The sequence below is a fragment of the Sprattus sprattus genome (assembly GCF_963457725.1).
Source record: "Sprattus sprattus genome assembly, chromosome: 8".
Classification (NCBI taxonomy): domain Eukaryota; kingdom Metazoa; phylum Chordata; class Actinopteri; order Clupeiformes; family Clupeidae; genus Sprattus; species Sprattus sprattus.
Genome location: NC_137927.1, coordinates 13,466,960 through 13,611,138, shown reverse-complemented (window position 1 = coordinate 13,611,138; position 144,179 = coordinate 13,466,960). Strand labels below are relative to the sequence as shown.

Sequence of the window (144,179 nt, the reverse complement as noted above, 5' to 3'; positions counted from 1 at the left end):
GCAATCAAAAATTGAAAAAAGGGGTAAAAATGTGTGTTGTGCCTGGCCTAACCTAAAGAGTCAGGGACAGAGTAATGATACGTCACCTCACAGTCTTCCTCTGCTACCATTTATTAAGCCTCAAGAGACTTCCTTAAGATATCTGGAGCTCTCTGTGAGAAAGAGAGGTTTGTTTTCTGCAGATTTTAAACCCTGCTTGTACTTTACACCACTGACTAGTTAATGCTTGAACAATGAACTGTAGAAAAGATATGAAGTTTTATCCTTTACCTTTATGCTAAATAACATTATGATGTTAAGAAGTATTTTGTCCATGAAAGAATGATTACTTCAGATAAAAATGTGGCTGTAAAATATACTAACTTTCTTCTTGACCCAGAACCTTCAATTTCATGGGTAAAATTCTTAGGACTGCAAAGTAACTTGATAAGAGGTGGAAAATTGTTCAATTATCATCCTGAAATAAAAAAGGATTTTATTTAATCAACCCAGCAACTGTGGTTTGCCCTGAAATGTCAAGGCAAGGGGGCGTGTTATGAAAGCCCTTTGTTGTAGAAAATTGAAGAACAAGATACTTGACTATGAAGGAAACATACAATATATTACCACAAAGACAGCACAGCAAAGTTAATCCAACCAAAATGCTGATAAATTAGAAGCAAGGAAGGCGCAGATAATCTCCTAATGTACACACTCTTTCCACAATAAATCAAATAACCAGGACTGACAAAAGCATTATTTAACTGGAATAAGACGTTGTGTAATGTAAAATGACATGGTCCTTTGAACAGTACCCAGTAGTTAATTAAAGGTCATCTAGGTTTACGTTGCCATAATGAAGCTTTTATGAGGTAATTCACCAGGCTCTGTGCGAGCATCACTGACATGCTATAATAAAATTAAATCTGACAAAGCAGAAGTAAAAGCTCACGTTCGCACCTCATAGAATCCAATGATAATGCTCTTCTGTAACAGAATGCATATGAGGCTTCATGACACAAACCACAACAGAGGGAGAATGTTCCTCAATATCTAGAATAAAGTGAACTGTCAAGAAAACAGTCAACCAACCTGGAACTACTTCATAGCCATGAGGTTATGAGAAATTATTATACGGCTCATCAGAATGTTCCAAAAAGTTGATTTGAATGGGTCACCCCTACGTTCACAGGTCTGTAATTTCTTGATATTCACCGCTGCTATTGGCAACAGGTTTTGTGCTTCTAATTCACATCTTTCTTATTAGATGACATGAAAATCAATGCCAAAAGGTCATTTAACAAAGCCGTGGTGTAATACAATTTAATGACTGATTCAGATACTAAAGAACAGAATTTACTCTTCGATTGGTCAGAAATGGCCAGTGGGCAAAAAGATCTTTGATGTTGATCTTACTACTTACTTGTTACTTTGTAGTATTCTTATGACACATATTTCACTATATGTTGCAAGGGCCCCTGATCAACTCAGCTGCCATGGTTACCCTAATCATGCTTCCATCATGTGCTCAAGGGTCATATTTAAGACATTTGCATCCATTACAGACATTGCTGAAAAGTGTTGGATTGCGTTGTGTGTTGGAGTGCGGAGTCCACCTGATGGTGCATGTGAGAGCGAGCGTGCGTTTGTCACTGTCTGTGTGGAGTATGGCACCTGTGTGGGAGAAGAGAGCCTTAAATGAGCCATGAAGCACTACGTGGGAGACAGACGATGATGGATTTCAAAACACAGCCCTGACAGCGTTGCTCAGAGACTGACCTCCTGAGCACAGAAGACATTTGTCAGTCGACTGCCTTTTCTCTCTCAAGGATTTATGCCACACTTTTTGTGCCTTTGTGGATATTTATCATTACCTCTATGAACATGAAAATATTTCATGAGAATTTGGAAAATATACCGCATTGTCATATTTGCTTCTCACAATGTCACATAATTTAATTATGTGACAGAAACCGGGTGCTATTAGTATGAGTAATTCCAAAATGATTGATTCTTAATTTGATTGCGGCTTAATCAAAACATAATTCCCTCTAGTCTTTTATCTCATGTCAGTGTGTCTCTCTTAGCCACAGCAACCCATGCCTTTGCCTACCATGGAGGTATTTTACAAACTGAAATGAAAGGATACAAAGGTTGTAGATTGAAAAAGGATGGATTGAAAAAAAAATAGGATAGAAATAGAAACAATACTGTAAATATTCTTGTGGGCTTGAGGTTCAATACACACCATACAAGAGTCGTGAGTTCCAGAAAGAGCTATATTTATTATAAAGATGTAATTAGGATGTATATGTTGGTAGATGGATGAATGGACCTAGACAAACTGAGAGGTTAGTCAGGGTTGTAGAACCTGATAATGTAATAATTTCCCGATAATGTAATAATTTCCCGATAATGTAATAACTCCCGATAATGTAATACAAATTCCTTCATAAGTCCCTAAAACATGTTATAAAACCTGATAATGTAATAATACCCCGATAATGTAATAAAGTGCATTTCCCAATAATTTTGCAAAACCTGATAATGTAATAATTACCTGATATTGTAATAACTTTGGTTGGTGCTGTAGCATCAGGTCTCCAGTTTCAGAGGTCCAAACAGTGAAGCTGTCCAGAGACCTGCTGCTTCACTATTAGCAGATACAGTATGTATTTTATATGATTGCGAATGCACAATTTTTACAATGGTGAAAGGGATATTCAGTGGTAATCAACTAATAGAGAAAAAATAAGAACATTTTGGTATGTTGTAGACCGGCAGCTAATGGGCACATAGAACATTGAGTTTCTAAGTCCTCATTGATCATCAATAGCTGACATTTCGCTATTTGATTTATATAAAATTCTCTTTTGATTTTGTGTGGCAATGTCCCTTAAAAATTACACTGTACCAGGCCAATCAAATCGTCTTTTGTCATTCGTCAGTCGCTCGGATTGGTTGTAGCGCCATTCCTATTGCGTGGCATTGCGTGCAGAGGCAACTTAACAGACAACCGTTAATCTCGCCCACACTGAAAATCGTGTTGTGCCAGACCCTTGTACAGCTTCTTGCTGTACAGGTTTGGCTTGCGAGGCTAAAGGCCTATACCATTGGGATCAAAATATGAGCCAAACAATAGTGGGTGGTTGTCTACACAGCATCACTACTTGGTCTGAATAACTGGTGTCCCAACATTTCAGCACTGACAAAAGTTTTTACAATATCAGGAATTTATTACATTATCAGGTTCTGCAAAATTGAGGCTAACCTGATAATGTAATAACTTCCAATTAATGTAACATTTTATTACATTATTGGTATGGCGATTGTTACATTATTGGGAAATGCACTTTATTACATTATTGGGATATTATTACATTATCAGGTTTTATTACATCTTTTAGGGACTTATGAGGGATTTTTTATTACATTATCAGGGTTATTACGTTATCAGGAAATTATTACATTATCAGGTTCTACAAGGGTAGAAAAGTATTTATTTAATAATCCGTTAAAAAGGGCTCAAACAGTCAGCACAAGTGCTGGCAAACAGGCTAGGGAAGGGAATTAAATGGAAATAAACTATAGCAGGCAGAGACTTACCTTAGAGGGGCGGTAGGCTAACTGGGAAGTGTGCTCAGGATTCACACCACCCTTGTGAGGCAAACACGGCACAGCACACGGAAAGTGACCAAAGTGACACAGCAACAACACAGCAACCAATGATCACACGTGAGCATGCAATGACTAGCCCCCCCTCCAGGTTAGCACAATGCCTGCTCAGACATTGAGGTAGAGGTCATAATTTGTGCCCTTCTGAAAAAAAAAGCGTTGATATTCAGGAACACCCCTGGTAGCAAAACAAACTACCCAAACTATGTCTATGAATAGCACAGGCTATGGCAGGCCTGATCCACATATGCTGCAAATCAGAATCATTTTACTCACAAAAGAGTAGCCACGAGGCTGCCTCTCAGCCTCTTGCTGAGCAAACTTGTATTACCATGGCAATTTCTGCTTTTATGCTGTCATAGCAGTTTCATTGCGAGTTCACAGTAGGGCGTTTCTCATGTCATTAAAGGTTTTTTTTTGTACTAAAACTGAAAGGAAGGTTGGAGTTATACTGCTCTAAGAGTTCTAACTTCCTCTGATTGCCTGAAAACGTAGTCAGTCCCACAAGGGATTGCAATGTTCAAGAGGTGGACATTAATTGAGAAGCTGAGTTTTAAAATCAGAAAGCAATGCAGTCTTTTAATTAACATCTATTTGGCATATGTTTGCTTTTAATTTTAAGGTCCTTATTAGTTTATAGGGCCTTTCTCAGTGTGTACATTCTGAACATTTGCCTTGTGAAGCTGCCTTGATTGAAGTCCTGCGTATGGTAATCCCTTAATAATGAACGAGTACCAGCCCTGTTGCGCCTCTTTCCTTTAGCATTACACTGTGAACCTCCATTATTTGACAATCACATCCACACTGCTCTCTCTCTTATCTGAGGCAGATTAACATTTTAATCACATCCTAAGCTCTTCATCAGCCCACTGAGCTAAATTTCAAACACATCCTCTTCAGACTCACCATGGCCTTGGAACTTGCTCTCTTTTTCTTTCAACCTGTTTGTCCATCTGCAATCATCAGTGTTCCATTACTGAGAGTCCTCCTCAGCTCGTTCCCATTGAACCACTCCAGAAGTAGTGGTGAAACCAGAGTTCTATACATGTGGTGGCCAGGGGAAGGCCAAGGCTACTTCAGTGGGGGTCTTTAGACCATAACACAACATTTGTGTGTAACCCTTACCTGGCACCTTAGAAGCATGACTTAGACATATGATTGCTGATAAGAGGTAGAAGTGATCATTTACTTCTAGTAGTTCTTTTTGTGATCAGCCTACACTGCAGCATAAAATAATAGAGCATGGTGAGAGCCGACATTCGACGGCGCTGTGGAACGTAACGAAGAGAACGAGGTGGCGGCTGTTTGTGAAGTCAGGCACTGCAGTTGCTCTCAAGCCTCTGCATGAGCTTGAACATACTTTCATGATGTCAGAACATCACCCTGATTGGCTAGAATCTTGTGTGTTTTGTTATGGTAGACTGTGAATAGTTTTACATTTTAAGAAATACCTGGATCTTGATGTATGATTTCTGTAAATTTTTGTCGTCATCATGTTCCCAATGAAAAGAAAAGGGGAATTTCAACTGTGAACAATGAGGAACACAATTCTGCCAAAGTCAGCTGAGGTCGAAAACTAACGTAGCCACTGTACGTGAATTGCGACATCACAGGCATTGCTGGTCCAGAAACTCCTATGGCAATGGCTGTAACATGCCTAAATTACATCAGAACATTGCCCTCATTGGCTGGAATCTCCAAAGACAATTATGGTGTGTGTTTTCTTATGCTAGAGTTTGTGAAAAGTCTTAAAATGTAAGTCATACATGGATCTTAAAGGTGACTTCTGCAATGGTGGCACTGAAAACCTTTAATTACTCATTATTGTTTAATTGTGTAGCGTAGGCTGAGGATACAAATGTGCAGAAAACACTGTATCTATGTGACCTGCAATGCTGCCCTGTATAAAGGAATCTCAACAATGTTAAACGTTATTAAATGAACGCTATAATTAATTGTGTCTGTCATCATGTTCATTATAATAATAGTTGGAAATTCCAACTGTATCAGACTCCCTCCAGGTCCACCATTGTCCAGGAGCATGCAGATGCTTGCAGTTCGGCCATACAGGAATGCTGACTCTCGCCAAATGCATTTAATGCCACATGGAAATAGGATATCTGACCTCACAGCAGCTGTCAGGATTTGAGAGGGTAGAAAATGCTCCCCTTGCAGTTTGAGGTCCGTATGGCCATCTCATGAGAGCGGCATAGCCTTGACAATGTTGAGCTTTTTATTCCCCCATAATATCAAGCCAGCCCTGGAACATGAAAGGCAAGCCTGAAAAAAAACTAATTTTATTAGAATCCCCAAGAGACAGTAGGAATTGTGTAAAAATATCTTGAATGTTCAAACTCATCAAAATCTCACCACCAGGATCTTTCATCGCTCAATTAATTTCTTATGTGCCTCCGACTAACAGTACATGTAATTGTGCATATCATTAATTTGGACACAAGAGGATGAGGCTTGCAGTAAAGGTCAGTCATTAAGTATTGTGCTGCATATATAATAGTGAACATCAGCGCATTTCAGCCATGTAATGTAGAGGACAATAAGGGGTAAGTAAGCCTACTTATTTATGGTGTTGTTTCCCATTAAAAAAAAGCATATATCACTGAAATGTGGCGATAATTTTTTTAGTAAGTCAATTTAAAGGAATCTTTTAAATTTATTCTCACACTCTCCTCAACACTTTTTCAGAATCCTTATTTTTCAGCGGGGGCTCGTGTAGCCTGCTCTGTCCGTTTGTCATGGTTAAATTAGTAGAAAACACAGTCTAGGCTTGCAGCTGACAATTCTGCAATATCTTTTCCAAGAGCCTGCTAAGATGGCAGGGGATCAGTCCTCTAACATGGTTACATGCAGATCAGGCCAGTCCTCCTTGACCGCTTGGAGGTGTCCAGGGGTGAGCGTTGACCCGTGAATCTTCAGTGTCATGACAGCTTCTGCCGCTGGAGGTATTCTGGTAAGTAGTAATTAAGCAGCCATTGAGTGTTTGAGTGCATACTTATATTAATGGTCACCTCTGTCGTCTCTTTTCCACTAAGATAATTACAGTGTCTTTGGGGCTCCTGTTTTAATGAGGAGAGCAGCGCTCACCTCAGCCGTAAATAACTAACACCTACAGAGGTGGGGTGGAGGGAGAAGGTGTGTGGGGGGGGGGGGGTTGCGGGGGCAGATCTGAGTGGGGTGAGCCGCGCCATGTGCCAGTAGGGCGAGCCGACTGTGTGGAACACTCAAAGGGGGAGTAAAGTGGGGGTTCACAAGGAAGCAATCATAGCCATGAGTGATTGGATCAGATAATGGATGTAAAGAATATGTCTCTTACTTTTTTCCTTCATCAGATCTCAAAATAAAAAATGTTTGGTGTGTCATTTCTGGGTGCGGTTGGATGCGCTGAGAGGGACTGAGTGGGCATCTCAGGTTTGCACTGAGAAAGAATGCTCTTCAGTAACACACATCATTTACAACAGAAGCACAGAGGAGATAACTTGGACACTTACAGGGGAGCAAGGGGCATCTTCATTGCTATTTTAAAAATACCATACCATCTCAGAACAGTTTCCCCAAGTAACCATTTGTCTATTGTGACATGTAGCATACTAGAGAGTGCTCATTTCCCAGTCTTCCAACTAAAGGAGACAACATAAGATGGAGTTTTACAAAATTATGTTTTCGCTGCTTTTAATAGAACCAAGAGAACAGTGGTTTTAGTAGTTTTAACAACAAAATGAGATTGAGATTGAAAAATGCAAATATATATTCTCTGATTTCCAGTAACTTCAGTTATAACCCCAAGAGTACCCATGCAGCCTTTCAGATAAGGTAACTCTGGAAAAGACAAACAGGACTATTCAGAGAGAAATGACCAGTCTGCCATCATAGTTTTTAATGACCGTTTCTATCATGATTGTAACTAAATAGACTTTTACAACCCCCAACCAATATAAATGGATATGCAGCACTGTGTCAGATGCCAGTTCCTTTAATGAGCTGATGTTCATAGAACAAAAACACTTAACGATTAGATATTTCACCGACGATATTACACTGCAGGTCCCAGTGACTTAACAGCCTATATGAGAGCACAATTACGAGCAAAGCCAAAACTCTCATAACCCGCAACCAGCAGCCAGGAAGTAATTTATGTCCTTATAAAGGTTGTCTAGCACTCCCTGTCTCCACGATTTTATTTCTCCATGCCTTCAAGTGGCAATCGTAAGGTTAAGTCAATAAACACAGATTCACAAGGGGAATGAAAGTGTGTACACCTACTGACCATTCCACTGTAAACTCTATTACATGCTGACGTCATACCAAGTTCATCAGACAAGAGATCCAAAAGCAAGGAAGAGCGTTATTTTCCTCCAAGCAAGGACCGGCCATAATAACAGCTAGCCACAATGATTTAGACAGAATCAGGGATAATAGCACAGGCAGAGGCACGTTCTGAGGGACCGAGGCGGTCAACCCAGGTCAAGTGTGTATGTGTGTGTAGGAGACTACCCCCGCCAGCAGCTACACTTTCTGATTGATTGTCATGGGAGCGCTTGGTGAAGAAAAAAAACAATGTAGCGTTTAGTAGAACAGAATGATCATAGCCCTGCCTGTTGCTAAGCTGCTCATGGATGAGATGAGAAGGAATGGAAACCTCACCAGGTCTCGGAGGTCCTCATCAGCCTTAAATCGAATAGCAACTTTGCCTGACAATGTCAATGGAGAGAATAAGATGGAGAAAATACAGCATTATCCGTTCATATTAAGTGAGCCTCAATCTTAGGTCAAACGGACACGATGCAGTAATGTTGCTTTATTAATGATTTAAATATCCAGTGTGTGTTTTTTAACGTGTTTTATTTGTATATACCACAAAACAAAGTAATACAGATATAATTACTTGTAACCCTTCTCCCCTACCACACCCCAATGCATCCTCATGACAACACAGATGTGTTTTGCCACACAAATAGTAAACATTTGCACCAAAGTATTTTGCATTTACACCAATATTAGTCATCCCAGTTCACTATAGAGACACCCATTCAAAACAGTTGATGTTGAGTACATTTTTTATATTTTTCTAGCTTTAAGTGGTACAAAACCTCTTTGAGCCATCTGGCATGGGAAGGTGGTCTTGGGCCCCTGAAGTTGCTAATAATGTTGTGAATGATACCACTGTGTAAAACCTTCCCAGAGCGATGGAAAGACAGCCTCTCAACATGTTTGCAGAAGGGGGACAGACCAGAGATGTGTATTAAGTTACCAGGAACAATTATTCTCAATATCCTTTAGATAAAGAAAACATTATGCTCCTATCTATTCTCGTAGTAGTCTTATAAAATAAATGTTTTAAGCATGATGAAGGACTGGCACTTCAAATATTGGTCATTTAATTTGGACATATACTGTTAAAACACGTCACATGCTAAGTCTTCACCCCACACTGCCACTAAAGGAAACGTCAAAGAAAACCACAGGGAGGAAAATTCCGGACTTTGAAAGGGTCTGTCATGTTCCATGTTGAGAGGATGTGAACAGCTCAATCAAGCTGGCTGGTTAGGTGGACCTGTGTGTGTGTGTGTGTGTGTGTGTGTGTGTGTGTGTGTGTGAGAGAGAGAGAGAGAGAGAGAGAGAAAGAGAAAGAGAAAGAAAGGTGTAAAGGGGGGGGGGATACTGACTGCTCCGCTTCGTGCACCTGGCGGAGGATAAACTTAGAGCAGCTATTTAGCCACCCTGAACCCCTGCCCAGAGTATTTGCTCACTGCCACAGAGGGAGAAAAGCCCCAAAACACAGCAAATCCAGCCGTTAATGTCCCAAACACCCAGGTGTCCAGGAAATGAATCCTAATGGAGGGCTTTGTTCTCTTTCATTATATCTTAATACACACGCACACACACACACACACACACACACACACACAAATCTTTGTATCTCCGCTCCCAGTCCTCTATCTCATTTCCATTGACTACTCGACTGAAAAACCTATTCACAGGAGGAGAAGAAAGGATGCAACAACAGCAGCTTTCAATTAGATCCTGTGAGAACTGAGAACCTCACCAACTACAGAGCATCAGATGAGGAGACAAGAGGAGGTGCTGTGCTGGGGGATGTTGCGTTGTGACTCACATCGTTGACCCGACCCCTTGATGCATAATTCATTTGATAGTGTGTGTGTGTGTGTGTGTGTGTGTGTGTGAACGCATATGCGTTAATCTTCTGTGTGTGTGTAGTTTGTGCATACCTTTGATATAACGTGCTGATTAGGGATTTTATTATGTTCTTTGAGGAAATTACAGCTGGTGGAAATTGACTTCCAGGCAATCACTGTGATTTTCTCTCTCTGGTGCCCTCCATCCTCCCTGCGCCAGTTAACTGGGATGATATTTATTGTGCATCACGTTATCTGCCCAAGTCTTTAAAAAAGACAATCCCATCTTGCACCGTATCAGGACAGACATTAAAGCTGGGAAAGAATAACCCCGGAATTAGCAATCCCCCTGAAGGCAGTTATTTTAAGACATGATAGAGCCCAAAGAGAGTGTTGACATCATTATTTCTAAACAGCACTAATAACATTGGGAAAGAATTAGATAATTACACAGCAATTACCACACCGTTAACAAAGGCCATCGTATCTTCAGTTCAAAGATACTGGAGTTTGGGGCTCCCAAAACTGATATCTCATTGGGCTCATAAAACTATGACAAAAAAGAAAAGAGGAAGGGGATTTTATGCACTGGAACCACAGGGCAGCTGCTAGTGATGTGTGAGCGTGTGTGAGCGTGTGTGTGCGTGTGTGTGTCTTTCTGTGTGTGAGTGTGTGTCTTGTGTACTTGTCACACGCTTACACACACACACACACACACGCACACACACACACACACACACACACACACACACACACACACACACACACACACACACACACACACAAACACACACAGCCACACACACAGCCACACACACAGCCACACACACACACACAGCCACACGCACATACAGACAAATACACGCATAAACATCTCTCACTGAATGCCAATTTCCTGTTACTTCTGCAACTGCTTGATTTAGCTTATGGAGTGATGCTTATGTTGTGCTGTTCCTTTACAGAGCAGTCGTTCTCTCCAGTCCCATCATGGGAAAGAATGACTCCAAATCCCCAAACCCAGTTTGAAACAAGGCACAGTTCCCAATGCATCCTTGCACACACTTAAAAAAACTAGCTACATGCAGACTAAACATTATGCCTCTTACCAGACAGCCAGCGATGCCCATCACCGGCAGCCAGCGATGCCCATCATCATTCTTACAGAAGTGCCAGGAGAGCTCTGTTGCCTTGACACTAAGCCTCAGTGGCCTGGGGCTAGCGGCTGAGACTGTGGGTCTGTACCTGTCAGTCTGAGGAACACTTTGTGATGGAGGACACGTCAAGATGTAATGACACACCCGTCCTGCAGCAGAGCAGTCTGAGGAGTAAAGTGTAGTGTGTGTATGTGTGTATGAGTGTGAATGTGAGTGTGAGTGTGAATGTGAGTGTGTGTTTATGTGTGTGTGTGTTTATGTGTGTGTGTGTGTGTTTGTGTGTGTGTGTGTGTGTGTGTGTATGTGTGTGTGTGAGCACTTATATGTTTGTGTGCTCATATGTGTTTGTGTGTGCACATGCGTTTGTATGTGTGTGTGTGTGTGTGTGTGTGTGTGTGAGCACATGTGTGGCTGTTTGCGCGTGCATGTGCGTGTGTTAATTTGTGTGTGTGTGTGTCCGTCTGTGTGTGTGTGTGCATGTGACGCATGACTCCATACATCACCATCCATCTATCCATCTCTCCCGCCCCAGTCCTCCTCCATCTGCTCCCCATGAGTGATGGGTGTGACGCATCCTGAGACTTCCACTGCAGCGCCAGTGACGGTCTTTAAGTTTCCTGCCCACATGAGCCGCCCTTCCTCCACGCAGACATGAAGAAGCTTGGGCAAATTAGATTACGGGTAGAGAGACAAAATAGCAGAGAAAATGAATGGCAGTAGGCACAGCAAGGTGGGGAGCATAACATTTTTCTGACTTTTCTGACCAAACATAAATCCCTTTTTATGGCGAGGGGAACCAGGAAATGGGGGCCTCCATCTGGTGCTATGGAAAGTGGCTGAGTTATGAAATCTTTTAATGCTTGAAATCACAGCGGCACTTTGCATGTCAATTTAATGCCAGTGTAAGCAGGTGCACATTCAAAAAATACAGCCGTGGAGATGGCAGGCTGTGAGACGGGATTGGACAAGCAAAAGAGGGAAATGAAAGACAAGTTTGTACCTATTTTCTTTGCATTTATTCAGTGGTAAACCTTGTTAAAAAAAATACAAAAAAACACACAAAATGAATCACCGTCATCGACCACCATTTTCATCAACTCTGGTTGGCGTGATTCAGACTTCTGATGCATCTCACTAGTTTGCTGCATTTCCTGTTTATTCCATCCTCATCTAATCCCTTGTTTAGTATGAGCAAAAACAAACCCAGTATTGCAATCCATTTCAAATCCGAATCGGAATGCATACCAATCTCCCTTCCTGTCCTTGCCCTGAATTCATAACATTGGGACCAGACAAGACACTAAGCCGATGCTCAAGTTAAAGCTATACAGCAATTCTTTGGCAGTACTGGCCAGTGATATTTATTGACGTACGGTACAGGCAAATATCATTTTATTTTTGGTTTTGTATGTAATACATGTAATTAACCATTATTGCATGCATGCATTATTGTGGGTTATTGGAAATCGAAAGTCCTAGAAAGAGGAGATATGATAGCTATAAAAAAAAAACACAGCAGGCACTTATTTTTATGTCTCACTCTAAAAGCAGTGGAGCTGTGATTGCCTTGCCACTGACAACAGATGTCGCCTGTAAGAAAAACCTGTGGTTGAAACGGGTGGAGAATAAGAACAGTGGGAGATTTGAGCTGCCAGTGATTTATCAGTAGATGAGAATCCCAGGGCTGAGGCGGAGGGATTCATTTCCGGCTGAAGCTTGTGTCTCCTGCCATTAAGGCTGGTCTTGACGGGGGGGCAATTCTCTCTCGGAGCCCAGAGGGGAAGTATAGATGGCGTGAACCAAGATGAAGACATCGAGACTCAGAGCGCTCACCATGTTAAAAAAAGCCCATTTTAGCAACGGACACAGGACGTGTTGTTCCCTAGTCTGGGCTTGGAAGCACTATAAACACCGCTATTTGAGAGTCATTACTGACTCATCAGCTAGGCTATCTCATCTCTGTTGTTGAACTAGTGGTGGAACATGCTATGATGAGGGAGAATGAAACAGCCAAGAAGCACTGCCACCCGTCCCCCCGTCCCCCCAGGAAATGCTATTTCCTGCTATGATAGAGCTGGGACTTGAACACATTTGTATTATTAAAGTAAACAGTGGGAAAACAGCAATTGATAATTATTAGTTATGTGTGGATGATAAATGGGGACTAAGCACACATTTATCTTGTATGCACGTCCAGGGGCGGCCTTTCCTACAGGCGGGTTAGGCGGCCGCCTAGAGCGCCATCTAGAGGGGGAGCGCCAAATAATGCGCCCGAAAAAGAAAAAAAAAAACACCGGACGCATAAGTTGGCGCTCCTTCTATATCTCCAACCAATATTTTGACATAATAAAATAAATCTAACTTTAGGGTAAAATGAGCCAAAACCCGAAAACGGAGGGCTATGTTCTTCATTGGTGTTGTTAGATCATGCTAGCATAGCGAGACAATTGGTGCGAATGTGTGTGTATCCTCTGAAGAGGCTTAACCCTAACGGCGTGCATGACTAGACGGTCCGGATCACAGAACTCATCGATATATCCCTTTACCATCGGAAAGACAGGTGAAAGTAATGATATTACAACCCTTCAAGGTGCATGGAAGTACACTTATGATGTACAATACACATTAAGGGTTGCTACAATATGTTATCATGAAAACACTAATGATGAACACAGTATTTCAGAGATCAAACTGATTTTTGGAGAAACAGTGTATAATGAGCAGGAGTGAAGCTCGCCTAGAGCGCCTAATGTGCTAGGGCCGCCCCTGTGCACGTCAAATGTTTATCACCGAATATTCTGTTTGGGGGAAACATTGACAGCACACTCAGGGCTCACCTGAGGCTTATAGCATATGAATACATAAAACAAAGAAACAGACGGAGAGAGGAAAAGGGAGAGAGAGAGGGATGTATAATGCTGCACCCCATCCTATTTGCCATGACCTTCTGCTGATCCCATTTGATTTGTTTTACTTGCAGTTATGAAGCTGAGCTCCCTGATAATGACTCTTTTATTACAGGCTAGGGCTGACATGTCCTCTATCCCCTTTCTGTCCTTAGTCCATAACATCCGCTGTGCTGCCACACACACACACACACACACACACACACACACACACACACACACATGCAAACATACACACACACACACAAACACTCTCTCTCTCTCACACACACACACACACACACACACACATGCAAACATACACACGCACACAAACAAACACACACACACACACATACACACTCAAACACACACGCACACTCTCTCACACACACACACGTGAACACAAACATACACACACACACAAACACACAAACACAAACATACACACACATACACACCCACATACACACACACACACACACCCACACATAAAAAAGCAGGTTTGGACAGCTCATAGGGTAGGTGAGAAGGAGCGAGTGAGGGAGCGAGGGAAGGTGAGAGAGGCAGAGAGACAAAGAGGGAAGGAGGCAAGAGTGGGCACGGGGATCGGTCTAGCCTTTCCCCTGAGCCCCCCGTGCTGCTGTTTTGATTACCCTCTCTGTTACCCCACCCCCTGCCCTTTATTTACTTCGACTGATGAGAAAGCCGTCAGTGGGAGGGAGTGACCTCTCTTCGGAGGAAAGACAGCCAATTACCCCCAGGGTTACCGAGTGTGTGCCCAGGACGAGGAACGCGCAGTGGGAAAAACACCAGCTGGCTCCACTGTGGTATAGGGAGAGGGGCATACTGTACTGTCAAAGAAATTACACAAATGAAGCACAAAACAAATCACAAAAATGATGTTCTGTTTGCTGTAAATTGTCTTTTTCATTGCTATCTTGGTTAGAATCTGATTTTTTGATAGTGGCTTAGTGGTTTTGAATCTGATATTCTTCTCATTCGATAAAACAATTAACACAATGTGATAAACTTAAGAGGGAGAGACATAGAATACACAGAATGGTCAAACAAACAAACGTTAGTTATGCCTTTTCCAACAACCTGATTGGCTCTTTATGATACAGAGCAGAACTTCCAGTTACAGATCTTGCGCATCACAGACTCCCTCATTCATTTTCTCCCCAGTGATTCGTCTCCTCCTTTATAATGTCTCTGAGATTGTTTACATTTTGACCTGCAGCTCTATGGCGCTCCCTAGGCTAGATGGCCAATAACATTATCTTCACTCTACAGTGAAAAGCAATGTGCTCAAGACATCTGAAAACAATTGTTTGCCCTCATGGTTTGACATAGATATCCTTAAAGCCAGAACCAAAGGGAACGAAAAATCTGTGAAATTGCTACAATACTAATACTAACGATACCATACTAACCATACAATACTAACACCCTAAAAGTAAAAAAAATTCCCCAATGTCCAGAGTTTCTCAACCTTAATCCACATCCACATATATTTTGGGGTGACACTGTGTGTGAACAACATTTCAAGTACAGATCGACTTTGGCTGTGACTGGAAAAGGGTGAATATCGCTTAAACAGTTTGAAGTGATGTCTTACAGTTCATTTGAAAAGATGTGTACAATAGACACCAGGCTGCACCAAATGAGTTTCTGCGTGTAATCATGGCTAGCCATCTGGGTGTCTACAAAAATGAATTAATGACTCAGTGCAACCCGCCTCAGACATCAAAGCAGTCCCTTTAAAACACTGCTGTGTAACATTTAGAGCTACGCTTTCTGATTGATTTGGCAGCACATTGCTTCACCTGTTCCCTTACAGAGACCCCCCATAGCAGGGATAGGGCTACCTAATCATTATTCATGGCACACCACCACACATTAGATCAACACTCAGTATGGGTGCATCAGTTTCTGTTCAGTTCACCGTTTGTTTTAGGGTGTATCCCACATCATTGGCTCGTGTTGGCCATTGGGCTGATTGAGTACACTTGAACAGTGTCACAGAGCAAGATCTCTCTGATTAGCTGTTCCAGTTCAAGCACTCATCAGAGATATGTGTTCTTCAATAATAGCTTTGGCAAGTCAGCAACTGTAGATGGGTAGCTAGATCCGTGGCAAGCTGTGTATACTACCCATGCTCTTTCAGTGTTTTTCTGCCACAGGTTGAGACTAGGGGCAGGGGCAACATGTGGTGTTGATATGTAGCTAAAATAATGTACCAATGCGTTGTTGTTCTTGTGCAAGCCAACATACGTTGGACAAATAACTAGATTTACGTGTATTTACCTGTCCTGTCACTGAAACTGGTTCTTGCTTCTCTCTTTATTATGCACTGCTAATTCCTGACTGAGAGTCATCTGTTGGCAGTCAGCTGCTAATGTGCTAATTTCAACAGAAGTTGTAAGCCCTGCAGAGGGAAATCAACCCATGGTCGTTGAGCAGTGCTAATGTTATTTTCTTGTTTTGTTTTGTACCATTGGCTTAGCGTGTTCAGACTCCTACTCAGGGAAATGGCAGCATATGGGAAACCTCCTGCGGTAGTTTTGTTTGCTTCCATTTCAGATTGAAATTGGTATGTGGAAGCAGCAGGGAGTTGGCAGGCTGATCCTGGAGAGACCGTCAGAGCAGGCAGAGCGTAGGCAGAGGTGTGGAAGGAACCGGCATGGAGGAGACATGGTGAGGAGGACCAAAGAGTTTCTCAAGGTAGAACTGCTATGAAGCAATAATAAATGTAGCTCCACAGATAGTCCATTGACGTCACAAGATGGAACAGTCAGTGAGCCATGCTGCTAGTAGGATGTGATGGACCAGGAGGGGGGGGGGGGGGGGGGTCTGTTCTCTACGCTAGAGAAAGACAGCCACCTCATTGCATATTGTGATGGGTTTTGAGACTGAAGGAAAGATTACTTCAGGAATTACTTTAAAATGTGGATACAATTCGATAGTTTTTTTTTCATTTATTGCGCAGTCATAATCTACCTGTAGGTTTCCCACTTCCAACTCTTTTTGAGTCGTTCGAATCACTATCATATTGGAAGCAAAGCGGGGTGTGGTGGTTCATCAGGATAAGACAAAGAAAAGAGAAACAAATCTTTCTTGCAATACCTCCAGTGTGACTGTAGATGTTATGGGGTGATCTTAAAAATATCTATTTAAGTTTGACTGACAAAAGCAACTAAATGCAGGAGTGCACCAGACTCGCTTGAGTTATACGCTTATTTCCCAGAAGCAACATAAAGACAACCACTGAACTGGTAGGTTATGGGCGTCTTAATGTCACTCTTGAGATCTAGGAAGGGTACAGCACAGGAGCGCCCCCAATGCTATTGTTAACAATTTACTGTCTAAAACTAGCTCTTTGAAAATAAATGTGTGAGGCAAGATGACTTTCTGCCATGAAACAAATTACAGTTTTTTTGTTATATACAGGAAAATTGTTGAACCTGGGCCCTATCTTTTTCGGTCAATTAAATGAAATCGTTCCAGTATTAGGTAAGAATGGAATGGAATCATATAAGGCAAGATTCTGCGTCAAAGTAAACTGTTTGTTTTCACCACTGACAGACTCATGAATGTTATTACAAGAACCTGACAACAAGGAAAGGATCCCTACAAAGATACACCACAGAAATGTGACACTACAGTCAGTGGTTTACCTTTCTTAAGTTCTGTTCTTTAGTTAGTCTCTGACATAGCACCATAGTGCATTTGGGATTGGCATTGGAGCTAAATTTAAATTTCCTGTTACAGAAACTTGCCAAAGATGGTTTCATGATCTACAATAGTATTGTTAAACTAGTTTGCATGTAAATTAGAATGGAATTACTGGAATCACACTTTTTCCGGGGCAATGTTGAGAATAGTACCAATGAGGAACTCAATGTGAAATGATCCATTTAAAAACTCAAGGTCATGGGTTTGTTTGCAGAGTGATACATTTACATTTAGTCATTTAGCAGATGCTTTTGTCCAAAGCCACGCACAAGGGAGAGAACAGTCAAGCTACGAACAATAGAGACCTAGTGTAACAATAAATACTAATTTACAAACATTCTAGAGGACTTGCATTCAGGCTAGGGCCCCATGTATCCCTTTGTTTATTGCTAGGGCCTTTTAGGGTCTCACCCACATACATATCTATCAGGCGATTTGCCTTCAAATAGGAGACCATTCTCCTTGCTACTACACTGAACAAGATCATTCTTTCCACATTAAGAAGACTGATAGGTCAAAATATAGTCATGGTGTTCTTCTCCGGCCGCCCGATGCCACTCTGTTACTTTTTTTCCATTCAATTACTTTACTACATAAACTTTCATAGATACTTCAAAACAGCAGGTGCTCCTTTATAGACACAATGAGGAACCCCATAAGGGTGAGGAACCAACACAGCCTCTTGATCAATGCAGCCTCTTGCACCTCTTTCCACCTGGGCACAAGATTCACATGCTTCTGATAGTCAGCATGAACCCTATGAAGATATTCCTCCAGCAGCCTCTCAGCTCTTAAACACCCCGCTTTCTATTATTATTTCAAAAGATCCTTGTACAATGCAACCCAGCTTATTCTTTCTCATTTCTTCTTCCTTCTACACCTCTGCCAGCAGCACACCAACACCTTCTCTCTGTTCACCATCTGTTTGTTTCCAGAGCTTCTTCAGACGCTTCCTCTCTCAAATCAGCCCTTCTATTTCAACATAAATTGACTAACTACCATGGAGTACAACTTCATTGCATGTTAGTTACTGTGTACACCTATTTTTGCACCAATGATTTATGGACATTTGCATGAGCAATCTCAAAGATTGGTCTGTGTAGGCCATTGTTTTCACCAGCAGTGAACAAAGTTTGAAAATGAGGTGACACATGCACTCTTCTCTACTATTAACTCCATAGTGCAGTCACTGACTCAGAGGCTTAATGTTGCCATCATGAAGAAGCCTCTCGCCGCTGCACAGCACCTGGCTACAGGGTGTTTGGTTGGGGTCAGCTCATTTTTCCGACGCCCCATTGGTCCGATGCGTCAATATTCCGAAAATGTCCCATTGATCCTACAGCCCTTAGTCTTAGATAGATTTTCACCAATAAATTGAAACCCTTTGTCCCGACAGTTCAATGTTCCGACCAAAAGCTGCTTTAGATCACCGTCGCCTCATGATAAAATAATGCATGCCTACAGGCCTATAGTATTATTATTATTATTGTTACTATAATTATATAGGCTAAATCGATAGAAAACTGTGAATCTCAAAACCAAAGCGGAATCATCTTTCCATGACAGCTCTCGAAAAGCAGCGCAAACAGGGTTCTTTCCATTAAGCTATCCTCCCGTCCTCGAACTGTGCGTGGCTGCAGTAGACCTATGCTGCTGTTAGCCCATCCGTTGTTGGTTTGTTTTGTTTATTTTACATTTGCAAAGACGCTGCTGGCCTAGACTTCTCTAGCTCGACCAAAAATCGAAATAACTTGTCCGTATCTGTCTCAATTGCGTCTCTGGTGTCTGGGCGCAAAGTAGAGCAGCAACAACGTGCGTCTGTCCTTACAGCGGCAGTCTACTTGGCACCGGGTAAAAGAGGGGCGAGGAACATACGACCTGGGGAATTATGTTGACCGACCCCAAACAGCCATTGGTCGGAACATTGAGCTGTCGGAGCAATGGGTTTATGTTAATCATTTCGAATTAGTGGGCTGTAGGATTAATGGGAAATTTTCGGAATATTGACGGGTCGGACCAAAGGGGCGTCGGAATAATGGCATGCTACCGTTTGGTTAACACGGGCACCACTGACCGTGGGTCTCTCATGCGGTTCATGTTTGTCACACTTAAAAGGATAACGTGTATTTTTTTTTAATACATTCTGAAGATGTAACGCTAATAGCATGATTAAAGACAGCATTTCAGTGTAATGGTAGCCAGCGGGTACAGTACTGTTCAGTGAGACGTGCTAGCATAAACCACAAGCACCTGTGGGTTTTAGCCTCCCTGCTAACACGCCCAGCTCCCATACCCGAGGACGCGAGTTCGAGTCCACTGTGGAACTGTGCTTGTTTTAACAAGGCAGGCTACTCTATCAATTTTATATTCTAACAATGTATTCTATGCATCTTGTTTCTTAGTTCCAGACATTTTCTTGCATTTTTTGTCATTTTTCAGGCCCTGAAATGTAAACAAGATGCAAAGGCACAAATTAAATGCTGGACTATGTACTGTCTTCACTTCTTACTTCCCATCTACAATCAATTACAGGTGTGCTAGTGAGTCTCAGCAGAATGCCTTGAATGTATGAGTACAGCATAGAACAGACTGTGTAGAATACAGAATTATGTCTTGACACGCATCCAACAAAATGCCACTTTTGACAACAATGGCAGAATGCTGGTCATCATTCAGTCTCACAGAACCGTCTGACAGAGGAGAGTCAGTGTGTTTCAGTGGTATGGTACGCCTTGTGAAGACAGACTGCCAGGGCATGAGTGCTCATTTGCATTCTGAGACAGATTTATGAGTGTTCCCAGAAAGTCTGGACATCAACACTGAATACTGAAGTCAATTAACCAATATTTTAGTGTTCGTTTGATACTTTGTTTTACTTTGCATATACTCTGGCACTAAAGTGATTATCTTGTAAGGTCCTTTTATTTCCAAAGGGGTCTGTTTTGAGATTCTCAGTGTACCTGCTCATTTCACTATCCCTATGCCACATCCAGCTAAATGGCGCTATGACATAGACATAAACCAGTGTTACTGATGCTTGTTACATACACATACATGTTTATCCATCTCTGTAGTCTTATCAGTTATAGCCACAAGAGACCACCGATCCACGTACAAACATACCACAAACAGGTGGACCGTATTACTTTCATCGTAGGCACCACATGCTCAGTACTGTGACACAGCTGATCCTGTTGTGAAAAGCTATCATTTGCACACTTCTTTTAAGGGCACTCAGCAGAGCCAATGTCCTAGCCGACTACAGGATACATGACACCCAGGTGTCATCACTAAAAGCCAGCAAACTTTTAAAGACACTCACATCGACTGACCTGTGATAAAGAGGTTAATCAAACTGCACAGCACAGATGGGAGCTATCTTGAACTGCCACACAACTACGTATATATAACACATATAGATATAACACATTTGCCTCACGGGCTTATCTCTCTCTTGCTCTTTCTCTGTCTCTCTGTCTCTCTCTCTCTCACACACACACACACACACACACGTGAGAGAGACAAAGTGACAGAAGGGACACAAACGTATATCACCATGCATCCATGAAATTAAAGTGATTAACATCTCCACCTGCTGGTGTCATGAGAGTAACGCCAGTTCACAATAGCGCTAAACCCCCAGGTGTAGAGCCATTTTTCACACAAATAGGCCTTTTTAATATTCTTAAACATGATTAAGCACACCAATTACATCTGAATAAGAAAGCTCTACACTGCTATACATGATCTAACTGTCTGCTAGGTCATAGCAAAGTCGAGAGTGCCTGACTAACCAGCCATATATTAGTGGTGAAATGGTCATTAATAACACAGTTCAAAGTGCTGGAGTGCATGTGGCAAAACTGCACAGCAGGCAAAATCCAAGTCTTCAATCCTCATAGGAAAGGTGTTTACCTCTTGCCTCACTCTCTCTCCTTCTTATGCTCCAATGGCAGCGCATGGAGGCGAATGGATGTCATGTTAACCTCTGGACATGAGGAAGATTTACTTACTCCACTTGGGACAATGGTAATAAAAGGACTATGGTTGGTTTACATCATATGATGATACAGTATATACATTATCATATTATAAGAATGTGATGATGAGCAACTTAGATAGGTGTTTTAAAGGGCAAGCAGAATGGATTTTTTTATGATGGCCATGCTTAAATCTCTTCAAACCTTCTAAACTTACCCTGACCTGTCCTGATTTCTTTGTACTAATTTACAATAACTGTCATTAGACAGATTATTATTAGTAATAAAAAGGGCTTCACAGAGGCGGGAAAATACAACACAGTCATAAAATGATCACATTTTAAAAGAAAACTGAAAAACTATTAGGTCACTGACTCAACCTGATTTCCTCAGGCAGATTGTTCCGGAGCCTCAGGGCACTGCCTTCAAATGCTCTGTGCCCTTTAGGTTTCACCCAGGCCTCTGGAACAGTCAAAAGACCTATGCCTGAGGATCTCAAATTACATATTGGCACTAACGGTACTAAGAGGTCATGGATAAACCTAGAATAGAGGCCATGGGGAGCCTTAAAACAAATCAATAAAATCTATTCGGAAACATACTGGGAGCCAGTGCAGAGAGGCTAAAACAGGAGGGATGTGATCACGTCTCTTGGTTATGGTTAGAAGCGTGGCAGCTGAGTTATGTACAGTCTGGAGCAGATTCATTTTAATTCATAAATAGATGTTTGGTTCAGGCAGGTGAAGAGGCTGATACAGTAACCCAGGCGTGATGAGATAAAGGAGTGCAAAATTGTCTCTGTCTTTAAGAGTTAACATATATCTTATTTCTGAAATATACGTATTAAGATGATAAATACATGATTGCAAAAGTTTTGTGATATGCTGGTCAAAACTTAGATTACTGTCAAACCAGCAAGATTCATTACAACAGGCACGATAAGGTACACTAGGGAACCAGCAGATGGCAGAATTTGATATTGTACATAAAGAATATGAATAGTATACAATTGATTGGCTGGATGTCTCTGAGGTCTGTAGTTTCAGCTTCATTCTTACAACACAAAATACCACCGGTCAGCGAATACTGAATTATCTGCTTGTTACGAGCACATCTAGTGACTTCCCCTTCATTTAAAGCCCTTTAAAATACAGACATGCAGTGTTTAAAACATTCACATTGTTAGACTCATTGTCAAAGTCATGAGTTCATAAGTTCAGATAAAACTGCAATGCATGCATTTTCCTTAGAGATACCAAGGAATGGAAATATTAATCTCTTGGCTTTGTATAAATCTTTGAATACAGGGAGAGGGTACAAGAGAAACCCCAGTTTCCTTAATTAATTCAGGAGGTTCATTCATTTCAGTAGCCTGTGATAAAAGGTCATTCTGAGCATGCTCTAAAAGAATGCAAAGTAAAAAAGACAGACAAAACCCTGAAACTATTGCCAACGTACACTTTATTGTTTGCAGCTGTATTTTCCAAAAGGACACTAACTAGTAACCTCAGGTATTTTCCTGCGTTGCATCTGTCATAGACACAACATACATTTTGCCTTTGCTCATTTGCTTGTTTTCTTTGTCCTGGACAGACAGACAACCTTGAGACCCTGTTGGTGGTTCACCCAAGGCCGTATACAACCATGTACGCCGTGGAATGAATCACTTAACCCTCGTTTTTAGTTCGCTACATGGTTATATTTTTTACAGATCTTGTCAGAATTGACCCGCCGAATTCATTCATGTAGTTAGGGCGAAGGATGTTATAAAGCCTCATTGGATTAAGATGACGTAAAAGTTTCATGAAGTTTCAGAACGGTCACTTTTGACCGGAACACAACATGACAGTTCATTCTAACTGCCAAACTGTCAACTGTCCACAGGAAGGGACAGATCAGACTCTACTTCTCGAGGAAGCTTACGTCCATAAATGTGGGGAGCAAGATGTTCCATATCTTCTACCAATCTGTTGTTGCAAGTGCAAATTTCTTTGCAGCCATCTGTTGGGGCAGCAGCGCCTGAGCCAGCAACACTACAAAACTGAACAAACTGATAAAGAAAGCTGGCTCTGTGCTGGGGACTCCTCTTGAGTCCCTAGAGTTGGTTTGAAGGAGAAGGATGTTTCACAAACTGCTCAACTCTTCACATCTCCTAAACAACCTACTGGTCAAACACCAGCGTTTTCAATTGGAGACAGTTACAGGAAGTCATTCCTGCCCGCTACAACATATGATCACCCTCAATGCCTATCCTCTCAATAGCCATACACAATGCACACTCTACATTTAAATTGCACAGTTTGAGCTTTATGCTGAATTTTAATGTATTTGTAGTGTATCTATTTATCTAGTTGTATAGTTGTTAGCATATTTAGATATGTATTTTTGTAAATGCAGTGTTTCTAAAGTTTTGTGATTTATGAGAATTGCTGTGCCAACACTTCAATTTCCCTTGGGAATCAGTAATCAATCAATCAATCAACCAATCTATCTATCTATCTATCTATCTATCTATCTATCTATCTATCTATCTATCTATCTATCTATCTATCTATCTATCCATCTATCCACCTTGTTACGGCCGTTACTTTTGTAGTGTCATTACGTTGTTGGGATCAGTTCTCACTTTCTCACGGTTCACACTCCTTTTAAAACGCTTTGTGTACGTAGCAACAAACAACCCTGCCTAGGCAAAATGGGAAATGTCACAAATCAATGTTTAAAAGTGTTTGGCAGACTAGACAATGAACTGCATTTTTCAAAGGAACAAATGAAAATTACTCTCGACAGTAGGTACATTTCTGCCATGCATGTCAAGCAAGACAATGTATTCCTATCCAGTGGATAGTATATCTTGCTGACACAGACATTGTATCAGAAATATTCTGATATCCCCCCCATCTGCTCAGTCCTTGTCAGAAGATGACAGCAAGATATAGAATACAAGGCAGTTGTTGTTCCCCCTCAGCCTACTGTTAGTTCACAAGCAATATCTATGTATCATGACGTTTAACCTTCCCTACATTCTTGGATGATGTTTCAATGCTGAAATAAAAAAAGCTATGTTTATGATATCGCAGATGTACATTTTCAGTGCCAGCTTTAAGATGACAAGAGGGCTTCTCTGAATGATTGCATTACACTAAAACTTGTACACATGCAGTAAATCAAATACAAGCACACTATGTGATCGCCAAATTGATAGTGCAATATTCATTGCACCACCTACATATATGTCCTATTCAAACAGGCGGTATTCATGTGTGTAGTCCACCAGTGGAAGTCTAAATGTCCGCTTATTGCCTTCTACGTGGCATTACTAGATTTTTGTCTTTCTAACTGGAAAGCATCTGTCATGTAGACAATCATACAATATGTACTATCACAAATAACGTGGAACTAAAGTTAATCACCCCTTCAATCAGTGAGACTGGACAACTCTGCTACAATTACACAGCTGTCCTGTCTCCGGGGTTTGTGATGGGCGAGTCTTGGTGGTGAATGGTAATTGCCAAAGACGGTCTGGATGAGTGCCTAAGCAGCTGTGACCACACAGTCAGATTCATCTCTTAAATACAGTTATAGAAAAGAAAAGACTTTATCCTACTTTGTGCCAAGTGTCATTATCATGTACATGAGTGAGAAATAACTGGCCCCACATAGTTCTCATGAAAGTGTATGTTATTACTCATAGCCAACACTCTCGTAATTGTTACCCTGGCCCTAAGTATATTTTTCAATACCACATACGTGTTTCAGATAATTTTCCAGGCACGTATACCTGATACAAAGAATCAAATCAAACCACTAGTCACAGCATTTTTTGTGAAATTGTTACAAACTGTAATTTCCTTAAAAATTCCCTCTTGCTTTCTGAACATTAGGTAAAATACGCCATTAACTTTAATTCAATTCTTAATAAATCAGAGTGCTTATGGGCACCAGGACCACAATCACATAAGTAAAACTCTGGAACCAGGAGAAAGATGTAAATAGGCCTGCAAAACTGTGCCTCTGAGACATACAGACACACACACACACACACACACACACACACACACACACACACACACACACACACACACACACACACACACACACACACACACACACACACACACACACACACACACACACACACACACACACACACACACACATAATCATGAACACAAAGAGAGACGTAGTCTCACACATACACACCATTACACACTCACTCACTCACAGCGAGTTGTACTTCCTACATTCTGCACAGTGCCTAAAACCTAATTGATAAGCTCCGTGAGTAGACTGATGCATAGCAAGAGACCTCACACTGAGAGAAGGGTCGTTTCTAATCATAAATGCACAGATCAGCTCGAGCTGCTGCCCCACACAATCAGGCCACTAACTCAGACTTTATTCAAGCTTTAATTCAAGCCTGAGTTAATGGCCTATTGTTATAGTTATTGTCCAATTGCTCCAGTGGTTGTAATGGCAGTTGATATTGACCATTTACTCCTTGTAACAAGCTAGTCATCTAATTCAATGTAACACAACAAATTTGTTCTAGGATTATACAGATAATTTGTTGCACTCATCAACATGAACATAAATGGCTGCTACACCAAGAGGACTAAAGAGATCTCTAAGTAGGTTACATTTAATATTTGTATAGACCCAGTCTACATGATTAACAAACAGTCATTGACCACATCAACCCCTTGCTGATCCTTGTAGGAGACATGACTACTGTGTGACACTCCACACATGTATCAAATGTGCCATGATTTCAGGCATCTAATACGTAAGTCCAGACTGCAATCACAGGAACAGACTTTTTAAACACATGGTAACTCTGTGTGCACCAAAGCCTGTGAAAGCTTTCAAACTATCAACCTGACTACACTTAATGGTCAGATAAACTCAAGACCAAACCTCTTACATAACACCACTCCAGAGAAGTATCAATATAGCTACTGGAATCCTGTTGTACTTCTATTAGAGAGGGAAGAGTGGTGACTTCCTGGAGAGTTGGGTGGGCATCTTTTATGATGGCCCTTAAAAGGGAGCTATGTAGTTACTTTTACCTCTATTACAGTCTGGGGAGAAAATGCTGCATTTGCTGTCCAAAGTAACAGACCCACAAAGGTCAACAAAAGAGTGGTTTAGATCTGAATGAGATGGAAGGAGCCATGCTGGACAAAACATGTGCAGAGAAGGACTGTGCAGATGAAGAGACATGGGATGGTGTTGGGGTCATGGTCTTCGAGGTAGACTGGGATATTAATAATGACCTTACCTCTTGGACCCTATGCAGTTCGCGTATCGATCAAACAGGTCTACAGACGACGCCATCGCCCTGACAGTGCACACCGCCCTCTCCCACCTGGAAAAGGGGAACTCGTATGTGAGGATGCTGTTCATTGACTACAGTTCGGCATTCAACACCATCATCCCCTCCAGACTCGTCTCTAAGCTCGTGGACCTGGGACTAAACACCTCCCTCTGTAAATGGATCTACAGCTTCCTGACGGGGAGGCCACAGGTGGTGAGACTCGGTGATCGCACGTCAGCCACAATGATCACAAACACTGGCGCCCCCCAGGGCTGTGTGCTTAGCCCTCTCCTGTTCTCCTTGTTCACCCACGACTGTGCAGCAATGCACAGCTCCAACCTCATCGTGAAGTTTGCTGATGACACAACCATCGTAGGCCTCATCACTAACAATGATGAGTCAGCCTACAGAGAGGAGGTTGACACCCTAACAACTTGGTGTCAGGAAAATAACCTCTCTCTCAACATCAGTAAAACTAAGGAGATGATAGTGGACTTTAGGAGACGGCTGGGGGTGGAGCATACACCCCTTCACATCAACGGATCTGAAGTGGAAAAGGTCAGCTGCTTCAAGTTCCTAGGGGTCAACATCAGCAATGATCTCACCTGGTCTGCCCACACAGACAAGGTGGTCAAAGCTGCCCGGAAACGCCTCTTCTTCCTGAGGCGACTCAGGAAGTTTGGCATGAACCCAGACATCCTCACCAACTTCTATAGATGCACTATAGAAAGCATCTTGACTGGTAGCATCTCAGTGTGGTTTGGGAGCTGCACAGCCATGGACCGTAAGGCCCTACGCAGTGTGGTCAGATCCGCTGAGTCTATCATCGGCAGGAAACTCCCTTCCCTTCAGGACATCTACCTCACAAGATGCCTCAGAAGAGCTGGCAGGATCCTAAAAGACTGTCACCACCCATCCTTCAGACTGTTCACCCTGTTGCCTTCTGGTAGAAGGTTCCGAAGTATCCGGTCTCGCACCCGCAGACTGGAGAACAGTTTCTACCCTAAGGCCATCAGACTCCTTAATGAACAATAATGAACAATAATGCACTCTCATCACTTTACACTCGCCACTTTACTCCTTCACTGCTGTTTGCACTACATTTGCAATATTGCACCACCAACACACTTGAAGTGTCTTGTCTCTGTGTCCAGGTTATTATGTTTAAATATGTTCAGTATAGCTAAAAATATCATGTAGGTATGTTTATCTGTTTAGTATCTGTTTAGTATGTGTATTTATGTTTAGTATGTGTATCTATATTGTATATTTATTGTTTATCTAGTAGGTCACTACTATGTCTTTTCATATTTTTTATCTAATATTCAGTACTTATTGTTAAGTTATGTTATATCATGTTGGAGTACTTATATGTTTATATGTTATATGTTATGTCTTGTCATGTTATGGTAGTGTGGTATGGTGTCCTGTCCTAAGAATTTCAGTGCCCAGTCCAACTCTGTTGTTCTGTGTACCTGACAATAAAAGACTTGACTTGACTTGACTCTTGGGGAGTCATTAAACTTGTGTCTTATGGCTTGGGGTGAGGGAAGTGGCGTAAAAAATGAGGAAGGCCTTTGCCAAAAATGAGCCAGATTGGACGCTTATCCTGAGGGTGTTTCAGCGAGAGCCAATGAGCTCTACCGAGAGTTAGCAGCCAGTCCTTGAGTTAATTGGATCCCTTTGGATTAGTTTTCCACTGCAATGTTTGGATATGCTGACCCCAGGTGGAGAGACGAGGAAAGACATCACACTCGAGTTGCTTACACAAAAGTCCTGAATTATGCATGATTTTTGTCTTTTTCATAAATCATTATGAAGGTTATTTCAGGCACAAAATGTGAAAATATCCTAACAAATGTGGATTTGTCATTTATCTTTACACATATGCTGTCTTGTGATATCTTGCTGTCTTGTGATCTCGATCATCTGCGATGGTGTTTCATTACTTATTCAATTCAAGCTCATCTGTCGCTATAATCCAGTTCAGCTGTCTGGCTGGAAAAAAAATATTTTCATAAAGACAGCCAATTATCACTGTCATTATACAGTTTTCAGACCCTTTCACATTTCAGGTTTCACAGTCATCTTAAAAACGATTCAATTCAATTTTTTTCTCATCAGTCTACACACAATACTCCACAACATCAAAGCAAAAAAATAATTTTTAGATTTTGTTAATTTTTCTTTTTTTTAAAGACTGAAATATCCCATTTACATACTGCACGTATTTAGACCCTTCACCTAGAAACTGGTTGAAGCACCATTTGCATTAACGGCAACCTCAAGTGATCCTACAAGCTTGGCATACCTTTCTTTCGGAGGTTCCTCTCATTCTTCTTGGCAGAATCATTCAAGCTCAACCAGGTTGGATGGGGGGAGTCAGTGCACAGCCATTTTCAGGTCCCTCCAAAGATGCTCTTATGGGTGTAGGTCCAGAGCTGGCTGGGCCACTCCAGGACTTTAACAGAGTTTTCCCAAAGCCAGTCCTGTGTTCTCTTGATGATATGTTTTGGGTTGTTGTCTTGTTGAAATGTTAAGCTTTGCCCCAGCCTGAGATCCTGAGCACTCTGGAAAAGGTTTTCACTCAGGATTGCTCTTTATTTTTCTGCATCCATCTTTCCCTCTGTCCTGACTAGTCCCACAGTCCCTGTCACAGAACCCCCCCCCCCACAGCATGATGCTGCCACCACCGTGTTTGCCTGTAGGAACGGCATTAATGAAGTTATGCTCAGTGCCTGGTTTCTTCCACACACGCCGTTAGGCATTGGGGCCAAATAGTTACATTTTTGGTTCATCAGACCTGAGGACATTTTGCTTCACATGGTCTGAGATTCAGTCAGGTGCTTTATTCGGAAAACTCTCAGTGGGCTGTCATGTGCCTTTTAATAAGGGATTGTTTCCGTCTGGCCAGGCTGGCTGGGTGGCCCTATCTAGGAACACTGTTGGTGGTTCCAAATCTCTTCCATTTGAGAATGATGGAAGCTGCCGTGTTATTGGGCACTTTCAATTCTGCAGAAAAGTTCTTGTATCCTCTCCCAGATCTGTATCTTGACACAATCCTGTCTCACAGGTGTATTGACAATCATCTCAAACTCATGGCTTGGTTTTTACTCTGACATACTCCATCTACTATGAGACCTTAAATAGACAGGTGTGTTCCTTTCATAATTATGTCCGTTTAATTAGGCACAGGTGTAGAAGTATCTCAAGGACCATTGATAGAAGTAGGATCATGACTAAGGGTCGGAATACTTATGTAAATGGAATATTTCAGTATGCTGCTTTTGATATATTAACAAAACCCTCCAAAAACTTGTTTTTGCTTTGTCCTTGTGGAGTATTGTATAGGTTGATGAGAAAAAAAATAATTTAGTCCATTTTAAGATGAGTCTGAAACATAAAATGTGGAAATCTTAAAAGGCCCGAAAACTGTAGGCAACTGTATAAGTTTATTATTATTAGTGTATTATTGACTATATTAGTATACTGTATGTGAAAAAAGTATCCTCAGAATTTCATATGAAAGCAAAACCAACCATTTAATTCAGTAAAATTTAGATATTTTTTTTTCTATATTTGTTTTCTGTAAACTGTGCAGTGCCACGCTAAAATGGCCCTAATTCTGAGAAAGTTTTTGCAGTACATCAGCACAGTCAAGGGCTCCACAAATCACATGTGCAGGGGGTCAAGTGTGAGGCTGGTTGGGTCGTTGATGATGGCAATAAGGGTTTTAGGAAAAAAGGCCCACACGTGTTTTTTTTACTAATTTTCCAATTTCCTTTTCCAACGTTTAATCACACCCTGTGTATGTGTGGAAGAAAGAAGGTGCTTTACAGCATTGAGGTCCAAGCTGTTGACAGATTTGATAGACTGGAATCTTTCCTGACCCAAATCCAACCCAAAAGCTCTGAGCGATTAAGCTGACGGAAGTGATGGAAATGGAAGTGACGAATTGCAAGAACAACCAATTACTGTCCTTAGATAGGCTTTCTAGTGCCCCTGCTTAGTGGAATGAAACCATCATTCATGTGTTTGCTTCTTCTTGCTGTTAGGGAGACAATGCTGTTACAGTTGTTCTGTTGCTGAGCACAGTGTTGGCCTTTGTGAGGAGGTGACTTTGAACCACTGTTATCTTTCGCTGGTTGCTTAAGGAGAAACGGAAACAACTTATTCAGGCAGAGTGGCCAGATGGCATATCCTCAGTTAAAGCCCCAGGAAACGCTAATTGAAGTTTGCAAAAAGCTACATTAAAAGGACTCTCAGACTGCGGGAAACAATATTATCTGGTCTGGTAAAACCAAGATTGAACTGTTTAGCTTCAATTCTAACCGTCATGTCCAGAAGAAACCAGGGTTCTGCTCATCACCTGCCCAATAGCATCCCAACGGGTGAAACATGGTGGTGGTAGAATCAGTTTTTTTCAGTGGCAGGAACTGGGCAACCATTAAGGGTTGAGGGAAAGCTGAACAGAGCAAAGTACAGAGATATCTTTAAGCAATGCCTGAACCAGAACACTCAGGACCTCAGACTGGGCTGAAGGTTCACCCTTCCAACAGGACAATGACCCTAAGCAAAAAGCCAGGACTTTGGGACAACTCTGTGAATGTCCCTGAGTTGTCCAGGCAGAGACCTGATTTCAACACAACTGAACATCTCTTAAGATCTGAAAATGGCTGTCCACTGACACAGATCCTTTGAGAGGATCTGCGGAAACGAACGGCAGAAAATCTCCAAATCCAAATGTGCTAAGCTAATAACATCATACCCAAGAAGACTTGAGGCTGTAATCACTGCTAAGGGTGCTTCAACTAAATACGAACTAAAGTGTCTGAATACTTTTGTCAATGTGATATTTCACAGTTTTTCTTTTTTGATATGTCTGCAAGAAAATCTGAAATCCTGTTTTTTTTTTTATTATGAGGTATTGAGTTTAAATTCATGGGGAGGGGTGGATTAATATGATTTTAGCAAAAGGCTGCAACATAGGGGTCTAAATACGTTCTGAATGCACTGTATATCTACTATTAAAAGATATGACCATATACATTTTGTGTATGTTCATCCGTAAATAACAAGCACTGCTAATTTTAAATTGGTATATTACAAGAAAGGTGCATGTATGAGAGGAAATAAACATATTTAAATATATAGAAAATGTAAAAATATGCATGAAGGTCTCTTCTTATTGACACTATGTGTCCAATTAAACCTAGCTTTCTGAAATGCGCTGCTTAATTTATTATGATGGCTGGTAAAGAACACACAGTCCACTTTAGACTATGCATTTCGTTGTGAAAGTAAACACTTGTTTTCATTCATTAGAGAAATAAAAAGTGTGAAAAACTAAACAGGAAATTCCCTAGATATAATAGGCTACTGCATCATTACTCTAGACTCTGTGATACTTTCCGATCGTCTTTAATCAGAACCTCATCCTGCCACTGGATTAAGCTCTCCCAGTTTACTGTGTGCTGATATTTTTAACAGGCCTGGATGCAGCTTGGCTATAAGAGCTTGCCACTGCGTGTTTATATGCATAACTTGGGAAAGCTATCCATTTGCACAAAAATAGCCTATACACAGGCCTTAGAGTTCTGTTGGTGAAGACATAAATACATGTTTAGTAGGCCTAGCCTACCAGTTTGTGGTTAGTAGATGGTAATAATAATAATAATAAACATAATGATTCTTACTTTGTGAATTAGTTATTATAATACAAGTAAGCAATAGTCCTTGCATGTTTAAAAATATGAGGCAATATGATGAAATGTCCTGTAATGCTCAAATGCAGTGGAATCTTAGCTTGAATCTTCAGGACCCAATTAGAAACCAGAGCTTTAGTTAGCAAGTCCTTATCAATTTGCTAAGCTACTTGACTTCTATCGAGAGATTTCATTAAAAAAGCAAAGATGTCAGAAGAGAGTTGTCCGAGTCTGCAAGAGTTTTTTAAGAGTCCATGCATCGCAAAAAGGAACCGACAACGGCTGTCAGAAAAGAGCTGTCTAGGTTTGTGGCATCTTTGGTTGTGGTTGTGTGAGCTAGCTACCCTTGATATTAGAAAAATCTGATGTGATGTAGTTGCATGTTCAATGCTGCACATGTTTAGTGAGTACACCATTGCAGACCCCACAACTCCGGGATTGGCACTGATTTTATGCAACAGTTGTGCTATAATGTTGTTGGGGAATTCATTGTAGCATTGACTGAAGAAATAATGATACAGCTTGCCTCCGCTCATTTTTCTTTTAAAGGCGCCCAGTGCAACTTTCGAGGCTTAAAAATAAACATTCAATTTCTAGTCTTTTTTACACGTAGTAAGTTTCAATAACTCCATACCATTACATATCGACATTCAAGGAGCAAAGATGAGACGTCGTTGTGTGGGAGAACTGATAGAAAATCGATAACAACAACAATCGCCGCCATTTTCTTTATTTATTGGTGCCACCAATAAATAAAGCAGGATTCCAGTCAATGGAAAAATGGCCTCTCCCCACCGGCGATTGTTGTTGTTTACGATTTTCTATCAGTTCTCACCACACAACGACGTCTCATCTTTGCTCATTGAATGTCGATATGTAATGGTATGGAGTTATTGAAACTTACTACGTGTAAAAAAGACTAGAAATTGAATGTTTATTTTTCATTGAATGTTTAAAGTGCACTGGGTACCTTTAAACTATACAGTGAACTACTGGTATTAGGCAAATAGGCCTACTCTGAATAATGTTTTTGAGAGGATGTACTGTTATGTTGTTGTTGAGGAAAACTGTTGTGGTTTGTCTACAGATGTTTTTATTTTATTTTATGCGCTGAACAGTGGCTCTGCACCATTGAATAGAATGTTTATGAGGTCTCTATGTTCTATTTCCAGAAAATTCTTATTGAAAACGTTTCCCTTTTCGAACAAAAACACGCATTTAACAAAGAAAATGAGCGGCGGTCACCAGTTCTTCCCATCTGTGCATGATTCTTCCAGCACAACCTCTGATATTTGGTCTAATTTCACTTTCAACACACCAACTAGCTCCGAACAGCCCCTCCCCTGGCCTAAAACAAGCAGCCTCTCAATAGCTGAATATCAACCGTTGGATGTCTTCTGTCCGCCCGAGGGTCCCCGTTGGTTTTCGGCGAGTGACCAAGATGTCGTTAGCGAACTGGGCATTCGCCTGCTTGAGCTCGAATTATTTAAAATGATGGGAGACCATGGCGACATTCGGGGAAGTATGTTTGTTATATCAAAACTGTTAATTACAGATTCAGTAGATGCATTTTTCGGTTACGTTGCTTTACTTGTAATGAGAACATGGGAGGTATTGGAATAATCATCGATCTGTATTCTGGTAAAATACCGATGCATCAGTTGTTCCTGTTTAGCTCAATCTGCAACCACCTGACCTGTATATTGCCTGAACAGCCGGGAGACTTGAACAACTATCTCTTTTTCTCCTAGAAAACGTCTTACTGTGTGAGATGGATATGCATCTAAGAAGAATAAAATTAAGAAGACCTTCTGGCCCGCAACCTCCATCATCACGTTATTAAAATGTATATTTTTCTACATTTTCTATTGTGTTGTTATCTCATCTGTTTACACATTTGATTGCAAACATTAACAGTTATTTATTTGTACTATTTGTTAGCTTTTGAAAACCCCATAAGAAATATGTTTCCCTTTTACCCCCTTAGTATCTCCTACCTAGACAACAATGTCACTCCTAAGATGATGCTAAATAGTGAGATTTTTGTCAAAAAAAAAAAAAATGTGTCCCTGTTGAGATCTCTTCTTTAACTCCATATGAGAACTTTGGTCCATACAGAAATCTGAGAAGCAGAAGACTTAAGCCTATATCACACTTTTAGTTCCCTGTGTGATATAGGCTTAAGTCTTCTGCTTCTCAGATTTCTGTATGGACCAAAGTGCTCATATGGAGTTAAAGGAGAGATCTCAACAGGGTCACAAATCATTAAGGAATCATTAATTAATTCAATTATTATTATTTTTTTTATTTTTTTTTTACAAGAATCTCACTATTTAGCATCGTCTTAGGAGTGGACAACCAATGGACTTGCTTGTGGTATGAATGGGGAATGAGTCCTGAGGTATGAAATGAAACACTCTAGACTGTCTCTTCCTGGCTCCAGCTCTCTTCTGTGCCTTTTCTACTTCTTCCATCTCTGCCACCTCTATCGGGCACTTTTCTGCTCCCTCTATCTCTCTCCCTCACCTCTTCATCTCACTCACTCTCTGTTTCGGTTTTGTTTTATGTATTGAGGTTTTTTTGGTACAGAGCCCCTTAAGTCCTATAAGGTGATGTTGTGTGCACAAAGTAATTATGGCTTGTGGGTAATTAATTATTTTGTGCACACAAGTCGATAACTTATTCTAATAAAATAAAATAAAAATTCGCACTAACCTGAAAGTGAATTTATCTTTTGAATTTATCTTTTTGTATCTTTTGTTTAGAACCCAATTGATGATTGATACATTTCATAATCATTCAATTCACAATAACTTTGATGAACATTTTGAAAACAGTTTGCGTATAATGTCCTTTCTGTTTAGATAAGGCGGATCAACTGAAAATGTTGTGTGAATAGAGACTAGCGAAGAACTGCCATTCAGGAAGGAGCCGACAGTACCATAGACTTGCACAGTAAATACAGCATCCAACAGTTACATGAGCTAAGCACTTCAGATCTATATTTGTGGGATGACATGTGAAGCTGTTCAGAAATGCTACCCTCCATCCATGACCACATTGATTTGTTTTAGGCAGAGTAAAGGCTTCAATATGCTTCTGCATTCTTCTCCGACCTTCTCCGCCCTCGAAAATAAATGGGCGGGTGGTCGGATTCAGAAGGATTTAACGTACTTACAGGCCATATACACTTCTACGACGGCTGTGGGTGCTGAAAGTAATTTTATCACGGCAATAATAATTATAAGGACGGCAACAGCGCTTTAAAACAACGTTTTATATTATTCAAAGGTGAAAGATTAAATGCAAGAGAATCGCCAGGTGTAGGCTAACTTCTCATTATGTGTGTGTGTTGTCAGTTTTTGTAATACAATGGTGTTAATAAACTCCACTTCGCGTTTTTGACAATAAAATAAATCCCATTTAGGATAACAGCCTTCTTCCTATGTGCGGGAGTTTGTTTAACAGTTTATGTGCGGGAGTTGTCCCATTTCCCATGAGGCTTTGCTCCGACCATTCTACATTAAGAAACACATTTAATCGCTGGCCAATTTATATTTGTGGTCATGAAAGTTATGTAACGTCTGAATAAAAAAAAATAGATCAAGATAGGAGGCTAAACAAAAATCAGTAGGCTGGATTAATGAAAGTGAGTTCGCCCCACCATGAGTGAGCTATAGAGAGACAACAAGTTGTATAAATTGGTTGGAATCGGCTAGGTTCAGCTGTTGGAGAACTTGGCGATTATTTTCTTTTATGAGAGACATTGACTCGGTGGGTGATGATGTCGTTGGGAAATAATGTCGTTAGTGGACCAATCACAGCCAAGGGGGTATCCGACTCTCTCCGACTCTTTAAGAAAAGTTAGAAAAAGCGTTCCTCTCCGACCAGCTCTCCGACGGCTCTCCAACGGCTCAGATGGGCGTCAACACCTGGGTGAAGGTTTTACCAAGGCGTGCCAAGGCGTGCCAAAGTGTCCCTCTACGACCGAATCGGAGAGGATCGGAGAAGTAAAAAAAGGCCTTAAGGTGGCTTACGAACAAAACTGTGCAAAACCTCCATGAACAGTGCGTGCACTCATCATAACTGACTGACTGAGTGATGTGAAAAACTATAACAAACCACATTCCATATTATCATTCAGTCCTTTTTATTGGCTCATTGGTAAAGAAGATTAAAAATCAACATTACTCTGGGCTCTTACAAATTAACATCTGATGAATCAAAACTTAAGTGTCTCCCTTAAAGCTTTTGTAAGCGACATTTTTAGGATAATTTCTTCCAGCTATTGCTATATCGCTAACATATGCTCCAAGAGAGAAAAATGTCTCTGGGACTCTCCTGTGCTCTGTAGTCAGCTACAAAACTTTCAAAACAGTACATCTACATTAACCAATCACAAACTCTCCAAAGAGTGGAGCACAACTGAGTGCCAATCGTTTTGAGAATGAAACCGTTAGTAAGTTAGTAATATCCCTTACACCAGCTTTAAGATCCCTTTATACAGAAACAAAAAAAGTCGATATCTTTATGTCTAACAGAAATTATATTGTCAATTTCAAGGTATGAAAGTATCATTATTATGAAATTCCTAGAATAACGAAAAAAGGTTAACCCATCAGCAAAGTGCTGGAGAGTGAAATAAATTCAAGAATTGATTTGATTTCTTATCTATTTACAAACCAACACCAATATCGGTGTAAAAGTTCCAAAAGGGAACCTGAGAAAATAAGATATGTGACATGACCTTGACAAACAACAAAAATATCATCTTTCCTACAGACAGTATAAGCCATCCACATATGGCAAATGACAAATACTTGCCTGTTTTGTAAAAGTGGGTCATATAGGAATAGTCTCCCTCATAAGACATGGCGAACATCATTTGTTTTCTAAACTTCTGCAAAAGTTGCAAACCAAGACTACAGTACTTTACAGGTGTCATTTAAAATACACTACTTAGGCCAGTTAGTTCTCTGTTCCTCTGGTTCACAGAGAGCAAATAGATCCTTGTTCGAGGCCATGTGTCCAGATAGCACAGCATCTACAGATCTTATTCTCCAGGCCTTTGAATATCGCTCACCACTTTGCATTAGAGGATATTCAGAGGTCGCCACATGACTCCTTCCATTCTAAAATCTTGACAGAATTAACAGAAATCGATGGATCTATACTTATAAAGTAAAGTGCATTTCAACTGACCTTAATGGGAGTTACAATACAATCATTTCCAAAAAGTTCGCTCTTTTGTAACACATTCACAATTTAATGCAAAGAAATAATTACTACCGGACAGCCTATAGGACATGAAGGAGACAGCACATACAAAAAGCCCTTGAGTCAAATACTCTGCAGCTGCATGCACTTGGTCAAACAAGAAATGTACTTTTCTAACTCAAGGGGAAAGCCAGAACAGGCCAAAAGATACTGTCAACATATCAGACTTCTACAACTTGCATCCGCAAAACTCTAATTTAGTCTCTGGCTCCTAAAATATCAGTATGTTATTTAATTCATCTTGAATCCAAAATGTTTTTCATTTTGTACACTCAAGACAGCAAGGTCAATTGAATAAGATGAAGGTTATAATCATTCCTTATAATCAATCATTCTTAATGTTTACCGCCATGAGAATTAGAAAAGTATAAATTTCTTGATTCAGGCTTCTGCACATTAGCACGTCTGTAAATCGCAACAAAAATGGAAACTTAAGTGCTAACTGAATATGCAATATTCAATAATGTACGAACAGTAGGTTGAAAGTATAAATTCATTGCAATGCTTTGGCTCTCATGTGAAAGTGAGTTCCTTTCAGTTCCAAACATCACATTTATGATTTGAATGCTATCTTACAGTGCCACAGAACAAATGGAGAAAAAGCAAAAAAAGACAGCCCACAGTAAAGCTGACTGAAATGCTTGACGGGTTTCTTTTGCAAGAAAACAAGTACATTGTGTAATTCAACAGGGATAACTATTTCCTGCTTACCCCAAGGAGGAGAGCATGAATCTATACAAACCTCTGAGTTCAGTTTTGTGTAGTTCACAGGTCTGCAGCAGTCTCCTCCGTAAAGAAATTGCAGTTGGACCTCCTGCCCACTGGAGGGAGCTCTAGACCTGGAACTCAAACATGTCTGTTTGCTTCTTGGCCAGCTTGGCCACCTCCTCGCGGATGGCTTTGACCAAGGCGGACGTGGAGAGGTTGGTAAGGGGGTTGTCGGACCCGGGGGTGTCCAGTGGGTCAGTTAGGCTCTGCTGGGAGGCAGAAGGGGGACACTCCAAGCCTACCAGTGCTGATGGTGGCTGCCTGTAGTGATGCAACAGTGGGCTGCCCTGAGGGTAGCGGGGGTGTGGGAAGGCCTCTGCATAACCTGGCAGTGGCACCTGAAAGCAAGATGAATGAGGTCGTAAATCTGACGCTGCTACATTCAAGGTGAACACTTGACATACAGTGCATTTCACTGAACATTAGTCTTAGAGTGAGGAGTTTTTTTGCTTGAGTGAGTTTTCTTTCTTTGCACCAGTATGCTCATATTTATATTCAGATGAGTGAAAAGGGAAACAATACACACAAGCACAAAGACGAAAGTCACGGTTAATAAACACAAAGATGGGAAGATAACTCAAACGTTTAACACCAAAATATTTGTGACCTTTCATTCAAACGGAACGTTTGAAATCAGCAATGGATTACTTTTGATCGGAACAGGGTGACATGACCACAACACACAAACTCTAAAAGAACTGAACAAAGAAACAAAAAAAGAGGGAAAATGTGTTCATTTAAAGAAATGTGCTCAACTACCCCAGTATTTTGCTGAGTCCGCTCAACGCCAGCGATAAATTCAGTTCAGCAAATGGTTTCTAAATGACACTGGTTCTGTAAAAAGACACTGCGTGAAGGCATTTGGTTGAAACAGGCAGACACAAAACAGGGATATAAAGTAGAGGAACATTCGAAAACAGAGGGTTGGCCACATGGCTGAAAAGACATCTGACAGAGAAGGAATGGCCCACCCCGTCTCTCTCTCGTTCTCTCTCTCTCTCTCTCTAATATAGGATGGGGAAGACGTTTAACAGATGAAGAGACACAAGTGAGAGCAATCCTGATCCTCTTAGGATGCTGTCCTGGCTTTGATATTTTTATCTTTGTCATCATCCTCATCCTCACTTCCTCCTTCCACTGATTTCAGGGGGAACATTCGAGAATTAATCTCAGATTACACAACAGTCTCAGATGCATTTACTGACTGTGGTGCCTGCAGATGGGGCTTTTCTTACATGAGAAAAGGAGGACACAGAGGAATCGGTCATATAAGATAACAGAAAAACTCTCAAATGGTAATAAACATGTTTTAGTGTAATCAAAACGAATAAGGGATCTTTGAAAAGAAGCATTAACCATAAGGTTGGTTTCTGAGGATGCTTAGATATCAACCTTATGAATGCTGCAAAGAACAAATGTTTAAGATAAACTTTATTCATATTGATTTTGAATAAAATTGTATTCTGTCTAGCTGAAGCGGAAACTTCAGGACTTGAGCCAAACTGCAGCACGACAGGGGGAGCCTGCCGTGTACAGGAGATGTCTGTGAGGGGAGGGGAGATGGCTTACAGATTCAGCCCACTGCTGGGGCACGTCCTCGGGCTCTGGTGGGTACGACATCCAGGATGGGCTGTGGTAGGAGGACGGCGGGGTGGAGAGGAAGTAGCCTGGGTAGCCGGGGCGAGTAGCAGGGATGGCATAGACGGCAGACATTGGGTTTCCTGCAAGAGGGGGGAGATTTAGATCCATCAGAAATGAAGCAGAGCATTGTATAAGCTGGAGAATGTGGTGTTATGTCACGGCTATTTATAAGACAAAAAAAAAGACAAAATGCTGAGAAATGCCCACACAAAGGTTGCTTCGGTTCAAGCTGGCAGCTTGCAATTTCAGTATCTAAGAAGTGCCTGACTTGACTGAAAGGGAGATGACATAACATTCCACCCACACACACACATTCACACACACACACACACACACACACACACACACACACACACACACACACACACACACACACACACACACACACACACACACACACATTCACACACACACACACACACACACACACACACACACACACACACACACACACACACACACACACACACACACACACACACACAGGAGGCTATCACATTCACCTGAGTGGTTGAGTGGCAGGGGCTGGTCATTGGTGACTGAGGGGAGCACTGCTCTGCTGACTGGCACATAGGGGGCGCCGTCATGCTGACTTGGCACATCAGTGACAGAGGACTCCACGCTCCGCTCCTTCGGCCCAAGGTCAGATGAAGAGCTGAGGGGGAAGCAGCGGTGAGAAACCAGCAGTGACAGACTTTTGCCACTAGGTGGCATTGACACATCATCACACTGAACATAATGCACTACAAAGTCCCTATGGCACCCCGACAATAGTCATTGATATTCTTGTCGTTTTCAAGTACACTGATACACAATTCAAATTTACATTGTGGTGTAGCATTAAAATCACTGCATGGAGAATACTTTTGCCCTTAGCCCAGCCAATGTGTAAAAGCATAGTGATGAGTGCTAGGCGAGGTCACTGGCCGCTATGCTAATATCAGTTGCAGAGACTTTGCAGAGTGTATTTTGACTGTGTGTGTGTGGATATAGGTGAGGGCGTGTGGGGTACCATCTAGTGTATTTGTGTGTGTGTGTGTGTGTGTGTGTGTGTGTGTGTGTGTGTGTGTGTGTGTGTGTGTGTGTGTGTGTGTGTGTGTGTGTGTGTGTGTGTGTGTGTGTGTGTGTGTGTGTGTGTGTGTGTGTGTGTGTGCACTTATCTCACCGCCTCAGTGAAGTCCCGGGAGGTCCTGTTCTGGGAGGAATGGGGGGAGGAGGGGACCCCATAGCCATGTCAGGAAGCTGAGTGAACCTGAAAGCCTGTGATGAGGAGCACAACACAGTCACCAGAGCACCAGACCTCTGTGGGGATGAGGACTGATTCAGGTTAGACACACTGAACAACTGGCTTTCCCAGGAAAAGCCATTTTGAACATATATTCTTTCCATATTAAGTACAACAACGTTTTACTACTACTTGAATTGATGATCTTGATCTTAGAGCTTAGCCTTATGCTACCATCTGTGTGGCCTGTTTACCTGTTAGGTAAAATATCTGTTAAACTATCAATATCTTCAATCTTGTCTGAGCCCATCCCACTGAAACAGTACAGGAGCTAGGCCAGTCCAGTGACACTCACAGGCTTGGGAAGACTGCACTGGTACAGGTCTGCCCCGTACGCCGGCACCCACTGAAGCGCTCTTTGGTTTCGGCTGATGGTCCCCGGAGCGCTGGTCACCACCTCGGAGTAGGGGATGGGTGGCCCTGGGTTGTAGGGCCCCAGGTGGTGTTGGGAGTGTTGGGGGTGCGGGTGATGGTGGCGCCCGGCAGTGGAGTGGCCGGCCGAGGCCAGGCTGAAGGCCTCCTCCAGCAGAAGGTGCATCTGCTGGCGCACCTCATCAATGGAGGGTTGTGAGCTCAGGGTGGACGTCTCCGAGTGACCCTTGACCTGCCGGCCGTAACCATAGCTACGGTGGCTCGTCAGCCGGTCCACATTAGTCTCCTCGATGATTTCGGGTTCAGTCTGAAAGAGACAGACATGCAAGACGGAGAATCAGAGATAGCCACTGAATGATATTAGGTGACATATGGTAGCTGACAGTTGAAGAACAAACATGCCTAGAAACACATTGCTCACAGGGTCCTCCTTTTCACAATTAAAAGAGTATTTTCAAATACTCTCATCATGGATTTATCAAAATTGATATTCAGCTTTACCCTTCAAAAATGCATGGTGTGACTTTACTGTGGATCAAGAAGTACTGTACTGAGTCCATGTGATGTTACTGCTGAGAAATGCCAAACTTATTTATCCATAAATGTCCCATTATCTAACTAATGTCACGTGACTCTAATGACAGCCCAATTAAGCTCTGCAGCTTGTGTTTTCACCTCAAACTCTCACAGCTTACATTTTTCTTTATTTCCTGCTTTTGTTCCTTATTTATCTCTTTCCAACTCTCTCTCTCTCTCTCTCTCTCTCTCTCTCTCTCTCTCTCTCTCGTCCTCTTCACTTCTGCCCTACTTCCTGTGTGAATAGAGGGGAGCCACAGGAGACCTAGTGCAGCACACCTCATAAATCAGTCCTCCCACAGCGCAAACGGTCCGAGAAGAGGATCTGCAGTAATCTAGCCAAAAGCAATGCATTCCCACTATAATCAATAGAGCCAGGCCAGTCCTTGCAACCACAGCCATGCCACGCATATTTTAGCAGCATGAGACAGGTTAGTCATTCAATTATGCTGCCTCTGTAGAGACAGCAGCAACACCCACTTACAGAGTGACAAGAGGAACAAACAGCAGTAACGTCTACAGGTTAAGCTACTGTGTGGGGCACTTCATAAAGTACTTTGTGATGATTAAATATTTGATCAGGCCGGGTGCTAATTACACTATTTATGTTGTGAAAAGACCTGCCTCACTGATTCCTCCCCATGTTAACATGCACAGCAGTACAGCTAACCCTGATGTGCTATTAGCAGCATGTTGCTATTGTTTACATAAGCAAGACAGATATGTTATCTGAAGATTACATTTGCTCTCGCCAAGCCTTTTAATGATAGCCTTCGATGGGTTTTTTACTGATTAAAAAATATTTTTTTTAAAGCAGGATGAAAATAGCTGGCTGTTATGTTTTATAATTTTATATTGTGTCTGCAACAGAGCAGCTTGGTTCCCATGGTTACGGTTTAAGAACATATGTATGAGATGTCTGGGAATAAGGGAAGGGTCTTGGAATGCCATGTTATGGTCCACACGTACCCTCTTGATAATAGGAGTAATTTTGCTCAGGCCCTCGTCATAGACTGCTGTCACATAACATATTTCACTAGGTTTTATAAACACATTGAAAGTATTTTGTCTACTGGTAAGGTAAGTGTTTCCAATGGATTGCTCAACACAGCTGCTGTCCTTCATGCTATGATTTCTACTCTATTCTATTTCTTGTCAACATTGACAGTGCGTTACAATGAGATTCTGAGATCCTCAGTGGAGAAATAAGGGATTGTTGGTCTAACTGCATGTAGGCTCTCACATCATAGCCGCTGTTGCGGATGCCCTTCCTGGGCCTCTCTCTCATGACCAGCAGGTCCATCTCAGTTCCTCCAGGGCTGGGGCTGTTCAGAGACTGCCGGCTACGGTAGGCTGGTTGCCTCACCTGAGAGTGTCTGCATCCAGCAGTGTAGAACACAGAGGGAGAGAGAACACACACACAGGTGAATAAGTATGTACTAAAGGTCAAATCTGAACATCTGGTCCCATGAGCTGGCCAGAGATTTTCAGGAATATTACATGCCGGCAATGAAACCTGCATCAACATCATCAATATTCAACACTGTTGTTTCCTCTCAGATAAGACATGGTAAAGCCCATGCTGGAAATTCTGGGTAGGTAATGAAGAGGCTGCAGTAACTTGAGTAAATAGCAGTGCAGGCCTGATGTATAAACATGAGGGATCAGTGACAAATTCTCTGAGGTGGGCTTAATGCGATGTTGCTCGTCTGTGAGTGTAACCAGAGCAGGAACATGATCAGTCTTTTTCCTGACGTAAATCTGTCACGTTTGGCTCGCACGGAAAAAAGGGCCAATTAAAAGTCACAAGCGTTTACGCAGAGCCGAGCCACGAACCGCAGACAACAGCGGCATCCACAACAAATGGAGGGATGAATCAGACGAGAAGAGCCGTGGCGCGAGAGCAGGTCCCAGCGAACGAGTCAAATCCTCTTATCGGGGGGCCATGACGGAAGAGAGGAGTTATGCTGGTGTGCTCCCTCACCACCGAATGAAGAGCCCATTAAGATGCAGATTACTGTTCGACGAGCTGGAGGGAAGTCGCCGTGAAAATATACAATTAAGCCAAACACAAACAAACAAACGTTCACTATTCAAGCTAACCACATCAAGAGCTCTGGCCTATGCAGTGGAGAAACTACAGCATAAATACATCTAAATGTGTATATGTACTACTGCAAGGGCTGATAAATAAGTACAGTGTTTTTATAGCTCAACTACACTATTAGGTGCAGTAAAACACTACACATACAACACTAAGTGTAAAAAAACACTAGTGCACTGACCTCGTATAAGGGATACTATCACAGACAATGTCAGTAAGTGCTCTCTTGACACCTATAAGATCACTTCACTGAGCTGCACTTTACACAACAGCATTCAGTATTAGTGTAACACTGTAACAAGGGCAGTATAATGCCATGCTATCCAGTTCAATCATCACCAGTTAAAACCTTAACAGTAGACTCTGAAGCTGAGGGAGTAAAGTCATGTGTATACATTGTCATGATCTAATCACTAAACGTTACCAGTTACCACATGATTAAAATACAAATAAAATGTCACCTTTTTTAAGCCTGCTCTCTGATATTTGTACCTCACGTGGCAGCAAAAAAATCAGTAGATCCCTAACATCAGATGGCATCCCCGCAACAGAAGAGGGCTTTGAAGGTTAATTGCAAACGGTGCTGATGTGAGGAGGAGTTTGCTTTGAACAGAGCAGGGGAAGGGCGAGAGCTCCACTCAGAACTATTTCATTTCGCTGGAGGGACATTTCAATCTCCATCTCTTCCTTGCTCAGCTATTCCAAACTTTGCTGCTCCATTTTACTTTCGCAAGTACACATTACATTACATACTAAAGACAGCTATGGCTTCTTTGCTACAGTGATCTAACCTTGACCAGTGTGGTCTCTGGCCATCTGGCTGCCCAGTATTAATGGATGCTGGTCCAACTCCATGGATAACAAGAAAGGTGTGAGAACATGCTGGTTTACAACTGACTTCCCGGCCGAATAACATGTGACACACACAACCACACACACACAAGCGTACTTCCCCAAAACCGCAGGCATACACCCACAAATGGGCATGGACATGGAAACACACATACATATGCATGCGTACACACATAAACACACACACACAAGACATTCATGCACACGCTACCTTAACATCTTAAGCCTGACCTATGTATTAGACAGACTATGTATTTAAATACCTCCAAGACCTACATACATCTGTGCTAAACATTTTATAGCCATACACATTTGGACATATGCACAAACACATACACACACACACCTTCTGTGGGACTTCACATAGGTGGAGGAGCGTTCATCATCATTCTCCAGGGGCCGGCCGTGCTCATGTGGCGCCCTCTGGTGTCCATGCTGGTACCTTTGACTCACAGCCTTGGAGCTGCTGCTGCCCTCAGCCAGAGGGAGGTCGTAGTAGCCCTTCCTCTTGGCCTTCAGACGCAGCTTATTCCTGTAGTGCTCAATGTCCGACTTCTGCTTCAAAGCCATGCTCACCTGCAGGAACAAGGGAATCAGGCACGCTTGTGAGTAACAGTTAACAGTTAAAAGGTTATTGGGTGTGTGTGTGTGTGTGTGTGTGTGTGTGTGTGTGTGTGTGTGTGTGTGTGTGTGTTTGTGTGTGTGTGTCTGTGTGTGTGTGTGTGTGTGTGTGTGTGTGTGTGTGTGTGTGTGTGTGTGTGTAATCATACATGATGATAATTTATTTTGGTTTCAATACAGTGATGATTCAAATCATGACCACACTACTTTACTTGACAGGGGTCCGCTCCACCACATAAGTGTACATTCTTTGCCAGTCTGAATAAAACAGTACAATAACACATGCACAATACCAATAACACATAATGTTCAAATAACAAAATAACTCTTAAAACCATTGTTGTGTCCATATATCATTGGCCTACTGAGAAATTGTAATCACAAGCAAATGTTTGTGAATGTGTGCCAGTGAGAGTGTGAGAGAAAGAAAGAGAGAGAGAGAGAGAGTGTGTGTGTGTGTGTGTGTGTGTGTGTGTTCACCTCTCCATTGAGGATTGCAGAGTCCTGGCTCCGGTCAGAGGAGGCGGGGTGTGAATAGGTGGGCGGAGCTGCCATTGGCTTGATGGAGATGAGCTGCAGTGACCCTGACGAGGTGTCATAGGGATCTGCCAGAATACACATAATGCACACATACACGTATACACAAACAACAAGTGTTACACAACCAATACTGAGACAAACCAACATAAAACTATATGCAAACCTACACACACACATGCACAAACACACAGTATACATACACACACATATTCAAGTCTAGACACACACACACACAACTTACACACAAACACATCAGTACAGTTTGTTCCAACCATCCACAGCTGATCCACCCACACAGTGATACCAAAGCCCAGATAAAGCACCCCTATGGAGAGAACCACCGAGCGCAGGAGCGACACAAGCCACACACTCTGTTTGACTTCACACTTCTCATTAGCATGGCGGCTAGACCCACGGTCACCTTGTCCCGGGCCACACTAAAGGTTGACACTGACTCTCAGAGCGGAGCACTTTGTCTCTGACACTTGGGCAGACAATGGCGTTTCATCACTGGCGTGCTGGCCAGCCAAGGTAGCTAATGAAACATTTGTGTGTGTGACTAATGCAGGCACTCAGGCCTCATTCTTAATTCAATATGAACAGAGGCAGAGAGAAAGAGGGTTGAACTCCAGCCAGTCTGGGGGTTTCTCCTGAGGTACCTCCATTAAAATACATTGAGTCCTGCACTTTGCCAAGAAAGAAATGAACTCTACTGAGAGATGATTGTTAAGTGAAAATTCTTATAATTAGGATTCGTGCCTCATATCATTTGTTTTTTTTATTAAATTCAGGCTGGATTTAATGCGATGGCCAGCACTGTCATAAGAAGAATTAATGGTGAAGTCTACCTGTGGCGGTAAACAAATACAAATGCATTCGGTGATAATGACTATAGTCCACTGGAAATGACTGATCATTCTGCCTCGCAGATAGTTAGTAGATTAGTTTTAATAGTATGACCACAGCCCTACCATAAAGGGGAGGGTGAAAAAGAACCGATAAGCATGATGCTGTAACTGGATATGACATACTGTATTTGTGTTTGTCTCCTATATTCCAAAGAGTCCACAGAGGTGCGAGTGTGTACTGAGTGTGTGTATGTTTGTATGTGTGTAAACATTTGTGTAGGCCTGGCTTTTTGTATGTGTTTCTTTCTATACGTTTGTACATTTGTGTGTGTATGTACGTGCGCACGTGTGTGTGTTTGTGTCTGTACATTTGCACGTGTGTGTGTGTGTGTGTGTGTGTGTGTGTGTGTGTGTGTGTGTGTGTGTACAGTGTGTGTGGCACATTTGCGGGTGGGAAACCTCTCTGCCCCCTGGCACTTGAGCGACAGTGCAGGGCCACAGTGACAGACCGGATCATGTCAGCAAAGAGCCTCATACATATTAATCAGCCTTACTGCTCCCTTACTGCTGAGTGGCCACCTTCCCCGCTATAAAAAGGGCCTGAGCACCCAACTTTGTCACTGTGCAAGGAGAAGGAGAAGGGCAACAACTTTTTATATTTTAAATAAAGCACTCCGCTGAGATTAAGGCACAGAGTGCAAAAAACCACACGCCAGACATTTGTCAAAGGTCTTAAGTGATAAAGAGCTTAGAGCAGAACGAAAAAGAATGGAGTGTGGCAGAGAGATAAAGCATGATGGAATAGAGGGAGAGAGGAAGGGAGAGACAGACTGAGGGAGAGGAGGAGTGACAGGATAAGAGGCAGACAGTGGAGATGAGTGAGTGGAGGATGATGGCCTCGATGCGCTCTGGGTCTGGTCGCTACGTCTCACCGTTCCTCTTGCGCGTTTCCTCCTTTGTCATTTTCTGCTGCGTTGGGACTTTCAGCGCTGTTGAGCCCCTGCCAGAGTGGGGCTTCGCTGATTCGTTGCTGATGACGGAACCATCTTCGCTCGGCAACCTGCTACAAGTAACCATAGCAACAGCAGCAATGGTCAATCTCACGGCGCACAGTTATGTCACAGCCCCCCCTCCCACACACACACACACACACACACACACACCTCACACCTCACACCTCCCCCTTCCTTCTTTCTCACTCTGTCTTCCTCAACACTCAGCTCTGCTGACCAGCAGCACTTGTGCAGTGCGTTAACACATGGCAACTCCAGTTATGACACGACAGCACAATGAGAACAGGCAGAGCCACAGCAGGGACTCCTCTGGGAATTAGCGTTAGCACTGTTACTCGCACTGGTGACAACAAAGGTACTTCTATCCCTGTTCAAAGCTGTTTCATTTTTACTGAGGCTTTCAACACCTGGGGTCTGGTTAGCTTCTTTGTCATGAATCAACTTCTGTTAGGAAGAAGCCTGATGGTGAAATACATTGTGCTGATCTTAGCTCAGGAAAGTGATTCCCTTAGTCTACAAAATCACAGATCTCTGCACACAGGCAAAACAATGCATCTATAATAAAAGATAGGCATAAAAGACTATTTTCTTCTCAATAAACAGAGAGAGAATGGAGTGAAAACAAGACTGTTTGCAATGAATATTTCACTAGGACTGTCTGCAAAATGTCACTTCGACAGACTTCTCATCTGCTGTTGGTTACATCTGAAATGACTCTTAACTCTTCGACCTGTCAAGTCCTTTTGGGACAGTGAATCTGGGAGGCTAAGATGAACTGGCACCGTATGGAAACAAGCAGACCTGTTCGCTCATTTCTTACAAGTTGCAGGGCACGACAGACAGTTCAGGAGCCTCTGTGCTCCTCTAAAGCATAAGGGCTAAAACACATGGAGCTTTTGAGGCAATGCAAAAGGGCAACTGCTTCCATACCTTCATCCAAAGGCCAACCTGCTTCTATACAGGCTCCTGTTTGGAAACCCAGAAAAGTAATCAAATACAGTCATATATTTTGGAGCCCTTTGTTGTGCATTACAATTACATGGACAACAGAGTGAAAGAAATGTCCCCCTATCATTAGCATTAGCCTCTGTTCACTAGATCGTAGACTGATCCTATACAGTATATTAAATTATACACTCACTGACATCACACAGCTGACAAATCACTATCGTGATACCATGGCAATGCTAATGCCTGGGTTACCATAATGATGATTTAAAGTGCTCTTGAACTGAGAGTGATTCAAATCCAACTAAAACGAAAGACTTGAAAGCAGTCTTAGGGACATTGTAGGAATTCATTTTTCGAAAGGATATCAAGTGTACAAGGTTATGTATTTGACCCATATCTGTTGTATATTAGCTTACTTGAAGGATGAAAGCTCTCCTGCTCAACAATGCTATTGCTAATGATTTGAGAATAACAAGCATGCTAACAGCTGTGAACACCATGTATTGAAGGCAGAACAACCTATGTTTGCACACAGTTGGGCATTCCAGGAGTTATGGGTTAGAGATTTGTTGTTACAGCTCACCACTCTTAAAGTGTGTAACTGAGTATGTATTCCAAAAATGACTTAGTCTATATGCCCTGTTTGTTAAGAAAATATTGCAAATAGTGAGTGATCAGACTCCCTAATTAGATTTCTAATCAATAAGCATCACATTTCTCATGGCTCTTCAAACTGCATAGGAAAACAATACAACTTCTTCCTCAGAAATAAAATGGTTCATGAACTGTAGTACACAATGTCCAAAACTGAAATGTGTACGCTGTGATCTGCATAGAGGAGATATGAAAGTCTCCCTTAAATCAGGTCAGTGTAAATAGAGGGAGACAGTGATAGCTCTGGCTCTCACTAGATCTTCAGGCTCCACAGATTTTTATAGCCAATCTCCACTTTACACATGCTCTGATGACATAGAGATCCAGCAGTTTATGGGCGAGTCTCTGTGTGAAGGAATAGATAGGAGGATAGGGCTGAATATGCATTTTCATTAACGTTTTCCTTTATGTGCTCTGGCCACAGGCAATTAACATTTGCCAGTGTGTGTGTGTGTACGTGTGTGTGTGTGTGGGTGTGTGTGGAGGAGAGAGGGAGAGGAAGAGAGACAGAGAGAGAGAGAAAGAGAGAGAGAGAGAGAGTGTACGCATGTGTGTACGCATGTGTTTGCATTTTAACCTTTGCATTTTAGAACAAAAAAGCAGCTGCCATATTAGAACCCTCTTTCATCTGGTGAGAGACACATGAAAGGGAACAGGATTCTTCAAGGGAGCAAGGTGACAGAATCCTTACATTCACAGGCGAGAGATAAGCTGAATCATTGTTGGCAGTTACTAGAGCAGACCTCACCTTCTAGCATAGAAGCTAGCATCAGCATATAATCAAACCCAGAGATTAATTCAGCAATTGATTCTGAATTCTGCTAAACATGTGGCGAATTCTCCTTCTCTTTCGCCCATGCTCTCTCATTCTCTCTTTCTCATTTCTTCTCTCTCACACACTCTCTCTTTCTTTCTCTTGCTCGGAATGAATCACAACATTTGCTTGCACTATAATCAAACCCAGAGATTAATTCAGCAATTGATTCTGAATTCTGCTAAACATGTGGCGAATGGTCTATGCTACCATTCCCTGAGCCAATGGCACATGGAATGAACAGGGAAGAACTAACATTAAGAGCCTCACAACAACTTTTCCATACAGCATGGAGCAGAGGTATCTACAGCTGCCTTTTACCTGTGCTCTCTTAAACTGCCTCTTAAAGTCACCGCAGGCTGATTTAGCCCACAATAAATGTCCCTCACAAGGCATCCTGTTGGGAGTTGAGGTTATATGGAATACCAATGGCAGAAAAGTCAGTGGGTTCTTTAATGTGGAGCGAAATCTGGTTGAAACTTGGTTTCAACCACCGGAGCGCATTTACATTAGGTCATCTTGGTCGTTAAATGAGAACAAGTGGTGTCCTGGGTCGCTGATAAAGTATAATGAATTTCAGTGCTGTGTTTTGGATAAGGGAAAGTTCAGGGTCGTTCGCAGCGTTGGGTCCATCATGCTGACAGAACGTCACTGATAATAGTCCCGGATGGATATGGCCATGATCTCAACAGACTGCCATCAACCTTCAGGGACCTTCAGGAAGAGAGTGATCTACCTGCTGTATTCAAATTTCTCAATCGGATTCTGATTCTCCTTACAATTAGTGAATTAGCTGCTTTAAATATTGAGAGATTTAAAAAAAAAAAAAAAAAAAAAACCACAAGACTTTCTTTCTTACTTTGCACTGTCATACCTTTTCCTAATTTCACTGGACAAAGTCTTCTTGGTGCTGGTACCGTCTGGGTATATGACTTTCTCCAGTGACAGGGGCGTATCTCTGATGGGCAGGACCTTGGTCTCCTGGGAAACAGGCAAGGTCTCTTCATCGCCACCCTGCTGTCCAAGGTGTTGTTTGGCATAGTCGAATCCCTGGACTGGCTGTGAAGGTAAGGATGATGCCATAAAGGTTAAGGTAAGTTATCTTAACTTAAGCACAAATTACAACACAAACTAACATGAAATGTTTAATTATTTAAATTAATTTTCATCTATCGATCTATATATCTATCTTTATTGTCTCTCTATTGTTCTGATGATACATTTAACCAAAGGGCAATTAGAAAAATTAGTGTCAAAGCGATGTTCATTAACACAGGCAGTGTTAACAGTGCACTCTCAGAATACATCATTATTCCCCCAAATTGTGAGAAGGTGGCACCCAACTTTCTTGCAGTGGGCTTTTCTGGTCTCTCTCATTGTCCCTGATACACAACTTAGACAACAAAAGTGTTGGTCTGCTGGAGTGGGTTGCTCTGACAACTTCATGGATTCAGTTTAATCTTCTTCATTCAAACATTTTAAAGCACTTCACTAAACCTTCACAACACAAATCTCCACAATTAATTTTATTTTGTTGACAATACCCCAATGTTCTCATTCAAATTATATTGTGCTGATTATATTATATTATCAAGTTACCCAAAAATGGGTACCCAATCTCTCTCTCTCTCTCTCTCTCTCTCTCTCTCTGTCTCTCTCTCCAACAGGGATTCCAATCAGTTAACACAGAAGTGCACAGCAACAACAACAGGAACAATGGTAATTTCAGAGAAAAGGGGGACCAGCAGGAGTTTTAAACCAACACAAAGCACACAAACACAAACGTACACACAGACTTACACACACACATATGCACATACAGAGAGAGAAAAACAAGCACACAGAGAAAAACAAGCACACAGAAACACAAGTACACAGAAACAGCTTAAACGATTCAATGCACCTTCAGCTGTCAGTCACACTCAACTGCTTTTCTACAGCCATGTTGTGGAGAAATCAATGTACATAAACACTATACATAAATGAAAACACACACACACCCATACACACAGAGAAACACATCCACACACAGACACACACACTCTTCAGAAGCGCAGTAGATTGCTGAACAGAGACAGGAATCCAGGTTTTTTGATGATCGCCATCTGTGCAGATCAAGTGTATGGAGCATACATCACGCCTGTTTGTAAAAGCAGCTCCAGGAGAGGCACAGACATGTGAAATTGGAAAAAAACAGCCTCCAGCTCAAGGCAGCCTCATATGCTACCTTCTGCACACTATTCCACGTCATCCACCTCAGAAAAGAAAATTCACTTCAACATGAAAATTGCTTCCCGAATCTCTGGGCGGCTCCTCTTGACCACAGGGCATGCACCTTGGCTGGTCTTAAAAATACATCCACCCCTCCCCTGGTCACTCAGAGATGGCGGCAGGCTGGGCCTGGGCACGGGGATGAATGCGCTGGCAGGAGCAGAGGGCTGCTTCAGGGAACATTAAATTAACCTTCAGCTTTATGGCTATTACAGAAAGTTATGACCCCCTCGGTGATCGCTCCTTCAGTGATGGCCGAGCCGGAGATGGGAGCTTTTGCTGCTTTAAAACAAACAGCTGTGTTTTCTTACACCACTGACTGGATCACAGTGTGCGTTATTTTTTTCATTTACACCTGGCCACTATTAAAACCAAGACAGGGGAAGGTGTGAAATGCAGAGAAGAGAGAACGATCGGTGGTCATACGAACACACACGTGCCAAATAAGCTTTTTGTTCTGTGGTGAATGTGAAGCATCTCAAAGCATTTATCTCTGTGATGGCATGGAGTGCTATGCCGTGACTCACAGAAAACACAGTCAGAGAAAAAGACTCATCGCCCATGGAAACAGGGAATCGCTTTGGTTGCCATAACGAGATCTGGCCCCGCTGATGTGGCAGTGTCTCTCGAATAACCTCAGCTTCCTTGCAAACATCAGTTCAATAAAATATGCCACTCTCAATACATGTCCAATTCCCATGTTGCAAGCCAGATGTACTAAAGGCTTTTGGCATGAATAAAATGCTGCATGTAAGCAGGGAATGATTTGTCTTTGTTCATCAGCTGGATGAAATCCCAATATGATTTACGATCAATGCAAACACATTCATTCACATAAGACTGTGTGGAGTCATGCCAGTGCATGCGTATTAGGTTTTACTTTCAGATGTATTCACTAAGGAAAGTGCTTTCCATGTTTCTGAGCAAAGAGGACGTCAAATCTTATCATCCGTTAGGACTGCGGGAAAATTGTAGGCAAAATCGCAGTCCACGACAAACTAGGTCAGAACAGAGAACTGGGGACAAATTCTAAGGAGCAATGGGGAGACTAATCCATCATATCAAAAAAATATTCAGTGATTCTGGGTGCTCTGTGTTCTATAGCCAGCAACAGACATACATTTAGTTGACGTAAAACTATATCACAACTGAATGTGTGGTGTTAAAGCAGTTTGAAATATAATCTCTGCCCATACACTGCTGAAGCAATAGTAGTCCAGCTAGCCTACTTTTGCTGAAATCTTCAGAGATTATCTGACCTTGTTCTTGAGGTATACACATCACTCCTGTTTCCACCCACGTTTAGACACATGGTATATGTGAGTTTGTGTTTCTGTGTGTGTGAGAGAGTTTATAGATGTACTGAGGTAAAAGTAAACCATCCAGTAGTTTTATAACACATACCCATTTTTATAGCTTGGTATGATATATATATATATGTATATAAAATATAATATGTAATGCCCACCATCTGAGACTGCCTGACCCAACAGTACATATAACAGAAAGACAACACATATAAGAAAGAATGAGCAGTGATTCAAATTCAATGATGTTCTTCCCATTGTCCAAGGGGGACAATCCATGCATACCACACAAGCGACCAGTGAGTCGGCCTGTAGGGAAATGTAAATAATTGAATAGCTACCTGAATATAATAACCAGCATCCCTCCGGTAAGCGCTCTACAGCAGATGAGAGAAACATTAAGAGCATTAAGCACATTAACGTCGTAAGATGCAAAAGCAAAAACAGTGAGAGGATCTCTGGAGGATGACACTAGAGCCAAAGATGCAGCAGAAGAGAGATGGTGCACAGGAGACAGGACGTGTAGACTTAGGAATGAGGGGGAAAAGGGGCAGGTGTGCACGATGGCGGACCGGACCTGTGAGAGGCCCACGCCACAGCCAGGGCACTGGGGCCACAGATGGAAGCAGAGGGTGAGGATGGTACCTCTATGAGGTCAATCAGAGTTGGAGGTGGGGTCGGGGAAGGTTGGGTCACTGTTGTACCTTGGCACGGGGGTTCAGGTTGCCTATGGAGTCGGTCTTGAAGTCGCTCTTGTTTTTGCGGCAGAGCACGGCAGTGATGATGATGATGATGATGGTCACCACGCCAATGGGGGCCAACACTGCGGCGATGATCCACAGGTTGTTGGGTGGGTTCTTCACCACAGCTGCAAGATTAGGGGCAATACATTTTCTTTTTTAAAGGGAACCCTCACGATTTATATTCATATTCAGAGTCCTGATAGAGAATAACTTTCTTACCTCTCAAACTCATTGCAGACTTCATCTAAGCTGTCTTTTACAACTGTACGATTTACCTTCCAGATTAACTCAGTTTCTTCTTTAGGATCGAACAATACAAAAAAACAAATATAAACCAGTCTGCAGAGATATTTCCTCAATTCGTAGGCAATTAAAGAATTCTCCCAATTACAATAACCTTATGGTATCCTCACCAGAGGGAGCTGAGAATGATTTTAAAGTAAGGTATTATTATTACCTGCTTCAATTTAAAAACAGCAATATTATCATGAGTGGTCTCTTGTGGTGATATATTTGCTTTCATTAGCTGCGCCCTTATGTTCACTACTGTGCGAGTGTGTGTGTGTGTGTGAGTGAGAGAGAGAGAGCATGTGTGTGTGTGTATCTTTGTATGTGAGAGAAAGACGGATAAAGTGTGCAAGTACACTCATGGGTGCATGATTAGTAGAACATGCTCAGCATGCTCAAATGGAACATCACTGTGCTGCTCCATCAGTGTGTACTGCCTGGAGCTAATGTGTGTGTGTGTGTGTGTGTGTGTGTGTGTGTGTGTGTGTGTGTGTGTGTGTGTGTGTGTGTGTATGTGTGTGTGTGTGTGTTTTGTGTGTGTGTGTGTGAGCGTATGTGTGCATCTGTGTGTGCTTGTGTCTGTGTGTGTGTGAGTGTGGTGTGTGTGTGTGTGTGTGTACGTGTCTGTGCGTGTCTGTGCGTATGTGATCTGATAGTCTCACAGTCTCAGGCTGCCTCATCAGTCATGAGCGCTACAGTTGTGCCCCCTACCCAACCCCCCACCCCTCTTCACAGGCATACACACACACACTCACAAACTCACTTCCTGTGTCTCTTTCTCTGTCTGTCTCTCTCAATCTTTCTTTCTTTCTTTCTTACATTCTTTCTCTCTCCCTCTCTCTCCCTGCTCATGTAGAGATGGAGGGAACATGCACACTCATATGCTCTCATCTCAGCCTGGTTAATAGCCTTACATATAGCTTACACCACCCTGCTACCACCACCCCATGCAGGGCTACATGGAGGGGAACAGCCCCCCTACTGCCCTATTCCTCCACTCCCCTGACATCGCCCAGAAATCCCCTCCCTCCTTTTTAAAATAGACTTAAAAAATAAACGAGTCTGCCTCATATCTACAAAGGAGAATCTGCTGGCATTTAACGTTCAATTTCACAGGCACCAGATGCCAGGGAAAGGGCACGTACGTTCGGCCTGCAGCTGGACAAAATAGCCCAGGGTGAGCGCCATGGTCTGGGAGTCCAACGTGTTCAGCACCTTGGCGGCCGAGGTGCCAGCCAACGGGGCGCCGTTCAACTGGACGTAGAAGGTCAGCTCTGCCGGGTTCTTTGACCCCGTGACACGCCTCATGCTAACCATCTTAAGGAACAGAAAAAGAGAGTTAAGTAGATTTGCTAGTTTCAGCTAGCTGCCCCCCTGCTGGTCACATGCTGATATTAATGTCGGCAAAACGTGATTTCCCAAAAAGCATTTGTCTTGTCAAAAGCAAACAATTTCAACCATTTACATGTATTTATGTCATACTATACTGTCAGGAGTCAGGAGGGAGATATCTTTTATTTTCAGAACGTAAATGACTGAAAATGACCGGTTCAAATGTCCATGCACTGTTTATTCTGTCCAGTATCCAAGTCCAGTGTTAGAAGGCTTCCCCCTGAGGGCATCACACACACACACACATTCATGCACACACACACACGCACGCACGCACACACACACACACACACGCATGCGCACACACACACACACGCACACACACACACACACACACACACACACACACACACACACACACACACACACACACACACACACACACACACACACAACACACACACCCGCACCCGCACACGCACACGCACACGCACACGCACACACACACACACACACACACACACACTCACACTCACACTCACACTCACACTCACACAATGACCTACCTGCACAGTGTAGCTGCCCACCGTGGTGGCTCTCCGGAAGCGTCCGCCCTGATGATGCGCCACCGCAAAGAGCTCAGCCAGCCGCTGCTCCATCAGACTGGCAAAGCTCTGGTACTGCCCCTCCAGAGATGAGTTATCCACATCCTGAATGACTGCACACACATGAGCTCTCATCCATCACATCTGTCATTTCCTCCACTCCATCCACAGTACTAATACTAATGACTATTTGGCACAGCGATAAGAGGGGCATGAATATTAGAGTATGCAAACTAACAAACGTACCACCCTTCCTCTTTAAAGTCTATATGAATCATAGAGCAGTGAACAAAAAAATTCACATATGCATGCTCTCCATAAGCTTTGATAGATTTTAGTTTGGCACTGTATTATTTAGGCAACAAACTAGAATGAATAAATGTCTCTGCCCCAAGGCAGCCACACACAATAAATATTCCAGGATTCAGAGATGGTAAATGAAAGTGATACTTTAATTTTCTACACACAAAAAAAAACAAGTGAGACTGTTTTGCCAGAGAGGTCCTGCGAGGTTGGTATGCCGGAGACAGATAAATGAGGCTGGGTCGCTTTAAACTGCCTGTCCAGGACAGAGTGTATGTCTGGTGAGTCATCCCAGCTGGACCGGGCAAACGAATGCCAATTGAAACGGCTCCGCAAGGTACCACAGTTCAGCTGCATGGCTGGCAATACATGGCTGGATAGGCTAGGTTTTTTTATAGAAAGACCCATTGAGGACCTTTTGAAACTTGAGATGATAAGTTCTGGAATGACAGCATTTTTTTTTACGAATGGCTGTGTGCTCTTTTGCTTAACATAAGGTAGCCTTTTGTGCAGTGTGAGATCATGTTTTATTTCATAATGGACACAAATGGAGCGATTCATCCACTATGGCACAGAAGAAGCATCAAAAACTGCTCCAATATAGGCATAGTTGCGTTTGATCTTCATTAGTACAGAGACACAAGGACCTAGATCAAGTGTAGTGGAGGGGAGAAAATAGAGAGAGGGGGGGAGTGCTTGGACAGATAGCGAGGACGTGATGAAAGCACACAGCCAGGTTATTTATCTCTTACACTGAGGCTGAAGTTAATTCCATCATGCTTGGACTGACCTTGGTGCTACTTTGGCTCTCTCCCTGCCAGGCATATGAAGTGTGTGGTGTGTGTGTGTGTGTGTGTGTGTGTGTGTGTGTGTGTGTGTGTGTGTGTGTGTGTGTGTGTGTGTGTGTGTGTGTGTGTGTGTGTGTGTGTGTGTGACTGGGTATATGTGTACGTGCATGGTTGTATCTGGGTTAATTAATAAGTGTTTGTACTTGTCTGTGAGGATGTGTTCATATCTGTGTGTGTGTGTGTGTGTGTGTGTGTGTGTGTGTGTGTGTGTGTGTGTGTGTGTGTGTGTGTGTGTGTGTGTGTCTGTATGTGTGTGTGTGTATGTGTGTGTGTGTGTGTTATCTAGGAGAGCTGAAATATGATCATGTCAACAGGCCCCTCTGCCTTCAGAGAGCTAGTTTGGTCCCACTGGGCCAGGTGTTTTACAGTCCCTGGGACCAGGAGGAAATCAATAGCACCCATGACACATTTGCCTGTCTCCAGCAGAGCTGCCAGGATTGACTACCTGTCACATGCAATATTTTGTGTTGAACACGTACCATCGCATTGGAGAGTAATGTCCTAAATACAGACATAAACATTTATTCTCCATGGTCAATCAACAAGTGCATTCCAACAGAGTGAACTGTGTTAGTTACCTGTGATTACCCAGTAGTCTTTGGTAGCTGCAGATGTGTTGAGGTTGTGGTACTCCAATGCTGCGTTGAATGAACAAAAAAGATGAGAGGGACAGTCAGACAGAGAGCGAGAGAGAAAGGGTGAGTGGGAGGTAGGGACAGGGAGAAACAGAGAGAGAGAGAGAGAAACAGAGAGAGAGAGAGAGAGAGTTGTGGATTGCGAGGGGGAAAGTGAGATCATCATTGGATACAGGGATTTGATGTTAATGCGGTGAGTTCAAAGCCAGGAGTGACAAACACACGTCGGTGTAAGCTTCTACATCTAATAGCTTTTCATAATGAAAGTCTCTGCTCAATTACATGTCTCCACTCTGATTAGTAGAGCAGGCAGGCTGCATGTCTGGGAGCCACACTCTATCAGTGGAGTATAAAATGAAAAGAGCAGCGCAGTCTGTTTCATTCCAGTTCGCCTCCACACACCCCCATTGAGGGATTGAGCCACAGAGGGGGTTTTGGGGCGTCTTACAGTTTCTTTGCATCTGCTTACACACATGTTCTGAAACTAGGTCTAATTTTTTCAAAACTCTACACACATTTCACAAAATGACAAACACAAATCTCCATAAATCCCCTTCAAAATGAAATACTGCATTCAAAACTGAGTAATCTCTTTTCAAAATCTAGCTTTTATGTCAAATGGGGAATACAACCATTCATATGGTTAGATTTCTATGGTAAGATCACTCCTCTCCATGTTAGGCTAAAGCCTTTTGCAGTAACAGTGTTACTGTGCACTTACTGTGCATAGAGAAATCTGATAAAAAACAGTTACAATATTCAGTTCAGTATTTTTAGGACTTTTTACAGTTTCCCAAAACACTGTGTTGCACACACAGAGTGCGCCTTTTAATTTTCAGTGCTTAAATATACTAAATACAAAACAGTTTGCCTGAGAAGAGTTCATTACAACAAACTGAAATATATCTCAGTGGTCAATACACAAATGCTAGACCATTTCAAGTGCAGAGGGTTGTAACAGTACTGTAACAAAGACTTGAACAGTACAGTGCATTACGGTTACAGTCTTTAGACATGTTGCTATGTCTAATTAGGGCCAGCTTTAACAAATGATGGGCCTGATGTATCTTTTTGTAACACTGATATTGTCAAATGAAGGCTACGACAAGGCTACGATAAGACTACCTCTTGAAATGGATATCCCTCCATAGTACCATAAGGTTTTGAAAACAGCATTTCAAAAGGATTTCTCACTTTTTCAGTGATGCATGAGAGGTCATTTGATGGTTAGGAAGAAAAATAGGTGCGTTATTTTATTTTTGAGGATATGCCAACCCCCTGCATTGGAAGAACCCAAGGAGTCCTATCTTTGTCTCATTATTCATTATTTACAACCATAATTGGCTTTGATATGCCGTTTGAGTCTATGCCAGCCTACAGCGCGCAAGGAGCCTCCTCCTGTGTCTCCCAGGAGTGCTGTGACGTTATGGGTGGCACCAAACACAACGCAAAGAAGAGAACGCTGCCCTCCCCATCTCATTCCCCAGGGGCTATGTTCTCAAAGTCGTATTAATTCATAACAAATTAGGAGAGTTGAAAGAAACACTTACTTGCATATAATTAGAGTGATTTGTATTTGGGGTAAGCAAACAACGAGTAGAACATCTGAAGCTCTGAATATCTGAGTGCTAGCTAGTTTATCAAGGATTATTGTTTGTGAAACTCTGGGTTGAAACGGAGGTAAGAGGGAATGACCCAGGTGAGATTTCTATGATTTTCCTTTCCAAATCAACATTCCCTTTTGACGACCTAGTTACGGAATTCCATCTGACAGGATGACGATTCATTCTTTCTAGGTATGCCAGACCTCTGCCCTGGTTTTGGCCACGCTTCGGACTCCTCTCTCTCTCTCTTCGCGCTTCTCTCTCTCTCCGCACTCCTCTCTCTCTCCTCACTCAGCCCAAGGCACTACCCCTATGGCTCCCCTGTCAAATTCAATTTCATGTTTGTATTGCACAGTCCAAATCAAAAGCCTGCGCTGGAACAGCCTTATTATGGATGTGGAGTTAAGGGAGTCCTCCTAGGGAGAGGAGACTTTATAATCAGACTTCAAAGTCAGTGATTGGATCATTAAAATCACTCATCTCATGAACAAACCCACCACAGTGGTTCCACTCTCAGCTGGATGTCTTAAAACGTCCATTCAGTCATTTGCTTTTTCTGATCCGACTCAAACGAACATCATTACATTCAATTCCTCTGACAGTTAGACATCGCTGCCATGCTTGACTTGACTGACTTCTATAAATAATATCCCAATCGTGTGTCACTACTCGAACACTCCCTCCCTCTTTAATTAATTCATTCTCACAGAACTTGTTAAAACCATATCTATTCCCCCTCTGCCTTGAATGGCAGCTCAAAGCCCAACATAATGCAGCAGATGCTGTCTGTCTAATCCACTTGCTCAACAGAAGTGTGCTTCGTATCTGTAACACTCCAACAGATGAGACCAGCGAAGAGAGCGTGAGCCCTGTCTTTGTCCAAACTGACCCAACCTGGAATAGATAACTAAGCCTAAACCTGAACATGACATTTGAATCTGACACAAAACCAACTTCAGACAGTTTGACAGATGATGTTCAATCCAAACCGAACCCAAAACAAACCAATAAAGAGGCTTCTGTCAGTGAGCTTAAGCTCTGGGGGGGAGAAGCAGGGGTGGAATGTTCTAGAAAGTAAAAGCTATCGTGGAGCTGTGTTTCAGCCTCTAATTAGTACATCAAACCTGGCACTGCCTATGAGGCAGGAAGGAAACTTATGTGGGAACTTTACAGAGAAATGAGGACGTCCAAAAGACAATGACGCTTACGCTCTGCAGTGATGAGGGGAGGGTAGAAGAGGAAGTATCCCACCAACTCAGCTGTTAGCTGGCTCAGGAGGCTGCTGGCCATAGTGCCATTCAGAGCCATACTGCCATTCCACACCACGTATATCAGAGAGACGGCAGGGGAACCGGCAGACTGGGACGCACTCAGGATCTAAATCAGGAAAATAAAAGGAGACAAGACGAGAGAGACACACATAGAAATAGACATATGAAGAGAAAAGAGAAAGAGACAAAGTAAGAAAAGAAAAGAGAGAAGAATTTTTTGAATGTTTCAAAGCACCAGAGAGCCAGCACTGATAAGCTCACATACTCTACTGAACTTTGAATTCAGTCTGCATGGGATGACATTAAACAAAGCAGTAGTATAGATTGAAATTTGCTTACCTTATTAAAACATAAGCACTAAGTCCCAGAACACAATTTAATTTTATCTGAGGTTGTGATGCAAATTTTATTTACAAAAGCGATGAGTGTTGCACCCAAGGGGGCATAATGAGCTGCCAATTATACGTGGCTTCTATTGTTTGCCTCGGCAGTGACATGACTACAAAGCAGAATGAGAATGGATGAAGATGCAACAACTGTACAACTGTCTGCAGCAGGTTACTGACTGAATCACTTTGAAGAGCCACAGTATAAACAGACATCAGATGTCAATCAGTGGCAGCTGAGACATCAATTTGTAACTCATGAGGTCATGATGTTTTTGAAAGGTAAGGGCCTTTGCAAACCTGGCAAATCACTGCATCTTTTGCATGAGAGTAAAATGTCTTGCAGGACATGCCCCGCATAATTCAAGTGGAGACCCTTAAAAGTGTAATGAAAGACTGGAGAGGGCGGGAGATGTGTGGGAGAGGGTAGGGTGCTGAGCCAGCAAGAGACATGGTGGAAGAGGTAAGCAGGCATTATATAAAGGATGGTAATGGAAAAAACAGCGTTCAGCAGCTCAATGCTAAAAACCATGAACATAATGGCTATATAAATATGGCACTTCATACAACTGTATTGTTAACTGTAGGGTTGTACACTATACGTAATAGAATTGAGTTTTGAATGCAGAGTTTAATTTTGCAGGAGATATGAGGTGTCTGCGTTTTGTGTGTTCAGTTATGTGACCAAGGCCAAGACCAAGTTTCAGCAGCATGATATGGTTTTTAGAGTGTGGTAATGACATACACTGTATATTGATAATTTGTTTATTTGCTCTCTGTTAGAGGTGTTTCTGTTCTTTTGATGTGTATACAGATGCTTAGTTGAGTGTGTTGCTTCTGTTTTTTGCTATTTGATTTTTTATTTAATTATTCATTTTTTTTGTGATCTAATTGTTTTGTTTCTGTTTTCTATCTGTTTTGATATTTTATTTTATTGTGATTTAATTGTACAGCACTTTGGTCAGCGTGAGATGTCTTTAAATGAGCTTCATAAATAAATTTGACTTGACTTGACTTGTAAATCGACTGAGATAGAGGGCACAGTACCTGCACAGACAGGGCGCTATGGGAGTGAAGCACTTTGGCTTCAGCCTCCTCAAACGCCTTTTCCAGGCGCTGCTCCATCATCTGAGAGAACCTGCAGGACTGCAGGTCATCTTCTGCATTCACAAACCGGAGGACTGTCCAAACAGGAACCAAACATGTTATGGGTTTAGATGTTTGTTTGAGCATTAAGGTTTAAAAAGGGTGCTCTTTAACAGAAGCAGGCTAAAGACAATGAGAAAAGAAAATTACCTGATTACCTAGGCCTGAACTGTAGTATGTCAAATGAATAGAAAACCATATGAAACTACTCTACATAGAAACACATAAAAAGGGCTAAAATTAGGATTAGGAAAACAGATTAATCAGCTCTTTGTCTGAAAATTATGTGGCCAAAAGCTCCCCACACACACACACACACACACACACACACACACACACACACACACACACACACACACACACACACACACACACACACACACACACACACACGCGCACGCGCAAGCACACACACACACACACAAACACACGCACACACACACGAACACACAAACACACACACATATAGCTCCTGACCTGTCCTGAGCAGCAGTGAGATGGCTGGACTGGGTTTCCAGGGCATGGCTGGGATAGGCACCGCCTGCACTAAGGGCACAAACTGCCGGATGTCCCCCATCAGACGCTCCACACCATACACACTCAGTGCCTCCACAACGGCAGACGGGGTGTAGACCATGTCCCCACGTAGCACCAAGTACGACACAGTCACATTGGGTACTGTAGAGAGGGTCTCAACCTTTAGCACAGAAGAGACAGTAACTTACAACCGGTTAGCACAGACTTGCAGTTAAATTATACATGACCTTCATTAATGTAATTACATCAATATCAGGGGACCAATCTCGGATTTTGTGATAAATAATAGAAACGTTATTACAGCATATTGAAATTGAATTCCATGAAAAATTACAGGGATTAGACATTTTTATGGTTTTCATATCTTCTGAAAATATATTTGTCAATATCACAAATGACAAAAAGTATTATTCACTCGACTGTTAACAACTTTTCAATTCGAGCTTGTCATTCTGATACAAAGCTTGTGCCACTGAGAAAGTCAATTTCCTTGAGTTGGACAAATAGTTCCAGCAGTCCGGTAGACAGCACTATCAGGACTTTAATCACAGACACATGGCAGGATATCAATGCTGTTATTCTACACTGGAGCGAAAAGCCAGAATGCAGACAGAGAGGGATCGAGAGAGCTATAGAAGACACAGAGAGAAAGGGAGAGAGAGAGAGGGGTGGAGGACAAAAAGGACAGAAAGGTAAAGACTGGGGGAAATATAGCAGATATGTCCGTCTTTCAGGCATGAGAAGAGGGGTGTGTCCAGCCTCTCACTAACAAGCCACTGGCTCAGGGTGTGTGCACAGTACAATCCCATATTGTGTGTGTGGATGTGTATGTGTGCATGTATGTGTGTGGGAAACAGATCGATTCCATTGTGTGGACAGAATGACAATGTTGACGGACAGCCCAGTGGCTGAGTGCACCCAAAGGCCACAGTGTGAGTAGGGGGTATAATTCGGCAGGATTTCCCCCCCACAATCAGGCCTTGTTGTGGTGCGATGTGAACTGGCCCTGTATGACTGTGTCTACTGTGTCTCGGTGGACACAGAGCTCTCCTTTACCCGTGTTATTGAGGGATTGGATTTCATTCAGATGCCAAGACCTGCCACACCTTTAAGCTACTGGGTTTAAAAAAAATACATAAGAAAAGATTGCCTTGAAAAATATATTAATTCCGGGTTTTCAAAATGTGACTTCTCTGATTATATCAGCCCTTAGCAGGTACAATTTTCACCTTTGTATTTAAAAAGGAAAAAATATATAACTCTTCTCGCTCATCTCAAACTCAAGAGAGGTATAGTAATATTTAGATAAACAGAGGCTTATGGGTGAGCAGAGGGAAAGAGTTGCATAGCTAGAGACAGGTGGACAACTAGAGAGGGGGAAAGAGAGAGAGAGAGAGAAAAGACAGAGGGAGATAATATATTGTTGAAAAACAAAGAGGAAGAGTTTAGATTGCCAGGAGGGAAAGGTACAGACAGCCACAGGTTATGTCTCAAAGGCTCAATCAACCTTAAGCTGAAACCTGCCTGACAGACACCCTGGCTGGGAGTATTTCATGAGCCCAAATGGTGTCCCAGTCTAGGAGACTGAATTTGGGGGATTGTGTGATACTTGGCCAGAGAGTGCCCAGACACACTCACTGAGGGGGGAGTGCTGCTACTCCCTCCCCCACACTGCTTTGCCATACAATCCATTTGACAGATCATTACCTTAATTTATTTCAAATTCAATACTGACTAATTCAAAGGCTCAATTTATCATTGCATGTCAATTACAGCACATTAACGCAATCCCTTATGGCTAGGGACCTCTCAACCCTCCACAAAGGAACTAAGGCACAGGAAGATATGAAAAACACAAAGAAAAGAGGATCAGAAAGAAAAAAATTGAAGAGAAGAGAGAGAGAAAGAGAGAGGAAGATAGGGGTGGTTTTGGGGAAAGGACAGTCTAAAATTACAGAGCTTTGGTGTCTTAACTGAGTATTCTAGTTACTGTCACATACGATTTTCTGCCGCAGTGCCGTACACCTCTTCACATTTCAAGAGGCTCCACTCCAAGCAGACATGCTGTATCTACAGTAAGTGGCCTTATCCTGTGATGTGTGAATGTTGTCCCTCAGTGCTTTTTCTCCCTCCCTCTGCCGAGAATACAGGCACCTGACATGACCTACCCCAAGCACAGAGGCATGCCGTGTGTGTGTGTGTGTGTTAATGCATCCATAGAAGAAAGAGCTCCAAGCTGACCTGAACGTGAAGAGCACTGTCGTTCAGGGCCTTCCTCAAAGCCTGGGACAACCCCCTTGGAAGGTTCTGCTTGAGCACGCTGTCCAGACGACTTCTCCTCAAGTGAATGGACAGAACTGGGAGTGGGATAAAGAAATTGGTCATGGTTTAAAGACAACATTTAAATAGTAAGTGATGGAGTTCAGCAGTTTTATCTCTCGGATCATTTTATTCAACAGATGAAAGAGTGATACTCCCTTTAAGCTCTCTTGTCTTTACTCGTCAGTGTTGATTTTTACCTGTTTTCACCCACATTCGATTGGTGATGTTACACTTGAGTGGTGGCGGCCCTGCAGTGGTGGTCGTGGTGATGACTGTGGTGGTCATCCTGGGTGGACTAGTCCTGGGGGGTTGAATGGTTAAGGTGCGGGCCGGTGGCCGCACAGGGAGTGACCTCCTGGGTGGCACGGTGGTTGTGGTGGTAGTGGTGGTCGGTTCTGTTGTAGTGGGCCTTGTTGTTGCTGTGGTGGTGGATTGAGTGGTGGTTGTAGGCAGTGTGGTGGTGGTGGTCGTGGTGGTCGTAGCTGGAGATATGGTGGTGGGGGTCATGGTGGTGAGCTGGAGTAAGGTCTTCTGGGTTGCTGATGCTGTTTGGGAGGACGTGGCAGAAGATGGAGGCGGTGAGTCTGTAATCTTCATCTGGGAGGGGGGTGCAATGGAGTCGTTCCATCTAGAGAAAGCACCAGCCTCACTGGATGTGAGCAAATCATCCACTGCTGGTTCCTCTGCAATAAGAAAATTAGTCTCATTGATTTCCACAAGAGGATAAGTACGGTTTAACGCTTCACCGGACAACTCCCGTGTAGGGAAAAAAGTTAATGATGATGGTAATGATGACAAAGATGAAGGTGGTTGTGATGGTGATGATGATGATAATGTTTGTGGTGGTGGTGATGTGGGAGACAGTGCTGTGGATATGAAAGCAGATTGTGTTGATGCAGAAGAGGATGATGGTAACAGCAGTAGTGATGAAGACATGAGTAGTGTGGGTGGTAATGATGATCTCAGAGGTGGTCCTGATGACAGTGACGCTGGCATAAGAGAGGATGCTGATGATGACAATGATGATAAAGACAATAATGAATGGGATGCAGTTAATGATGATGACAATGGGGGTGGTGTTGGCGATGATGATGAAAAAGATGGTGATTGCATTTGGAGTGACTGGGATAAGAGGGAGAACGGCAATAGCACTGATGGTGATGATGATACTGGTGGTGATGATGACGATGAAGAAGAAGAAGATGATGATGATGATGATGATACTGGTGGTGATGATGACGATAAAGAAGAAGAAGATGATGATGATGATGATACTGGTGGTGATGATGATGATAAAAAAGAAGAAGATGATGATACTGGTGGTGATGATGACGATGAAGAAGAAGAAGATGATGATGATGATGATGATGATGATGAAGAAGAAGATGATGATGATGAAGATGATGATGATGCTGGTGTTAATGTAGATGACAAGAATGGTGACTGACGTGGAGTCTGGTGTGACTGGGATGTTGAGGAGAGTGGCAATAGCACTGATGGTGATGATGATGCTGGTGGTGACAATGATGATGAGGATAATGAAGAAGATGATGATTGTGGTGGTGTCAATATAGATGACAAGGATGGTGACTGACGTGGAGTCTGGTGTGACTGGGATATGATGGGGAGTGGCAATAGCACTGATGCTGATGATGCTGGTGGTGATGATGATGAGGAGGAAGAGGATGATGATAATGATGATGGTGGTGATACTATCAGTGACATTGGAAATGTAGAGGTATAATATGCAGATGACAGTGATGATGGCAATGATGAAGAAGATGATGATTGTGGTGGTGTCAATATAGATGACAAGGATGGTGACTGACGTGGAGTCTGGTGTGACTGGGATGTGGCGAAGAGTGGCAATAGCACTGATGGTGATGATGATGCTGGTGGTGACAATGATGATGATGATGATGATGATGATGATGATGATGATGATGTTGGTGGTGGTGTCAATTGAGATGACAAGGATGGTGACTGACGTGGAGTCTGGTGTGACTGGGATAAGAGGGGGAGTGGCAATAGCACTGATGCTGATGATGCTGGTGGTGATGATGATGAGGAGGAAGAGGATGATGATAATGATGATGGTGGTGATACGATCAGTGACGTTGGAAATGTAGAGTTATAATACGCAGATGACAGTGATGATGGCAATGATGACACTGCCATTACCCCAGAGGGCCTACTGGAACCAGCCTGGGGCTGCTGGCTGCTGATGTGAACTGGGGATGAGGTGACTCGCACTAAGGAAGATAGAGACCACTCTCCTGCAGAAATTAAGCCAGAGTCAGTTTTCTCATCTGTAACAAAGGGCTCTGAAAATGGGGTACTTCTAGAAGATGATTTTGTTGCATTTTGCAATCGAGTTGCAATCATTCCGACATAGGGAGGAAGAGTATCACTAAGTGATGCATCCATTTTTGTATTGGTTTTAGGTTGCAATGGAGTAGCATTGCTGCCATTCTCAGGACTTTGTTCGAACAAGGTAAAGGTGTGGTTTGCTGGTGATTGTGTCGGTCCTGCCTCTGTTGAACTTATTGGTGGCAGATGTGATTCAGGTTTTTTGGCTTGAGTCACTGTAAGCGTGGGCAGCATTGCCTGAGGTTTTTTCTCAGGTTGCACAACAGTGTTGGTATTAGTTATTAATGGCAATTCACTTTCAGACAAAAGAGCAGACATGTGTCTTGTTAGTGACAGAGGTACATTTTGCCCCTCAGTTACCCTTGGTAACATTAATTCACTACCACTATATTCAATATCAGTTTTCAGTGTAAAGGTGTCTTTTGATAAGTCAGGTGAAGCCGTTGAATGCTTAAACATACTTCTGAAATGTAGTGAATTGTTGTTCATAGAGTTGACACTGCTCTCATATGACTTCTGCTGTGATGGGGGCTCAGATGTTGCTGCTTGTTCATCAGTATATGTCTCATGTGAATGAGAAGCTCTGTATGAGGAACTAGCTGAAGCATCAGAATGATAGGTCAAAGCCTGATTTGTGGTTAGCGTGCTGGAATCTCCCTTGAACGTGTATGCCTTTGACCTTACAGCGTCCTCTAGCGTGTTAGAGTCCATTACATTGATTATGTCTCCATATCTCTCTGCATTGCTGGATACCAAAGGGGATACTGATGAGGGAGACCTCTTGCCTCTTTCTGTCCCAGTGTGGGAGCTGTGAAGAGGCAATGTTACATAAGCGGGCCTGGCTAAGCTAGAGCCCCCCTGAGAGGCATTTACCATCATCGCCAGTGTCGTCTCAACAGCAGCGGTACTCCTGACCCGCCTCCATTCATCTACAGACGAGGAGACGTGACTCATAAATGCTTGCAGCGCCTTGCTGGGAGTTGGGGACGAGGGCAAAATGAAAGGGGAGGAATGAGTGGCCTTCTCAGTGGTGTCTGCAGGGAGAGGCCTTGTCACATGCAGTGATGGCAATTTGGATGAGGACCCTGGTGAGGATTCCGTTTCATAATGCGCAGAGACAGTGGTGCTGTCGGGGAGCGAGGATCCCTCAGATCTTCTGGAGAGTGTTGCGAGGGAGATCATTTCAGGATAGCTCCCGTTCGAAGACTGTCTAGACTCTCCCAGGTTATGTGTTGTGTGATTTGAGGACTTCTTGGAGTCCACATCTTCGAGTGCACTGAGCACACCACGATTTGATGATGCGCCCTTTTCTGCAAGATTATGCATTGGTAGTTTGGAAATGGAGCTAGCTAAGCTGGTAGATACGAGGTGAGCCGAGGTCACCACCATGCCTCTGATATCAGCAGTCTTCATGTCAGAGCTATCAGAGTCCAGCTGTGCTGTTAATGGTGTGACATTTACCATCTCTGACAGTGTGACAGCTATGAGTGAAGCATCAGGGGGGTGACTCATGCTGGCCGAGCCCCCAGTGGTGTCAGTTCTCTGGCGGTGGAACACTGTCCCGAGGGAACCATCTGGTGCTGTGGTTCCAGTGGACACATGACTCTGGTTGGCTAATAAGGGTGAGGTAAGCTTCTGAAGCAGTGATGAGGAGGTCTGCTGAGGTCTGCTGCTTCCACCTAGGTGGAAGTGATCTTGAGCGGAAGGTGAGAGGAGTGGCACCGTGGAGTTGGAGGTCAGAGGGGAGGTCACTAAGCCACCAGCTGGGGCTAGAGCCAACCCTGTCTCTGACTCATGAGAGACACTAACATCAGTGTTAATGGGGGCTTCAAGGCTGGTTTGCCCATGTGTACTGGAGGAAAATACCTCCTTAATAGCCCCTCTGTGATCACTATTAAAACTGACGGAACTTGAGCCAGGGTGATCTGTAGTGATCCTTTCACCTGGATGAACCGTTATATAGCCTGAAGACGAGACATTCTCCACAGAAGCTGATAGTGTTGGCAGCTCTCTTCTAGAAACTTCTCTAAACATGTCTGGCTTTATATTGGAAGAAATGGATGGAGATGAAGCCATCATCACAGAAGAATGCCCTGTATTTGTAGAGACAGCTATTGTGTGAAAGGCAGTAACTGGTGTTGTCCCCTTGGGACTGTCAGACAGTGTCACATGTCTAGCCCTTGCACTCTGGAATAAAACCTTTTCAGACACTGAGGGATGTGTCATTTGTCTGTTTATCGTTTGTTGTTTTCCTACACTGGATGATGAATATGTAAATACAGCATCGGCATATGTTTTTAAACGAGTCTGACCGCCAGTTGATTGCTGGACATTTGGCGGTGTGTTTAGGACTGAATTACCAGCTTTAACGGGGCCTGCTGTTGGCTCAGTGCCACTACTACCAACACCCTCACTGATCTTTGCTGAGAAAGTAAAAGAAGCTCTTTCTGTTGCCAATGGCTTAGGCCTCTCTCGGGTCAAACCTGCATTTGAAGACAAAGCTACTGCGAGAGAAGCAGGGACTAGCACTGATGTCTTGTAATTGTTAGATACTGTAATATGTGCAGCTCCGGCAGTGCTAGAACTATGGATCAGACCATCAGCATGCACAGTGAGGGTTTGCTGGACAAGGGGTTCTGAATGAAAGGTTGAATATCCAGTATGTTCAGCTGGACTCGTCAATGTTTTTTTGCCAGCACTGCCAAGTAATTCAGAAGGGTCAACTGAAAGCACAAGTAGGGTTGAAGGAGTATTACGCATTGCAGTAGATATTTCAGGTGGTGCATGTGCCTCATATGCAAGTTCTGTGTTATTCCTTTCCCCTGATGAGTAATTATTGTCTCTTTTTGAAGAGTAAAATGAACTGGTTTTACCTAACACTGTGTACAAGGAAGAAACAGACACCTCATTTGTGAAAGCTCTTTGGGGAGAGGTATTCACAGATGCATGAACCCTTCCTTTGGTTTTCACAACAATGGGTGAGCTGTTTGTAATAGACTGGAGAGAAAGAGATGTCGAGGCTGTAGCTGTGTTCGGTCTCACTGATCTGACATCAGTGCTTCTTGCAGGGGTGAAATGTGAAATGCTCTGGAGAGTGAGCCTCTGAGGAGGAGAAACAAATTGGGGTAAATTATCATGTGCTGGGAATGATGCTGCCTCTGACGGCTGTGATTTCGCTAATGGTGGTAATGATGGTGACAGCTGTAATGACTTTAATGGCCAGAGTGACGAAACGTGCAATTTTGTCACAGGCTCGTTTGCAGTGAAAGAGATGTCTGAGGATGGGGATGGAGTTATGGATTGAGGCACGGGCTCAGACTGAGTCGGGGGCATGCTACTCAGTGGCATGCTGAGGGTGGAGGTCAAACCTGAGCCAAAGGAGTAGTTGCCGATCGGCCCCAGGATTGAGGAGGAGGAGGAGGAGGAAGATGTGAAGGACGGCTCAGCTCGTTCTATCAGGTCGTCGGCGCGCCACTGGGCGGTTCTATTCCCGCTCCTGCTGCGGCTCCCCGGGGGCTTTCTGGGCTGGAGGAGGTTCTGGGGGCGATGGGCCGTGCTGGCCAGCAGGGTCAGGATGGAGGCGAACGCCGGCTGCTCTTTTGTGTTCGTCAAAGGACTAGAGCCATCTGATTGGACAAGCGAATCCTCCTCCAACATCATGAAGCCGGCCAGCAAGTGAGAGGGTGTTGCCAGGGTGACTGGATCCTGAGGTGAGGCCAAAGACCCTGACGTCTCATAATCTGAGTCTGAAAGGAAAAGGAGAAAGGAAGTGTTTTATGCTCATGCTATTTTGGCAGACGGCTAACTATTGCGTTCTTAAAATATCTGTTGAGTGGTTTGGTCAATTTAAGCAGCAGTTTTCGCTCTTTCTGTTCAGCTTCCTTGAACAGGGAAAGGCAATCACAGACGCCCAGAAGCAGTTAAAAAGGCTGGCAGTTTTTTTTTTCTTCTCCTCTCCTCCCATCAATGGAAATGCTGATGCCTTCACCAAATTGCAGGGGGGGGAGATAGAGACTCTGCTGTGTTCTGTAAGGGCATTCAAGGTGTTCTTTGGGGTAGAATTTCACTGAGTCGCTGAGTTACTGAAAATGAAAGTTTCATCTGCTTTCCACACAGTCTGATAAACAGTCTACCCAGATGGAAACAGCTTTATGTCATGATTGCTTTTGTTTCCAGACCCATGAGTCATCACACCTCAACAATGACAATGACAACAATGACTCAATTCCAATATGCTTATCACTAATTTGCGTTGACATGAAACACTTTTCAGTGTGTGGTCCTCACAAGTAAATCCAATGGTGCTGATTTACATAACACAATTTGCTAGATGCTTCTAGATCCTGTCAAATCGCATTTAAAATGGCAATCATCTTGAAATCTCATTCAGGCTTAGACTGGAATCCTCTACTTTTCTGCTTCTATCGAATCCTAATGTCACCTTCATGGAGAAAGAGAGAGAAAGGGAGAGAGGGAGAGAGGGAGAGAGAGAGAGAGAAATAGAGGAAGGGCTGTTCTTCTGTATCACATTTTTTTGTCTAGTGCCTGTGGTTGACTTGCAGAGGTTGCAGCCTGCCACTGGCGGATGGCTGTCAATGGGCTGGCACGCGTCCACACACTGCCACCTCCACCCTCTTACCAGTCCCGGCACGTTTCCCCTGACATCCTCAACACATCCATCTGGGGGATTCTTTTACTCGTTTATAAAAATTTGCAACCTTGTCACATAATCTGCTGGCTTGTGTGTATATGTTTCTCGGTTGCCACAGGGCGCACTCAGCTAACCTCCGTAGCGCTCGCAGTTTATCACTGTAGCTCCAGCCTGACACTCTTATTTACACAGGGCACACTCCCAGCCCAACGCTGGGCAGGCAGAGAAACTGCTGACCAGACGCTTTCTCTGTGTTTGATAGAACTCATAATGTAATAAATGTTACAAAATACAAGATGTACACTAACATGGAGCAATATCAGAGCCGGCATTATTTACAGTGACAAACACAAAGTGTGACAGATGCAATTTTCCTATTAATACAGTGTCTATATTCCCTTCCATGTGATGCACTAGTAAACACAGTCACATGACTAGAATTCACAGAGCTCTGAAACACTTCCATCTCTCGATACAGAGTAATTCTGAGTGCAAACGTAACTTTACACTCCAGCTTTTTTTTACACACCTATAATATAAAAACATATATTACTGGGTGACGTTTTTTTGTGCAACCTCTCCAAGACTACATTAAATTGACTTCCGGTCTCCCTTCCTCCCTTCCTCCCTTCCTCCCTCCCTCCTTCCCTCTCTCTCTCCCTCTCCCTCTCTGTAGTGACGATGACAAAACAGCAAGCTTCATGGCGGCTGAGTGCTTGTCCAGACCTGAGGACACCAGGTCCACCCGCCGATGGCCACCTGGTCTAACAGGGGGGAGCATATGGAACACCCTACCTCAGCCACCCAGCAGGACAGGGAGGGGGAGAGCCAGAGATGAAACAGGGCAGAGGTGAAGGGGGGAGGAAAGGCAGGGACAGAGAGAAAAAAGGCAAGGAGGAAATAAAATAGAATGAAAGAAAGACTGATAAAGAAGTAGGGGAGACATGGAAATAGGTCGAAAGGGTAGGATAGATAATAGCCGATAGAGGAAGGGAGAATGAATACGAGGGTAGAGGGGAGTGGAGGCTTTGCCAATTGTGAAAGGCCCAACCACCTGTCAATAATAATTCTGCTTCATAAAATATGAGCCGTGGAAGTATCTGGGGTCTCTCTCTCCCTCTCCTTCCCTCCCTTCCTCTCTCCCTTTCTCTCTCTATCTCTCTCTCCCCCTCTCCCTCCCTCCCTCCCTCTCTATCTCTCTCTCCTCAACCTAAGCCATTCACTCACTCCCATTGAGCAGGGTGAACTTCCTCTCTGTGCTTCTATTCATAGTTCCCATCTGTCTCCATTTGGACCTGGACATAATGAACACCAGAATGCCGAAGCATGCAGAAGACTGCTTAGCTCTTTAGCTCTAATGCTGGGCAACATCAGGATAATCGCTATTACACTAATGATGTCCACGTTCCCCCATTCTGCTGAGGGCCATTGGCACAACATGTGGGCGAGGGGTCTGGACGGCCTGTGAGCAACAGTTACATTTGATGGTGATCAAAGCCCAAGTAATTGCGGAGAAAAGCACTGTGGCAGTAAACTCACCATTGTGTTGCTTTGAGGGAAGCTTAAAGGACAGTAAATTGAGGAAGTTAAAACTTGAGTGTGCATTCCACACTCCACATTTGCATTCAGCTTTTAAGCACAAGCAAGCAAGGAAGCAAGGACTGAAGGGAGCTCAGTGGCTTTATCCTGCCTTGCACAGAGATGGCCCAATTGCAGAGTTGTAGTGGCGGACTGAAGTGCACATTCCCATTCAAGGGTGTTCTACCCAGAGCTGAGCACCTCTAACCAACGTCCTCATACCCAGCTACCAGAGTCCCGAGTCCCTACTACACTGCACTGTCAAAATAGCACCCCAGCTCAACCACCAGCCTTCTCTCACTCACACACACCTACACACACACACACACACACACACACACACACACACACACACACACACACACACACACACACACACACACACACACACACACACACACACACACACACACACGCACACACACACACACGCACACTCATAGACATACACAAAGAGTTTATCTCTCTATCACACACACACACACACATACACACATATACACACACACACACGCACACACAAACATATACGTACACACTCACTCTCTCTCACACACACATACACAGAAGCACACTCACACTACCTCTTGTTGATTACATAAAGTAAGATAGTGTTTGGCCTCACATAAGAAGGCTTAAAGACCGCTTCATTTTTTAATGAATGTCTAATTGGTGATTGCAGTGTGTTTTCTGGCTCTCTGTAGCTACGGTTGTCGGGGGAAGGGGAGACATGGAGGGGTGGGACAGTATAACAGCTGCCACACTGCACTGAAACCCACTGCTTCACCAGGGAAGCTACTAACACAATGTGAAGAACAGTCCGAGTGGTAAGGTATGACTCAATGCAGCTGCGTTATGGTCACCCAACCTCAAGGCAAGGTCACTGGGACACTGCTGTAACTTCATCCATCTATCTTCAGACTAGGAAAAGAGGGGTTGTGTTTTTTTGTAGATTGGATATACTGTAGATGCAGTACATGTAATAGCTTTTTTTAGACTCCATGGATGAGTGTTGGATTGAAGCAAAACACATCAAGTTAACATCAGCAACTGGGACATAATTAACCGTTAAGCTAATGTAATCTTTAACTAACATCCTTTAGCACATCATAAGATACAGAAGGTAGTGATTAGCTGAGTAAATGGGTATTTTAGACACCCTCTGAGAACCGGGACCAGATCTCTCAATTCTCCCTGAGCATGCAGTAGATAACAAGCATCATCAGAGCGTTGGACCAGACACTAAGACGGTGGCTCTGCCACACCAGAGTTTTATCTCTCTGTCTCCTAATCCCAGTCCGTAGATGCACCCGTCCTGACGCTGTTTGTTCTGCACAACAAAGTCCTCTCGCCTGGCTTAATCTTCAAAGCCTCCGCTTCTGGACTGAACACCCAGTAGGTTCTGACAGAATATGTCTCCAGTCTCGGCTTGCAGTGATAAAATGGCCAGTCTCTGCCAGTATGCATTTTAGAGACTGTGATGTCTGTGGGAGGCTGTCTAAGACTGATGGAATGACTTGGTCCTCTGGGGATATGTGGCTTGAGTTGGCTATTGATTTTTGAAGCCTTGCTATTTTAGCCCCTACTAGTGCAAAGAGGGAGTTTCACAGAACAATGCAGCCACTGGTCACAGAGCTAAAATCAGATCCGTCTGAAATCAGACTCACCTGGGTGTACTCAGTGCCATAGTGCATTGTTTCTGTTGTTCCTAAAATATCCTTTCCTGAGCCGTTACCCTGTGCATTAAAGGTAAACAAAAACTCTGGTTGGTCTTCGGTACATCCTAAAACACCACAAGGACGTAAATTAAACATGATCATGGGGGGTCAACACCCACCCACCCAAACAAAAATAATTAGAAAGTGATGCCTCAGCAAAACCCATTTGACCTCCCATGTGGCTTGTTTAAGAGGAGATAAAGCACTTACATTAGACTCATTAGACTCCACTAATTACCTCCAATTGATTTCCAAAGTTCTTTAAATTCTCACATTAAACGTGCTGGCTTAGCTAACTCAGACTCATTATGCTGTGCTGGTTGAGGTGCTTCTCAAATTCAAGTGGGCATATATTTTTAACATCATAATTAAGCATACATGACAGGGAACAGGCCTCAACTAGACAGGTCCTATGGACCGTGGCCATTTATAACCCAAGGTAACATTCACTTCCTACAGAACCCAGAACCGTAGAGTGAATTCCAATGAGCACTCATAATTCTGCCCTGCAAGAGTGTGGGAGAGGAAAAGTAGGGGAGAGAGACAGATTGAGAGAGAGGAAAAGAGGAGAAAGGAAGAGCTAGAGAAACAAAGAAAGCAGACAGCTGTAGAGGGTGAAAGAGAACACTACCTATTTAGCTGTGCTATGCCAACTTATGAATAGAGTGTGGGTGACGAGCCCTACGGAGAGTAAAGTGAGATCATTTTTGAGGAAAAAAGACAACATAAGCTCTGCCAACATTCGACTCTATCCAGGACAGTGACTCAGGCTGCACTCTGTACTCCATTCGATTGGAGTGAAGTCACTAAAATGTAGGCCAAGTCTGAACTGCACTCGAAGAAAACAAAATGGTTGGAAAAACATCATCCCACATTTCCACATCATTGCTACTGGCCCTTCCGCTGGAGGGAGAGGGAGAGAGGGAAAGAGGAAGAGCGAAAGAATAGGGAGGAGGGAAAAGGGAGATGTGGAGCAGCATCTCCTGGGAGACACAGAAACAGACGGAGGTGTGGGGAATAGAGGTGATAGAGGGCAGTTCGACTAGCTCCTCTGTCAGCTTCTGCATTCAACAAAACCAACAGCCTCTTCAGGGGAAGCACAGTAAAGATCACACTCTCCAATTATCACAGATTCCCTCCTATTTTCCAACTGCAGCAACTTACCTGAAGCATTCCCCAGCCTACAATATGTCTCCATCCGAGTATACCCTTGGAACACACTTTACTGCTGTAGATTTCATCTCTTCTCCGCTTCCCTCTTTTACCTGCTCCACTTTTTCCTCATCTGTCCTTTTCTAGGTTTTCTATTTCTCTCTATTCCCAAACCTCCTGTCAAACCCTCAGTCATACACACATACACACATCATTTCCTCACAAACGCACAAAAAATCCCCAAAGGAGCCACTGCAGGAAAAACAGCGATCTCTCGACTACACCCCCTAAAAAAAAGGCTAAAGCTGAACTAATGAATGAACATAAACTATTCCCTGTCCTATCTTCCCTGTCATTGAATCTGCTCCCACAGACCCCAGGGTCCAGCACTAGACGCCTGCTTTTGTGAGGAGCAGAGAGAACAACAGCACAGTCAATCAATAGTTCACTGAAGCTGCTAAAAGGGGCGAGGGCAAATATGCTTGCTCAGCGACATATATGAAAAAAAACAAGCCCTGTTCCGCACCGAGACGGAGGTGTTTGTGTACATGTGCTGCAGGTCCTCCTCTCTCCTCCCGCCTCCGGCATCCACATTATGACACCATTACAACCCCCAGGGGGAGAGGGAGTGGGGTTGGGGTGGGGGCAATCGGAGCTGTTCACTCATATAATTGGCCCCTGAGAGACCGGCTCTCTGACTGTGGGCGACAGCGGACCTATCCTTATCTTAATCGGTCAGGCCGACCCCCCCTGTTGTGACCCGGTGACAGTGACCTGATTTTAGCTGAGCAGATGTTACACTGGAACACAGCTGCAAAGACAAACACTGCACCCACAAAGAGCAATTAAGGGTATTAGTATACAAATGACAGTCCACCCATGCAGTGGACAGATCAAGGTGAAGTGACGCAGACTTACTTAACTTTCAACATGGGTCATGTGACTTCTCTGACCTTTGGGTTGTGATGGGACTGTGCCAACCCCATCTCACATGGCCATCTAGGCAAGTCAAGGAGAGTGGATTGGGAATTCAAGGTGAGAGGGCTTGGCAGTTGACCTTGATGGCAGGATTAACATCACCCTGCTGCATGGCCTAGCACTATTACCACTGACGGCACTGCACTGCACTGCACTGGAACCAACCATAACGGTAAATCCACTAAGGCCCACTTCCCACACAGCCAAAGCTGCCAGAGCAACAGCAATCAGTTATTTTCTTCATCGCTGTGAAAGGCAGAGAACGTGCTACATCCTGAAAAACCTACAACATTGGCATCCCTGACATTTTCCAACAGCACTCTGTCATGAGTGCGGGGGGGTTACTGGAGACAGATATACTGTCCTCATATTCTAAATCACACCAAGCTTTCCTGAGTGTGAGTGTGTGTGTGAAAGAGAAAGAAAGAGAGAGAGAACAGGGGAGGGGGTGTCGATCGATAAAGCCATCTCTTCCCGTGGGCTGGAAACCCTCTCTGTGCTTTTCACCTTCTCATATCTGACAAGTGGCTGACCGTTGAGTCACCGTCTCATCGCGTGCTCACCCCCAATCCGCCCAACACCCGGACAGACCAAGGGAGGGAATGACGGATGGGCTATGGGGAACGTTGTCCGAAGCAATGCAATCAAGTTACCACTCTTTCATGCGCACATGCACACACACTCGCACTCAAACAAACACCGGGTGGAGTCCCATCCCTTGATTTAATCTTGTCAGCATGCTACTTTATTGTTGAAAGAAGACACAAATCGCTTCTGCACCCTTAATGTTTGCCTTTCCAGAACAAATAATTACATTCATGGCATCTGAACCGGAGACACTAACCTGTGCCACAGGGGACTGCTGTCTAGTTGACAAATGAGTGGCAGATGTTAACTTCCTCGTGTCACCTGATGGAGACATGGCGGGCGGGCGACTGTCACCTGGCCCGCTCCATGAGGAAATAGAGCCGGGGGGGGGGGGGGGGGGGGGTAATCTAATCATGCAGGAACATGTCCCTTCCACCCAGCCCTGCTCAAGGCTGAGGCCACAACAGTCAGCCCCACTGACACTGAGCTGGGTGAGGGTGAATGATGCTGCTAGGCACTGCAGTTCCAGACCTTCCAGACACACAGGAGAAAAATCTCTACTCCTTTACCACACACAGTTGTCTGATGATTTTTGTTTTCTTTCTCAGAGATGTCTGTTTTCGTTCCAGCTGTTATATATGTGGATTATATTGGAGATGAGTATAAACAAGTATAAAATGAGGTCAGAATGTATTGAGTTAGCCTCCATGTGAACCACCATGTTCAATCTGTCAAATCTGTCTGGGAGAGTAGAACAGTTGTAGAGATCAAAACTGGATGCTGTTACAGTACACTGTCACTGTCAGAAAAGACTGAGGAGACTCAATATTAAAGCATACGGGTATACCCAAGAATATTATTCTAGGGCAAGGACAGGACTGATGATAGAGAAAAAGAGAGGAGAGGAGGGAGAGAGAGTGAAAGCGAGGGAGAGAGAGAAAGAAAGTAAGTGCAATCAAATTTCCTAGATAAATGATGTGGATCCAGTCCAGAAAACCTGAACGATTCGATTGAGCACAGCAATAAATCACATTTCTTCATCCTCTCAGGTTTTAACTCCAGAGATAGATGAGTTGCATAAGCCTCTCTGAAAGTGTCCACTCCTCATCCCCCTCTCTCACAGGTGCACTGCGGACGCCATGACGCTGCAAGATGAAATAGGGACAATTACAGCCCTTATTGCTTTACTTCTGTCATGTCTTCTCATTCCTTGTACAGCAGTATAGCGATGGCTGAGACTCCAGAGCGTCTCTGACACTTCACAGGTTCTGATTAATTGAGCAATGAAGCGCTGCCACTGGAACACATGCATAATTTAGCCTGTTCAATATTAAACTTAGAAAAGTCTGGCTTGCCATAATATTTCACTCATTGCTTTAGAATAAACTATGTGCGCAAGGGCGTGTGTCGCTAAGTACCTCAGTAGCGTGATGGGGCTAATGTGTCACAAGGTGGGACTGATGATGGGCGTATGTTTCCTCGTGAATGCGGTCCTAGGAGAATTAAGGGGGAAAACCTGCAGATTTTCTTTTTTTTACCCCTGAGGATAGACCAATGAAAAATCCATGAGCGACGTGGGCGAACCGGGGCCTGGATCACCGGCGGCTCATTGAGAAGGGATGAAATCTCTGGTGATGGAGGAGAGAGAGTGTGTGTGTGTGTGTGTGTATGTGTGTATGTGTGTGTGTGTGTGGGTGTGTGGGTGTGTGGGTGTGTGGGTGTGTGTGTGTTTGTGTGAGTGTGTTGGGGGGATGGGGGGGAATGCCACTCAGGCTCCTCAGGGGGCCATTTCAAAGTGTTTACCCACACTGAGATAGCGACGAGGGGAGAATCATTACTAGAGGGCGGGCAGAGCTGCTGAACAGCAGAGCAGAGCACTTCTGGGGCCGGTTGCATAAAACTAGCCTCAGAAGTAAGTCGCCCTTTAACACTGGACGTACCTGCGCTGGGCGCTCTCTCGGGTGCGCTCACCTTGCCTTGCACAGCTGAATCTGTGCCACAGTATACTGACCTACATGGAAAGCGGGTTCCTCTACAGCTTAGCAGCCTGCTTTGTGACCTCAATGAAAAGTAGACGAGAGAGAGAGAGAAAGAAAGAGAGAGAGAGTTAGAGAGAGAGAGAGGGAGGGAGCACACCAGGGCTGGGTGTGAGCTTTATGAAGAAGACATGTAAAGGTCACTGCATGAGCCAATGAAAGCAGACTACAGACAATTTCCAGTACAATAGGACCCAACAATAGCTCTTATTTCCTCACAACTTATAAGCTACGGGATGAGCTGAAAACTCATATCTAGAATAGTTAAAATAGAATAGAGCTAGTCATGGAGGCTAGCTAATTTCTCTGGCTATGTGGGATTGGTGAAGACGCATATGTGGAGTGTTCTTGCTCTGTGACTCGGGGCTTGTCTTGAGTCTGGAGGCTCTCACTGCAGTTGTTTGGCAGAGGGGATGAATGACTGCAGTAAAATGCATGCATATCCCACTGAGTAATTACAATGCATGACTGAAAGGCTATCATCATACTCCATATGGGGGTAAGGAAATTGGATGAGCTGCTGCCATTACAGAGGGCTAAAAGAGGGATGTGCAAGTATGTTTGTGTGTGTATGTGTGTGTTTATGCAAGTGTGTGTGTGACAGTGTGAGGTTTGTGTGATTTTGTATTCTCTAAGTAAGAGATAGAGATAGAGGCAGAAAGTGTGAGTGTGTATACGTGTCATTGAGGTTATATGTTTTCATCAATATCTGTGTGTTTGTGTTTTTCGAGTCACGCATGCATGACTGTGTGAGGGCAGAAATCTATATTATGTGTGTGTGTGTGTGTGTGTGTGTGTGTGTGTGTGTGTGTGTGTGTTTGTGTGTGTGTGTGTGTGTGTGTGTGTGTGTGTGTGTGTGTGTGTGTGTGTGTTTATGTGTCACACTATATGCTTAGAACCTACCTGAGCTGCTGATTTATGTGAATTACACACACACTCACACACGCACAGACACACACAGACAGACAGACAGACAGACAGACAAACAGACACACACACACACACACACACACACACACACACACACACACACACACACACACACACACACACACACACACACTCTCTCTCTCTCTCTAGCTCTCTCACTCTCTCTCTCTCACACACACACTCCCACAAAGACACACACAATGTGTGAAATATGATTCTACTGGTCCAGGCTCCATGGCACCTCACCTCGATAGCATTTATAATGCATCATAACCCAGCCACATTAGCTACATAGCAAGGATTCCTTTGGACCCCTCTCAGTTCATATGGAGCCAGGCTGGGTTTATCTTAAGGATTGGTCTTGAGTTTACCCTATCAGACTGTGAGTTATTGTATAATTAAAAGGTCTTTACTGCATGAGCAGCTCTAGTTTACAGTATTAAGTCATACACCAGCAAAGTGATGCTGGTCCATTTGTTCTCTTTCTCTCACTCAATTACTCTCCCTTCCTCTCCCTCTCTCTCTCTCTCTCTCCCTCTCCCTCTCACTCTCTCTACACCCTGCTCTGCTCTCCACGGTGAAACTAAGCTGCTGATGCTGCAGGGCCGTCAGACCTCACGCCCACTGCGTATGCAAATAAATACAATGCCCTGACACACAAGAACTAATCTGCTGCAAAATACATACTTTCATGGAGAACCCCACACACTTACACATATAAATACTACTACTCTCTATCTCTCTCTCTCACTCACACACACACACACACACACACACACACACACACATACATACACAGTCACATTCACACTTTTCCACATAAATATTACTACACTCTCCCTTTCTTTCTCTCTCACTCATACAGACACACACACACACACACACACACACACCTGTATACATACATACACACACATACACACAAACGCAGACACATACAAATATTACTCTTTCTCTCTCGCACTCTCTCTCACACACACACACACACACACACACACACACACACACACACACACACACACACACACACACACACACACACACACACACACACACACACTTCAATACACATAAATACACATAAACATCCACACACACATTCACACTCACACAAACACATGTATGTTTCTATTGATCATGCATGTATAGCCTCCCTCTGTTTAATCATGTGTATTGATCTTAAACAGTATACTGCTTGGGCATAAGTGGGGATCATGTGACTAGTGACATCACTGAGGCTGCTGCAGTGGCTTATCTGTCTGTTAGTCTCTCCGACTGCACCCGAGACCAGACACAGGGGCCTAAAATGGAGGTGCTCAGGCTTAAACGTCACTCTGCGTCCTGTGATACCCAATCTACTAGCTGATCTCTTGTCTTCCCCATTTCAGTGCTTAAAAAGGCATCAGTATGAAATGGCAGCCCAGGCCTTACTGCAGGCTCTTTTTCTTCTGTCAAGAGCAGTGAGTGAGAGAGGGGGGCAGGCTGTACTTGACGGTCCTATTCATTAAAATAATGGGCCATGGCAAAGTATGACAGTCACTCTGGCAGAAAGAGAAACCATCTGTATAGTTCTAGTCGGACAGCCCTTTCTTTCTGGCTCTCTCGGATCATAATGGCATGGAATTTATGTTCTCCCAGCACAGCTGTGCATGCTCCCGCCCTCCCCCCCCTCTCTCTATTCCCTACTTTCATTTCATGGATAAAGGGGCCAACAAAGACAGTAGTAAAGCAAATCCTGTCATATCCCAGGTGACAGTAGCATAGCATTACAGCATCACCTCCAACTAATGTGTCAGGACATCTCATTGGCAGTGCTTAGTAAAGGCCTCAAGGTGCTGCCCAACTCTTCCAAGCCCACAGGTTTAATAACAACCTATGCTGCCATCATGACAGTGTGCAGGACAAAGACGGTAATGTTCGAGGGCACATTCCCTCCAAACAAAGGCAGAAGATTCGAATGAGAGATATTCACATTATTTTATTCATTCAGCGAAAGGGGTTCATCAAAGATGTAAGCATAGCTCTTTCTCTCTGTACTTTGGTGAGGATCACTTTATCACAGAAGTTGTCGCTCTCCAAAACTGCATGGCGCCCACCCCCCCTACCTTATCTATTATTACCATATCTATGCAAGAGGGCAATGCTTCAAAGTTTGGGGCATGAGAGCATATTTGTACTGCTTCTGAAAATCCAGTCCCATTCTTCTTATAAAAAACACATGGGGCATGTTATGGGGCAAATGTATTTCATAGAAGACCCTTGGAGCAGTATGATCAGTGGTTAACAAAGAGGACTTGGTCTCCTTCACCACTAATAACAAACCACCCCTCCAGCCTCCTGTGTTACAGAGCAACTTGGATGGGCACAAAAGGCTGGCCATTTTGTTGCCTAGAGAGCGACACAATAAGGCTGGCCACAAGCTGCCTGCCCCGTGACACCCGATACCACAGCCTTAAAGCCATGCCCAGCACTTCCACCCCTTCTACCTCTCACACACACACCCAGCCAGCCTGCCTTTGAGGGTGTCCAGCTGGGCTGGGTGAGTAAGGGTAGCGGGCATGCGGAGCGGAGCCGGGCCTGGTGCCTGCTCAATCTGTAGCCGTTTTGGTGATGCCGTGTTTGTCCGCCTGTCATAGTGTGAAGCCCAGGCAGAGGATAGGCGAGGCGAGGCGAGGCGAGGCGAGGCGAGGCGAGGCGAGGAGAGGCGAGGAGAGGAGAGGGCCGGCAATAAAAACGACATCTGGCCATCCCGTCTGGCTCCTGTTTTGTCATTCATTTCCTGTTAAATTGCCCTTTTGCTTGTTGTGTCTTTTTAAGTGAGACAGGCTTCAGCTTCTGTGTTTATTCGTAGCCCTTTTTCTAAACTATCCTAAGTGCTTTGTGACAGTTGTGCTCAGAATCAAAAAGACATCCACAGATGTGGACCATGACAACCACAATCAAAAGCTGTGAACCGGGAACCCATGACGGATAAAATCCCACTAAAGAGATGCACAGCTCTTCCACACACTGGTCCTTTCCTTTCCTCCAGAATGATTTCCCTTACCCCTTGGGCAGCTCTGCTCTCCGGATCACATCTCCGCTGGAAAGAGAAGTGAGGAGGGCTGATACGGGGCAGATGGTACATAATGCTAATTAAGAGCCGTGTTTGCCCTCTCCACAGAACACATTCATCAACCCGAGCCACAGAATCACCAGGAGCCGAGAGGATGTGGCCAGAGTAGATCCTGACCCAAGCACACCCAAGAGTCATTAGTATCTCACTATGTGTGTGCCCATGACACACCCACACAAACTTAAGTTGCATTAGTTGCTTTGCTACATACCTATAACATCCAAAATGATTAATTGAGGATTTTCAATCATCACATGACTCCTAATGACACTAGAAGCCCTTCCCCCCTAATACTCCTCTCCTTACGTTTCTATCTATTCCTGACCATTTCTCAGGAGAACTGTTGCAACACTTGGGTCTAACTGAGGTCCATAAAGATCATAATGTCCAGATTTTGTCGATTAATCATTATTTACAACACTGTAGTAAGAAAAGCTACTTAAGCTACCCACTTGGACTTGTCACATAAATTTAACAAAGCTCTATTTCTTTCACTTGATCATATTTGCCCGGCTGCTCATATAAAAATAATCTGACTGAAACGGTTCCTTCAACTAAAGTATGAAGAGCATTTTAACCATTTTGTCTTTTACATTTATCTTGCTGGCTTTGGAAATTCTGCCAGTTTTGCACGGGGAACTGATAAGCCCACTAATGAAGACATGCATGGGAAGTGCATCTAGAGAACACAGTGGGGGTGGTTTACTCATGGCTGGTGTTGCGAGCGCTACATTTCACTGCGCGAAAGAAATCATGAACAAAAGAGATGACACCGAACTGCTGCACTTCTAGTCTCAAGAAAAACGCATCCCTGACTCCCATCCCAAGACATTCACCACTGCACTAAAATGCTTACATTGAGGAATCCAGTCTAGCACTAGCAAGAGAGCAAAAATAAGTCCCCCATTCATCCTGCGCCGGGCGAGGGTGAAGAGCATTTTCATCACTCATGCACATCTCCTTGTGTACACCTTCATTGACTTTCACACCACTTATCAGGCTAATGGCATGTGACGAGTCTGTGACGACCCTGACGGTGAACCGGGTAACAGCATATCGATGTGGGTCAAAATGGATACCAGTGTTCAGCTAATTGATGCCAATCGATGTTAATTGTTTATTTTATATTTAAAAAGTAGAGGGGAAAAAATGTGGGACTATGCACAAGCTCTCTTAATAACAAAGCTAAGTAAAATTAGGACTCAACAGTTTATAGCCAAACATTTATATCAGTTGATACATTAGTAAAACACTGATACACAGATTAAATTCCACTCTATATTGGAGTACTGGTGTAATCTTACCCACCTCTGTCTACTCAATGTACTAATGTGTTGTACTAACAGAAAAGATCTTCACAATGACCTTGTCACTGCGAGGCATTGATGAGAGTGAATGCAGCTGTGAAAGTGGGGAACATGAAAGGAAAAATAAATGTATGAGTGGCGCAGACTGGTTAAAAATGGAGTGAACTGCAGAAAGCACATAGTGGCCACTCCGTATCTCACTTCTCAGGTATAAAGAATGTCTGGTGTGAGGCATCTGTTTGAGTTGTGCATTTAAAACTGATCTGTAGCCAGTCCTACACACAGCCACTGTTTTGATGATAGAGTTGGGAAAGGGTTGTCTTCGCATGAAGGGTGCATAGTATACTTTCACTGTACTCAGTCTACAAGACATCAACAAACAGAAATGAAACCAAAGCCTTTTATTTCACCCACAGAACACAAACATTATTGAATGAATACACATTTATCCTCAGCTGCGAAACAAGATTAATCAAGGGGCCAAAACAAGGCCCTATATTGTTTTACAATGTGCAGCCCTGAGACGCTTGGCAATATGCAAATAAAATGCAGAAAGGTATGAGACAAGACTACCTGACATGACTTAAAGACAAGACTACCTGACATGACTTTTGCCATGTCATCTGTCTTGAGGGTTAGGAAGGCTACTTTGAAATGTAATAAGGTACAGATTACTTGTTACCCTGTTAAAAATGTAATGCGTTATGTAACTACTGTAACTACTTAAAAGTAATGTTACTTATTAAATTGAATTACTTCTGATTATCTTTTGATTGGCAGACGAGAGGCGGTGCAAAAAACAAAAGAGCCAATCAAAAACAATGCTCAAACGAGCACATACTGCCAATTAAATGGAGTCTGCCTGCACAGCAAAAAGATGCAAAGCAACAGAATGAATGTTATATTCTACACACAAGCTTTAAAGCTGTTAACAGATAAAAAATATATTCGAATGTAACCCCTTTCTGATCACCAACATGTTGATTAGTAACTGCAATTTAATTACATATTTTCCCCCAGTAACTGTAACTGATTATGATTACATTCAATTTCGTGATCAAATTACGTAACTCGGTTGCATATAACTAGTTACTCCCCATTTTTATGCTTTGTTTTTCTGCTTTATCTTAGTTAGTGATTTGACAATTAGGGCTTATCGTGACATCACAAACATTTTAAGAGAGAGAGAGAGACAATTTGCAGGTAGGTCATTGACCACTATGCCAGTCTGATAGAAGTTAACACTGGAAAATGAATGACACCAGTGTTCTCTGTCATATTTGAATCTGAGTAGATAAAGGAAATCTGTAGACTGCTCTATAAATGTTGCATGTAGTACAGACCCCTGTCCTGCCCTATCATCCTTTACAAAGAAGAAAGAACTTCCTTCCAATCAAACCAACCCGCACAATGTTTTCCTTCAGCAAGATTCAGAGCTGGACTCCCACACGGACATTGACTCCTATGCCTCATCCGTTCTGGACTTCATCAACGCCAACATCGACAGTGTCACCACACTTAAACGCATCACTACCTTCCCCAACCAGAAGCCTTGGATGAACAAAGAGGTCCGCCTACTACTGAAGGCACGAGACACCGCTTTCAGATCAGGTGATGCTCAGGCCTACAGTTCATCCAGGGCTGACCTGAAGAGGGGCATCAAGCAGGCCAAGCACTGCCACAAGCTTAGGATTGAGGAGCACTTCAAGAACAACTCCGACCCCCGACGCATGTGGCAAGGCATCCAGGCCATAACTGACTACAAACCCACCAGCACCACCCCCCATAACAGTGCGGCCTCTTTCCCTGACGAACTGAACAGCTTCTATGCACGCTTCGACAGGGACAACCAGGAGGCTGCCATCAAGGCTGTGCTCACTTCTGACCACCAACCCCTTACACTCTCCTCCACCGACGTGTGTGCTGCACTGAGCAGGATCAATGCACGCAAGGCCGCCGGCCCTGATGGCATCCCTGGACGGGTGCTCAGTGCCTGTGCTGGGCAGCTAGCTGAGGTCTTGACTGACATCTTCAACCTGTCACTGGCCCAAGCTATTGTCCCTGCGTGCTTTAAAACCACCTCCATCGTGCCGGTGCCGAAACACTCCGCTGCAGTGAGCCTTAACGACTTCCGCCCCGTTGCACTGACCCCCACCATCATGAAGTGCTTCGAGAGGATGGTCCTGGCTCACCTCAAAAGCTGCTTACCACCCACACTGGACCCTTTTCAATTTGCATACCGCAAGAACAGGAGTACTGAGGATGCCATCTCCACAGCATTACACTCCGCCCTTTCTCACCTGGACAGTAACAACAGCTATGTGAGGATGCTGTTTATTGACTTCAGTTCAGCCTTCAACACTGTCATTCCATCCAAACTGATCACTAAACTCAATCACCTGGGTATCAACACTTCTCTCTGTAATTGGATACTGGACTTTCTGACCAACAGACCCCAGTCTGTTCGGTTAGAGAACCACACCTCCTCAACCCTCATCCTCAACACAGGCGTGCCACAGGGCTGCGTGCTTAGTCCTCTTCTCTACTCCCTCTTCACCTACGACTGCACTCCTGTACATGGTTCAAACACCATTGTCAAGTTTGCAGACGACACAACGGTGATTGGCCTCATCAGTGACAACGATGAGTCGGCCTACAGAGAAGAGGTCCAGCACCTGGCGGTGTGGTGCGCCGACAACAACTTGGCTCTCAATACCACAAAGACCAAAGAACTCATTGTGGACTTCAGGAAGAAAGTTGGCACACACACCCCCATCCATATCAATGGGATGGAGGTTGAGCGTGTTGCCAGCTTCAAGTTCCTGGGTGTCCATATCTCCGATGACCTTTCTTGGACCCTTAACACCTCATCCATTATAAAGAAGGCACACCAGCGTCTCTTTTTTCTGAGGAGACTAAAGAAGGTCCACCTGTCTCCTCAGATTCTGGAGAATTTCTACCGCTGTACCATTGAGAGCATTCTCACAAACTGCATCTCAACATGGTACAGCAGCTGCTCTGTTGCCGACCGCAAAAGACTGCAGAGGGTGGTGAAAACTGCCCAACGCATCACTGGTTCCACTCTCCCCACAATTGAGGCTGTCCAGAGCAAGAGATGTCTGCGGAGGGCACGCAGCATCATCAAGGACAGCTCACACCCCAACAACAGTCTGTTTGCCCTCCTCCCTTCTGGGAGGCGCTACAGGGTCCTCCGTTCCCGTACCAGCAGGTTCAAGAACAGCTTCATCCCTGCGGCTGTCACCCTGCTGAACTCTGCTCCACGGGGGTAGCCCCCCCACCCCTTCTCACACCTCCCCCTGTAACTGTCCCCCCCCCCCCCCCCCCCCTCCAACAACTGAACTCTTGCACTATACCTACTTCCCCCCCCCCACCGTGGCTGACTGCCACTCACCCTCCTCTAGCCATTGTACATTTGCACTATACTTAACTTCACCCCTCCCCCCACCCTGGCTTGACTGCCACACACCCTCCTCCAGCCACTGATCATTTGCACTACACCTCATTCCTCCCCCCCTATACCTGGCTTGACTGCCACACACCCTCCTCCAGCCACTGAACATTTGCACCTTAATGTCTTTTTATAACTGTATCCACTTCACTGTATTACCTGTATTGATTGTACTTTACTACCTCATTCTCTTGATTTCACTTGTTACCATCAGTTTACTTTCACCTGCACTTTATATACTTATCATACCTCACTCTTAGCTCAATTGCTGCTATTCAATTTCTGTTTATATTACAATTCTGTGTCATATTCTAACTCTTACTGTACATATCATATTTATTCACTTAGTCCACCCTACATTTGCACATACTCTGCACTTTTATTGCTATTTGCACTTACTGGTTAGATGCTAAACTGCATTTCGTTATCTCAGTACTTGTACTCTGTATAATGACAATAAAGTTGAATCTAATCTAATCTAATCTAAAAACTGACTGTTCAACGACGATAATCTGGGGTATAAAATAAATGATCTCTCAGACCATTCCCCAGTCAAATCAAGCCGTCTCAGACTCGACAGGAGACACACAGACCTCTATGGGAGTTCCTGCCCACTGACTGACCCACTTCTGCATCCTGCTGTGGGTTTAATGCTTAGAGAAGCACACAGAAACTCACAGCATGGCACAAACACCTCATTTAAGGTACAGGAGACACACATTAAATGACCATCGCCACCTATGCTAGGCCCTCCTGTTCATTTAGAAACTATTACAATTATTAAAGTTTTGGAAAGAACATTTTCATTCACTTGTGCACTATTTGTTACCTATCTTTGATATTTTTTACAACCACATATACTCAACAACTGAGCCAGGTGGTTACAACCAGAATCTAGGCTACAACCATAGAATGGATGCATAGAACCATAAATAGTGGCGATGCATATGCAACCAAGATCATTAAGGGAGATCAATCAATGGCAGTCAGGACAAAGTGTACCCCTATGTTACAAATATCTGTAAAACACATATTCACGCAGTGACTGCAGTCCTGAGGCTGTTCAAAATCAACTACACGCTTCCTACACGCAGAGCCTTCTCCCTCTCTTTCTGACTCCACACAGTTCCCTGCCAATTAGAGATGCATTATGAATAGGAACGCTTTGTGTAGCAATCGTTTCAAGAGAATGCGCCAGTGTTTTGATATCAGGACAATTCAGCATAATGCTGAACTTGCCTATGAGGTTAAACGCGATGGATGATTGTTCGCTGTTTGTGCAGATGAACGTTAGCCTGCGCTGGCCATTAAGGAGAGGCACGGGCTGGATTTCTGCTTAACTTTTAAATTGCAATCAGACCCGTTGTGTTTGCCCAGAGGATAACCATACAAAACTATGTCAAAAGACACAGAGTAAGTAGTAATTTCTCATCTTATTTAGAGGATTTTTTTTTTTTTACCGGTCAAGTGTTTGCAAGTTTAGTGGGTGAAGTGGTGTCAATATGGGCATTTTACGCGTCATAGTCTTTGTAATGTGGTGGCAGCAAGTGCATGATAATGTATTTTAGTCATGCCCTTACCCTCAACTGCCAGCGCACACTGCAGCAGGAGAAGGACCATTCCTATGGATACCATACATTTTCCGAACATTCCCTCTTGACCAGCTCTCCGCCCGTTTTTCCATGAACAATCAGCTGCTCCCCTGCGTATTCCTCTCACTGTGCACCAGATTCGGGGGTCCCCTCCGCAGGTATCCAGTTCGGCGAAGTCTCTATGCGCACTCCTTAGACTGGAAGCCATTTGCGTTTCCAAAGGATGCGTTGCAGCTGCAACCGTGCACAAGACATCTGATCAGCTCGTGAGCCTGTGGAGATCGCTGCGGTCCTTCAGAGGCGCGTCTGTGCCTGCGAGGAGGCAGCAGCAGCACTGCAAATGCTTTTGTGATGCTTTGTGGAGAGCTCAGCACAGTCCACCCATCACTGCGACGCAGCGTGACGGAAAGGTTTTAAAGAGATGCATGAAATATCACTTGCTCTTTGGTGACTGAAGACCTTAAGTACGATAAGAGGTAAACTGTCTCTGGTTTCACCTCCTGATATTATATACAAATTTAAATGCCATCGGGTTACCTGCCAAAAAGGAGTAAAGTTGTGGTTGGACCCCTGGTGGATAGAAATAGAAACTGCATTGTTAGGCTACTAAAGAATGCAGCACATTGTAATGTTCTGTCTAATAGGGCTCAGAATAACTAAAGATTGGTCAGGGCATCTGAATAAGTCTAGCTAATGTATTACCTCTATCTTTGAGAAATATGCGTGCATACACTCAGAATCTGACACTTTGCATATTACTGTTCCTGCCACTAAATGTGATATAACATTAATGGGCACTGACACTGTGAACACACATGAAGGTTGCAAAGCCCTTTTTGGACTATACAATGGGGATCTTCACTCACAGTCCACCATCCTCTTCAGATGATTTCCATATGCACATGAAATATGCCCCATCCATTTTAGGCAATGTGTTGAAATAATTGCTTATTTGTGCAAGATATATACGTGGTCTTAGCTATATTAGCTGGCTTATCATTTCAACCCATAAGACGAATTTTGCCTCTGTATGCAGGCAAAGCATTGCCCAATGTCAAGGACCCGCTCTGTGTTTTGTTTTATAATGTTGATCACTCCCATGGCCACAAGAGGGCAGTGTGTACTACACAACATCCACACTCCATGTGTTTACCCTTTGTTATATTATATTACGTAATGCTGCTGGAAACCACTCCAGATTGCAGATCACTTCCATCCCAGACAATAATGAAACACAGACTTCAGACAGACTGCAGCAATAGATTTTTTTTTTTTAATTCAAAGTGAATCTTGACGATAATACACCATAAAGTTTTATTTTGACACTCACCAAAATAGTCACCTGGAAAACCCGCTCAATGTGACAAAGGAGAGAAGGCTTGGTCACATCTAAATGACTGAGAACTAGAGAGGAAACACTATCGCAAACTGTAGACATTACAGAGGGTATTCTTTCCCAGTCCTCATTCTGTCAAATATTGCACAGTGCAATTGCTACATAGCAAATTAGTGTAGCATAAACCAAAAAAAAGAGCAAATCAAAAAGGGGAACAAAAAAAAAGAATAAAGCCACAGAAATAAAATCCAAGAATCTTTAAAACAGTAACAGTTTGGATCAAGTAATCAAGCCTCTTTGATGAGTAATCTTAAAATGGTGATTCTATAACTTGCAGCGTGAATTAACTTTTTCAGACTTATGTGAGTTCTTAAAGCAACCTGTATAACTGTTAGAAGTAGATCAAAAATAAGCCGCTGGGCATCAGGCTAACAGTAGCAATGTCAGATTAATATAAAGACCCTGAATTCACTTTAAGAGCATAATACCATTTGAAAGGTGTCAAATCAAATGTTAAAAGCAATCATAGAGGCAATTAAAAACGGCCGTTTTTAACACGTCTTGTTAAAAGAAAAAGAAAATATTCATACTGCTGATTAGTGAAATAAACAATTGTCCCGTTGATTTTCATTAAATAGACAGAACATCGGACATGGGAAACTGTGCATGAATAGTCGCTGGTGATTGCCACTTCAGGAATCGAAATACAGCTATGGTTTAGACATGAAGCATTTGGGGGAGGAAGAGACAAAGGCCATGCTTTTCAGATCAGTCGGGACAAAAAAGAACCACTGGTCTTTGGCCATTCCTCAACAGTCAAGCTGATCAGAGTCACTACCAACCAAACAGTGTATTCCACAACACCTACTGTTAAAGCACAGAGCAGCTCAAGAAGCTAAGAAGTTTGCACACCACAAGACAAAGGCAAGGTCGGCCTTGTTTTGTACAGCCCTAGGAGTTGGAGAGTGTTCAACGGTGGCACTCAAAACTATACCTACACACGGGTGGACCTCACTACAGACATGCACGTTGCGTGTGCGCGACGTGGGACAGCAGGTCACTGCGGTGTGTGTGTGTGTGTGTGTGTGTGTACATGTAAATCTGTGTCGGACAGGTGCAGAGCTGGACCCCAGTGAGATCTAAGAACACTTAAAAGAGTGCAAAGACTGCAAGGCCAAAACTACCAGGCCACGTGTCCAGCACGAACGACAAATTAACAGGATAGCAATACCGAGCTACAAGAAAAAAAGAGCAGGTTTCAACAGTGGGGCGCAGGTGCCCAGTTCTGCTTTAGGTCTATTCTTCTTAAGGTTTTTTTTTTCTCTCTCTTTTTACCTCTGCTGTGGACAATAGAACAGTCTAGGGAGCTTGCAGAAGCTGGCAAGTAACAACATTTATCCTTAAGGTGTATTTCGATCCCCGGAATGACTGAAATTGTTTTTTTTTTTGTGTGTCTATTTTGTGTTTTTTTGGTCGATCTGTCCCTCGTGTGTGTATTGTATCATTTTTGCATGGGTACACTGATCTGTAATGGACCTCAATACACCACCTCACCAGCTGGGGGAGAGATGGAGGACGAGAGCAAGAGAGGGCAGCAACATTCTTTTCAATGCTCTTAACCACAAATTCTCAAGGCACGTAAACAGTAAATAACACCATCAACATCAGCATGGAAAAACAAGGAACTGGCATGGTTTGCTCTTACAAGTTCTGTTTTTGATATTAAACAACTGATTCTTCCCGCCTTTCTTCTTTCCACACTAGTTAATTGATCAACAGATACATTAACAGTTTGAATGGGACACAATTGGATCTCAGTTTAAAAAAAAAAAGAAAGAAAAAGTACACTAAAGATTTCATGGTTTGGTACACGAGAGACAAGTTCATATATCATATCCTCAACACAGAAAGCAACCCTAAGTGACCCCTAATTCCAACGGCAACTCTTGCATTGACTAAGAAGTGCTTTGTGACGAGTGATGTAACAAAAGCAATCGCACACAGTCCCTTCACCTGTATCATTCACTCGAAAGACATCTCAGAGCAGTGCAGAGCCCCATTCAAAGTCTAACGTCTGTTAGTAGAATCTGAACTACTAGAACGTAAAAAGTTAAATCAATCCTGCAAGCTAGAACTGTTACATGTCAACGCAAACAAAAACACCAATATGAAAACATACAAAAAATTAAGTTACATCGATACATCCATTTATATGCAGTGATGAGCCCAAAAAGGTTAATGAGGATAAAATACTGATTCCAAACAAACACACACCCTAAAACATAAACAGATGCAACTAATATCCATCATCAGCATTACAGTAGTTACAATGACACTCCAACCAATGAAAGCCAAAAATATATATTAAAAATCAGGAAAAAACACTTCTATTTCAGGTAATTAGAGAGACCTACACACACAAAAAAAGAATGCTAGGTATGAACAAAGAGAAAACAAAATCACCTCATTTCACAGCTATTTGAAGTGGCAATCATTACATAGCAGCTTAATCTATGATACATTCAAGATAAATGATACGACTTATTACTCGCTCAAGAAGCTAAACATAACCTCAGCCGCTTTTTTTACCATTTAATTTACCCCATGACTATAATTCCTACAGTATACTTGAGGTCTATGCAGAAAAAACAAAACAAACAAAGTAGCTACCTTGCTCAGGAAATGAATTACAGTCTTTGGTGCTCCACAAGCAACTTCATTTTGAAAGTAAGAGACAAAAAAACACAAAACAAAAAACAACCTTTACACACGCAACTAGCAAAACAAACTGGAAAATTAAAAACCCACACAGCATATATATATATACTTTTCTCCCTGACGGAATGTATAAAATAAGCAGTCGACACCAATAAGCTTTGAAACAAATGGTAAAATAAAGAGGAGGGTGAGGAGGGGAGGGGAAGTTAAAGTTGTCACACATGCATAAATGAGAAAATTGCACACTGTAAAACTCACACCTTTGTCAAGCTTCAGCACTAAATAGACTAGCTCTATGTAATATATATGTATATATATATATATATATATATATATATATATATATACATACTCCGATATATATATGAGTCTATATCAAATACTGCATGGTCTTTTCCGGCTAAGATGAATCCATACCATGAATCAAAGACCTACTTGCATTTTTGTCTTCATCTAGTCAAAGCCATGCCCACCATACTTCTACACAACTAAGAAAATTAAAAACAACCCAATCAAACAAACTCAAAATACACGGACACAAACAAACAAACCAAAAAAAAATCAAAAACTATTTAGATTGTATTGCAGTTTCATTAAACAGTACAAATACTGTTAGTAGTAAGAGTTTTACTAAATAGAAATTGATTATCAAACATTAAGCTATATTCAACGTTTGCTCTTTGTACACTCATTTTCGATCAGGGAAGGTAACAAAAAGACAAATTATGAACATTTAAAACTGAACAGCGAGCATTCCCGAAAGCAAAGCATGCTGTTCTCCTATTAAGGAACAACAAGTAACTCACTACTCTCCAATATACACTAAATCCAAAAATAAGCACTGCCTGTACTCGCAATGCATCACATCCATGCTTATCTATGCATGAATACATTTATCTGAGAGTGTGTATGTGTGTGATGTGTGTGTGTGTATATATATATATATATATATATACACACACACACACACACACACACATACATATATACACATATACATATATATATATATATATATGTGTGTGTATGATATATATATGTATATACATATACACACAGCGAATGCATGGACTGATTTGAATTTCAAGTGCTGCAGTCCAGTAACCATGTATATATATATATATATATTTTTGTATATAAGTAGTAACATGAACGACTTACGAAATATTTAAGGCACTATGGGTGGGGACACATCAACAATGCAGCGATTCTGGGGACACAAACATTAAGAGCAACGTCTAGGCATCTCTCTGTTAACATTTCTGCTCATGCAAGAACACATGCAGCGTGGGGGAACAACCTTTTTTATAATCTGGTATGTGTACTCAACACTGAAAACACCAAGGACACTGAAAAAGGTACAAATACTCGAAACGCGTAACACCAAACTGTGGACACATGTGCATCTGTTGGCCATTTTTGAAAGGGATAACTGGGGTGTTTTTTTTTACGACTGTAGATGTGTCTTGCACAAGTTAGAAGAAGGCAATATAGAAAAATAGGTTTGGGATGGGCGGTGCGAAAATGTGATTTATTTTTTCTCAACGCGCCCTATATTTTTCACCTGTTTAGAGGAGCACTCATAGAAGATCCGATGAGAAAGTGTATCAAATGTGCAAAACACATTAAAAGTGTTTCTTATTTCACTCATTTCATTCAATCATTCGTTCATTCTTTGTCCATGAATTCCTTAATCTTCTATCTCAACTGACCCCCTCCCCTTCTTTGTAATTGCTACACACCTTCCAGACAATAATTTTTTCCGTGTTAACCATTTTTTTCCTTTTCTTTTTTTAAAGCTCAAAGTTCAATTGCGCCAAAGTCAACATGATTCAAAAATATAGCTTGCTTTCTCTGGTGTGCCATGGCTTTGGGCATGAGAACCAGGTGGTGGTTTGTGTTTTCAGCGTAGGCCCCTCTCGGCCCCAGCAGGCCAGTGATGGAAGTGGGGGCGTAATGGCAGGCGATGGGAGGGGCTCTCCCGCAGTAGGCCATCCCGGGAGGGGGCCTTAGATGTATGGATACTGGCTGAGTTTGGTGGGGCTGAGGGGGAAACTGGCGTAGGCGGGCGATGCGATATAGGAGTGTGGGGGGAAGAGGGGCTTGAACTGGCCCTGCGGGTGCATTGTGGGCGAAGGTAGCAGCCGTGGGTTGAGCCCCACGGTCACCTGGTGAACGATGTGCCCGGTGGCTGGGTGCGAGATGCTGTAGGCCGGCTGCAGGACGTGACTGCCCCGCGTGGCCCCAGGCGATGCCAGCAGGTGGGCCATGGGGGCCGTGACCAGGGGGCCTGAGGTTGGGTATGAGAGCAGGGTGGGCTGGCCGTGCGGGTGGACGCCCATATGAGGAGGCGGAGGCGGCGGTGCAGGAGGGTGGCCCGAATTGTGGGTGGGGCTGCCGTGCGACAGGGTGAAGGTGTGGCCATGTATGGTGGGAGGGATGTAGGCCTGCGGTCGCCGGTGGCTGTAGTTGCCGTTCCACTCCTGGTGGGAGGAGCCGTAGTGCTGCACCTGAATCAGGACAGAACACAAACAAACAGGAACGAGATAAAGGTGAGAAAGAACCGCTGGCTGGAAGCAAGGCAGAAGATTCAGACCTCCACTCACCACACCACTGTACTGTACTAAACACAAATGTCCATTTACTCATCCAAGTTAAAAGCAGGGATGCCCAGCTCATGTTCTCTATAGGCCTCTTTAATCAGTATTCAATTTCATCTCTGGCCATAAAGGCCTAGAGGAGAATGAGAGGTGAAAGTAACAAATGCTGATGAAAATGAAGGTGATGAAAATTGAAAAATAAGGGTCAAAATGCATGTGAAATGATGGAGTGATATTAAGTCGATTTGATAAAGGGAAGTAACAAAATTAATTTGCTGTAAACAATGGAAGTAATACAAATTGTTTCACATAAAATGTTTATCATATTAATTTACATATCAATTCATATACATTTTTACCCCTCTATTTTCATAATTTTTCATTATTTTTATCCTTTTTATACGGTTACGTCTTTCCTTAAATGATAAATGACAATTTTGTGTTGTGGATGATGAATGAAAATGATGAAACATGGCTCTGTTTTCATTACATCCCGACAGTTTTAATCAAATTGGCTTGAATTTAATCAAATCACTTGATACTTTATCACTCTATTTTTCATTTCACATCAATTTCTTGTCATGAATTAATTGTTGTTACGCCACCCCTTATGAAGGAGCTTATTCTGGAGTACCATCACACAGCCCAGGTAGTGGACTTGGTAGTAGATGACTGGCTATGTGTTGGTGTGCCCTGACCGGAGCTTTCGTGGTGCTCTGACTGACCTGCCCATAGGTGAGAGGCGGCGGCTGCTGCTGCTGCAGATGCTGGGGAGCTTGCTGATGCTGATGCTGATGCTGATGCGGATGCTGATGCGGAAGCTGATGCTGATGCTGATGCTGGAATGCGGGGATCTTCTGAGAGCGGTTGAGGAACTGCGTAGAGAGCGGGGCCAGCCTGCCGTGTCCATTGCGCCCTTTGAATGGGCATGAAGATTCTAAGACTGATAGTGTAGAAAGGGGGGGGGGGGAGAGAGAGTAGGAGAGAGAGAATAAGAGAGAGAGAGAGAGCGCAAAGGAGAGAGTAAGAGAGAGAGAGAGACAGAATTAGAGATAGTAAGAGAGAGAGGGGACGGGGGGCAAGCAGAGATGTCAGTTTTTTCAGAAGCAGCAACATCGAAATCTCAAAAGCCCACAGGATAAAAATATTACTTGACCATCCTCATCCAGCTGCAAGAAAGGTGGCAAAAGGTGTAATTGACGCATGTCTGATCAACTCTCGGCTGACTAGTCAGTTTTAGCTCTTCCTGTCTGACGACCTTGTCAGACCTCTCCCTCGTAGTTAAAAAAATGCCACCATTTATGTTAACAGAGCCAATGACGATGGTCTAACTTGCGATGATTGCAGCTGGGTAAAAATAAGATTTGACTTGTCATCGAGATCTAAGGGAGGTGGGACTAAAAGCCAATTGGTAACTAATCTCGTTCCCGTTTCAAGTTATGGGTCACGCCTCAGTCTAAAAATACCCTGTGAGCAGGCCTAGAATAGTATACTGTGGCCTTTTAGGTGCGGAACAGATAGAAGTGTTTGAATGTGAGAACGAGCAGAGATGGGGGATGGGGGAGGAGGGGAGTGGGAAGAGGTATCTGTTCCAAGGAGTCAAATGTCAAACAGTGTTTCGCAGATGACCTATGCTGGACAAAGCACTTACATAGGACAGAGATACCAACAGAGACAGATAGCAACTCCTGTAAAGCTTACATAAGGCATGCACAACACCCCTCACACTATTGGGATAACACATTCACAGCTCATAGCGATCTTGTCTGTAAGGCACGATCCATGATACATCTGTGTATGTTTATACCAACATGACAAACGTCTGTGGGGGTGTCAAATGCCACTATGCATCTTTAAAAAAAAACATGCTGAGAATTGACACTCCAGACAAAAACGTCAGGGGGGGATCAGATGGGTCTTAAACTTCTTAAAAAGGGACATTTTGAAATCAGTGTCATAGAGTTATACAAATAAATAAATTATTAAAAAGACAGAGTCAAACACAGCATCCAGACACTCAAGAGCAGCTGGGGCGGACTGGGCCACCAGTGACGTGGCAGCCGTAATCACCTGTGGGAGCCTCTGTGACCTATAAAGGCAGCGTAATCCCAAGGCAATTCACCTGTGAAGCAGACAGCGGCACCGGTAATTGCGTCTCTGACCCGCTAAACAGTCTTCCAATTAGCCATGTGGCTAGGAAGGAATTAGTAAAGGTTCCCAGCCACTCAACAGTTTCCAGGGGGATCAGAGATCAGCACACATGTCTTTCTGGGTTAGCCGGAACATGCATGAGGAAAGTCTGTGACAGACTAGGGGATCAATGATCTAGTACATGAATACGGGTCCTGCAGACTCATTGCTTAAGAGTAATAACATACACGTTGGCGAGAACCAGCGGAAACAAACAGATGTTTCATATGAAGTTTCAACTACAAGGCACAGCAGTACATTCAGACCAACCATTGCTAACTCTAAAGACAATATATGTCTGACATACAGAGATCATAACACAGAACACATGCGTCTACCTGTATTCATACCCATCTTGTATCTCTATTTTCCCACTTATAAATACATCTATTTCAGACATGCGACCTGAGTATGCACACAGAGTATGTGTATTTCTGCATTCGTGGCTGTATACTTTGAGTATGCACACAGAGCATGTGTATTTCTGCATCCATGCTGTAAAGGCGCAGGGTCTCCGTTCTCCGTGTGTCGGCCACCTGCTCACCTGTGTTGGTGTTCTGCTGGCTGACCATTTTGTTGTTCTGCATCCTCATGGGCGGCACCACCATGGTGCGCACCGGCGGCTTGCTGACCTCCGTCTCCGTGGTGACACAGGCCTTGCGGTTGTGGTTGCTGTCGGCGATGTAGCGGTGGCCCTCTAAGAAGGCGCTCTCGTTGTGCACGGAGGAGTCGGAGGCCGGCGAGCCATCAACCGTGTCACAGCCGCTCTCCTGCTCGTCTTCAGACATGCTGCGAAGAAGAAAAGAAAAAGTAAAGACGAGAAAAAAAGAAGAGAGAGAGATGAGCTGAAGAGAGGATTCATCACAAAGAACGATAATTGAAAGTTTAAGAATTACACACAGACTATGCTTTGATAGATGCTTTAAAACATCACCACATTGTAAAGTCTACCATTTAAACCACGCCAATCTAACTACTACCATTAAAAAAGATGCAAACTGATATTTCCAAGTTAAGTGACAAATTGTGTGTGTGTGTGATACACATTATGGCTTTAATGGCCGTATGAACATGCTGATAGAAAGTGTGTATGTGTGAGGTAGGGAGACAGAGAGACAGAGAGTGAGAGTGAGAGAGAGAGACAGAGAGAGAGAGAGAGAGAGAGAGTGAGAGAATGGAGGTGTACCTGTTGGGTCGTTTGCAGGGCGAGCCGCTGGACTGCACTGAGGCGGAGGAGCTGGTGCTGAGGGTGGAGTCTGGGCTGCTGAGGGAACACACACGCTCCATGTTCAGGGTGCTCTGACACGCCTCACACTCGGGGCTGCCCTTACACCTGACACAAGATATGGGCTGTCAGAGCTAGCAGCTTGCATGATATGAACACATCTGACACAATGTCCAGTGTTTATTGTGTGCTGAAACTATTCTTCTTGCACACCGAACACAGCTGAGCCCATCAATCTCTTACATTAACGATCCCATAAAAACAACGTCAGTAGAGTGTAAATAAGGTTAACCAATAACAGTGCTACTGCAAAGTAGATAAGCTAGAACAGCTGCTCTGGCAACTATTCTATTAAGATTAGCTGGTCATGACTTCTATCTCCTAGGAGACCGAAAAAACAACGAGAACATATGCAGGACTTAACTGGCATGAATGTCACTGCACGTAAGCCTGCCAAAACCGTTGTATAACATCAGTTTTAAATACACTTTATCACAAACATTCCTTTCCAGAGTGCCTTGGAATTATGATAAAGATTCTGCGTTCTATTTTTCATTTCTGTATGTGTGTGTTCCAGCACGTGCATAAACCTATTATCTTCACTATGTTTGTGGCTCACACTAGTTTATGACATTAGCTCAATGAAACAAATTTCCCCATCTTCCGTTCAAGCGGTTGACTTACTCCCCGATGGAGTGTCTCTGTGGCTGGTCCTCCTCGTCTGTGTCCGAGCTGATGCTAATGACACTGACCGCCGGGCTGGGCGAGTCGGCGATCACCATGGCCTGCCGCTGCTGTTTCTTCGCCACCAACAGCTCCTCTTCTTCCTCCTCCTCCTCTACCTTGCAACAGCTGGGCTCTTCCTCCTCCACGCTTGTGTCTGTCCGGTCCGACACGCGCTCTCTGCGCTCGGCCTCCACGTAGTTCCGTCGCTCTACGGCCTCCACGTTCTTTGTGACGGGGGCCATCTTTGGGCCCTGGTACACTGAGCTTTGGGTGTTTGTGCTGTGTGTGAAGTTGTTGCTCCTGCTCAGAGAATAAACACACACACACCGCAGCAGGTGATTACATCATAACTCAATCGGACTCAAGAACGATCACATCTACAAAACATATCAGGATACCAAAAGGCAAATATTATTTAAATAGCCGACAATACACAGAAACACACTACAAGGGTGGCTGTGTTTCTCAGTCTGTTTTCAATCTTGCTGTGCCCACAATGTTTACTCAACATGTCAGCTTACTGGCACTGCTGCAGTTGCTCGGCTAACAGAAACCTTGTGCGTATGTGAGGCTGTCGGAGCTGGCAATGGGCTAGTGCAATGGGAGAAAACCGAACCTGTTGACACAGGGCTTGTTGCGTTTGTTAGCAGCGGGCTGAGGCCACACCACATGGGCGATGCCTATGCTGATGGGCTGGTGGGCTGACATGGTCATTTGGTTGGTTAGGAGTGGTTGGGGGTGGGGCAGCATGGAGCTGTAATGGTTGCCATGGGGACGAACTTTCCTGTGAAGACAAGAAAAACAAAAAAGGTGTGATGACGTTTTATGGGAGGTGTGGGAGAGAAAATGGGCAATTACAAGATGGCAACAGCATGGTACTGATGAGCAATGCATGCGACCAAGTACAGTGGACAGAAATAGGCAACACACACACACACACACACACACACACACTGCATTGGAGGTAACAGAATCACGGATGTTCCAAGCCACACTCACCCCCAGTCTGACAGTCTCGGTGGACCCGCCACAGAGTCCGAGGCTAGCGAGGTGGGCGGTGGGGCCACCGGTGTCACCTGCTGCCAGGCTGGGACCAGGATTTGCTGGCCGCGATTGGACCAAGCCTGCTAAAAAAGAAGGAGCATTTTCACAGCCAATTGAAGCCGTAGGCCGTGCCAACACTGCTGTAAAATCATACACCACTGCAAGGGCATGGCAATGACATTGAAAAAAGAGACATTATAATACACACTGGAGTGCAATGTCCAATGCATGATTTCAACTGGCTTTAGAGCAGGGGTGGACAATACACAGATATTTTGGCCATGGACATTGACCCTAGACCTTTTCTGGGCCCCTCACCTGAGTGATGACTCCCTGTCGGATCTGTATGGGCTGAATGGTGGGGGCTTGGGTGACCATCGGAACCGTGCTCTCCATGCGGACAGAGTACCCCGCCTGTTTGCCCGGGTTGGTGGGGATTCCTGTCAACAACACAAAACAAAACAAATCAACCGAGTAACAATACATCACAGACTACTATGCAGTTACATGCAACACAATAGGAATTTCCACTTGTGTTTTTCCCTTTGGTTTATTTATGCACCAAAAGCACCCATCGGACCAGCCTTCCTTTGAAAGCTTTCTTAAAAAGAGCATATATTTGGCATTTAAAATGCACTTCCTATGAACAACTTGAACTTCTACAGCTACAATTCAAAGGCATGATACCACATTTAAAAAAAAAAAAATCAAAAAATACCTAGCGAAGAGTGACTGCTTGATAATTATAGAGCTCTTTCATGGGTGAAAGTCCCCAGCATTCCACCAAGGGTATTGGAATGTACCTTGCATGGTTGGAGGACATAAGATGAGTGCCTGCTGGAACGAGTCAGTGCAGCCAAACTGCGCATTTCCTGTCTGCAGCGCTATCCCAGGGTGCATCACCGAAGGTCCTGATGGGGCCAAAGCCTAAAAAACATGAGAAAATTGAAGTAGTAAGACTCTGTGTGACATAAGAAGTTCAACTTTCGAGAAAGAAGTGAAGGTAGAACACGCGAGAAAGGAGGTTGTGACTGCAGCTCTCCTCCTTCTGGGTGATATTAACACTTTGGTATGACTGGGTGCTCTGTAAAATTAGCTTACAGACACGGAAGTGATTTTGTAACCATGCAAAACATTACGTCACAAAACAATCATGTCACACTTTAACTCAACTATTCAACTCAACCTCGAACAGAAATAGCAGAACTGTGTACCACTTCAATGAGTAACCTAGTACATGTGCATTGACAATACATGGAAGAGAATGCACACATGATAACGGCTGGAACTAGTACTGCTTGCCAAGAATGCGTTTTTATCTTCACTATACTGTACATCGTTTCCCACTCTGCAAATGCCAGTTGCCTCACATTGCTATTTTTTATGTGGTCTAATGCTAAAGTTACAATGCAGCATAGGTGTGGTCAAGCTAAGCGTTAGCCTAGGTAAATCATTTATAAAAAGAAGAAGTACAGACAGGTCAGTCAAATTCATCTGGCAGCAGTGCTGCAAAATGCCCTGTAGAGGGCACTGTTACAGCTTTCTGAGGAAGGTTGGGAGAACAGCCACACATTTGAAAAACAGCCTCTGGTTCGAAGTTCACTCGCTCCTGTGTAACTGTTTAATCAGGATTATTGAATTATGGCCATAATGCCATGCAGCTATCCTGTGATCAAAGTTACTGCCTGGATTCCAGTGCTGGATCAAGAACTGAAGGGGGAACCCTTTTCCCAATGATCGCACCCACTAGGATTGTATTTTCTTTTTTTTTCATGGAGTAACTATGAGCAGCCCACGTTTTTTTTCATCCCATTGCAATTTGAATTGGCCGTAATCTAGGCTCACGTATGCCAATGATGAAAATGTGATTTGCATTGAGGCCTCTGACGCACAAAGGGCCACACGACATGTGACCAAAGCGTTCCTTCATGTTCCTCTATTTGATTATTTGAGCAGAAAGGACTCCTTGAGCAAAACCCCAAATCCCAGCAAGTCCATTTCATAACAGCTACCAGAGGAGGGCAATCCAAAACAACAACATAAAAACAAAATCAAGAATGACTGCAAACCAGGACCCCGCTCTACTCCCCTGGCAACCAAAACGCACGCTCTCAGCGTTGCCATAACGTCAGCACGCTGCCATGGCAACAGATTGGCGGAGCAACGCAATAAGGTGACACATTGGCCCGACCTGTGAGAACAATGGTGGCGAGGTAAATAAGCTGTCGTCACTGGAGGCAGAGGCGTGCGGGCGGACTGACATCAGCACTCATCTGGCTTCTGGAGGCTGCAGGCCGCCGCGCTACTGCTTTCAGGAAGAGGCCAGACACCTCTGACGCGTTTTTTGAAAACGAGTCGGCGGTGGCCCTCCCTCAACGTGATCTGGCAACCAAAACATGACACCCAAAAAACGCCCCGAGGCGAGCACAATGGAGACATGTTTCTCGCCTGGGTTTGGAATTCACTCATGTGATTCTCTGGTCGAGACTGACACAACAACCAGCAGAGCACAACCACCCAAGAGAAGTCAATGTTGCGGTTGCGGTTATAAGGGTAAACAGGGTGATTGCAAGGCCATAAATAAAATAAAAACGGGAAAAACTGGTGCTTTGGTTGCCGGGGGCGATGGATCACCCAGCACTAATCCATTCCAGAAGTGTTTACATTTAGCTGACGCTGCTATGCAAAGCTAATGAAAAGGTTAGGTGACATTTACTTGTGTGTGGCAACCAGCCATTTTGCTGAATGGCACAGTTAGGGTGGGCCCCGCGGTGGTGGTCACTGGGCGGATATAGGAGGCCTTATTGCGGTTAATAGTGTCATGCACGCCAGGCCGTGACAGACAAACGTCCATGATGTGGAAACAGGACTTCACACTGCAGAAAGGAGAGGAGGAGAGCAGAGGAGAGGAGGAGAAAAGAGAAGAGATTATACATCAGAAATGGGGGTTAGATTCACACGACACTGGATTCAAGGTTCATCTATTCCCAGCCCCAACAGAACTACATCATTAAATGGAAGTCTTTGAGAGTGAAGTTTAAATCAGGGGTATCCAACTGTTCCAAAAAAAACCTACACCCCCACAAAGCACAGACCAATTACAGCAGATCTGATTCAGCTAATGAAAGTCTTAAGGAGGCTTTACACCCACTAAACCCACTAGAAACAGCAGGGAGAATTCAGAGTGTCAGAGTGACTTTATTCAAAACAAACCCAGACCACATGGGCCTGCTGACGTGTGTTAGGGCATTCTTACTCTGGTTCAGGTGTGACTTTAGCTTTGAACTTCATGGCTCAGTTGTGTTTTAACATGAAGACAAATGTGTGTTCAGGTGTGTTTGTGGGGGGAATAAATCAGATCTTTCAGGTGTTTTACTACCGTCTTGAGGGGCAGCTGTGTGCGTGCGTGTGTGTGTGCGTGCGTGTGCGTGTGTGTGTGTGTGTGAGCGTGTGCGTATGTGCTGCTTACTGGTTGCTGTGGGGGAAATCCAACAGGTGCTGCATTGTGACAAAGGGGTGATTGAGTGCTTCACTTGGGGAGATCCTCTTCTCTGCATCAATAAACAACATCTTCTTCAGCAAGCTTACAAACTCTCCACGGTCCACTTTCTCTGCCAACAAGTCACTGCCTTCCATATTCATCACCAAATTCACCTGTAGGATAGTTCAACAGAGAAAAACAGAAAAGCACAGGTCAACACTACACTCAGTTCTGAGAACAGCTCAGGGGTATTTTCAGACATGGTGTCTCTGTTCATTGTTTTTGTTAAATATGAATTGCAAACAGAGAGGGAATGCCTAATTTTAGCTTTTCATCCGTCACCCATACTTGATTCAGATCAGATAAGACCCAAAAGCTAACAACAGTTGAATCAAGCTCCTTGTGTGTGTGTGTGTGTGTGTGTGTGTGTGTGTGTGTGTGTGGTGTAATTAATTATTAGCAGAAACAGCCTTCAGCTACTCTGGATGTCAAAATGCAGTGAACTGGAACATACGTGCGCAATATCATCCAAACAGCTGAAGATGTACTTCCTGGCTTCCTTTGATTTCATCCCCGTCTCCGTCTCGTGATCCTCTGTGGACTGCGGGAAAAGGAGGGGGACAGGAAATAAGACTGAACATTCAGCAAGATGGCAGGGCTTACAGACACATCCGCATGACAAAGCCTGCGGAAAGGCCATGACTAAGAATGGATGAAGTAGGCCAAACGGTACTGTGCAGAGTCCCTCTGTTAGGTAGAACAGTGGGGGTAGTGTTTTGTTGCAGGTTAAGGGGCCTTAAGTGTGTGTGTGTGTGTGTGTGTGTGTGTGTGTGTGTGTGTGTGTGTGTGTGTGTAGCAAGCGAGAGAGAGAGAAAGTGAAAGAGTGTGAGTGAGTGAGAGCGAAAGAGTGAGCGAGAAAGTGGGAGGGTGGGAGAGAGAGAGAGAGAGAGTGTGAGTGAGTGAGTGAGTGAGTGAGTGAGTGAGTGAGTGAGTGAGTGAGTGAGTGAGTGAGGGAGTGAGGGAGTGAGGGAGTGAGGGAGTGAGGGAGTGAGGAAGTGAGGGAGTGAGTGAGGGAGTGAGTGAGGGAGTGAGTAAGTGAGAGAGAGACAGAAAGAGTGTGTGTGTGTGTGTGTGGGTGGGTGAGTGAGTGAATGATCAGGGTGGTTGCCTTACTTTCAGTCTCCACGCTGCATAGGGGGAATCTGACTCCCGGCAGAAGAAGCGAGATGTCTTTGTCCCTGCTTTCAACAGGTGCTCCCCGGGCAACCCCTGCGTCTGAGAAATGTAACGTATCTGGAGAGGGGAGGACACAGATACACACTAGGGTCATTCACTGAAGATCAACACAAGCACGTCTGCAAAGGAAACACACTATTCACTATTAATCGGAATCCCTGAGGGGAGGCAGCGTGGCATCAGACAACCAATGTGAGCGGTAAGGGGCCTGAGACACACTTTACCAACAGCAGAAAAACAGTCAGATGGAAGACAGTGTCTGGTGTGTGTATCTGTATTTGTGTGAATGTGTATCTGTGTGTGTGTTTGAGAGAGACAGAGAAAGAGAATGTATCTGCGTGTGTGTGTGTTTGTGAGACAGCGAGAGAGACAGTGTGTGTGTGTGTGTCTGAAGGGGAGTGAGAGGCATGGAGAGTGCGTGAGTGTGTGTGATCTGACGTCAGTGGCGTCTGTGTGTGAGGAACAACATCCATTAGAGGTGCGCTGTGGTAGTGACAGTGAGGCGGCTCAGTGGGCCTCAGGAATTTCAGAGGCTCTGGCCACAGGCGCCCTTCATCTTTAACCTCTAACCTCTGAGGAGTACCCTGGCCATCAAACTCCAAGAAGGTAAACACACACACGACTCAAGTCTGCATTTGTGTGTGTGTGTGAGTGTGAGTGTGTGTGTGTGTGGACCTTGGTCTGGGTTTGTGTGTCAAGGGTTGTTCAGGAAGGTAAACATGTCTTCACAGTAAAAACACAGGAACTCCATCTATCTATGTCCATGGATGGCATGAAAAATGTAGTAGTCAGTCGCAGTGGAAGCATGACACACCATACAGGCCTACAGGCCTGAGTGCCAATGGACACCAGGGTTCAAGTCTGTCGTTTCGCAATTCTACTCCTCTCCATCTCATTTCCTATAGAGATCTTCTGAATAATAAAGGCTAAAAAAAAACCTTCATGAGAAAGCTGCTAAAATGAATGGCGGGAACACACACGCATACACAAAGAATTCCCGAGGGCCAGAAGTGAGCGGCGTTTCCTGGTATAAATGTTTTGATTGGAACGTTCAGCGCGACTCCGCACGTCCCCACTGGCGCTAAGACAGACGAGGGAGAGTCAGTTACATCACCATCTCGTCTCCTCCCCAGTCTCCTTCCCCTCTCTCCCCCTCAACTATGCAAGTCAGACACAGCGATAACCAGCTCCCTGCATTTCATCTACCGCACCACATCCAGACCTCGAGCTCATTAAATCAACACTCTTGATGTTGTTTTTCTTTTTCTCCTTTCTCTCCCTCTCTTAAGGATTCTCTCGTTCTCTACCTTTGTCAGCTCGGATAAATGAACACGGACTCCGACAAAGGTCAACAATCCATCACAGGCAGGCCAAACACAACAGCCACCTCTCATGCCCCCTCTGCTCTACTGTTCTGCCCTTGGCCCTCTCAGTTGCGCTGCACTGACTCCACTCTCTTTGCCAGCTTGTGTAACCTTGCTTGCGTGTTTTTACATCCATGACATCAGAAGGAGACTGAAAACACTTGGAGGGTGACAAGAGAGAGAGAGAGAAAGAGAAAGAGAAAGAGAAAGAGAGGGTAGAGAGAGAGAGAGAGATAGAGAGAGGGTGTGTGTGTGTGTGTGTGTGTGTGTGTGTGTGTGTGTGTGTGTGTGTGTGTGTGTGTTTGTGTGCGTGCGTCCCATGAGGTTGGTATCAGTCCCGGGGCTAAACTCCTCCTCATCAGTTAGAAGTCCTCTACCTCTTGCTGAGGTTGTAAAGCAGAGATGTGGTCTGCAAGCCTAGACCTGCGCTCAGCTTCGCACTCCGGTGCTTGGAGTCAACTAAGCAGCAAGCGGAATGAAACAAACGCCTCCTGAAGGCGTCAGCCAACGCCCACACCTCCATCCGCGCACACGCACACACACACAGATACATACTCACAGCCCTCGCTATCTCCCAATGCATACACACTCTTACAGGACATTTTTTCAGGGACAGTATGGCTGATAGCATATGAGGGCTGCTGGACCTTTGTCGTAATGTAGCATGTTGCAGGAAGGTTAGACATGCCAGTGAGATGACAGGCTGCTGACAGAGCTGGGCCTTGGGAGGAAAAGCGAGCAGGGATTGAGGGGGTAACGGGAAGTTATTAATATATTCTGCTGTGTGAAGTGGAACTGGACCCCCCCACACTTCTCCCTCCCTGCCTTATTGGCCTCGTGGCATGGTAGGCTCTCCTGGCTCTGGCTCGCCCTCCTCGGCTTGTGGGGGCTGACACTCCACACCGCGGTGTAGGGAGCTCTCCATAGGTCAGGGGGCCCCAAAGGACAGATGAACTGCTCATGAATCTATGCCTGTTTACTAATAACAGCTCTACACACACATACACACACACACACACACACACACACACACACACGGATTGAAATATGTTTAAATTTCTGCATTTCAGACAGATGAGATTCTGCTGGGGCATACCCTCGGCTTCTAGCCACCTGGCTGTGGAGCTAAATGATGAGCCTTGTTTCACCGTTGCAATCGCTTATTTGGATAATTTCTTCATTCGCTCCATCCCAAGCCACGTCACCAGCTGATTCTAATGTCCGCAGCCACTCCATATAGTAGGATGGTCAGAGGGATAAGGTGGGTGCATGTGTGTGTTAATCTACACTCTCTCCTTGCTCTTCTCCGGCATTGCTCAACGCGGCGCAGCTGTGCACTCACTGCAAGGAGGCTCCCCTCGGAATCTCCACTGCACCGTCAGAACATGCTGATCCATCCGTGCAAAAACACACTCCTTATTTTTAGTGTGACGGTAAATTCTCCAACTCGCTTTCCGAGGTGTTCAGCTATCCATCCCTCCCTCCCTCCCTCCCTCCAATTGAGCAGGGGTGGTGTAAGTGTACAGATGAGAGGGGGGCGGTGCATGAAAAATGATGCTGGGCAGTAAAAATACTGTGGCGTCGGCACACTCTGCTCAGGCAGGTTTATAATGCAATGCGGTGTGATGTATGTGGAGAGGAGGCTGGGCCTGAACATGGAGGGGGGAGAGAGAGAGAGAGGGAGCTTATGCATTCCTATGACATTTCCTGAATTCCTAAAAGGCAAACTCTACATAGGAAACACCGCTTGTTGGGTGGTGGTGGTGGGCACAGGGGAGATCCAGCACCTTCCTCTCCTCTCTGGTATCGCTGCAACTCCCTGTCCCAGGCCCCGAGGCCCCCACCTCTCGTTAAAGTCCGGTGAGAACTGCTCACAACACGCCCCCCCCAGAAACAGAGTGCTAATCCAGGCCTGTTGCTGCCCGCCAGTCCGTTCTCTCCCTCCCTCCCTCCCTCCCTCCATCTCCCTATCTCTCTCCCAGCCAGGAGGAGTATGGTAAAGGGGCAGCACCACCAGAACATTTCAGGAGAGAAAGAAGGGTGGTGGTTCTGGTGGTGGACCTGTTGGGTTGAACACTACTGAATTAATGAAACATGAAAAAATCTTATACTGTAGACCAGACAGCGTGCCCATACACACAACACAGAAACAGACAGAGAGAGCGAGACAAAAAGGCAGAGAAATAGAGGGAGTGAGAGAAAGAGGGAGCGAGAAATCATGCCATTTGATTCCTGGTTTGTTTGGCCTGACAGCACATTCCAGCCAGCTCGCGCTCTAACTCGCGCTTTAATGGATGACATCAGCATGAGGTGATGTGGAATGGCTGAAAACAGATAGCTTGGTTTGGACAGAGTGAATGTGTGTGTGTGTGTGTGTGTGTGTGTGTGTGTGTGTGTGCGCACATGCATCTGGACAGTTTCAGACACCAGGTGCCTTTGCTATTAGTGCCACCTCAGGTCTGAGATGTGCCAATAATATGTGTTGTGCTTCTGTGGGCAGGGTTGGCCAGCTGCTGCCCACGGGCATGAGAAGAGCCGAAGGTGTGGGAGGTTTGATTAGCTCCAACATGACGTCAATGGACAATGGGAAAAACAAGCTAATCAATACTGACCGATACTGAGGCCTAAACAAGCCTTAGATTTTTATACAATTGTATACATGGCACATTTCTCATAACACAACTAGCTTGCCCCCACACATTCACATTTTTATTCATACTGTTAATATTGAATATGATGAAGCCTTAATGCATGTGGCTTTTGATTAAACCCGTATGCTTGGGAGTTCCATTTCTTTTCTCTACATTAAAGCTTCTGTGCTACACTTTCCAGACATTTTCATGCCGCTCAAGCTGTATCTGAAATGCAGGCTGCTTTAGATCACCGTCAGCAGTACATGAGTGGGGACATGGCGCTTGCAGCAGAGAGATAAAAATGGCATTAAAATGGCTGAGAAACAGGTGTCATCCTTATTCCTTTGGCCTTCCGAGCAGCTGTGTAACTGTCACCGGTAGCCTCTATGTCTGGAGAAAGCTGATCCACCCTTGATATGTGTGCAATATTTTTCAAAATGTGGACAATATATTGGCACATAGCTAGCACTTGATGTTAGCATAATGCCTTGGTATGTTACTCAGTATTTGTTTATCTCAATAAACATGTGTAATGTATAAAAACAATCAAATGTGTGTGTTTATAATAACATTTGTGCATGTGTGTGATGTGTGTGGTGTGTGTGGTGTGTGTGGTGTGTGTGGTGTGTGTGGTGTGTGTGGTGTGTGTTGTGTGTGTTGTGTGTGTTGTGTGTGTTGTGTGTGTTGTGTGTGTTGTGTGTGGTGTGTGTGGTGTGTGTGGTGTGTGTGGTGTGTGGGTGTGTGTGTGTGTGTGTGTGTGTGTGTGTGTGTGCACTTCATGGCTGTACCTGATCAAACTCCAAGGCCCCAGGGTAGAGTGGCCAGCCCAGGAAGAGCTCGGCGATCACACAGCCCAGCGACCACATGTCTATGGCTTCACAAAACGGCAGCCCCAGAATGATCTCCGGAGCCCTGTGGGGGGTGGGGGGTGGGTAGACAAAAACAAACCAAACAACAGTGAGCGGCGTGAAGCTCTGGCCTTTCACCGGCAAAACAGGAACAGTCCTGCTGCTGCCGCTGCCGCCGCCGCATCCGTCCGGCACAAAAAAGCCCTGCAGCAGCACGACTGTGTCTATGTGTTTTATTCTGGAAATGGTGGCTGCTTCATTGTGCCCCTGAGGCAGCGTCTGGCAGTTTATCACATGGTTCACTTTAGTGTAGGGCCATGCAGTGTTATACGACCAGTCGTGACAGGGAACAGCAAACACAAACACACAGCTGAGTTTACAGCCTGAGCCTAATGTCCGGTGGAGGAAATGTGAAGGCACTGATAGGGCCAGATGGAACCAACATCCTACTTAAACGTGTCTGGAGGGAATAAAGCTGAGGTGACGAAGTCGGAGCGTCACCGGCTGTGGGGCACTGAAAGTTGCATGACACACTCAGGAGCTTCGGCTTCTCTGCCCCTGCGACCCATGTGAGGGGTTAGCAGGTCAGCCAGCTCGGCCTCCAAACCCAGCCACTCTGGCCTGGCCTGGCCTGGCTTGCTCTCTCTCTCCGTCTCTCTTATACATAAGCGTGACCATGGCGACGCGAGAAGCCCCGGCTGCTTAGTGACAGATCGCGGCAGTGATCCCTCTGAGTGGTATTAACCCACCACTCTGTGTGATCTCGTCGGGCCATGACGCACCAGTGGTGTCAGCCCTTATTTCGCTAAGTCAGTCTGACAGGGGCTCCGCCGTTACTCCTGTTACAGAGGCCGTAAGCCACCCAACTGTAACACATGGAGCTTTACCCCCTTGGCCCCCGGTGCGCACTGGGGCCACTCCCTGCGCAACAGAGGAACAGGAACAGACTCTCATGATGGCATTTTTCCACATGTATTTTGGGGGCCTGCCCGAGGCCTAAAAGAGAAGTTCGTGAAAAGAAAATGTCATCTGCCAAGAGTAATTATAACGGGTGTTAAAAATGCCTGGCGGACTAAAGGCGGAGTTATTTGCAGTGAACAGAGGGAGAGGAATACCTTTGGGGACAAATGGCCATATTATATATATATAAACACACATATACATACACACACACACACACACACACACACACACACCCGCAGCATGGGGCTTTAGGCCCCAGAGCTGTTTGATCTCAGAATGCCCTGCCTAGAGTTTCCATTAGAGAGATGTGGAGGCCAAAATAACAGCAGAGTGATGGTGTTTCAGAAAGCGTTGGGAGATATTCCTCACTGCTCAATATGTGTGTGTGTGTATAAACATATAGATACACTTACACATAAAGCCGGTAAATACTCAGTGCTAGGACACAAATGAGAGAGAAACAACAGCTGTTTGGGCCTTAACACATTTTAACCTCTTTATTCCTTTACTATTTATAAAAAGCTAAACTCAATCCATAGGGAACAACTAAACGCAGAGGGCAGTGACCGTCAGGCTAGATGACATACATACGGAAAAAAGGAAAAGAGAAAAGAGGGATAGAGAGTGAGTGGAAAGAGTGGTGAGAGAGAGTGCAAGAGAGAGAGGGAGAAGCTGCCTTTCAATTCCAAATGGTGCAAGCTGTGCTCTCTCTATCCAAAACTTCCCTAACGCCCTTACTTAAGACACAGAGCTCATTGGACAACTCAGAGCCAGGTCAGATGAAGGCTTCTACCCCCTTCTGGACAGATGGAAATAATTAAAGCCATTTCTGTGTCTGAGGGGGGTGATATCACCACTGACGTGCTTTTTCAATCTATGCCGCTTGTGGGCACATGAAAAGTGGGGTGGAACGATCAAAGCAATACCACTGATGCCTGTGACAAATGATAAGATATCTTGGTGTAGCCTGGCACCTGGTCAAGTCAGACTGACAATTTGGTTGCTATTGCTGGTTCAACATCTGTGGTGAACTCAAAACAGCGTTGCTATTACCTCATACTAAACAAGTAGTTCCATGAAATGGGAGTAAATGGGAGAAGGGGGGGGACTGAGAAAGAGATAAAAATAAAGTGAGAGGGTAAAAGAATGAGATCAGTATGGTAGGGTTCGCATGCAAAACTAGTTAGGGCCTAACATGTGCTGTTGGTGCTCCTATATGAAGTTATGGGTTGCATAACCCTGGCTGGAAACTTCACTTCAGAACTTCAGAAACAGAGGGCCTCTGTCCTGCCTGAACACACACACACACACACACACACACACACACACACACACACACACACAGTCCCCACAGACATCTCTGGAGAGTTCCTTCATGTGATGCTGGGCCACACCAAACCCTTACTTCTACCACATCTGATAATTTTGGCACCCCAGCTGGCTATGTGCATACCTGCTAGGCTTCAGGTCTCAACCTTGAGTGACTTCCAAATTAGACTGCTACAAAACCAGGCATTACACTAAGGTTTTTTTTTTTTTTTTTTTTAAATGGGACCTTGCGCCTTTGTGTGTAGACTGTGCCGTGCTTCGTTGCCTTATTTTATGCATTAGACCACAAGCCAGCTTTCGCAGAAAACACTCCATCGACACTAGCATGCTTAAGCTGCGTGCATCCTGTCAGCAAATCTAAATGTAGCTCCGAGAGAAGAACAAACAAAACATCAATCCTATGAAAGGGACAGATGGCCAATGGTTCGGCATAGAGAACTAAATATTTCACTACAACATTTTGGACAATTGTGTACTTTTCTTCTGAAATTAAAGTGCATCAGTAGATCCACCGAGGCGTGCATCTTCAAATGGTTACATTAGGCCTTCACTGTGTTACATTAGCCAACTCACTTTCTTTGCAACCAAAGGTAAGATAGTTAATCACACTAGCCACAACCATGATCAAAGCTAGCAAGAACAACTTCAGCAAGTACAAAGACAAAGACTGTTCATGGATCAGTCAGGGAACAAAACTAATTGCAACAGGGCTAACTGATGTCCCTTCAGAGGCCCAAAGGCCCTCCTAGGCAGCCTAATTAAAACTAAGTAATCAAAACAAAAGCTCTGTAGCTTCCTTTAGCACACCCAGGAGACAAACTCAGTGTCATTAAGAGCCTGTTGGTGGAAGTGGACTGTCCTTATAACCTCTTTAGATGTAGTGTGTACTGGCTCGTTATAGACCGATAATATCATCTTCAAAAGGTGCTGCTACCACTGAGGTGTCAAGGACCAAAGAACAGTCATCCTCATATGGGAAAAAGGGTTTTCTTTAGACCTGGGCACAACTGGACATTCAAAAGGCTGGGGCCTCATGAAACGCCACCCTCAAGCATTGACAAGACAAGTGCACTGGAGCCAGTATGATTGGGGTCTCTAATCAAAGACAGCCATCAGGGTTTCCTGACACACAGTGGAATAGACTGAGGAGTGGCTGAGGAGTCAGCTGCAACAGTTTCCGATTAACTGGACCGTAAGCCCAGGATTGAGTGTCCGCAGGTAGCTTATCCGTGGCCATGTAAAATAAACATTATGGGGAAGTCTGAGTCAGCACAGGCTCTGGAGGTGTTAATCAGAGTGGTGAGCTAAGAAGACAAAAACAAGGAGAGAGGAGCTGGGAGGGGGTTACACCATCGGTTTGCAATGAGATTGTGCTCATTGCCATGGCGACAAAACCCTCCACCTTTTCTCTCATTCTGTGTTTCTGGGTAGAACTCCTACTATCTGGAGAATATGATGTAAGAGCCAAGGGAAGGATATCTCGTAAAAATGCTCGCTCACATGCTGTTCAGTGTGTGTGTGTGTATCGTCATGCATGTGACTGTTGTTAACGAGCAGGTAAACCACAACAACCCCGTCACTAAATGGATCCATGTCAAGTACCTCTCAACTGAAAAATCACCTCCAACATCGAGGCCACGGTGCTCCATCAGTAACAGAAACTCATCTGCAGAGGTCGGCTTTTGGCACCCAAGATAGTCACACTATATTAAAAATGCTGAAAGGAGAAAACGTTGTGCTTCATCATCACCTCCTCAACAGCTCCCAACCTATCTAGTTCAATTCTAGACTAGACTAATGGATTGCTAACACTGTTAGTCTCTTGTTTGGCTCAGTGTCCACATCAAAGGTTGGGGCTAATGGACTCTATGCTCTGAGTCACTTCAGCTCTTCCAGAGAGCGGCGTATTCATCTACTGCAGCTGGGGCCCATTTCATAGAGAGCCCTTGCTAACGCTAAGGACTTCAGAACTTAACATGAAGTGAAGCAAATGAAGCGTAACACCATGAGGCTTCTCAGTTCACTTCTGTTTAGAGACAGATGCTCCGTTTCTCCCTCAGATAGGACATGTATAATACATTTACAATCAAACCTATCACCTGTTTTACATTCCCAAACCCTGATGTTGCTGTATCTTAACTGGTAGAACTGTGAGGGGGGTAAATTATCATATTGGGCTATCTTGTTTAGGCATAACTGCAGGTTACATATAAAATTATAATAAATCTATTGCAATTTAGCATGAATTACATTACAACATTTAGCAGTCTCAAATCAGAAGTGTTCCTTTATGAGGATTCAAGCTAAAGCTTCAGAAACTAGCTTAATAAGCCTAATGCAGCAACTGAAAGGACCAAATTTCGCCCTATATGCCTGGGGTTAGGCTAAAGCCAACCAACTAAAGTAAAGTGCTGAGCATAGCAGCAGCGCTCCATGGTGTCAAAAATGGGAGAGCAGGCATCTCGCCCAGACAACTGGGCACAGACTGAAATACGCCACATCACGGAGCCGTACGTCTGTGCCAGGGAACCACCCCAGTACAGAAACAAGCACCACTGGTCCACAGACCAGCAAACATGCCTTTTTCTTTAACGCCATGAAGGCTAGGGTTTGATTTGGACAGGCGCAGCAGTTCTTGCCGAACAGCTGCCTCGCCTGCGCTCCAGGGTGTGGGCGTGCTGCGCAAAGGCTTGCAGCTCAGTTGCCGGTCTGGGAACCAGCAAAGCGCAATAAAGAACTGGATCCTGCTGAGCGCTGGGGTGAGCACTTCCTTTCTGTGACCTTGTGGGAAGGAGTCCCTGAAATGTCAGGGAAAGGAAGGTGGTTCATCACCACAAACATCTGCTGTGCTGATATCCCACAGACAGAGCAGCGGTCAGCTGTTATTCTGGAGGGAAAAAAAAGAAGAAGCGAGGGGCCTACATCAATAGCACCGTTCCCATTACTGGCTATGTACAGCCAAAAAGATCAGAGATAATGCTAAAATAAAACTACCCACACCGAAAATAAACCTTTCAGTCCACTTTATTTACATAGACAAGCGCCGCAGACAGCATCTCACACTACTGCGTATGGCTACACTTTGTAAAATCTAGGATGAAACAGATTAATATTAAAAGGGGCCCAGCGCATCAGAGAAACACCTCTGATGAGAAGCAGGTCTAACTTTAAAAATAAAAAACAGCAAACAAATGTACATAAGAGATTGTCCCAAAAAAAAACAACGCAGATAGCTAACCAAACTAAAAACAAAGAATGTAGTCAGCATGCAGGAGATCTATGCACCCCAGCAGGACGATCTAAATAGGCATTATTTATTCATGGCCATGATCTCATGGTCCAGAAATAGTCCCCTCGTCTGCGTTGACTGCCCAGTGTGATCTGATCCAGGTACCAAGCAACACCCAGAAGGTCTCACTGACATAAGTCCAGTCTTAGAGGGAGGTGAAATGCCTATGTCAGCATTCGCACAGACTGCAGTCACTGACTGTGACCACCAGAAGAGACAAAATTAGGGCCAATTTAATGGATTCTGCAGCAAAATAAGTTCACATTTTCAGCATCTGCCTCTAAATGGCACAATAGCTTCTTTTTAGTCATGGCCCCTGTCTATGTTGGGAAACATTATGCCACAAACTCCCACTGTGGCCTGAATTATTCACTGGGACAGAGGGACTCCACCCAGTCGGCAGAGCTTACATGACCATCCCACAACCACCAACCAAACCAAACCAATCAGTCTTCCCCCACAAGTACTGTGGAAAAACACACAGAGGATAAGAGGCTAAAGGCAAAAACATTTACATTAATATTTACAGGGTTTTTTTTTTTCAGCTGATGGGGCCAGGCACGAAAAATAAATGAGCTGATGCCCATGTTTAAAAAAAATGTGATACAAATCCACAGGGGGTATTATTGGTCTTTTAGTTTTAACTTTTAGTTCCTCTCTCACTGAGTGGAAAAGGCAGGGAAGGTTAGTGCCGCCATTAAATGCAGTCAGTGCAGCAAACAAGACTCACGGTTCATAGTTCAGAGCCAGTGAGATTAATGGTTACTGTTGTAGCACAGAGGCCCGCTGCCTGCCCTTTGGATCTGGCGAAAAAACAAGAATGTGTAAAAGATAACCTATTAAAAGGGAGAAACAAAAAACAAGCGGGACATAAAATACATATCTATGATTATAGCATGACTCGTTCATCATGCATTCTAACATACGCCTGTTAAAAACTTACATAATACTTAAGTATTTTTCCCCCTCTCTCGGTCTCACGCTTTTGCTCCCTCAATGAAGCATTTTCTTAAAACAAGATGGAACATGAATCCCTGCGGATGTTCTCCCTGAAGAGCAAAGACAAAACTTCCGTTTAATTTCTAAAAGCCAAACACACTAACGTTAACAACTACTTCAACAACTTCAACTTCAGCCATGTTCTCACACACACACACACACACACACACACACACACACACACAGAGCTCTGGTCCCAGAGACAGATTACAGTAAGCGAAGGGTGAACACCTCAGACAGCTTGGCTTGAAAAGGGAAGAAGAGAGAGAAAGAAAGTGTCAAACTATCTTCATGCTTATTTTAACTCCATTTCGTCTCTCAGAACGGTTTAACGGAAATGGAATTACAACATTTTTCACATGGTGGATTGATCTCTCTAACGGTCGTGCCTTTATTGTACCATTACTCTAACGGTCGTACCTTTATTGTAACATTAGTTCTTTTCATTCAAACGGGAGAAGGAAATAAATAAATCTCTGTAGGCGGGAAAACCCAGGAAAAGTGTGTGAGTGCCAAACACAGCGAGGTCCTGTCTTTTGCATGCCACAGCTGACCCTTGTTTCCTCCCTCTTTCAGGCAGCACATTTTCATCCTGTCAATGTCCTCTCTATCCAGGACACTTCAACAGCCGTAACAAAGCCCAGCCAGCACACTGCCTAGTGGAGCACAAAGTATTCAATTAAATCAAAACCCCGTGCAGACAAAACACTGGGGCCTAACAAGACTCTTGTACCGTGTCTGCAATGCTTCTGCTTTTTCCCCCACCCCCCAGTTTAATGACATACTACATTTCTTCTTCAATCTCCTGAAAATCAGTCCTCCCACTTACTGGAAAAACCCCAGTCTTCACTGTGCCGAAGCCCCAACTGCTATTTCCAGTCAGAGACAAGCAACAGGAAGTCTGTTCTTTCCAAACCAGTCAGAGGGGAAGAGAGGGACGCACATAAACACACCGCTAACAGCATTGATATACTGCAGGTTAGGTAAGGCCTTGTGTCCCTAAAACAGAAAAAAAAAAAATAACTCCTACTGGGAAATAAACGTTGAAAAAAAAAAACTGTTTCATAAGTCTCAGTTGGATTGTGTTATTGTTTTAACCTTTAAGTGGATTTAAAAGAAATTGAGGATGACCTCAAACACGTAAAAGTGTACAAACATGTAGACACAAAAGACACAAAGCAGCCTAGTCACAGATGATTGGGTGCATGAGGGCCCATGGTTTCCATTTGGAGTAAACTTCCTTCACGAGGGGTCAGGCTAAATAACTTGCTACTTGTTTTGGCTTCCCACCAATCAGCGGAAACTCAGTCTTGTTAAAATAAATGACGAGTAATCACATGTGCTTCATTCAGCGAGCGTGCTTCACACTCTTGCCAAGTATGCCTTCCCTGATCCACAAACCCGGGCTGAGCCGAGGCCTTCCTCATGTCTGCTGCTGCCAACTAATGTTATAGTCGATTAGTTAGTTGTCATTAAGCACGCAATAACTCGCTGATTAGAAATAGGAACAAGGTTTTATCTCGATTTATGGAGTAGGCTCACATCTGCTACATACAGGTATTTGAAAAGGAAATATATTGGCTCTGCAGAAAGAGACTTGGCTAACTTTAGTTGAAAACAAATTAAGTACGATTAGCAACGCAATGACTGCAGCTGACTGCATTCTTAAATACTGGAAACATCGTAATGATGATTCAACTTCAGTGAAATTAGCCAAAACTTTTCAATTTTGGTTTATATAAACTGAAAACTAAAAACTGAAAGTATTTTACCCTTCTGATTATGCCATGTCTCCAACAATGCTGTGTAGTAAATTAGTGCTAGGAAAGCTCTTTATTACACCCTTAACATCGAAGTGTCACCAGTACTTCCCCTATGATTTTTTTTCAGCAGCAGTGTGGTTCTGGCACCAGGCCCATTTATGTTGTCATTCTGAGACATAAGGGAAGTGATGTGAATGTGATACTGAGAAGTCTATTTAATGTTGCACTACACCAAACAGAGCTGTAGTTGCTATGATGCTCACTAGCTCGCTAGCTAAGAAAAATTAAATAGTCTTAAACGGTTTGAATGGCAGTGTTCCATTTGCAATGAATGATAGCTAGTTTTGGAGCTGATGTTGCTGTCTCCTCAACTGAATTTACTAAATTATTAGAGGTAAAGGTAGAAACCCTCAAGGTGCCTGTTCAGCTTCACTGCTTGGCCCCAAAATAGTAAATACATAGGCTAGGTTCTATTTCATGCCTCCTGACCACCATAGAAGTTTTGCTTAGCAGCTAATTTCAACATTAACACACCCTAGCAACTGCCAACCGTTAAAGGAGGACCTATTATGCTAATTTTCAATGTTCATAATTTTATTTTTGAGGTCTACTAGAATAGATTCACATGCATCAATGTCCAAATGTTGCTCTGTTAAGAGCCCGTGTCTCCTTTTAGAGATCCTGTGTCTCAAAGAGACAGACTCAGTCATCAGCATTGGCGCACACCACAATGCCCTTGGTCATAGACCACGTAAAGAATCCAGCCCCACAAATGTGGCATTATGTTTCCCTTCTCATCTACTCATCTCATCCACAGCAGAGAAAGAATCTCTCCCTGCTCTTAGCCACACTTGCTTTGTGAATTATTTGTGGTCATGAATTACCCATTAACAACACTCCCAAAGGAAGTGATGTCATGACACTCACCACGAACAGCTGGTCTGTCCTTATTTGTTAGCAGTTATTAGTATCAGAGGCCTCAGCAACATAAGCCTCCCACCCCTAAAAAAGCCTTGACAATCTGCAGCCATGACAACAAGAGGCCTTGAAACATGATGCAGTGCAGGTTAGGTGACGGTTTGTTTGGTCCCCTTTTCGACAACGTCCTATAGCCTATGGATTTCAAACATCAGACTCAAGTAGTGTTACATATATTGTCAATGTAGTTCTTCCTTTAAATTTGAAGTGGAATGGATATCTGGAAAGGGCTGAACAAGAGAATATATGAGGTGTGTGCGCATTTCAAGCCATTTAGCCATGTTGGAGGAGAAAACAACCTTGTGGGTGTGGGATAATATGCCACTGGCAACCTTATCGCTGCCAACTCGAACGGACATTTAAAAAAAAAAAAAGACAATAAATTAAGTGACCAGATAAATGTGCGTTGTTGCCCTTGTAGGACATCGTGTGATTGGTTTTGTTTACTTCGTTGCCAACATAAGCAAGTTGAGTGGCAGGTCTTGATGAATGATTGATGAGGCTGCCTCTCGGTGAAACACGGCACCACAGCAGAAGCAAATCGAAGTCACCGTTTGTGCACACAACGACACACACACCACAACGCCAGACAATAAAGGAAATCCACGGCTTGCTAACAAGTTTCCAAGATATAGTGCTGAGGTCGTCAACCACAACACACACACACACACACACACACACACAGGTCAACTGTCACTTTTTGATGATGAAATGGTGCAACAGCGAATCAGTTATCAGTGTTGGTTCACATGCTGATAAGTGCACTGTGTGCTAGAACACGGTGGTTGGCTCTATATGCAAACTGAACATTAAAGCCTGACAAACTTAAAAGCACAAACACACACACACACACACACAGTAGAACGTGGAGACATTTCAACACATTTCTTTGAACTTTTGTAATAAGACAAACCACATTGAAGGCCAAAACGAAAAGCGCCTCTAACAAATTCAGTGAGAACAATTGATAGGTTTTTCATGTCAAATTTCCTTTTATAAAAAGGATTTCAGAACTTGTCAAATGAATGTTAAAGAGATTTTTATTTCCTTGTTTTCAACTAGTCAACAATACCACACTCAAAATTCATTTTGAAGAAGTAGCATGGGTGGACGCTAATGCAGTTGATTTTGAGCTAATGTAATTTCCGGGACAGTAACAAGTGTGTTTTTGTTTTTCTTTTAATAATTTCAGGGTACCCTGAGAGCACTCCCAGAATCCTCACCACTTCAACCCATAGTCGAACTGAGAGCTAAGTATATTCCCCTTCTCTGAAAGCAAATACAAAACAGCTGACGTTGAAAGACGTTGACCTTGAACAAGTGGTTGGCTGGCGCGATCGCCCTCTCACTCTCCAGCTTTTCCCCACGGCTGCCAGTGAGCCTCACCATCTATAGAAGTCAAAGTGGCTCTGGCCGTCCTCCCGCTGGTTATTTCGGGCTGTGCCCGCCACCCCCATGCAGCCCTCCACTCCACTATTCCCCCACCCCTCGCTCTAACAGATAGTGTCAGGAGAGGATCACTATCATGTCACGCGGACGGCAATGTGGGGGTGGGGAGGCCCTGGAAGATGGGAATGAAGTTTTTGGGTGGTGGAGGGGGGCTCTTGAACCCATAGGTCACCCTCATCCATGCACACCACATCCTGAGCAGCGGGGCTGTCAAGCTGATGGCACAGGTCCTCTTCACCTGCTTCATAAGGAGCCAACAGTCGCTAGAGCGAACAGCAGGGGTTGTATACTTTATGGAATATGTGGTGGTAGTCAAGGGCCTTAATGTCAAACATTTCGCTAGCATAGGTTCTATGACACCATTGGGTATACTAAAGAGGAAAACTAAATTGGGTGATGTTAAGTTTAACATGAAAACAAAACAGATATAAGCGAAATTAATGTTCCAACTGCCTTTGGAAATTATACATGGTGACTGATTAGTGAAGTCCAGTCCAGAGTAAACAGTATGAAATAAGACAAAAAATGCCACCAGCACAATTAGGATTTGTTCATTGCCTTATGGCTACACCTAAGGGAGTATCGAGTGATCCATGTAAAAATCGGGCTTATTTTGATGGTAAGACTTACCACACCGAATGATAAGCGGCTGCAACTTAAGAAAGAATTGTTATTACAGTGTATAGTAAAATAACCCATTTCAATTCAGTTATATGAAGCGGGGCTATTCTGAATTAGCAGAACAGTCTGTGGTATGTGAGTATGAGCACGTGTGTCCACATGTATGCGTTTGTGAGTGTGTATGTGTGACTGTTTTCACATCTGACATACTCTACAAATTTGTCTACAAATTATACAACCGTGAACACATTGGACCTCTATGGCTTGGCTTTTACAACACTGACATAACTTCAACAATGAAGCATACAAAACATTTCCTGTCGTTCATCTTTGTTTGGCAACCTCCCAGTGTGCCGTTTCCCTACCTGTGGCCTTCCTTTAAGTTAAGAAGCCTACTATGGGAGAAAAATGTCACACTTCCACACCACAAAATGTTCTGACCAAGGGCAGCAGTGACTAGAGAGGCCAAAGACCACAACTAGCCCACATAAGTTGACCCACCAGCCATGACCAACCATGGGGTCTTTCTGAAGGTAAGATGACAGAGCGCTCTTATCTTTCAGTAGCATTAGGATTCAGCTCAAAAAGAGGAACAGCCAGAAGTGCCGCAGTGTACTACACTCACTTAAAACAGTCATACAAGTGGGGCAGGAGGAAAAAAAGATATCATCTTTCTTTTGCATACAAGGCCTATGTAAGGCATCATCTAGGGAACTGTGCTATGAATCATTCAAACCTTAACCAAATGGACTGTGGATTGAATGGAAAAATGTAATCAAACACCTCAGATCTTCCTTCTTAACATTTATTTGGTCTCTACCCTACTGTTAGCCTCCTACTCAATAGCCAAAACAAAACCTCCCCGTATAAAGAGATACATGTTATGCTGATGTGCTGAAGCTGATTAACCAGACAAGCACCAACAACTACCAGGCCAAGAATGCTGTGCTCTGCAGTCATAGGCTATTTGCCATAGAGGCAAAAATTGCTTACAGAAAGACAATTCTTTCAGTCTGGTCAGCTGTTTCCAACAACATTTAGCTTCAAGCTAACTTTTTTACTTGAGTTTAGCTACAGAAAGTACCCATTGTTTCCCATGAGGTCTGACTTGAATATACGTACAGGACACAGCATTTTTCTTCCAATATTTTTTGAGAGCCGTGCAAGTTTGAATCTCAGAAATGGTGGTCTCTTGGCATTGGAACCAGTTCTCCACTAATCTAGAGAGAACTGTTCTGCTGTGGTCACGGCACTCACATGCCAATATGCCGCTGGGATATGGTATGAAGGCCTTGCCACACTGGATTTAATCTAGATGGCAGCAGTAGGGGCTTCTACGGATTGGCACCTGCAGTTACGTGGCTAGCGCTCCATCTCACTCTCTAGGTGCCAAGGCAAATAGCAGAGCCCTTCCCCCTGAGAATATTTCCACATATGCATTCCTGATAGATAAATATAGAAGCTTTGTGGGTAGCTTGTAAAACTCTGTAAGTCACCTGTCTTTTTGCTTAAGATGGAGTTCAGTCTCATGTCAAGACGTTTGGCCTCTGCACTGGATGGACCGTTTTGAGATCACAAACTGCTTGTCTTGATGAAAAGTGGTTTGGCACCAGCTTGTGTGGTGTACAGTAGGGATTCCAGCCTCAGACATAAAAGACACACTGAAGAGGTTATAAATGGGGTGACGGCGACGCAAGTACATTTTTAGCATGGTGACTCACACTATGATGCCCAACTTGCCTCTAGTTGTCAAACAATGGAATGCAAAAGGCTTACAGATGGACTCCTATATAGATAGCTTTCTGTAGCCCTCGACTGTGGTAACATGGGAACATGTAAAATGAATGATCACCAGATCAGACACCATTTGGCTAAAGAAAACTTTGAACCCTAAGACATATACTTGAAAGGGTTGCCAGAACATTAGGTGCAGGGTGTTCTGTACCAGCCTGTACAAAGCCAACAGACAAAACAGGAATGTACCTGTCCTTGAATAAATCAAGAGTACATATTTTACAATTCAAAATGATTTCCTTAAATATGTCTCCACACACAGTTTCATGACTCAACTGGACGACGCTTCAGAAGTAAGATTCAATTCCATTGAACAAGGCGGTGTAAGAATGTCTTCAGATATAACACAAATGCACAGCTTTAATCTCTAGCATGAGCAATTCTGAGGAGGTACCAGGGGCCATAAGATATCTATACTAAGCATCATGGGTGAAATTGCTTTACTTTGCATGAAGGGTGGAAAAAACCCTCAAAATGGCCAAGAGCAGACTTCCTTTCACCCAGCAATACCAAAAAGGGTGCTGTTCAGACATCTTGTGTGACTCGCAATCAACTGAGGCTTGTTTGTGTGTCCTGTGTCTCTGAGGAGGACACTGTGTGCAAGTCACGAGAGTGTCATGCCCCTGCTGAGGAGCAGCTCATCAGTGCATGTTAAAAAGTTCTGCAGGCTACAACCTATCCATGTTCATCTTTGTGACAAAAAGTCAGCAAATAAAACACTAAAGCCATGTCAAGAACTTGAAATGTGTATGCATTTGAATCTCTGACAAGTAAAAATACAAAGCCTTAAAGAGTTGGACTAGTTGTAAAATTGTTGTGAAAAAGTGTGCCATTGTAAAAAAAAATGTGCCTCTCAAGAAGCAGGAAAAGGTATATTACCACAGGTCGTAGCATAACCGGCCTCAGTGCCTATATAAAGCAAATTGTTATCAGAGCCTAGAACATCTAATGTAGCTAGTCTAATTGCACTTGATCACACCCTGTCCCTGTAATCTACAGATCCCTGTGTAATAACCTATTACCTAAACGCAAGAGTAGAGAGCAATGAAAGAGAACATTTCATGTTCCACAAGGCTGCCAACATCAGCCTCAATGTCGTGACCGTTTAGAGGCCTGCTCTAGAGGCCAACAGAAAAGCTATGAAGAATATGACCTTCAAAGAAACCTGTACAACCTCATAAATATACCACGTCAATACAGAGACCTAAACACGTCCCTCTGAAAATAAGAGAGACTTTATCATAGCTGCTCCTACTGCTCTGAATGAGCCACATTACACTGAAATCGGTAGACCATTTGCCTTTCTTCTTTCCACTATCGAGTGAGATCTATGTGACTAAGTAAATCTGTACAGATTTCCAGTAAAGACCATCAGTCCTGAAAAAGGAATGACGCAACTGTCAGCCTGTGCAAGGGCCAGTGTTTGCCATCGTTTTCAAAGATGACTATGGTAAGAGCACCTACAGAAAACAGCGATATTCCATCTTATGAAAAGCCAAGGCATATTGTTTGTGTTGTTTACACTGTACAATTTTGGGTGAACTGCAGGCTTTTAACATCAGGTTTTTTTTTTTTTTTTTTTTACTCAGTACCACATGAGTTCATCACACTACAGCAATTCAATGGTGTAGCACAGGGGTTTTCAACCGGTGGTCCGCGGTCCCCTGGTGGTCCGCGGCGGTATTGCAGGGGGTCCGCGATTAAAAAAAAAAAAAAAATTGCTTTGAAATTTCAACACATTTCCAGATTACTCTTGAAAATGTCTGAAATAAGAAAAATATGTCTAAAATAATATGAAGGTGATTCACGCTGACAGAATGTAGCCTTGCACCTATCCATTATATGGTAGCCTGTGCTAAGTTCTGGATAAGTTGCCAGACCGAATTTCCAGAGCTTGCTGCAAAAGCAATGAGGTGTATTTTGCAAACTTTCAAACTACCTGTGTGAGAGCATTTTTTTTTTTAAGAATAAGCACAGGGCAAGAGAATGATATGAGACTGTCGCTGTCTACCATTTCGCCACGAATAGACAGGCTGTGTGGACTTCACCATGCCCAGATATTACACTGACACGTCTCCCCTCTCCCCACACATGCACGAACGAACGCACACAAGCGAGCGCGCAGGCACATCAGTGGGCCGCCGATTACTTTCTAGTCAGAATGGTGGTCCCTGGGACAAAACCAGTTGAAAACCCCTGGTGTAGCAGATAGAGTATTTGTCAGTAACGCTACAATGAAAAAAATTGAGTCTCTGTCTAACTGAGGAATAAGTACTGGTTAGGACTATTTGTTAGTGAACAATGAAGTCATTAAAACCAGTAGGGGTTGGGCTCAAGCAAAGCCATAGAACAAGCCTGTAGGCTGTTTGGCTGCACAGCGTGCCGTTTCTATTTATGGACAAAGGCCTTCCGGTCACACACACAAAAACACAGTCACATATCAATGTGTTGTCTTCCCTCCGTAAGACGGCTTGAGAAGGCAGCTCTGCAGGTCCAGAGCCCGAGTAAACACTCTCACCACATTGTGAGGTTCTCAGCAAGGTACAAAAACTGATGTGGGTCATTTCTGGGGAGTTACGTAACAGTTCATATCATCCCAGGCCCCTTTTCTGAACTCAAGAAGAAGAAAAGAAAAAAACCTAAGCAGACAACCTCAAGCAGCTGCCAAGGGTAATTCTTTCTCAGAGTTTTCCATTTGCCAGGCCAGAAACAAGGCACTCCTGTTAACATAAACATGCAATGCAATGTTGGCATGTCAGGAGGCTGCTTTCAAGGTAGTGTTGGAGTACCATTTGGCTGAGACCATGCAGGAGTGCACAGCTGAAAAAACCTCCCAAGAAAGAAACCTGCAAATAACCTTTCCACTCTTCTCATATCCACAGACAATTACACAGCCTCTTTTAGAGACTCATACCAACTGTTATGAATTTTTTAGTCTCTCAGCCCTCCAGTCCATTGTCTAAGGGGCTGTTTTCAGAACGCCATTTCCTTTCCCATGGACAGGAGAAATGAATGGCTTACCCCCTGCCACCAGCATCATGGGGTCAAACTTTTGCCAGGTCAGTATGTGGCCCTTGTGTGTAAGACAGGATGTCATTTTTCTATGCCAACACTTCCACAGGACAATTCCAAAGACACTTTTCAATGGGAATGTTTCCAAAGCATTTCATCTTATGATTAAAACTAATTGTTAGTTCAAAGCAATTCTACACATTGCATGGTGCTTTTAGGCAGGCAGAGTATGGGGCCTTTCATGGTGCATTCATCTTTAAAACAGCAGGTCAGTGGGACAGTATTTTTAGAATTGAAAGTCCATACCTGTAGTAGCGTGACTGGAGGTACGTGGAGCACACTGCTTTGGAGACATGGCTGGCTGAGCCAAAGTCTATCACTTTCACCCGGTAGGGCTGCCGCACTGGGTCCACCAGCATGATGTTCTCCGGCTTAAGGTCAGCATGAATCAGCCCCATGGCCTTAAGCTTCTTCAGGGCCGTGGCCACCTGCTGTAGGATGGGCCGGATCACCTTCAGGGGCAGTGGGCTGAACTTGTTTTGTTTCAAAAAGTCGTACAGGTTCTGCTCCAGCATCTCGAACACCAAGCAGGTGTGGCTGCGGTGCTGGAAGCACTCCAAGGCCTGCACCAGGTTGTGCTCGTCTGCATTCTCCCCGCTCAGGCGGGCCAGGATGCTCACCTCGATCTGGCCCTGCCGGGCATACGACGGGTGGTTCTTCAGAATCTTGACCGCCACTACCTCGCCCGTGCCACGCTTCCAGCACTTGACCACCTGGCCAAACGTTCCCCGCCCCAAAAAGTCGAGAACCTCATACGTGTTCTTCATGGAGCACAGCACCTCGTGCTGGACAAGCTGGTAGTCTCCGTCTCCACTCCCCGCCACTTGTTTGCCGGGCGCTCCCGGTACCACTGCCGGAACGGCCACCGCCTGGTTTCCTACATTCGTTTGCATCATCGCAGGCAACATGGACAGGTCCTCCACTATCTGCATGGCGCTCCCCAAGTTCTCTAATTCCTCACTTTTACGTTTCAATCCGCATCGCTGGGAGCTGTCTGTCAAATTAAAACCTCCGCAATCCTCCCCGTCCCCTTCGTCCTTCCCTCCACAACCTCCTCCACCACCACCTCCACCACCACCACCAACACCTTCTCCTCCTCCTCTGTCCTCTCCACCTGTACCTCCCCCTCTACAACTGTTTCCCTCTCCCCTGCCCCCTCTGGCTCTCCCTGAAGCTCCACTGCTGCTTCCCCTTCCTCGATGCTGATGCTCTTGCCCCTTTCCCTGTGAGGGGACAGCCCTGTGCTGGGGCTGTGCCGCCGCTGCTGTGGGTTGCTCACGCTGTACACCTCTCACAGCAACCGTCTGCAACGAAAAGTCCTGCCCGCCGCGGGGTTTGCCGCCCGCTGCTTCTCTTGACTGAAACAAAGGCGCGAGTTTCGTCGGGTGAGTGATGCCAAGGGTTCTACCATTCAAATAAGTCCGTGGGTAGGCTCTTTCATGGTAAACACAGTTGCTGGGCTCGACTTTCAGTTTCTTCACACTGCAAAAGGCACTTGTCTGAGTTTGATAAACATGTGGTGGGTAGACCAAGACTTGTGAGGCCATACCTATGGACAAGGAAAGAAAAGTGAAACCAAGATTAGTTTAGTGCAATAAGACAAAAACGCTTTAGGACCCCTTTCTGTCATTTAGCATCTGGACTCACATTTGGGATAGACGAAAGGGGGGGGAAACTGCGTGGATGGCTCCCCAGTTTCTTTTTCTCTCAGAAAACTCTTACAGAGCACACGTTAACAATACTAACGCCATAGGGCTGGGCAATATGGACCAACAATCGTATGTCTGTATTTTTAGGCAGAATGGCAATGCCCGATATACATCTTTGCTTTTTGTGGAACAAGACTGAACTGCAATAATAGTGCATGTTTTTTTATTTTTTTTAATGGACCCATTATTAGCATTTATTTTATATTCATATTAATATAATTAACAAACTGCACTCTGGGAAATATACATATGTTTATTTGCTGAAGTGTCAGGAGCAAGCCCAGACTGTAAAGGATAAAAAAGAAAATATCTTCGTGTCAGGTCAAGTGCGCATTAGTCTCCTCTTGACTGGACAACTATGGTAGGGCCAATGATTTTCCGCGATAACGGAAAACGGACGTATTTCACGGAATGTACCCTTTGAAACGGAATTGCAACTTTAAATTGGAAACATCATTTTGTGCATACAAATCGCCCAAATTCCCCTGTATTTTGGGCTGCAAGGTTATATTTCTTTAAAATAAACACAACAACGTTTGCAACGATGAACAAACATTAATTAAAGAACAAAACCACAGAGAAAATGTCACGTCTGCGCTGAACTCTGCTCCGGCCATTCCCTTTTTAAAGGTTGACCCACACACCTCCACTAAAGCCACATTCAGTCACATTCACTCGTTTCCCCAATTGACCCTTCGCTAAGCCACGCCCAAAAACCGCCCCAGGCCAATCGTAGTTTAGCAACGGGTAACTAAGCGCGGAGGACCTGACAAACTTTTGGCAAAGTGAAGATTCCGAAGCACTGTGCCTATGGGTTGTGCAAAACCGACAGCCGATACCCAAAGAGTTTGGAGGGTTTTCCATTCCCAAAACTCAATATGAGAAATGCCGTGAGTGGATAAAGAAGTGTGGGAGGCCCCAATCGCAGCTGAATGTTTACAAAGAACACTTACATTTGCTTACAACAAGCTAATGTTAGCAAGCGAGCTAACTCATCTCAGTATTGCTTGCATATAATTACGGTCCTTTGTTCACAATGCACATATTTTAACGTAAAATGAGACTATAAGATACATATCTACTGTTCGCGTTTGACATACTGTTGAATGTATTTTGGCACTTTGTTAAGTGTCCAACATGAGGACAAGCTAATGTTATCAAGCTAGCGGATAGTTAACTCATCTCAGTATTGCTTGCAAATGATTACGGTTCTTTGTTTAGAATGCGTACATTTTAACGTAAAATAAAATGGTAAGAGACAAGATGCAGGCTCGCTTTGACATACTGTTCAATATATTTTAGCATTTTGTTAAATGACGGCCGACACACGACTTCCCCAATCCGATTGCTGCTCTCCCTGTGTCAGTTCCTACGTGGGAGCATCAGGGGGGTTGCCGGAGGTTTCAATATGTATTTTCCCATTGTCTGACTTCGCGCAGATATCATGTATGTATCCCTCAAAAGCATACTGAAGCCCCTTTTGCCTCGTTCTTTCAGAGATCTCCCCTGAACTCCAGAAATTAGTTATTATCTCTCTGAGGACGTCAGATAACGGCACTTATCATTGAGATTGATATGCCAGGTACGAAAGCTTGTCAGGCGTAGCAACAGTAGTTAAGGTGGGCGGGGCTTAGCGAAGGGTGAATTGCATTTAAAACAAAAAATGTTTAGTCTTCTGTTCTGTTGATGGCTGGCAAACAACAATCTAAGAAAGTCATGTATTATTCACTCATTTTAAGTCATCAATCTTCCTCAGGGTGAACAAAATGAGCTGAACTACTATGGTCACTTCTTTGCGTATTGATGATAGTCGACGTTATGACAGAGACTGCTACAATATAGAACACGAGCTGTTTGGATAGTTTTCCACTGTGTATTTACCACCACAAAAGATTACTCGGTGCTAAAAAAATCTTAAAATAGAAGAAAATCGATCAATTTACTGCCCACTCACATTATTGACAAGGGTCTAAAGTAGTCTTTAGGTGTATATACATATATATTTCAATGCATTATGGAAATATATTGATATACCTTAACAAGTCGATATATTGTCCAGCCCTAACACACCATCAGCTCTGTGTGACATCTTCCTATTTGAGGATTTCAGACCTGACCTGACCTTGAGTCAAACACAAAGGAAACAAAGGAAATACTTGGAAACAGGCTGAGATCATCATCACAGTCACTTGAATATCCAACTGCACAACAAGCAGTCAGAAAGTGCAGACAGCAGTTTAACATCACCAAATAAACTTTCAAAAAATGAATTAGCCTACATGCTTTGTGAAATTAATCACATTGTTGCACATATCAATTTGCCAAGAGAAGCATTTAAAAATCCATCAAATTTGCCATAGGCATCAAGTGACAAAAGTGGCAGTGTAATGTTCTCCAAATATTAACACAAAAGATACTTTGATTAACTTTATTTAATGAAGAGCACCTTTTCTTTATTCCTGATTAACTCATCTCATAGCTTGTCTTAAACTACCGAGCTAAATACATCAGACTGCACTGACAACTTAAGCACTGATCAAATCTGGCTAGCTTGAGAACATATCCCCTAAAAAAAACCCAGCTCCATATAACTTTGCTTCGCCTCGTTCAAATGCAATTTATGGTTCAACCTAGTGTGGTTGAATGGCAGTTTGTTCCTAAAGTTGTGGTTAGAGATATTTTACAAATTACCTTCAGGAATTTTCAGAGGTTTTTGTATCATCCAACTACCAGTACAGCCCAAAACATTGATGCTAGCTCCACATCAAAAGTAGGCAGTGGGAGGAATACAAACTATTACAACTACGTAGAAACTATTACAACAACGTAGACTGGCCACTATATCCATCCAATATGGGCACCGGTGCAAAGTCATAAATGGGATCAAGGAGTATCATGAATATGCGACTGCCATGAATTTGCGTACAATTTGTATACATTATTTTTCTATAATTAATTTATTGAAATTGACACATCATTTTGACAACCCAAATCTTTTTGCATCGTTTCTTGAGCCCTGGCACACTAACCTTACCAGTAACTGTCCATAGGCCCTGGTCAAACCGCTGACCTAGTTCCTTTTCTCTGGAGCACTTCCAGTAACATCAAAGCACTAAGGCCCTGCTGGCTCTTCAACTTAAATCAACATGGTTATTCAGGAGAACACACTAAGAAGCTTTGCATGCCTCATCCTCAAGTCTCAAGCCCAAAATGAACCCGGGACTGTAGAGTAAGGTCACCTATGGCAAATAGCTATGCACAATATTTATAGTTGAGCTTACTTTCCTTTTAAAATTGATAGTGTGGTATGATTTTGGCTACTTAAGACAAAAGAAAATTACCATAATCCACTAGGCTACACTTTTGGCTGAATGGTCTCTGTATTGTGTGCAATTGCTGAGCAACAGTACCAGCTTCTAACAAGAGAGACCAACACAACACTAACACTCCCAATATCACTATGGCTGAGCAGCGTCTGATCCTATGATCAGTCAAAATAAGCTAAGGGAGTCTCTGTCTCATTAAGTCCAATAACCCCAGATGCTGGACTAATGTGTCGGCACAAGCCCATGGAAATAAATATGACAATGGTCTTAAACTCAACAGCCATTAGCAGATCTCCGTGGTCGGAGCCCAAGGCTTGTAAGACACTGCCGATTCCAATGTGGGTGAATAGCACGATAAAGGTGGTAGACCATGTAGCGTGACACTGATCCTAATGCTGGCCCACAATGATTTGAATTCATTCGATTTTTTTCAGTCTAGACTACAACTCCTTTAAACATACATAACTTAAAAAAAAGAAAGGTGTTGATCAATTTACAAAGAAAATGATCTAGGGTATAAGTTCGAACTAAGGTCAGAAAAAAACAGCTGCATTAGACTCCTCCTCATCAAAAATAGGCTAGAGTGCAATGCTACAATCACACATGGAGAACCAAATGGGATTACCATGACCCAACACTTGCCAATCAGGTAACGCCTTTTCTCAGTAGTCACAAGTACGCACCTGGAAGGCCGCATCCTCCAACAAACACGTTTTGTCTCAAATGGTAACAGGAGGACACCAGAATGGGGCCTTGAATGTTTTGGCCCTTTAATTTAGCTAAGCCAACAAAGTGGCAGCTGCAGAGCCTGCTATTATTACCGTCTGTAGCATGATACTCCCCCCACTAGCAAAGGAGACTCCTTCTGTGGAGTCAAATTACTTGACTTGGAGCTACACAATTTGAACAGCTACGATCCCATACTACTGACCTCGCACCCCACTAGTTCCAAATAATGCCACTTGACAAATGACCAAATGCCCCTCAACTCATTAGATGCGGGTAAAACAGCCGGTTCTCAATGGAAAAACAAACAGCCTGTGTTACCTCCCTTCACCTAATGTGCGACAGTGAATAGCTCGCACCTCAGAGGGTATAACAGAAGGCCTAAGATTGTCAGATACAGAGTCTTCTGAAATGGGCTGACTCGAGATCTGTCAGTCTGTGCGCTCCAGACTTCAGAAGCTGCTTAACAGCACAATTAAAATTACCGGCAATGTGATTAAGAACTGCTCTCTGTGCACAAGACTTTCATAATTTTAGCTGTGTGCACAATGCTGTTGCTGTAGGTTAAACCATATCTAGCCAGCAGCCATGTTATAAGTGGCAGAACGAAATTGCACAAACTGTTCAGCAATAAACACAGGAAAAGACAAAACAGGAAGTGGCTGTAATTTCACACATGCCTCTTTTTATGCACAACAATACCAAGTTGAGGTTTGGAGAAAAACCCTCAAATTAAACATTCCAAGAGAATAAGCTAAGGGGACTGCTATACAACTAGTCCCAAAGTAGTAGGCCTTAACAGAGCATATCAAACATACATGTCTCTTGTGGGGTTGCGTTCAATGTGTCATCATTAAAAAGGGTGTCCATCCCAAAATGTCAGGCGGGACATTCCAGTGTTTCCAAGTTTAAAAAAAATGTCTGCCTTCTTGACTCTCGCCAAACATTAACCACAGCCTCACAACCAACTCTACCTGCCTTCACCAATAATGGAACTTGGCATTAATATACTCTGCATTAGAATAATCTACAACCCTGAAAGAGCACAGTTCATCTGCAGCTTTTTCTGTATCTGGTTTGGCCCAAACTAACCACACTAGGCACAGGGAAAGTCCAAGGAAAACCCAAAGCCTGAAGTTGCGCCCACGCTGAGATCTGAAATCAAACCAGTCACACTGCCATGGTCACGCACTCGTCCCCTAAAGGCATACAAAATGTTGTTATGGACTGATAAGAGAAGAAAAGTACCCAGTTGGTAGGAATGCTAGCAATGGTACAATGTCAAGTACAGTTCCCCTATAGGTTACCACTCAACAGGCAAAACCAAAAACTCTCTTAAATTTTAAAGCAAACAGCTTACATGAGGTAGCAGTACAAAAACACTGTACTTGGTGACATGAATGAATGAACATTAATGAGGATTAAAAACTAAAAAACATTGATACAATATTAAATTACATTAAAAACAGGAGTCTTTAAAACGAGGAAAAACTTGGACACTGAATTGTAACTGACTCCAAGAACAGAGGGGCCTTGTGTGTGAGACAAAAAAATGCAACAACTGAAAAAAGACTAACTGACTAAACAAAGGCTACTACACAACCAACAGAAGGCATGATCCATGGAAACGTAACAAAACAAATTGACCGCACGCTAGGTCAATAAGATCAATATAGCTTAGTGATGCAGTGTGCAAATCTGTATGCAGTAGAAAAGATATGGGCGAAACAATGATATTGCTCCCTTGTTATTGCAGATACTTTACTACTATGCTTGCTCTTTAAACATTAGCCTATATTATGATACAATTACAGAGATAAATTAAGCCAATAAGTCAGTCAGGAGGGCTTAATAGTTTACACTCACACAAAAAATCACTAGGATTAGACCCAATGTTTGAAACGTAATTAAAAAGTCCATACCTTGTGACAAAACTGGCATTTTCTGCAATAAAGCTGTCTGACAGTAAAAAACCAGTCACACAAAAATTAAATGTCCAAAGATGTTGAACACACTGAAATGTTGACAGATTTCATGTACTGTTACTTATCTCCTAATCCAATGGCATTGTCAAGGCAGGACTGTCTCTGAATATAACATTTTAGGGAAACTAGCCATTTCTACTTCAACAACACCAAAAGGATAATGTGAATAAAAAGGCATAATTCTGCCTAGGTTCTTACTGAAACACTTGATATACTGAGAAACTGCAACAAAACATGTATTATACAACAGGGTCTGCAAGCATCCATCAAGCTAAAAGGCACAAATCAAAGAACAGTATTGACTAGTTATTTCTTCAAGCTTGTTTGCCTTCTTTTAGAAGCAGAGATGAACTTCAGACTATGAGGCAATATCTGCCCACAACACAGTGAACACATTCTGTGAAAGACCACCACAGAAAATAACTGGCAATGAAACAGTCATGTTTTGAATTTTATAAAAATGCAACAGGACCACAAAACCATTAGCCTTGTCTTGTTGATGGTCATGTTAGACCTAATTGTGGTGGTGTGGAATATTTGCGGGCCTCCTCGAGTTTTATCTTTAGGCAGTCAACATAGTGAACATATCACTCTGAAAACTAGCGTCACTTTTCAACCGTGAATAAAAGGTTGGAGAGGTAGTCGTCATGAGTTAAATCTGTAATATGCAGTGTTGAAATAGTCAACGTGCTATCGTGTGACTTCAGTTTAACTTTCAGCTTTTAAATGAGCTCATTCTTCTGAAAATGCAGTCTCGCCATGTTCCCTTCTCAGTCCAGGGAGGAATTGGGCACACCAGGTGTAAACATAAATATAATTAACTTGCAGGTTATGTTAGACAGCAAGCATCTCAAAGATTAAAATGATTATTGTAGATACTTGGCTGACAAGTCCGATAAAATCATACCAATTATGCAAGTTAATATCATGCCGTTGCCTAGGTATGTTATTAAACCGAGCTGAACTAGAAGAGTCCGGCGACTTTAATGGGAAAGGAAACATAAACCAGCCCCTGGGTGTTGTCAGCTCTTAACTACCTAGCACATAGCTGGCTTGCAAGCTATCTAATTAACGTCGGCGGAGAGGAAAACGGTACACTGTAGTTTAACGTCGAGTCACGAGCTGACTTAGTTTATACAAGTTAGCGATAACTTCCCTGCTGAAAAAAAACACCCTGGCCACTTTCGGCTTGTTAAGCTGACCAGCCATTGACTAGTTTAATGTTTGATTTTGGATGATTTAGCTAGGCATGCCATTTTAAGACTAGAATCTGTATATTTAAGACAGCTAAAACCAGCTAATGCTCTCTTAACAGCACGAGATGGTTTCAGTTGGGGTTTTCGTAGCTAGCTTTCCCATTTTAGCGAAAGATATGTCATCGAATATTTTTGTTGGTTTAGCGGAAACCACCTACCAGCATACCATACGCTGTTTTTTTTTGTCAGCAGAGTTAACTTTGCGTTAGTGAGCTTTAGAATTTTCATCTCATCCGAGCCCGACTTCTATATTGATTTTCGCAAGATGAAACGAGTCAAAATTAACCCTATATACAGCGCGATGTCTACTTAGCAAACAAAATATGATTAAATTACGTTAGGTTGTTTTATTTTCACCGAGGCTATCGGAAAGGACAACTTGTGGGAAGCAGAAGTTCAATATAATTAGCTAAAAAGGTTGGTCGGTTAAGTGGCGACATGCCATCCCTACGTTAGATATGACTAGCTAGATATGATCTTAACCAAGACGAAATATTGAAAGTTACTTTAACATTTCAAACAAAATTTAAAAAATGCTGACTTACCGAGTAACTTTCGCAATTTCGATAACGCTAGCCTGCTAACAACCCTTTGCCGACATTGAATTACCGTAGACAGTCAGCAGCTAGCGAGTTAGTTAGTTTAGGATTGTCTGGTTACCGTTACTGAATGTCTTGCTGTCTTAACTAATCTTAACGAACACGGAGCTGTGTAAATTAAACGTAAAAGGACGAATACCACCAGGGGTACGCCACTTTGTCTTTAGCCAACCGGATACTTATTAAATGAACATTTTATCCAGTTAGGTAAATGTTAATAATGTTAGCTAGTTAGCAGTATCTTGCTGCCCTCACTGGAGGTACTTCTGGTCGTGACACATAGTTAGTTGGATAGCCTCGAAAATCTTGAACCGAGCAATGCGATTATCCCAGTAAAGCTATTAAATACCTTACCTTCATATAAAGTAACAGTTGATAGAATCCAGGGCCTCTCCGAACATGTTATGGACTTACAAGCTACCCATACCATGCACAGTCTGCCTGCTGCACTGCTGCCATCTTGTCCTGGACAACAGGAGAGGAGACCTTGCTATCGACAACACCACCATCTCCCACATTTTAAAGTTCAAAATAACAACAGCATATGCGCAAATTATGTCATCAAACTGGGTCCAGGACGTAGCTATGAGGTTCAGGTTATTCTTTTGGTTGAAAGGGCAGAGAAGCCCATTTTCTGGAAGGGGTTCAGAAGCCCCTATTCACCGTGTGTTCCGCCCGCTCTGTCAACAGCGAACATGTCCCTAGTCTCTTTGGTCTCGGCTGTGTGAGAAATGTTTGTGATGTGAGACAATGGCATGCACATAGACCTAAGCAATCGACCAACGATCCTTAATCTTTGGAAAAGTACTCTCAAATTTCACGGCCATCTGCTGGAAAGGGAACTTGAAATACATGAAACAAAATTATTTGTTCAGCCACTACAAGTTTTAGAGCATTAGGAGTCCTGCAATGTAATATGTGTGTGCCTGTACTTTAGGGTATTACAGGCTATAAACATGATATACACATTGTTATAATTGTTTGATGTACCCACTTGGGACTTTTAGGGGAAATAATTGTCAGAGATAGTTGAATAGTAGTAATGGCATAAAGTTTAGGCCTACAGTGACTTTCCACACAATTTCAGGAGCTGAGCATGTGTGATACTTATATCAGTTTAATATACTGATGGGCATGAAAATGTAATTGTCCTTTGTAGCCACAGACCCACAGACCTGCAGTTGGCTTTTCTTCTGGGTTCTTTCATGAATTCCTGTAAGGCTGACAGAGGGTTGACTATGTAGTATTTCTGCCTGTGATTGTCTTCAACGGGCCACTGTTAATAAGGCAGTACAAACAAGTGACAAGCACAAAGTTGGGAACTGAAATAAAAAAGGAGTTCATCTCAAAAACTATAAAAAAAAAAAAGTGTAATTGTATGAGAAAGTTTTATAGTTACTGTAATTGGAGTAGTTGTAATATGTGTCTTTCACTCCCTGCTTCACTTCTACTGGGAGCGAGATCTCTCTGAACCACTGGAGACTCTCATGGAGACTTTCCAAAATCTATTTTTAATTATAGAGATAAGTGGGCTCTGCACTGCTTCAACTGACAGTTCAATCTGACAGTGGTGAACACACTCACAGAGGAGATAGAGGCCCTGACATAACAGAACAAACCTGATTTACTCATTAGTCAACAATGTGCCTGAAGTGTCCAACTGGTGGTTATCTGTAACTGGTTGACAGAGAGCAACTGTTACCAGCATGGATAAGATAGTCCTAGTCTCAGCTGGTAGTGACAGGTGCTAGCCAGTGCCCGTGTCCTTCAATTTGATCCATTTCAATGACCACTGTTTGCATTGTAGTTTTACAAATAATCCATAGAAAAACAAAGTGTGCTCTCTACAGTTTAAGCCAATTTCAAAGTCTGCCACTTCATTGCCACGAGCATCTGTGTTTTAGGCAGGATAAAGCTTTCAGATACACAAGGACTAAGAGTACATGCTGTACAAGGCAACTCAGAAGAGAGAGAAGTAAATCAGTTTATGGTCATATTTAATCCAGGTTTTGCAAAGTCATCAAATCAAGTTTACATGATGAGTAAATAGTAGAGTATGGGGGAGTGTGGAGAAGCCAGTGGATACCAGAGCTGGGCTTAATTTCCTGATTGCGTTATTGAGCAACCACCATACTAACTGTGGAGAGAGAGTGATATGTTAGTCTTTCTATTATTTAACGGTGGTATTGGTTCAGTGACGCATTTGAGAAACGCATCCCCAAAACCCAACAGCTGGCACTAGCATCCATGTATTTTAGTCACCTTGCAACCACATCCTGACTGTGGTTTGAACCCTGAGCAAATGTGACTGCAACAGTGCAATACAAATCTCGTTATAGTGTATCATCTTGTTTGTTCAAAGCCTTTGAAAGCTAATTTCTTCCTGACATTTGTCTTCATTTATAAACAGTGTCTAACTCGTGCCACTGCCATCAATTATGGCGTGAACGTTGTATGATTCTAAGGGCTCTAAACTAGAGAGCTTCCACAAAAATTCTAAGTTACTAGATTTTGAATATATAAAATGTTCAAGGAGTCTTATACAGATTAAAACAGGTCAGGATCACCATTTCAGCATTTTGATCAACAAATTGTGGAACCACAAAAGCATATCTTGTCATGTGATGTGAGATTCTGCTAAAGCCTACTTACTCACAAAAGCATTGCTTGACAAAAAGTGCACAGAAAAAAAGAGTTACGTGATGTTAAAAATACATGCATAATGGCATAAACACATGTTTGGTAGGGCTGCTTTAAGACATACACACACTCACACATGGTGCACCTGTTGTAATTAATCAATTGCCAGGCTAGTAATGCTCAGTCGGCAAGTTGAAGCAAGCTAAAGGGATTTTGTTCTAGCAGCACGTGTTAAGATGAACAGTTTGGAGATCGACTGAGCGTCCTGTTTCCTCGGGTGTCATAAGCGTGTCTGTCCCTCCTGTTTCTTCTGTGTTCACTGATTATGTGTGCTGCTTCCCTCCACTGGTGAGAGCTGGTAATGCAGACGAATTGATTCATCAGAACCACAGACAGTAGATGGTATATGACATATATGTTATCTACACAGTCATTGATCTGAATACATACACATCACAGCATGCTGTGTGCAGACAGAAGAATGGATGGAATCTATCATTAGATACTAAGAAATAAACAGAAATCACAATCAACCTGTTGGGCATACAATATTCTCCAGATATCTTAATAGTCATTGAAGGCCTAATGTGGCAGACCTTTGATTCTTTACACTGGGAGTGTCTTGGTTGATTTATATTTGAGTTTTATACAGAGCTAATTACGTGGAAAATGTGGAGGTTGTTTGGTGATTCAATTTGGTTTACTCAGTTTAACCCACTAATTTCTGCCCGAGGACCAAATCTGAAATCTGAAGAACGTGTGCTGCAGAATCCAGCTAATGCTGCACTGCCCCTAAAAGATTATCCTCTTTTGCTGGTGGTTTTCAGCAGCTCCATCAGATACAACTTAAGTCAAGCTAAGCGTTTCCAAAAAAGAGAAACAAATGCTGCACTACGCCTGAAAGATTATCCTCTCCTAGCTTTTGTGAAGTGAAACTTTTTGTTGCTGACTGACATAAGGACCAAGCAACCAAACATGGGTGATTCCATAAGATAAGATAACAAATGTGTTTTAATCCACTACACTAATTTTTGTTGTTCTTTAAAAGTTTACTTTGCCTCATTTTTAAAATAGTTATCGATATATTTGTAAATACTAATGCAAGTCAGTTTTCTTGAAACTGTGTAAACTTCCTTATGGTTGACCAAATGAGGAAGTAAGTATGATGACACTGAAAATTGTGACTTTAGGATACAGTAAATGTCACACAGTCTTTTCTCTTTTTGTGGATATTTTGCATGAGGTTGAGACTGCCCAACTTTCCCAACCTTTATTAAATCATTAGCTGAAATGAATATAATATATATATTTAGTAGAACAGAGACTATGTTTATTATTGGATCAACCTGAAAGACGAAATCATATGGTTGACAGCACCCCTGCACAAACTTGATTTGACCTCACTTTGGTGTATTTCAAGTGGTCAAATTGGCATTTGGTATTTATTATTAGCAAAGAGATGTCCTTAAACACAAAGCTATATCTTTCCTAAATCAACGAAACACTAGAAGGTGCCTGTTTGAGAACCCCTGTTAAAAGCTCACAAAGGCAACTTTGTTGATGGTGTAGCCTGCTGCTCAGTTTTTATGGTTGTGCAGTTTTGTTGTTGTGTTTAGCACGTATGGGATACAAGAGTGCATGTTGTACTATGAAGGAGTGCCTTTCCGGGTACAGCATGCAGTGTTTGTTGTGGTTGTCTCCTGCAAGTTGTGTGTTGTTGTTGTATCCTGCTGCACATGATCTATGGTTGGGTAGTTGTATGAGTTGCTATAAATACTTGCATGTGACAGTGAGAGGATTGGGCACTGTGGGAAGTCCCCAACCATTAGCACAAGGAATTTAAGATATTTTCCTGTGTATAACTCACATATAGACTACAAACCCTGCTAGAAACCCTTCCATACCACCTGACCATCAAGCTGATTCAAAGGAGATCTCTCACCAGTCACTGCACAACTGATTAATAATTCACGCCGTAAATTGTCTTTTGACTTGAATTGGCCTTGGTCATTGCGAGCGATAAATAATGGACCACATACGGCATAGCTGAAAAGCCCATGCCAATAACAATCTGCAGCTCAGCTTCATTACACTGTTGGTAAAAAAGGTGGTAGAGAAACAAGGAAATTGACTCAGAGGTATGAGAGGTTAGTGGATTAAATGATTGAAAATGTAAAAACCAGTCCATTGCCTGGTGATGAAGGGATGTTGTTTTTTAATTTTATAAAGGGATGAAAGAAGGTGTAAGGTCTTGTTTGTCTTGGATTTCACTGCAAATCACTGCTAAAATTCCAACA

General features: G+C 43.6%; 2 protein-coding genes across 8 annotated transcripts; both read right to left on the bottom strand.

Annotated features, from left to right (window-relative positions):
• Nucleotides 1–36,781: 36,781 nt before the first annotated feature.
• Nucleotides 36,782–92,284, bottom strand: kiaa1549lb (KIAA1549-like b). 2 transcript variants are annotated; one of them, XM_080843330.1, is made up of 21 exons: nucleotides 91,972–92,284; nucleotides 66,697–72,615; nucleotides 66,419–66,534; nucleotides 64,118–64,337; nucleotides 63,542–63,675; nucleotides 62,046–62,214; nucleotides 59,177–59,236; nucleotides 57,409–57,560; nucleotides 56,656–56,827; nucleotides 55,184–55,347; nucleotides 54,821–54,856; nucleotides 51,776–51,960; nucleotides 48,402–48,532; nucleotides 46,562–46,686; nucleotides 45,807–46,036; nucleotides 43,748–43,880; nucleotides 41,852–42,235; nucleotides 41,437–41,531; nucleotides 40,775–40,926; nucleotides 40,200–40,351; nucleotides 36,782–38,968 (listed from the first exon to the last, which is right to left on the bottom strand). In XM_080843330.1, the coding sequence occupies exons 1-21, from the start codon at nucleotides 92,189–92,191 to the stop codon at nucleotides 38,696–38,698; spliced, it is 9,222 nt and encodes a 3,073-aa protein (XP_080699456.1). In that variant the 5' UTR covers nucleotides 92,192–92,284; the 3' UTR covers nucleotides 36,782–38,695. The 2 variants fall into 2 exon arrangements, with proteins under 2 accessions (XP_080699456.1, XP_080699457.1); XM_080843331.1 differs by lacking the exons at nucleotides 36,782–38,968; nucleotides 40,200–40,351; nucleotides 40,775–40,926; ... (3 more) ...; nucleotides 45,807–46,036; nucleotides 48,402–48,532 and having other exon boundaries at nucleotides 46,585–46,686.
• A 950-nt stretch (nucleotides 92,285–93,234) lies between these two features.
• On the bottom strand, nucleotides 93,235–139,951 carry hipk3b (homeodomain interacting protein kinase 3b). Of its 6 annotated transcripts, none has more exons than XM_080843721.1 (17): nucleotides 139,597–139,951; nucleotides 129,888–131,190; nucleotides 113,325–113,448; nucleotides 108,477–108,596; nucleotides 107,818–107,904; nucleotides 107,292–107,476; nucleotides 106,539–106,698; nucleotides 104,626–104,749; nucleotides 104,141–104,262; nucleotides 103,778–103,905; nucleotides 103,395–103,562; nucleotides 102,737–103,078; nucleotides 102,014–102,160; nucleotides 101,372–101,616; nucleotides 100,708–100,759; nucleotides 99,363–99,580; nucleotides 93,235–98,547 (listed from the first exon to the last, which is right to left on the bottom strand). In XM_080843721.1, the coding sequence occupies exons 1-17, from the start codon at nucleotides 139,670–139,672 to the stop codon at nucleotides 97,838–97,840; spliced, it is 4,311 nt and encodes a 1,436-aa protein (XP_080699847.1). In that variant the 5' UTR covers nucleotides 139,673–139,951; the 3' UTR covers nucleotides 93,235–97,837. The 6 variants fall into 6 exon arrangements, with proteins under 6 accessions (XP_080699847.1, XP_080699849.1, XP_080699848.1 ...); XM_080843723.1 differs by having other exon boundaries at nucleotides 102,014–102,091; XM_080843722.1 differs by having other exon boundaries at nucleotides 103,778–103,902.
• Nucleotides 139,952–144,179: the final 4,228 nt, after the last annotated feature.

Coding starts and splice junctions, on each gene's coding strand:
- kiaa1549lb (XM_080843330.1), bottom strand. CDS start 92,191: ATGGCTTCCAGTCTAAGGAGTGCGCATAGAGACTTCGCCGAACTGGAT. Junction 62,215..63,541: donor ATAGCGCCCTGTCTGTGCAG/GTACTGTGCCCT, acceptor TTCCTGATTTAG/ATCCTGAGTGCGTCCCAGTC. Junction 55,348..56,655: donor TGTCCAGCTGCAGGCCGAAC/GTACGTGCCCTT, acceptor CTAATCTTGCAG/CTGTGGTGAAGAACCCACCC.
- hipk3b (XM_080843721.1), bottom strand. CDS start 139,672: ATGGTATGGGTAGCTTGTAAGTCCATAACATGTTCGGAGAGGCCCTGG. Junction 99,581..100,707: donor GGTCACAGAGGCTCCCACAG/GTGATTACGGCT, acceptor CTACACTATCAG/TCTTAGAATCTTCATGCCCA. Junction 98,548..99,362: donor CGCCTCTCACCTATGGGCAG/GTCAGTCAGAGC, acceptor GTCCTGATTCAG/GTGCAGCACTACGGCTCCTC.